Source organism: Poecilia mexicana, unplaced genomic scaffold, assembly GCF_051168715.1.
Source record: "Poecilia mexicana isolate PSO_F unplaced genomic scaffold, ASM5116871v1 scaffold_6, whole genome shotgun sequence".
NCBI classification, from domain to species: domain Eukaryota; kingdom Metazoa; phylum Chordata; class Actinopteri; order Cyprinodontiformes; family Poeciliidae; genus Poecilia; species Poecilia mexicana.
The window spans coordinates 28,630,301-28,758,785 of record NW_028263375.1 but is presented as its reverse complement, the minus strand read 5'-3'; the positions used below and the strand labels follow the sequence as shown (position 1 = coordinate 28,758,785).

Here is a 128,485-nt window from a genome sequence, read left to right as displayed (position 1 = left end):
AAATAGATCTGCAGCTGGAACCAAGATATTTACATAAACTGACTAAAAACAAACATACGTGCTTTTTTCCTCACTGCCTGAAGTTAAATCTGACCAAACCTTTCTTGATTTAGGTCTGTTAGAATTACCAAAATTATTTCTATTTCCCAGCTGCCAGAAAACTTTGCGAGAATATTTTTAAGAGATCTTTTTTTCCTCTTGAATTCAAAAGTTTACATACGTTTAGTCACCATCCAGGACAGCCATCTTCTAAACTGTACGACTTGCTGCTTCTCGATGTTTATTAGACGACGGGTCACTGGTTATACAACCTCGACTCTCTGGTGGGGAGCCGGTCATTCTTCTGGGCTCTCCATGTACTTTATTAATAGTCCCTTTCAGCATGGGAACTCTAACTTGGTCACAACCCAACTATCCTCTGGTAAATTTGTATTGAGGTGTGATGTAACATCTCTCAGCTCCTGCAAGATGAGAAGGTTGTTTTGAAACTGAAGCTGAATTAAACAGCTTCTCGGCACTATGTATTAGAGAACAGGTTGCCATGAGGAAAGTATGCAGCTCAAATATGGTTTACCGACAGCTTCACGGCTAAGACTGGTGAAAAAGAGAATCACTTTTTCAAGTCATTTACTTTTTTACAGGCAAAGCTGTTTAAGACTCACCAGAACTAACTGATAAAAACCATATAATGGGGGTTTTCTTTCTTTATTTTATTTTATTTTATTTTTTGTAATGTTGTGTGTTTGATAAAAAAGAAATATTTACATTTTCTGTATTCTTAGTAAAAAGGCGTAGTATTATGTATTTTCCAGGAACATAGTGCCTTTTCGTAGCACAATCAGTTAACTATGTTACCTTCAGTTGTCAAATATGACTTGAAAAAAATTTTACTTCATAATTTAAAGCCTTGAAATTGGGCCTTTGTCTCTTTAAGAAACTCCTGTTTCTGAAACTCCACCTTCAGGAAGTCATCACACCATAGCTCCTCTATTAACCCTTTAATAACATTTTACTAGAGTTTCACTGAAAAGTAGCTCCTATAGTGAGCTCTGATGTGTAGTTTCACCAGGTGTTGGCTAATTGCTGCTAACTAGTCTAAAGGAGCTGAGTGGGCGGGGCTAGGTCCACCCAGGTGTTTGGAACAGCTGAGGTTTCTCAAACATGCATGAAAGAATCAAAGCAACACTCCTAATGTTATAATGTTATTACCTAATCAATAACATTGATTAGGTAATAACATTAAAACATGATAAAAGCTAAAAAAAAAAAAAAAAAAGTTGATTTTACGTGATACTGCCCCTTTAAAAAAACAGTTTTGGCCACAAAAACTGTGTCAAAAAGTTTGGACAATTGCTTAGGGTTGGCTTCTGTCCTCACAACAAAACTAAACGGTGAGTTTAGTCTTTTTACTGATGCTCAAAATTAGACTGTGTTGCCTGTCAATTGTAAGTCTGAGGAGAGTTCTTGTGAGTATGAATATTTTCACCAAACGCTGTGCATAATGTTTTATTTTATTTTATTTTTTCATAGAATAAGATGGTAAATAGAAGGAAATAATGGGATCGGTGTCAGTGTAGTACTCGCTGGTGCTCAGCATGTCACAGCAAACTCCCACCTGCTTGTGTTTACCTCAGTTTTCCACCAGTTACATCAAACAGTGTAACCATGGCCACCAAAACTTTCTCTTGTCCTTGACCTGGCTCTTTTCTCTGACCTCTTTCTTCATGTCTCGTACGACTGAGCGCTGCGCCGAGCAAACTGCCTTCGCAGCTCACCGCAGAACAACACGTTTCTGTGTCCAAAAAGGGGAAATTTGAGAATTAGGCAATTAGGGGTTGTGGCTAAATGTGCAACAGTTCCTGTCCTGTTGTGAGATTACTGCTTAAAAAGTAGTGAAAAGGAAAAAAAAAACAAAAAAAACTGCTGAATTTGAAGTGTCCGGGTGTGTGGTCTGGAACATTCTGTACAAAATAAAAGGCACCATCTCACATTAAGTTAACTAGAGACGAACATTAGATTTAATTTCGGCACAGCGCCTTGATGTTCCAGACGAGATGACCTTGAGCACCGATTGTTCCAGCTAAGATTCACAGCGATGACGATAACAGCAAATCACTGAGAAAAACATTGCTTTGTCATTCGGTTTCATTAATCAGAGCATAAAAATGGTGGATGATATTGTGTTATTTTATTTATCTTTTTTATATATTATTGCAATTCTGAAATTTCTTCTGGTAGTTTTAACGAAGCGCCATGACAGACTTTTATTTCTAAACGTGTCTATTTTCAAAGGTTGATATTCCAGCTATAGCTACTACAACGACGAAGTGAATTCTCTTTAAATTTAGACTCTTGTTAGCCTACCTGCACAATTTTGCTTGATTCTCATCTCCCTTTGGTGCTTCATCTGGAATTTCTCCCATTGACTTGGATTCCTCCAGTAAAATTTCAAACGGGCCAATCAGAGAACAGAAGGAGAAGTTGTGAATGATGACGTCGATCTTTTGCTCTGTTTTAGAATTATAGGCTAATCTAAACACACCGACAAAAAGAGGTGGACTGTCTGTGAACCTTAGCATATAGATAACTAACATTGTACCTGTGGACACCTGAGGTTACTGCGGCTTCCTACTTTATCTCAGTCTGGGAATCAGTCTGTGTTTTCATGTTTACTGTTAAGCACAGCTTGAAATTGTCCTGATTTGCTGGGAAGCTGTTCTGTAATCACTCTATTCCCGCCACTCCTGTCCTTTACTCTTCACTTTCCAATAATGGTTGTTGACGGACAGAATCCCATATGGTCTACGCGGTTCCCTGCTCTGTCACGCTGCTTTAAATAGTTCTACAATCTTAGAAACCTTCCATGAAGCTCTTTATGAGCCTGCTAATGATCCATTTATTTAAATAAAACATCTTCAAGCGGGGAAATGTCCTAAACATTCACAACAGGAGCCGTCAACACAGGAATAGTCCACCCACCCGTGGCCTGGGTCGTTTCTTACGTGTCTTTACCTCCTGGCACCCTCCTTGTCTACTTCATCCTGTTTGGACTTTTGTATAATGTTGCAGCTGCCACTCAGGGATCCACCTCTGAGAGGGTTGGTATCTCCTGTTCTTTATTTAGCTGGAGTTCTCTGCTGGGTCGGATGTAAATTACAGCCTTGGTATTTAATTGGTTGACATATCTCCCATGAAATTCCCAAAATACATTTTAATAGGCATTTTGACTGGATATAATGGATTTAGGGGTGAAACGATTAATTGCGATGAATCAGTGATTGAAATAATCGCCAACTAATTGAGTAATCGATTAATCGTTAACTGGAGTGCGCAGACTAAAAAAAAAAAAAACAAGGCCAATTGCTGAAAGAACAACACAATCAGAGCGTTAATTAAGCCAAAATTGTACAAAAATCAATACATTTTGCTTTTAAGATTGAGGGGAAAAATTTTTTTTTTTACATATGTTTGCCCGTTTCAAATTCTGCCAAAAAGAAAGTTTCTTTGCATCTTTTAATGTATTTCTAATGTTTAAATGACAAATCTGTAAAATGTGCCAATTTTTTAAATCTGATTAATCAATTAATCACCAGACAAACCAATAGCTAATAATTAATTGCAGCCCTAAATGGGTTACACTAATTATTTCTCAAAAATGTCCCTATTTTTCATTCAGCAACTTGGGAATCTGAAATTTGTACCCTTCTTCATATTTTCATATTAGTGGCTCTGTCTCGTGGTGGAATCATGGAAAACATGAAGTCACTTTGTTTCTCTCTCTGTTGCCACTATCTGTCCGCCACTCTCTAAATACTCATCTTTCCTTTGTAAGCATTAGCAGCTGGCGCTAACCCCATGTTAACGTCATCAGTGGCTCCTTAAGTGTCTGTGAGGTCACGTTCGATTCTAGTCTAAATATTTTTTGACACTTTAATTGACCTTTCAGGGCTGCACATGGTGTGTGATTTGATTGCCTATAGACTGACTAACTGTATATTCTTATGCCAAAAAATGGAGATAAAAATCTGTTTTCCAGCCACTTCCAGTTTTTGGTGGGATGTTATTTGTAGCCTATGGAGCCTAGCATGCTAGCATGTACAATAGAACTGGTTAGCATCTAGACTTCTGTTCACTTTTAAGTCTCCCCCGATTGTAAGGGTAGATACAGTTTATGACATAGTGGTATGTTGGAGATTTGATCAAATCGACTAATATGAGGGAGAAGATATGGATCCGTTTCTAAGCTAGTTCCAACTTTTGAGCCCCAACAAGGTCTGCTACCTGTACAGACAAATTAGCTCGACTTGAACAAGTAGAAGCCATGGCTTTATTGGTGACAACAACTTGGGAAAACAATCGAGACCGTTCAATACACCAATGTGACGAGGTGATGACATTGCATAGGGCCAGTAGTGGGTAACGAAAAGTCCCAATAATTACAATTCAAAGTAGCACAAGTTAATAATCACTCCACATTCAGCTGATACTTGCTTCATATTCTCTGGCTTCTGACTCTCTGTTTGCTTTGTACTCGCAGAAACAAAATGTTGTTTGTTCCTTCCTAATTGCAAACAGAATAAAATGACAAACCAAATAATTTCTCAAATTTAGCTTTGAGACTTAAAACTCAAAAGCTTATGACTTCAATGTTGCTGCTTTTGTGAAAATGCAGCATAAACAGACACTGTGTTCCTGACGGGAAGTGCTTCCCACTGTCCCAAGTCTCATTCTATAAATAACTGTGTTCTCACCATGTTGCCTTTAAGTCAGTCAAAAAAAAAAACAACTACTTGTCTTATGACACTACATTCTGTTATTTACTGTGATATACATTATTTTGACAGAATTGACTGAAATCAAATTAATTTTTTATTTACTTTTTTTTAAATAAAAGTTTACAATTAAACAAGCTCTAATAATGAAACAAACATTGGTCAGGATTCACCTCAGAATGTTTGCATTGCCATGACAGAATGAATTGCAGAAGTTATAATAAAACGGGATAAACATTAAATATTAAGTCTTTGCATAAACTTTATGTTGGCCTTTCAAACTCATCGGTTTTCAAAGAATGTATCAGAAGTTAAAAGACCCTGTCATGATCCCAGGGTGTTTTGGTATTCATTTGTGTTTGTGTTTTGAACATTTATATGTTTATTTACATTTGTTAGTTCTTGCCATTTTCACTTCTCTGCATTCATGATTGTTTGAATGGTGTTGCCATATAAGTTCATATCTTGTTTGTATTTAGTTTCTTAGCTTAAATACTAATAATATGACCCTGAATGGTAGTCATAGTTACTCACATGGCAGTTTTGGACAAATTGCTCACCCTGGTTTAGGACCTTTTTTTGTCATACGGCGTACACAACATTTGGGCTTGGTTTCTTAGAGTACAGTAGACTCTTACTGTTCACAAGGACAGAGGACATGCTGTGATTTTGTACCTTTAATTCTCCTGCTCTCTGGAGCCTGCTGACATTTAGGTTGCTGTGCTAGCAGGAGTGTCCCGTAACAATGGCTGCAAGGAGATTTGCTAGTCTGGGAATGTGTTCCTCATCCTTTCACCCTGCAGCCCTGGATCATTTTCTCGCTTATATTTCTTCCTTTTTCACCACCCCGCTCTTGAACAGCAGTATTAACTAAAGAATACACATTTCAAAGCACTGTATAATAAGTTAGCACTGTATTTCTTTTAAATTGGAAACTTTTGTTGCATTTTTTATTTTTGCATGTTCAATCCAGAAGTAAAACTATGAAAAAGTTGCTTTGTATGCAAAACCTGCATTTTGATATACCTTTCTATTACTATTGTTATTGTTTTGTTTACAATTATACAACGATATAAAATGTTTGTTGGATCTTTGACCTTTTGCATGTTTTTCTATTCTACTTCTTGGTGTCTGTAAACAGGTTGGCTAATTGTTGTACAGCCAAAGGTCATCACTGTGGCCAGCACAAGCACTAGTGTGGGAAGGTTCATGCTGAGTGATGGTTCCATGTTTCCTGGTTCATTTCGCTGCACAGCAAACATCTTGTTTAAGTTCGCCTTTAACAGATACAAAGACCTGTTGAAGGGGTAGTTCAACAGAAGATTCTGTTAAAACATCCATCCATTCATCATTGTGAATAAAGGGTTGGTAAGTTGGATAAATGCAATTGGTGTTGGAGTCTGTTATTGTATCAGTATGTAAAACATCTGTGATCTCTAAACACTTTAAACAACAAAATAGACTTCAAGTTGCTACCAAGAAACCGTTTTTCAATCAAATAATCGAATTCTAGATGCAAGTGTCCCAATTCTGTGAAGTGTGCCGTTTCTTTCACCGTTGACGTTTAGTGTTGCAACACTAATTTTCATGAGATGATTCCCACGGTCTAACCTGTAACCTGACAGTAACAACACTTTGTTTGAGATGAGACCTTGTTTGAAAGCAGTTTTAAACAAACTTGGGAAAGATGCCTCAAGTTTAATCTACATTCCTATTTATGTACCTATATAGTTAGCTAACAAGCTATATAGCTAGCTATCTACCTAGGTATGAATCTAGCTGTCTATTTAGCTACTTATATAACTAGCTAGCTATCTAGCTATCTGTCATGGTGGCAGAATGTTCTGACTTGTTCTTCCTGTAGACCTTTAGTCATCATTGTTATAATGAGTTATTGCATGTTTAGGTAATTATTCCATCTGGTTTTGGATGCTGAGCAGCTGTGAAGCCAAAGTTTGTTAGCGTAAAGCTACAACAAAGACCCTAGCAGGGCATACAAAGCAGCTTTGATACCGTTTGACTCCTTAATGACTATTTTATCATTTCAGTTGATCTGGTAAAATTATAAATACGTTTTAACAAAATCTGTCCAAACAAACAAAATGCATTTTCCCTAAAGGTCTCGATTAATAGTGTTAGTTTTAAATTTTACCTTCTTTTTTTTTTCCAGCCGTGTGTTTATGTTTGGGTCGGTACCAGTCAGTAGGACTGGAGGGGATTATGTCTCGGCTGCCTCTTGCTCCCAGCTGGGTGTATTCCCCTGAAAATGTCATCAGTTGCTGGGTGCTTTATTTGTGGCAAGAGAAAAATAGTTATTTTTAACTGTATAATTTGATGTATTACTGTGAATCAGCTGTATTTCCATTTTACTCTGCATATTGTGACAGTATTTTCTTTGTTTCTCCATTTCTCCTTACTCCTTATTGTAACTTTCATGACCATGCTTAAAAAAAAACAGCAGAGAGGAAAGTAGTGGCTAGTTATGTTACAGAAACGTAAATAATATACAAAAATGTATTTATATTTTGCTTTAAATGTCCAAAAAAATTTGAGAAATTGAGATCTGCAATAGTAATTTTTAATGTTTCTACAGTTAAAAATTGTTTCTAAAGTTGTTTAGCAAATGATGGTCAGAGGAGACCAACTTTCCACAGCTCCAGACGTCACTCCCAAGACACTTTGTCTACTTGGCAGAAAAAGTTTCATGTAAAAATAATGGATGACTCAATTTTTGTTTGTTTGTTTTGGACACAACTCATTGACCTGGACTAGAATGTGCTTTTTATTTCTTAATTTTCTGATGGCTGATAAGTGTGTTACCAGCAGAAATGTCCAGTTTGTTTTTGCCAAACTGTGTCCTTGTTTACCGTACACGCAGCCTTGTTACTGTGAGGAAAACAACTGATCCCACTGGACACAAACACACAATACTTGGCCTGCTGTGCTGTCCGTTTCAGTACAGTTATGTTTCCTGTTGCAGCGTTTCAGAAACATTTACAATCAGGGCCGGAAATACAAGGTTGTGACCTCTGGGGTGGAAACTGTTTTGGTGCTTATCCACTGAAAGAAAAGTATTTTGTTAATGCAAATTATATCACATCAATCGGTGTGCTGTAATTTGCGTTAGGTATGAAATGATGGTAGGTTTAATGCGTTCCTTGGCCTGTAGCTCCATGTTGTTCCCAAAACAAATGACAATAACTTCATCATTTTTCAAATACTTGAGTATTGTTTACAGTCATAAAAATGTCCAAATATTATTACAACTCGCCTGAGATGAGTCTGTGACTCTTACTGGAAGTACAAAGTACAAAAAAACATATTCATTAAAATTTTTTAAAAAAAATCTGTACCCCATCCACCCCAAATATTAGCGCCCTGGGCTAGTTCCCCTATTAGCCCCAGTTTAGCATGTTCTCTCTATGGATATCCTGATTCTCCCCAGGTGCTCTAGGCTCCTCCCACAGTCTAAAAACATGGAAATAACTGGCCAGCCTAAAATGCCCTGAGGTGTGAGTTTGTAAATGACCTCTGCGTGACCTCTGGGTGAACCCTGCCATTCACTCACTGAGCCCCAGAGGCACCAGGCCCATCCCAACCCCTCCAGCAGTCATCATTTTTATGGGTGAGTTATTACATGTTCAGGTTTCTCTGGTTTTGAATGCTGTGAAACTGTAAAGTCAAAGTTTTATTAGCATAGAGCTACAGCAATCATCCTAACAAGGTATACAAAGTAGCTTTGATATTGATTGACTCCTTAATGAGTAACAGTTTTAATGTGTCATTTGATCTGATAAAATAATAACCTATAATTAACTTTTAACTACATATGAGTATCAAAGTAAAGAGAGAGAACCTACATTTATGCTGCATTTTTAAGGTCTTTCTTAAAGGGGCAGTATTTTAGAGCACAATCAAGTAACTATGTTACCTTCAGTTATAAAAATATGACTTAAAATAAATTAGACGTTGTAATTTAATGTCTTGAAATTGGGCCTCTGTCTCTTTAAGAAAGCCCTGAGGAGGAGCTTCGCCTTGAAGGCGGGGCTAAGTCCACCCAGGCGTTTGCACAGCTGAATGGTTGCCACGGGAGATTAAAGGATTTCTCAAACATGCATGAAGGAAACAAGGCAACACTCCAGGTATGTTTTTGATGAGGGAGTAACATTATATAACATTATGCAAAGCTAAAAAAAAGTTGATTTTACATAATGCTGCCCCTTTAAGAAAACTAAGCTTTTCATTTCACATACTTTTAAAGGGCCACACACACACACACACACACACACACACACACACACACACACACACACACACACACACAGACAGACAGCAAGGTCTAGACTGCCGTGTTGTTTCACCTAACCAGGAATAGCCGACCTTCCCCATGCTGACCGTAAATCCACTCAAAACAAACTGCGGGGTCATTTCAAAGTTCCTGTTAACAAGTTGTGCCCATGCTGAGTGCATGAGGGTGTGTTTGCTTTGGCAAGTCTCTGCGTGTGAGACAGGAGAGCGGATGACCTGTTCGCCTCCTGAGCTCCACTGACACGTCACCAGATGAATATGTGATGAAATCGTGGCAACTCATTTAAAGGTATAACAACTTATTTAAAGGTATGACATCACTCCTGAAACCCCAGAGGAGGAAATCCCATCAGGCCAGGCTTCGAAAAACTTTCTACCTTCAGAGGGACTGGCGTTTCACTGACTGTGGTCATGGGTTAAAATTAAAATAATTATATCACCTATGAAGACGCGTTTTTGATGAAATAGCACAGATATCACACTAGGGCTGGGCGATGAATCGATTTTAGCAATTAATAGAATTTTTTGGTTTTTGAAGATTTGATTTTGGAAAAAATCTGGATTTATTTATTTATTTATTTTGAGGAGCGTGTTGTACAGCTTCTGTTTATTTGGATTTTGAATATTAGGACCAGGCTATGGCTTTAATTATGAGAATAAATATGAAAGAAAATGAGAATAGTGTTAACATTACCAGAATAAGGTCATAACATTAGAAGAATAAAGCAGAAATTTTATGGCAACTTCTACACAAAAAAATAATGAAACGGTTAAAACAAAGAATTTTGAACGTTGTACATTGGTATAAGTTTTGCACATTAGAAATACTTAATCTTTTAACACATCAGCATCAAATTATCATTAATAGCAGGACTGTGAAACGACTGCAGAAGCCAACATGATACACTTCTCTCGTTTTATTGAGTTTCTCATTTCTTTCTCTTTTTTTTTCCCTACCGAAATTTTAATGAATATGAAAACAGTTGGATATTTTAGATCAAGACTGGAAAAATGCGTCGAAACGCAGATACTCTGAATAGACATGTGACCCGTGTCACAGATGGAAGAAAAACGTGTGATCTGATCCCAGCAGTCCACTCTGGCTCTGACATCCCCCTCCGTCAGCAGTGACACTGATAAATATAGTCACTACGGTAACAGCCAGGCTGACGTGACACGCTGGGAGTGCTGCTGGGACCGCTGATGAATCCGAGGCTTTTCTCATCTCACTACCAGCTCTGTGCGGTCGGGCTCCTCTTCTCTACAAACGCTTCTGGGGCGAAGCTTTGCAATGTGGCGCTGAAACGGAAGCCACTGTGTCCATAACAATTGAACTTCTGTTTTTTTCTAAACTGACTTTTATTTTTAATTCACCAACTAGTGTGTATAATAAACATTACAATAAACATTACAAACTGACAAAAAACAAGAAGGGGTATTGATCTACAAAATAATTGACCAGATAATAGAGCAGCAATAAAAATAAAATAACCAAACGAACAAAAAAAAACAAGCAAACATACATTAAGATTTTGGTTCTTACAACCACAAAATTGTAAAACCTGCAATTGCACTCATGTCTCTTTACTAGATACTGAGTAGCACCAAAAAAAAGAAAAAAGTTTATTTTAAACTTGAATCTGAAAAGTAGTTTTGAACTTTTTTTTAATGTGGATTTTCAGTTTCATTTTTTTTTCTTTTGAACAAACTTTATGGTCCCAATTTGACCTCTGAAAATCTGTTTGTTTTTTTCATAAAAAAAAAAGAAAATAAAAGAAAAACTGCTTCTTACTATTCCCCACTTTAAGACTTATAACTGCTGTGATTTGTTTCACTTTCTAGAGCTTTCTCATTTGGCCTCTTTCTCTACACATAACCCGCATCTGTCATGTTTTGGTCTCTGGTCTTTGAGTGCAAGTTTTGCGAGTTTAACTGGTGACAGATGAGACTGATGTATCAACACAGGGTCTGTTGTTACATCCACTACTTTGCTCTGCTGCAGTCATGCTTACATGTTTACAGTATTAACACAGAGAGGCCAGCGTGAAGCCATACCTCTCTCTTTTTTTTTTACCTCCGGTGAGATAAATTATTACACCTCTGCCAAATTTGCTTTAGTTTGTTATTTGCTTGGATGTTTCAGTCTCACAGCCTACTTTGTAAATCTTTGCTTTTTCATGTAGCGCCTACTGAACTGAAGGCATTCTTGCACAGTGAACTTTCCCCGTTTTGCCATGTTTGTCGCAATAAGAAACGCACAAAAAATGACATTAAACATACGTATGTATATAATTAGATGTGGACACTTCACTGCTTTGGTCCAGGCTATTTACTGCAAAAACAAAATATCTTACAAAGTATTTTTGGTCTAGTTTCTAGTGCAAATATATTTAGTGTGCTTGAAATAAGCCAAAGCTAACCCTATAAGTAACTTTTCCTCAATATATAGGAGTCAATAATTCCTTAAAATTGATTTAAAGAAAGTACTAGTTCTGCTGGCAGATCATTTCACTTATAACAATGAACAAATGTTTCACAGAGCAGCCCTCCACGCTACTTCTCATTGAATCGCTGGTAAATTCATTGTTAAAGGGTTAATAGGAGCAATGTTGCGATGAATTCCTGAAGGCAGAGATTCAGAAAGAGCAGGAGCTTCTTAAAGAGACAGAAGCCCAATTTCACGGTATTAAATTACAAAGTCAATTTTCTTTTAAGTCATATTTGATTTGCCCTGCATTTTTGCAGTCCTGAAGGCAAGAAAGATACTTGATTGTACTATAAGATGGTACAGCGTGACTGGAAAATGCAAACAATACTACTGGACAGAGCTGTGGGATGCCTCTCTTCTGTAGGGATAGGAAATCTTTTCAGAGTTGATGGGAAGAGATGGACTAAGCTAAATATAAACCGATTCTGGACCAAGTCCTGTTAGAAGCTGCGTAACTGCAAATTGCTCAATTATATGGTCAATGGAAACGCAGCTGGAGTCTCAAAAGCTACTTTTTTAAACATGGTCTTAAAACATTATGTCTGCACACTGTTCTTGGACTGTGGATGTCCTTCTTTGCATATCCATTAAACGCTACACAGCGTAGGGACACACAGATGCTGTCTTGTCATGTGTTTATGTCAAGGGGCTTACAGTATCAGAGGCTGGGTCTTTGACTGACTGAGAGGAGGGAAGTGGGGGAAGGGCCCTGGTAAACACATGGTGTGGAGAGAGAGAGAGAGACAGAGAGGCAGGGTGGGGAGAGCCACTATAAAAGAAACAGTCAGAGCTGCTGGTGGCATTCGCTCCAGCAAGCTGACACTGGCACATACAAACGACAGAGCTGAGACCCACTGACGGGGTTAGAGTCGACACCGGCAGCAATCGCTTTTTCTTCAAGACTGATTTTCTCCATTCTGCCAAGACTTGGAGGTCTGCACCCTGGTCCACTCTGGCTTTTTTTTTTTCCCCTTCTGAGACAGAGATTTTTCTCCTCTTCTTCTACCACAAGTCTCCCAAACGAGCAAGAGAGGACGAGCTTGTGTCCGCAGAGACTGTCTTAACATTTTCGTTGCACTCGGGCTCCCGTTCCACCATGGCTGCTGTGCGTCAGATGCCGGCGGAGACCTCGGGCTTCCACGTCCTCTCGGCCCACCTGATGGCCACCGCCACAGAGGAGTTCCCCCAGCAACTGCCCGTCCCCAAGAGCCCGGCGAAGGGCAAGAGTCGCTCCCGCCGACCCCGGGAGGCCCGCTTCAAAACCCAGCCAGTCACTTTCGCCGAGATCGCTGAGGTAGAAGAGGAAGGCTCTTCCCCTTTGGAAGAAGAGAGGGCACGTCGCTCCTTCCTGCAGTCGTTGGAGAACCTGCGGCGGAGCACGCAGGCCCTCTACTGCCCGGGGGTGACCAATCGCACCCCCACGCCCACGCAGGCCAGCCTGGACTCCAGCGACTCCGACTCCACCCAGTGAGGACTTCACAGATGGAGGTCGACTGAACAGAACCAAACTTGCAGTCCTGCCTTTATGCGTAAAGCTACTGCTGCCACGCAAAACTCTGCATTTAGCTCACCAACTCATCTGCACACTGCTAGAAGATGCACATTGGACCTTTCCATATCGACCTCCACCGCTGGCTGGTTTTACAGCTGTACAGAAATAATGTGTAGAGGTAGCAAACAATGCAACATTCAGCACAACGTCTTGTTTCCTGCTGTAGTTATTTAGGAGTAATATGGAAGAGGAAGGGTATTTTCCCAGTTTGGAGCTATAGAGCACGTCTGTTTCTATATAGGTTTTTCTACTTGATGAGCGAATGTGGCGAGGATGACTAAAAATGTTAACGTTGTGATTGATTTTTCTGTAAATACATTGACAAAGCAAAACGTCCTGCAGCAAAAGTTAGCCGGCTGGGCCTGGAACCGTAGACGACCATCACAGATCGCAAAGGGGGTTTTTTCCTCCCCAGCTTCTCAGTTAATGAAATCAATGCTGTTGCTTTGATCACTGAGCAGAAATTCCCTTTCTATTTTTCAAAATGAATTTATTTATTATTATTATTTGCATAACCAAGTACATTTCTAGATGTAAAGTTGTCTATGACTTCTGGTCACTTTGACTTTCATACAAATGATAACCTTTATATTTTGTGATTCTATTACTTTGTATGTGTATATGTATATATATATATATTTGCTTATGTACTTCAATAAATATTTTCAAGGACACTGAGTCAATTTCAGATTCACTTTGAGAAGTTTGAAAGAAACTAAAAACATAAATCAACAAGACTTTGATGGCACCTGGAGCAAATGGCAATAACCCACAGTAACAGGGCAGGTGATGTACAACCTGACCGTTAAACATTGTTTAGGATTTTTCAATAAACTGAGGTTGGGTCCATTCAGAAAACATCAACATAGGCCAATGTTAATGTACGCTAATGTTAACGTAACTTAACGTTGATGCAGGCTAACATTAACATAAGGCAACCTTAACGTACACTAATGTCAACATCAACATTGTCTTGCTGCACTATTTTGCTCGATTCAAATCTTGCTTGACTCTCAGTGTGAGCTTTCTCCCGTTGACCTCGATAATTTTTCCTGGGCCAATCGGATAACAGAAAGAGAAGTTGTGAACCTCTCTTGTTCACAACCTCAATTCTAAGATTGTGTGCAATCTTAGAATTGAAGTCTGCCTGTAGTTTTAGCAATGTGTTGACCACACTTCCAAATATTGAATTAGCATTAACAGCCGTCATGTTCGACTTGGTACTTTTCTTTTTGCAGTGGAGTGTGGTTGTTTACAGTGGAGGCCATTTCCAGTAAGCTTCATAGCGTTGAACTGGCACATTACATACGTCATGGCCAAACATTAGGGATCAGGTAACGTTTAAAATGTCATCAGAGTCCTCGCCTCCAGGAAACAATCGTTTTTCTTCAACCAAGAGCCTAGAACCTCTACGAAGAAGAAAAAGTACAAAGGCCAAATTAATCGTTATAAGGACCAAATATCATAACAGCTCCACCAATGAAGAGTGCATGAAAGCTTTATCTTCCCATTTGTCTTCAGTGTTTTTGTCGTAAAAGGCCGATTACTTTCTGCTGACCCCATGTGCGAACACTCAGTACTTGACCTGTGTCTGCTGCTTGGCCGGTGACGCACTTTCAGTAATGTCAGGTTTTTGTTTTTTCCCAGTGAACTCGGCCACAACACTGTTACGTCTGCTGGAAAAACGGGCCAATCACAGAGCTGCTCCAGCTCCTCTACTGTTCATTAAAAACTTTGAGTTTCTTTTACATTATTCCTCTTGTCTGCACAGCCCTAATCTCTCTGACATCGCTCCGGAGACAAAAACAAGTGGAAAAATCCCCCAAAACAAGCCAAGTTGTGTGTCATGTTTTCAATACAAACAGAAGGCAGAGCAGAGGACGGGTTTGATGGAAGATGGAGGGTTTATTTTAGCTGTATCAGATCAGGAAAGGTTCAAACATGGCAGTGAATGAAAACTGTCCCAGTTCTGTGACGCTCATCAGACCTAATTTAGTCGGAGTAATGAGTGATGTCCTCATACAGAAAGATCAGCATGACTAATATATCTGGTACAGTGTTTTGTTTTTGTGTGTGTGTTTTTTCTATTTTCTCTGGAATAAGAGTCGTCTCTAGCATCTGCTGTGTGATTCCACCCACAGCCTGGGGAACATTATGCTAAGCAACCTGCTTGTGATGTGTTTTTTTTTATTATTGTTGTTTTTCTCTTGCCCTAATTGCATTTTTATTAATCTGTTGACATTTCTGGCTCCTGGATAATTCTCTGGAGGATACTCGAGCAAAGAATTATAATTAAAATATTCAACAGTGCTTTGAGATTTTAAAAAAGTATCAAATAAGTATTAAAAAAAATAAAAAAATTAAAAAGCAGAGCTACGATTTTACGTAAAATGGAGAATGAAATCACATCTACAAAAATTAAATATGTTTTTTGTAGATGGAATTTAATAAGCACATGAAAAGTAGAGCAAAAAATTCACTGTAGCATAATCTCACACTAAAAGAAGGTGAAGCTTTTGTGAAATACCAGCACATTTAAAAATAATAGTAATAATTTGGTGGCCCCTTATTCGGTGTTTTAGCAGGAGAATTTTCTGGAACATATTGCCAAATAAATACAGAAATTGTTCCCTAGATGCAAACTCAGCGTTTGTGCATGACAACCAGAGGCCCCAACCTTAAATAATTCATTAGCCTGCCAGAGGCCCCACAACTCTGAACGATCTGGAGCAGAGATGTCCAAACTGCGGCTCGTTGGCCACTTTCAGCCCCTGGACTGATTTTCTGTTGCCCCCCCAAGTGCAATTTTGTTGGGAGGCAGTGGGGGAAATCCGATGTTCATAAAAAATTATACAATTCTAAATCAAAAGTGCTCACGAGCTAAAAAATGAGGGGGAAAAAAGTAAACAAAAACATTAAAATCACCTTTTTTCCTACTTGACAATAAATTAAGCATGCAATAGTTAAATATTTTACTTGGACAAATTAAGTATTAGTTGTTTTTTTTCTATTTATTTTTTTTAGGAAAGGGATGCCTTTCTTACTTTGATAATGACTGCTGTATTCAGACAAGTTTAAGAAATAAATCAAGGGCAAATCTGGACACAGCAGAGTCTGCTTTGGTATACAAGTCACTGGATAAATGTGTTTTATTTAATATGGAATGAAAGTGGATGCAAAATGTGATAATTAAAAAACATTTTACCTCATGCTGCACGGTAAAAATATTTAACATTTTCAGAAATGATTTTGCCTTATTTAAATTTTTTTTTTAAAAATCTAAATTTGGAAGGCCAAATTTATATCACTCTTGAGTTTTCTCTGATGTGACGGTGAGATTTTGCAACTTTAACAAATACATTGTTGCGATCTGTTGAGGATTTTCAGTCTCACAAATACTTGCTGATTTATTCCTTAATATTGTTTTTCAGAGTTCATTGATGTTTCAGTTTGTTTGTTTGTTTGTTTGTTTTCCAAACAACCAAGTTCAGATATTTATTTTTAAGTGAGTATTTCAGAGTCCAGGTGTGTCTTAAATGTCCTTTCTGATACCAAGTCTCATGCCTTCACTGTTTGTCTCCCCCTGGTGGTGTACAGTTACAAGTGATCATAAATCCACAGCAAAGGTTGTGGTTTACCTTTCAAACTTATTGTTCATTTTCCTGACAAATCTCTGTGAAGTATGTGCTTGTTTTGAATTTATATATAATTTAGATAATTTATATAATTAAACTATAATGCCCATCTTCCTGAAAGGTCTCTAAAAGCCCATGGAAATCCCCAGACCTCAACATCACTGCCCTGAATGAGTCGGGACATTTTTCCCCTTTTTAGGCAATGCAGTGCAAACAGAGAGAATGCCAAGTTCTCTTGTAAATAACTGATGAAACAAAAAGGAAGGCTATTTCAACCCTAAGCATGTTTAATATGACTTTTACTTTTCAGACAAGGATAGAAAGTAATAATATATAAAAAAAAAATTAAAATCTCAATTCCATGCTTCATATTTCCTGGAACCAAAATGGTTGAATATGTTAAATATTCAACATTATTTGAATATTTGTGGTAACCTATTGAAACCATCTTTATGATAGGTTAAAATGTTTACATGTGTCTGTTTTTTGGAAGCCATGTTGGATTTGGAGGTCGGGTTTAGGGAGAGCACTGGCTTTGCTTGGCCTTTCTGTTAAATTTTCCAAGGTTAATATTTAACTTTTATCTAAATGAATAATTAAATCAAACCTTTCAGCCAATCAAGCAGTGCCAAAAGATTAAAAGTTTTTAGTAACATAAAGACAACAAATCCAACTCCTCTCCTGTTCAGATTGTCTGTCAGAATGGTGATAATTCAAGAACTTTTTACATTAATTTTTTTTAAAGGTGTGTATTTAAAAAAAAAGTCCAAAATAATTATGACCCAAATTATCAAATACTTATATCAAAAACTTCTGGCAAGTAGTGCACATTAACTTTGTAAAATTCTTACCTGGTTTCAATACATATCGCAGTGACTAAAAAGTAAGACATTGAAATATTTTAACTGGAAATATTTCTTCTAAAAGGTTTGAATTATTGCCAAGATGACCTCCCCTTTGTTCAGAAATAATAGTGATTTTAAAAGAAAAAGAAAAACATTGTGCTGCTTTTCGAAATTATTTTTAAGGTTTTTACAACAATTTTGTTTAGAAAGAAAGAAAGAAAGGAAGGAAGGAAGGAAGGAAGGAAGGAAGAAGCTAAATGCAACCTCTTCCTATCAATCTCTTACGTATTCTTACGTCAGACATCCTTGTTTAGTTGACAAGAAACCCAACCAATGAATTGTGTGCATACCGGACTCGTGACGCACGCATGAGTTTACTTTTGACCAATCAAACTGGTGTCATGAGTAACCAACCAATTAGATTTTGGAGGCGGAACAAATATTGAAGGCGCGCGAACGGTTAAGGACACCTATGAGGAAAATGGCGATTATGTATTTTAGGTATGCGAGTAACGTCGTGTTGACTCTCTAAGCTGTCTGGAAAGTATATTTTTTACGTGCCGGGGTGTCTGTTTTATAGCGCAGGCGTTGGGTTGTTTCAAAGAGAGCCGTCAGAACATTGGTAAAGCGTCACATCTGACTGAAGTTTGTACAGCTGTATTGTATCGTTGTTGTTTGCTAGCAGATAGCTGTTACTGTGGAAACATGAAGTTAACCAAACCGACCCACTTAAAACTAAGGTAAAGTTATTACATGAAATGAAAGAGCGGTGTATTTGAACTGCTAACCCTGTCACGGTCAACATTTGACCAAAACGTACCAAGTTTTTCATGCCGTTTTCCCATTTATTGACATTACATTTAACAGCATGGCTCTGCACAACCTAGTGTTTGTTATCGATGTTGATTATGAAGATCACGCGTCAGACCATCCACTGGAGGTTCGAAACAATTTCGTGAAACGGGGAGTATTGAATATCCTGTTGCATTTCGGCTACAAATATGGATTTGAGAAAGTGCGCTGGGGTTATACGTTTTTCCAGGCAAAAGCTGGTCGCAGTGCCAGCGTCATATCGAGAGGATCCGACTTCAAGGAGCTGCGACACAAAACATTCGAGGACTTTGAGCAAGAGCTTGATGCGAGATTCGATGTGAAGGATAAAGTGTGTCCTTCCCAACAGAAGCAACAGTCCAGCAAATCGGTTTCAGTTCAAAACGCTCTTAGGGAAACTCTGCTGGACTTCCAGTGGGACAGACCGGACATCACTTCTCCGACTAAACTTTCACTCAGACCCAGGAAGTCAAGTCGTGTTACAGGAAAGGCCGGTGTGTCTCAAGAAAGCGACTCTTCAATCAGCGGGAAGAATATGGTGTTTGTGGTCTCACGGTGTCCCCGTTCGAGGGCTCATCTCTTGGACTACCTGTCTGTCAAAGACGGCGACCTGCCAGCAGATGTGACCGAATATATCCTGCCGAAGAGTCTTAACGACATGGTTGCCCAGCAACAAGTTGTTCTGCACTGGATTGACACTCGTCCACATGTTGAGGTAAGTTCAGAGACTGAGGCGGCACAACTGAAAAGTCGACCTTTTTTTTAATACTGTTAATTCAAAGTTGTTGTTTTGTTTTTAATTAAGTCGATTAAAGATTTTTTTTAAGTCAACCAAAAATTCACATATTGTCATCAGGCACATTAACTTGAGAAAAATCTTAAATCAAGATTTAGATGCTGAAGTTTAAATTTGTGGTAGGTTTTCTCTGAATTCACACACCATCAACAGTTATAATTGTTCTCATAATAAAACTACAATTATTTCCATATTAATATCGCATTTGAAAGTAGCAGAGGAACTAGAATTATTTTTTTGTTGCAATCAACTAGCTTCCATCAAATTCTGTTTGCACTTAGGCTTCAAGGGGAAAAATACAAACAAACCAAACATACAGACCTAGGTCTGTCAAGATGAGAAGAAATTTTGCCCAACAATAAATTGTCCCAGAACTTGCTGCAATAAATCATAATATTGTTGTTTTGAGACAATTTACAAGTGATATAATAGTAATTATGGAACAATAATGCAAGGACACTTTCTCAAAGATCGATAAACTTTACATTTTATGATCATTTAAACCAGGGGTGTCCAAAGTCAGTCCTCGAGGGCCGGCTTCCTGCATGTTTTAGTTCTTTAGTTGTTACTACCTAGTGGTAGTAACAACCTCATCTGCAGGCTAATGTTCTGCTTAGGCCTTCTAATGAGCCATCATTTGATGCAGGTGTGTTAAACCAAGGAGAGAACTAAAACATGCAGGATGCCGGCCCTCGAGGACCGACTTTGGACACCCCTGATTTAAACATTGGAACTGAAAGACATTTTAAAAATCCAAAATGTATAAACAAAACAACAGAAAAAAAAACACAAAATGAATTCTGAAGTCTCTGTAGACAAAATTATGGTTCAAAAAAGGAATAGTTGAGACCAAAGCACCAGACTGAAGACTAGTTCTGTTAGAAAGAGAAACGAGAAAAACGGTAAATCAACAAAATGAAAAATAACAAGTTTGTCTTAGTGTATCATGCTATTAATTGATTTATTGTTTACTGCGACAGGCCCGTACAGACCCACTGAATAATTTAGAATATTATTGAAAAGAAACATCACCAAAGTGAAACACATTCTATAGACGCACAGATGGATGTTTTTGAACTCGTGTTTTGAGCGATAATTTCGAACCGTCCCTCTCCACTCATCTCCTGTGGAACGTTCCGTCTCGTTTCAGATCAAGGACGGCTTCGGCTCCGACAAGCTGTCTGCGGTTCTGGCCCAAGCGGGCGGCAGAGTGATTCCCCTGGTGGCTCTGTTGAACCTCTGCTCCAATCACATCTCCGACCCGAGACACAGGAGGGAATCCTCCCTGTTCAGCTCCAGCGTGGGCTTCCTGCTGTCGTCAGAGAGGCTGTACCGCCTGGCTTTTCCTGCCGCAGACGCCGTCCTACGATGGGACTACGGTTCGTGGAAAAGCAGAATGTTTTCCAGAACGTTCCAAAACATTGATAATTATTGTAACTTGAGTCATTTATCCAGATAATGTTTTTAAAAAAAAAGTTCACTTTACCTGTAAGTAGGTCTGAGAGATAAATTGACTTTAATGATTAGTTAAAGTCTGGATTTTTTTTTTCCCACCAAAGCATTCCTTGTATTCCCGGAGTTCAGAGTGATGTCAACACACACGCACACACGCACGCGCACACACACACACGCACACACACGCGCACACACACACAAACACACAAACTACCATCTTGTTCCACGAGTGTTTTTACAGCTTCTATTCATTTGGACCTTGAATTCAGGTCAATTCACAAAAGTCATGACTGAAATAAAAGCCAGTCTTTAAAAGTAGTTTATTTAATTTGTAATTTCTTTTTAAGGGAAATAAGTAAGGGAGGGAAAATAGATGTATCCCCCCTTAAGAATTTAGAGATTTTATTTTTAAGCCATATAAGTTATTAATCGTCCCAAATATAAACTGAAACAATCTTTTGTGTTGCTTCTCCAAAACATTACAAGTATGCTCCCCACGGAACACAAACGTTACCATTAAGATGACCAAACGTGTTGTAAAACACCTAAACATAATGTTTGTATATATCCATAAATAAACTTGCCGGTTTATTTCCCTTGTTTTTTTTATTTTATTTTATTTTATTTATTTTTTTTATTCTTTACTAAACTAGGAGACGATTCTCACAGCTGCCGTGTGGCGGTGGAGCCGATGTGCCGAGGCCAGCGTCTTCTGCAGGAGTCCGTAGAGGTGCACCTGAAGGGGGCGCTGCAGGGCTGGGATGCTTCGTGCCTGACTCGAACTCCCACCGAGTCGTGGCTGCTTCAGCTCCTCAGCAGCAGCTACGAGGAAGTGGCTGCCTTCCTGCCTCTCTTCACACAGCTGTCTGCTCTTTCACTTCAAATGGTGAGAGACCAGAGAGAAGCTGACATTTATACCACATGGGAGTTTTTATGGAGATGTGACACGGATGAGATTCTGCAAATACCAAGCAAAGACACAAATTCTCATGTGAAGCTTTCTTTTCCCCTAAAACACAAAGATGATGCACAACACCTCATCAATAAGCAGTGTATGGCTGCAGTTATTGATTATTTTGGTAATCAATTAATCTGCTGACAAACCGGGGGATTGCACATTCTACAGATTTTTAATTTAACCTCTTAATCCTCTCCAACCAAATATTAAAAATACATTAAAAGATGCAAATAAGCTATTTTTAAATTATAAGAAAATAAATATTTAATTACATAAATTGCAATACAATGACATTCCTATAGTGAATCTGAATTGAGTGAAGCTAAAATTAGTTTTGGCTAAAATATATTTACTGGACAAAGGTGTTTTTATCTTTAATGCAAAAATATAAATATTTTTTGCACTTTTGGTTTAATTACTGTGCTGAAATTGTATTTCTTTTCACCAACTGGTCCTTTTTTTTTGAGTCTGTATGCTCCAGTTAATTATTAATTCATTACTACAATAACTGGTGATTGTTTTAATAATCAGTTAATCACGATTAATACAATTAATTGTTTCAGCCCTGTAAGGTGGAAATCGCTACAGTGACCTGAAACACAACTACAAAATGCAGCAATGAAAGTTAAACAAGCTTTTTAAAATCCAGTCTAAACATTGTATTTGTTTTATTGATTTTTTTTTTTTTTTTTTTGTGCTTTACGTTACAGTTCTTTTTTTTTTTCTCCTCCAAGTTAGTTCTAGCGCTAGCTCAAAGCAAGGACACACCTTCTCCTTTTAATGTAGCTCTTAATAAAAAATCTGATCTGTCTTAAAAGTCGAGCTGCGTGGAGTTAAACAAACGGAATGAGAGCGTTTAACGCAGCACGACGTCTGATGTTTAAGCAAAATAGCTTTTCGCTTGGTGACTCCGATCTTTTCATTCCCTGCTTTAATTGTCTCCACAGCTCGCTGAAGTCGGCCACAGTGGGCTGTCATGTCCCGCCGTCTTCTCCCCGCTGTCCCAGTCCACAGCTCTGCTCACCGTTTTCCAGCCGATCGTCCTTCAGCACGACCAGCTGCTGAAGACGAACGTCTCCGCCCCCTCCGCCGCGGAAACCTCCGCTGACCTGCCGGAAGTGGTGAACAGCGTTCTGGGCGTGGTCTATGACATAATGAACCAGGATGGCGACGGGACTGACGGTAGGAATTAAAGCAGACTGAACCTGAAACAATTAATCGGATTAATCGATTATTCAAATAATCATCAACTAATTTAGTAATTGATTAATCAGTAACTGAAGTATACAGACTCACAAAAGGCCATTTACTTAAAGAACAACACACTCAGAGCAGTGACTAAACTAAAACTGTAAAAAAAAAATCTACATTTTGCATCTAAGATTAAAATAAGAAAACAACCTTTGTCTATAAATATGTTCTACCAGAACTCCTCAAGTCGCAGTTTTAGATTCACCCAGTTCAAATTCTATAAATAAATCTCCTATTCAGCACCTTTTGCTATCCAATTATTATTTGGTTAATTTAAAAAATAATCAAAATATCAGAATAGTAGAGAAATATTCTTTATTGTCTCATGGTGGGCAAAGTTTACGTAATCGGGACTGTGCATAATAAAATTAAAAATATAAAAAATATAGGAAAATAAGAATAAGAGACTGTACATTGAGGACAAATTTACAACATAAAACAAATACTAAGACAACACTCAGTCCCAAGTCAGACTCCACTGACAGTTTCTGTAACAGTCGTAGCACATCTGCAGAGTTCATGTGTGCGTCAAGCCTCAGTTGCAAATCATTGTGTGTGTGCATGTTTTCCTTCCACTCAACTTTCTATGAATACTCTAACCTTTTAAAAATATTGAAACTTTGAGACACTGAATTATCTGTTTTCATAATCTGTAAGTCAAAATGAAATAAAATATTTCACTCTGTGTAATGAATCTATATGAGTAACAAATGGTTTTCTGGATGACACCAGTTAGCACTTTTTTTCTGAGCTTGGGAAATTGTCAAATATTCTTTTTAAAAAGTCCTCGTTTGATTTGTAGTTATGAAAGTGTTTATAGTTTTTGCTCAATTCAGCTAACTGCAGATGTTTGTACATGTTGTGTGTTGTCTGAGAATCCATCCCTGAATAGTGTAGCAACATGTTTTTAATGCTGAGCTCAGTTCAGCATTAAAAACATGCTGAACTGTTTTTAATGTTCAGCATTAAAACAGCTGTATGTAAATTTGCTTTCGTTTCTTGTAAAGATGAGGTCCGGGACCCTCCTGCACCTGAGTGGGCCACACAGGAGCTGAGCCACAGGTCACCAATGACACACACCTTAGAGGCCTGGTTCCCACAGTCGGATCAGTCAGGAGTCGGCGCCAATTTAATGGAGTCAATAAGGTACAAAAGGAATTCTTATTTATTTGTTTGTTTATTTTGTTTTGTTCTGTTTTTTGAAGGCTGCTGCTGTCGTCGTAGGCTTTATTTTTTTTCAGTTGCTTATCTGGCAGTGGCGATGGATCATCTGCCTAAAATGAAAACTCAATCATATCACAGAGTAAAGCTACTCACACTTTGCACCAGAAATTGTGCAAAGTTACAAGACTTTGCACAATTTCTGACTTTCCCTATGCATATTTATTTAATAAGGAGACATAAAAACAGACTTTAACAGCTTTAATTTTTATGTAATGATAAAAAAAGAAAAATGTTTCTGTCATTAACAAAATATTTTTATACAGCATTTTATAAATAACCCTGCTTTACATGTTTCCTTTAACAAGAAATCTTGACCGATTTGATAACACATGATTTGAATCTGCCTTGAAGGCATTACAATCACTAGCTGACTCTCCATTCACCATATTAATGTGCAATTTGACACTTCAAAAATAAATTGAGCTGATTTTTTTTTTTTTTTACTGTATCGAAATTAGTGTATTTTGCTAAACTGCAGTACACAGGTCACATGACCAGCAGCCAGATGTTGCCACTGGTCCAAACTATGAAGACGAAGACAACAGGAAGTAGTTGGAGGATGATGTTTTTTAATGACCTATCACACAAACAAACTTGGTTACGTGTGATTTTAATTGCGTTTCTTATTTAACGGAAACACTGCTATTGCAAAATTGTGTTTTGTTTTGTTTTTTTCGACATTAGTGAAATACCGACAAAGTTTTGTGCACATTTGTAATGGAAACGCAGCTGATGTTGCACTTCATCTAGATCTGCTACCAGGTTTGGAACATGATGACATTGACATGAAGAAAGAAGAAACAAACGTTTTCTTAAATGATTGTTTGCAGATTGCTCCACGTGGTACCTGAAGAGGGATCGGCTGAGGATCTTTTTGAGGCTCAGCAGAATCTGGTCAGCGATCTGTCTGAACTGTACCAGGAGTCAGTCAGCAAAAAGGGGAAGAAACGTATGCAAGCTCCTTTTTATATATGTCATAATTCTTTCCACCTGCTACTCAAAATTCAGCTACTTTAAAATCCAAAACCATTTTTAAAGGCGATTGTTGTCCTACGTTCACCTTTTACGGATCTTTTCTCTTATTTTTTTATTTTTTTTTTTACCTCCTTTTTCTTTGGCTCCTGGCCCTGCAGGAGGTGCCCACCGTACACCGGTGAAGCAGAAGATGAAGACAATGAGTCGCTCGCTGCAGATGCTGAACGTGGCGCGGCTAAACGTGAAGGCTCAGAAGAGTCAGAGCGAGGCCGAGCCGCCGGGCGCCGACAGAGCTGGGAAGAGACGGCTAAGTGACAGGAACAAACCGGCAGCGGCGAGCGCGCTCAGTAAGTTAAACTTCTAAATAAAAGTCTGACGATGTGCTTGAATAACACATTTCATATTGATTTTTGCTGCTTTGTTTTCCATCTCTCAGGTTTTTCTAGTGAGAACGAGCTGCTGAGGCACTTGAAGGCCGGATACAACAAGACGGTAGCAGAGAGAGACTCGTCTCTCCTGACCAGCGCTCAGCAGCTTCTCAACGCCGTAAAAACATTTCTGACTGCAGAGTCAGACTGGCAGGTAACACAATGTTTTGTTTTTTTTTACCTTATAAAGATTTGTTTTTGTTGCAGTCCAGGGCTAGGCAATAAATCAATATTATTGCTCTTTTGAAGATGTCATTTTTGGAAAATCTGAGTTTATTAAGCTCATTGGATTTTTATATTTCATAGCAATGTCAGGGCGGCCATCTTGTTTTTATTTAGGTTTGGAATTCTGGTCAACTTTATGACTGAGGGTCAGGCTAAGATGTTTTTGTTTTTATTTACAAAAATAAAATCATAATTTTGCCAGAATAAAGTCATTATTTTATGAAAACTGCAACATGAAAAATAGGAATGGAATAAAAGGAGGAATATTGAGCAACTTGTGAAGTCATAGTTTAGTATAATTTAATACTTAATAGAAAAATATGGCCTTTTTGCACATCATCCTCAAATTATCATCAACATTGAAATGATTGTATCTACTTCTAAATGGACTGGCCTACTCATGTCAGATCCAGATAACTCCTCCGTCAAGGCTGTTTTTCCTCATTAAAACAACTTTTTACTCATCATTTTAAGTCATTTTTCTGGTAAAGTTGCATCAGTTCTTCTAATCTCATAACTATATTCTCGTAATTAAAGAGAAATTCTCGTAGCCTGGCTCTGATTCTCGTCGTTGATTGAAATAAAAGTCACTTTGGAGAACTTTTCCTGTCATGTTATGTTCTGTCAATGAATGTTAAGTTCATTCTATAACCACATCGTCTCCTCTGTAGGAAAAGGCGTCTCTGCTTGTGGAACAGCATCTCATGAAGACCGGCAAATCGATCCGCCAGCTGTACCCCAGCGCTGACCAAGCCGAGAGCAAAGTCAGAGAGTGAGTGATGGATTCACCTGATGAACCGATTCCTCCTCGTCTCTCTGTTCTCGTGCTGTATCTGGATCGTTTAACTCTAACTAATCAAACCGATCTAGGTGCCAACTGCAAGTGATGCTGCGGCTGGAGCTGTGCAGACGTTTTGCTTCCAAACAATCCCACTCAGACGCAGACCGGATGGTGGAGGAGGTAAAAGGGTCAACATTCCTGTCGACAGAACGCAGCTGTCTTGTGTTTTTCTCTAGTTTTAATATTTTTTGTCTTTTGTCAGGCGGCGGAAATGCTCAGAATAATCTCGTTAACCAAAGACCCGGCGTGCCTAGCAAGGTTTCTTCAGGACGAAGTCCTCCCAGGGTATGTGTGCACCTCTACAGAGATGGGAGTTCTTTATGGTGCCCCAAAAGGGTCAAGAAAATGCAAGAAAAAAAAAACGGCAACAGAAGTTATGGTAGACTTGTTAGCTTAACTTCTGTTTTAACATAGTTTCCATTGTGGCTTTTGACTGTTTCCTTGTAGCTTCTACATTTTGTTGTCCTTTCTGGGCCACCGTAGTTCTTTGGGTAGTTCATGACTTTTCTCCATTTCATTTTATTTTTTTTTATTTCATTCACTATATAATAAATATGAATAGTTTAAGTAACAACTAAAACAAATCATGTGAAAATGAACAAAAAAGAAGTGCAAACTTACTTCTGCCAGCTATTCACATAAAAATAAAGTGAGCTGTTTCGCTCAAAAGACATCAACTTACTCGGCACCATATCACGTCATCATAATTTTCAAAACTTTTTCAAATGCAGAAAGAGATTTAGATTGTTTTATCTGACTGTCAAGTTTACTCCAAACACTGACACTTTCGCTCACACTTTTTCTATAATCATGAACAGAAATAAATGCTTGAAACACATCACTTGGTTTGTCATAAAACTTTTTTTTTCATGTATAAATTTGTATATTTGGGTTTGAATTAAAATTTTTGAGTACACAGTTTGAGGTAACCTTCACCAAACCCTATTATTTGAATTTGAACCTCTTTTTGTATTTTTTTTTCCTTTAGTTTCCAACAGTCCTAAAGGAGAAGAAGCGCCATATTTAAATGCTTCCCAAGAACTAAAAACAAAAGTGTTGTTTCTCCATCCTGACAGCTTCCTGACTGCTGTTCCGAAAGTGCTTGCAGACGTCTACAACAGCCTGGGCACTCAGCTCCCTGACGCCCTGGTGGCCGTTCTGCCTGCTGACTTCTTCAGCGACGACTCTGTTGCCAAGGACAGCATCTCCCCCTCTGCCTCCTCGCCTGCCGTCTCGGCACAGAGCCTCGTCTCTAACGACGGCTTGCACGACCTGCGGAACCGTTCGGCCAACAAGAGGAGGCGGGTTTTGCAAAAAAATGCTCCAAGAAATTGGAGAAATAATGAAAGGAGTGTTGTAAAATTAACAGCGTTGCTGTTGTTTTTATTTTTTTTTATTTAAAGAAAAAACATGGTAAACCTTCAGGGTTCAATATATGTTTTATAAGTCTTTAATTTGTTTTCTGTGCAGGAGTGGAATGTTGACTCGACATCGCAGCATGACTGAATCCACACAGAGTCTTCGTCAAATACAGCTGCCCAAGAAGACCACAAGAACAGTAAGTTCCTTTTTTTTATTATTAATTAATTAATTTTTTTTATATTTCACTTTTCACACAGAGCCATCTGGATTTGGATTTTTTCCCCTTAGTAATAAACACAGGGTGTTTCCCACAGTGTATGATCAGCCTGGCGGGCCACCAGGCTTTACCTGCTCCCCCACCAGGCTGAGCATTGTTTGTTTATTGTTATAGGTTTTTAAAAAAAATATGTATATATATATATATTCCAGTAACAGTGATAGCAAAAACAGGTTAAAAATGTGTTTGGTGAAACAGTAACAACTTCAGCAACTAAAGTGACGAGTCACGGATCAAAAAAATGTGGACACTTTAATTGGGATGAAACAATTGATATTTATTTTAATTGCATTTTTCTGTGTTTGTCTTTTCTTGACTTTTTAGTTGTTGTTTAGGTGTTGTAAATATGATGTCTTCCAACAACACAGGTCATATTTTCAATTTTCCTGTCAACTTTTGAACTCAAAGACACGGTGGGCAGCTGGACCACCGGGCTTAGCAAGTTTTCTGAAACGGCTTCATTCAATAACTGCATTCTCTGTTTACTTGTGTTGTCTCTAATACCATGCCATACCAACTTTATTTATAAAGCACTTTAAAACAACCACAGCTGATACAAAGTGCTGTATATCAAAACACAACATAACAATAAAAAAAAATAAAAACTTACAGTTCAAAAACAAAAGCATACAATTTAAAACTGGATCCCGCTGGAGATGAAAGCCAAGTAAAATAGATGGGTTTTAAGACGAGCTTTAAAAGTGGACAGTGAAGGGGCCTCTCTGACCTGCAAAGGCAAGTCGTTCCATAACTTAGGACCCATGACGGAGAAAGCCCTGTCCCCTCTGAGCTTCCTTCTGGATCTCAGTACCTCCAAGAGCAGCTGATCTGCTGACCTGAGAAACCGATAAGGTATATATATGGGTGAAGAAGCTCGGAGAGGTAAGCCAGGGCAAGATTATGTAGTGATTTAAAAACGAACATAAGAATTTTAAAATGAATCCTAAAATATACAGGCAGCCAATGAAGTGAGGCCAGGACAGGGGTCACATGCTCCCTCTTTCGAGTTCCTGTCAAAAATCCTGCAGCAGCATCTGAACCAGCTGCAGACCTGAGAGCAGCGACTGACTCCCAGATAAAGTGCGTTACAGTAATCCAATAGTCAAAATATTTAATATTTAAATTGGTTTGATTTTCTGAAAAACAAAAGTGTGAGAAACATTCAAGTAATAGGAAGTGAGGAACACTTTTTTCACACCCATGCAAGTTAAAAACTGGTTGAAAACAAATGAAAGAATGAAGAGGTAATTGACATATTAATTCTCAATGACTAATCCAAGCACTTAATTCAAACATATTTTTTTTTCACCTTAGTCCAAAATGAAGATCTCCCCTGCAAAGGAGAAGCCTGCAGAAGTACAGCAACCTCAGAAACAACAAACACAAGGTATGTGTAGAAAAATTAAAGTACTGCTGTCGGGATCAGACTAGAGGTCGCAAAAAGGTTGTTTCTCACTTTATAATATGAAGAACATCCCGCGACTCATCGTTTTGTCACAAAAAAACCTGACCACCAACTACTTCCTGTCGTCGTCTTCTTTGTGGTTTGCATCAGTGGCAGTATTGGGTTGTTGATCATGTGACTTGTGATGCGAAAAAAGTGTTTGCATTGCAGTTTTGCGAAATAAACCAATTTCGATACGGCCGAAGGAAAAAAAAAGAGAAAACACAGTTTCTTTGAAATTGATGTTTCCATTATTTTCAAAATGTCGAATTGCCAAGTATGTGGTCAAAGGAAGTGCAGCTACAGGCATGGAGAGCTTAGTCGCTTGGTGCTTAAGCAGACTATTGCGTGCAGTGATACTGCGACAGTGCCAAGTTTGCAATTTGTTGTGAAGCCCTGCCTAAGTAAAGTATCAAAGCTTCTCAACATACATTTATCGGTCCACAGAGGTGACCAAAGTAAGAAGAAACCTCTTCAACCAAGAGATTGTTTCGCCTTCCACGAAAAGGAGACTACCAAGGAGCCAGTCTGTCTCTGCTGTGGAAGGACTGAAACGGAAGCGTCCTCTTGAATCTGAAGGTAAACTTGAATTTGGTCAATTGCATGAAATATGCAGTGTTTTCCATTATGTGGCTGTGCTACTTAGTATTCAGATTTCTGAGATTGAACAAAAAAAATCATATATTTTTTATTACTTAATTACTGTATTTTTTTATGCATTTTTTTTTTCAGAAAAGCACAAACTTCTCACAAAGAAGGTGTGTGAGACGCCTCTCCACAAGCAGGTGTCCAGTCGCCTCTTACAGCGGCTGAAAGCAGGGAGGTATGTTTCACTCATCCTTTTATTAGCTGAGCCTATCTGCAGCCATTTGTAAATGAGCATTATTTAGTTCAGTTAATTATTTTTCACAGGAAATCTGACCATAAAGGGGAGTGCATAGTAGAAGAGTCACCAGTAAAACCAGCCGAAGGTAATTTCAATTTATATTTATGTACATCACATAATTTATTTATGTGAATTAAGCTCTTCTCTTCAGAAAAAAAAACTTTTTTAATTCAATAATCTGGGACACAATTTGTTATATGAATGAATAAATGCAACTAAATTCAGTGTTACCTTTCTTTTTAAAGTTCATAATTTTAAGTATTTTATTTGGAAGATACGAGTTTAATACAATGTAAACATGATTTTAAACCACAAAATGTAATTTTCTTTGTGATTTTCTATCAGACCTGAGAAGGAGCCCCAGGTTAAAGAAATTCGGTAGAAGACACTCAAGCACTTTCTACTCAAGTTCTCAGCCTCGCTCCAGGAACCTGGAGAAAGCTCTTTCTTCATCTCAGCTTCCACTCAGCGACAGCAAAATCTGTAGCGTTAATGTGAGAACAGTCCAGTCTCCCTTGCGCCTTCTGTTCGGCGCAGCTGAGTCTCCCAGTGACCAGTTTGATGAAACCCGAGTCACCCAGTCTCTGTTGCCCACAGACTCCAGTGTTTTTGAGGTAATTTATCTTAATTCATACCCAAATATCTCACACTTTGAATACTTTGGCTTTTCATTATTGAAGGACTTTTTCAGAATTGAACTGAAGTAACACCCTTAAAGTCTTAAATTCACATATGTAAAGTTAAGGCCTGCACATCTCTCTCTTTTTTATGCAAGTTGACCTTCAGTACATTATTCATTTTGACTATGATAGGACTATTTAATATCGTATTTTTGATGTTTGTTTCTTTTTTTTGTTTTTGTTTTTTTCCCTGCTGGACTTTTCTGTCAAGAAAAGTTTGAGTCACACACACATTTTTCTTATGTTCTGTGACTCTTGATAGCTAAAGCTACTGCTAGCTAGCTGCTAATATTCACTTGCTAGCTAGCTAAGTGCAAATTTCTTGTCGGTTGTCTAATTTCTGTAGAGATATAGGTCTTAAATGGTCTTAAAGTCTAAAATTTAAGTTGGTGAAACCCATAAAAACAATGACTAAGATCTGAAGCCTTTAATTAAATATCTTTTTGTTTTAAGAAGCACAAATTCTGTTATGTATTAATTTTACTGTACTGTCTTTTGCAAGATCCCTGACTCGTTTCCTGTCAGAAACAAAATTCTTAGTTGAATGAAAGTAATTTTTAGTGCAAATCTGGCAGGGATATGAATCATTTGAAATCATAAGTTTTGCTGAACAACTGTCACTTTTCATCACTTATATGATGTTTTTGCTGTATGTTTAGAGTCCAAACAAAACGCAGTCAAAATCACCCAAGAGACGTGGAAGGAATTTGTCTCCTAAGATGCCCAGAACACCACAGGCCCCACTATCATCTAAAATACAAGTTTGTTCGGTTGCAGAAAGTCCTTTAGCTGATGCTTCTGGACACGGTAGTAATATGAAGACCATTCCTCTGAAATCTCCAGGCAAAGAGTCTCTCTTTGTAAATACGCCAAGTAAACAAAGTCCTGTTCAGAGTCCTTTAAAGGGCATTCTTAGGACTCCAGTCAAAGCTTCTGGATTATGTAAACTTAGCAGCCCGTTATCCAAGACTCCCAAGAAGAGTGTCACATGGTCTCCCTCTCCTCAGAAATGTACAGTGGAGGCAGAGCGTGCAACTTTTAAAGTCCCTGAGTCACCAAGTACAGCTCCTCTCAACTCTCTGAGACACATGAAGACTCCCAGCAAACTCCACAGTCCAGAACAAAGCACTAAAGCTAAAAGAGACATTTTTAAGACCCCGGATAAGATCTGCCAAGTAAGCCTGGTACGGCTGTCCGAACAAGACCTTTTGACTCCAGAAAAGATTCTGAGATCTTCGATATGTAACACAACTGAAAATGCGGCGGTTCGTCTGGAAACGACCCCTACGCCGCCCCCGGCATCCTCAACCCAACATAATTCACCTCAGCGCAAAAGCAGAACTAAAGTCAAGATTCCCAGTCCCATTCATCAAATGATCACTCGCTCCGGACGAACCCCGAGGAAAGAGCCAAACACCGAATCCCCCATTGAGGTGGCATACCCTCCGCCTGAGGGGAATAGACTTCCAAACAGTTCGTCAGAGGACCAGACTGAAACGTCTCAGTCCTCCTCTGAACCCGACTCCAGTCTCCAGACTGAATCGCAGACTTCTCACAGTAACTCCACAACCACAGATGACGACAGTTTGGACATCGTCGACGCTACGGTGGTCAAGGCTCAGTTTAATCAGGGTATAAAAATGAGCATTAGCTTCTCAAGGAAGCCTAGTGTGTCTAGTCCCGACTGTCCCGTGAGGACGGCTTCCCCTGTACCACCTCAGAACACCCCGGGGCGCAGCTATGGCTTCCGCCAAACCCCCGACCGTCTGCAGAGGGAGGCCGCCGCTCGTTTGGGGTACGGAAACGACTCCCCTCGATTCTCAACCCCCAGGGGCTTGACAAGATCCAAGAAATCCCCAGTCTCTCCAAACCCTCTGAGTTACCAAGTGGAACTGGAAATGCAGACGTCAGGACTTCCGAAACTCAAAATTAAACGGACGGATTCCATGAACGCGGATGACATCTCTTCTGAGGGTGCTTCTCAACCGGGCACAGAGAGCCCTTTGGTCGGCACTAAGCCTCTCATGGAAAGCCCCCTGACCTTAATGACCAAACACAAAGACGCTTCTTGTTGCTCGCCGTCTCTCTGCGCTCACGTCACTCCAGCCAAGTGTACTCCTGGAAAAGGCAGCAGCGTCCAGACGTACATCTGCCAGTCCTACACGCCTACGTGCCACTCTCCGGTGGCAGTAGCAGTGGCAGACATCATCCCTCTCACCCCTTCGCCGCAGAGCGTGGGCAAAGTAACCCCGGACAACCTGAACAGCTGGCCGCGCAGGAAGAGGCCTCAACTCGAGACATTTGGAGGCAAAGATCGGGTCCCAAAAGGGGAGCCGCGGCTGGAGGAGCTGCTGGAGGAGGCCGAGCTCGGAGTCGGTCGTCTGCAGGACTTTGAAGACACCGAAGAACCCTTGAGCAGCACAGCAGAAAACGAGTCGCACTCAGTGGCAGCAAAGGTGCCGCCTCTTTCTCCCAGGGAGGATTTGTACTGGATGACCAAGCTGGCTGAAGGGACAAACAGTGCTGACTCAGATGAAATCATCTGGGCGTGTGAAACTGGAAACATTAAGTCAAGTAAGCAATATCTTTAAACAGTTTGTAGAATGAATGTATGTGTTAGATATTTAAAATTGAAATATTTTTGTTTATACATTAAAACTAGACCTTTAGATTTTAGGTCTGGCAATACTTCAGACATGTATGGAGTAAGGTTGGGTGAAATGGACTTAGAATTTCATTGTGATATTGTGATAATGAAAAGAAACAAAATTATTTTATATATCAAGTCATGAGAACTTTTTTTCTTCTATATTCAAATTTTTTGATATGCACCAACATCTACCAGTTTATCTGTTTGCCCATCATCTCTCATTTATCATACCTGCGATCTGTTCGTCCATCCGTTCATCGGTTTCTTCACCATCCATCCTTCTTTCCTGTGAATGGCTTTTATAGGTTCTATGTACTAATACTGGTCAGTGCTGAAATAAATAAACTTGTACTGAAGTTGTTATATTTATACTTAAAAAAAACTCTAAAAGAAAAATTAAAATTAAATCCTGGTAGAGTTTGGAGTTTTCAAATAAAACATGAGTTTTTCTTTGCCTCAGACTGAGGTCATCCTGAGGCAAAGAAAGCCAGCTGGATCTTCCAAGATCCAGCTGTCTGCACTGGCCCCTGTCTGCAGGGGCCTGGTTGTGTGACAAAGCGTGATTGTGTGCAAAATCAGCTCCAGTGTGGTTGTTATGGTTCACCATCGCAGTAAGGCTATTTCAAGGTCGTTTGTTGAGCGAGTAGTAGCACACCGTTAGCATTGCCATCAGTATGACACGGGGCCTTCCCTCTGCGTTGGTCATTGAGAGTATAAAGCAGGTGCAGATGGTCGTAGAGCTGTGGATGTGAAAGTGGTCCGAGAGGCTCGTACTAGAGAAAGGTGTTGCTTTCAGGATCATCATGGAAAGACGTTCCTGACTTGTAGGAGTTTTTGGGGGGGAATCCAAGAAAGATATATTGAAAATATATTGATATTTTCAATATATTTTTGAAAACATCAAAGATATATGTTTTTGGTGAGTAGGAAGTGGCATAGCAGCATCACGAGTCCATTAAATCTGAGGTATGGAACTTTTATAAGAAGAAAAATTTAAGTTTCTCACAAATTTGTTAAAACTGTCACGATGTCATGACAGATTGTCTGTGGGGAAAAAAAGCTAGCTTTTCCACCTCCTCCCTGAGCTACTATTGTCATCTGATGAAGACAACAATAGTAGCTCAAAAACAACCAATCAGAGCCAGAAGGAGGGCCTTAGAATGGAGGGAGGAGGTCAAATTTATTTATTTTTCACAGATTAGCTGTCTCACAATATACTGTGCAGGACTTTTTCCAAATTCTCTGCAGCCCAGTCAGGTTCTGATATGTTCTTGTTTGTGAGGAGAGATTAATGGCCTTCATCACTTTAGGTTGGGTTTAGCAACTGCCAAAGGGACCACTGAATGAAACGAGCTAACTCGGACACCTTTACATTATACGATGTTCATTAATATGCTCTGTCATTTTGAAATCCAGTGTAAACAGAATTGAATCGATGTGGTGTTTGCACATTTCCAGTGAGTTACCTCTCTAACAAAACTGAACATTCTCTTTTAATGTACACCCTTAATTAAGAGTAAATTAAAATAATATCTTGTCAGAGCAGTGGTAAATATTAGCATTTTGATGTAACAAGGTCAGATATTACCTTGGATTTTAAGCTTTTAATATGAACATGATGACAGACATTGTGACTGTACACAGAGAAAAGCTTTGTCGTTGTTTTTGACCCGATGTTACAGTGAGGTCGAATTTCATTCATTCGCCCGCTTGTGTTTGCTCCTCTCCTGGCAGCGGGGACTCCTCCTGGTCGGAAGGGCAGAAAACCAGTGACGCCCAGCGGCATCTTGGCCCTCACTCAGTCTCCACTGCTGTTTAAGGGCAAAACGGGCTCCACCCATAAGAAAACACCAGATTTTAAAGGTAATGCTGAAACGTGCGGCGTGTCTATGCGAGCATCTTATTGCAGGTCAACTAATTTTTTTCGCCCTGATTTTCCAGACGAAGCCTCGTCAGGGAAAACGGATCGTGAGCCGGAGCGCTCTCCTTTCAGCCTCTCCCAGCCAACGAGGCGCTCTAACACGGGGAAGACCTACAGCAGGAAGAGACTGCTCCACTGAGATAAATAACATAAAAAGTTTTAGCAATCAGACCGTCTGTTCTCTGTTTTGTGCTGTGAAGCCGTGAGCCTTTTCGTGGCATGTGTGAAAAGGTCGGCTGAACTCCACCGGAAAGCTGCTTTTGTTCAATCAGAACCACTCCAGAGTTCAAAGGATGTTTAAAATTTCTCGCCGATATCGATGGGATCATATTTTCTTTCTCTCTGTTTTATAATCAAGTCAGATCCTGTTCTTATCCGATTAGTATTATTTATTAGTTTTTCTTTTTTTTAGCTATTCTTTTCAGAAAAAATGTATTCTCTGAAATTTTGTAAATATGTTAAATATTGACAAATTCTTTTATGAATAAACAGTTTTTCTTAACCTTTTGAAAGAGATTGAAAAGCAGGAAGTCCGAACCCCCGAGCAGCGACTTGCTGAAAACTGAATTGGGTTTTGTTGCGCCGTAAATGTGTTACTTTAAGAAGTTTATCAGCGCCGCGTACATCAGTGCCCATCTGGCTTCAAAGGTCAGCGCAGTGAAATCAAATACACCTTTTTTTTTGTTGTCTTTTTATATGCCACAGTGCAGCCCAGCTACATGTGAAACTCTTTTCCTTTCACTGCCTGTGATTTGACTAAACCATTCGGTTAAATTGTAGGACTCGGTACATAACAGAAATGTCTGTCATAAAGTCATAAATTCAACTAAATTGATACATTTTAAAGTTTTAAAATTTGTTAGAAATGTTGTAGTTTTTAAATTTTGAATGCTAAGATCTTTATAATTTTCTGATTTTTTTTTTTTAGTGGGAACAACTTTATTTTTTTAAATGTTGGTAATTTGTAAATCAAGTCAGCCTCTATTTTTCAGGATGTTCCTTCATCATAATGTTATGGAAAGCAGTTTTGTTTTACTCATTTTAGCACATTTGATTAATTTCATTTTGTTTTTGGTTCAGTTCAGAGAATCACCAAGATGGTCGCTCTGTTTTAATGAGTTTGTAAGCTTGCTGTGAATATTTTTTTTTTTTAGTCGTGAACTTTATGTGAACTTTGAGCAGATTTATCCTTCCATAAGGAGCTCACATACAGGATTATAGCATACTTCCTGTTATAATTCCTAATAGTGAATGCAAAACTAACTCCTACTTTCTGTGCAGGTTTAAAATACATATTAGAAAATTGGCAAAAATAGTTAATTCTTCTAGCCTTTGGGAAATGTTGATATAAATTCAGATTAAACTTCTGATCAGTTAAGAAAAAAGAGTTGTATAAAAATAAATTGTGGTCCGAAAGATCACCGCACTGTGAAATGTTGTTGGCTAATGTTGCTGCGTTTACTAGAAAGCCATTTTCAAATCGGACGATGAAGGTGAGTGCCACTAATTTCCCCTTTAAGTCCAATCAGGCGTGACGCAATGAGGAAGTTGCGGCAGTTTTATTGTATGAATGACTGGAATAACCTTGTGAAGAAAATCTTTTCAAACGATTATTTGAGCTGAATTGAGTGAGAGGGAAAATGAGCGGACTGTATTCGGACTTCAGACTGTGGTTTAGCTGAGTGCGAAGTGAACTCTCCTGTTCTGCAGCTCCGTTCATTATGGTTTAATATTCTTACCATGCACCACTTTACCTTCATCAAGTTAGCCGACAAAAAGCACAACAAACTTCCTGTTGAGACAACACTTGGAGTACGACGTTTTCATACTTTGTCCCATAAATGTTTGATACTTTGTCTATATTTGAAAATATATAGCTATAGCCTATATATATATTTATTTATATATATATATATATATATATATTTATATATATATTTATTTATTTATATATATGTATATATATATTTATTTATATATATATATTTATATATATATATATATATACACACACACACACAGAAGGAGAGCACTTCTGTTTTGTTCTATCCTCAAGTAGAAAATTAAAGGGCAATTTCACTTTTTTCCTTAAAAAATATGGCCGAATATAATCAATCGGCATAAAAATAGTTTTTGCAATGAAATGGTATTGAATTTTTTTTAATTACGTTGTAATATATATTTTTATAAATTGCATACAGGCAAGTCTGTTTTGCAGAAAGGTGTTTCATCAAGAGTGCATTAAAGAAAATCAAAGGCATGCTGCATTTCTATACAGTATATCGAAATTTTAATCTACAATTTTTTGTAACAATATGGCACAGAAAGTCCACAAAAAAGAAAAAAAACTTTATAACTATATAAAATTGTTGCCTAGTAAAATAACCAGAAACAATTTTTTTCTACTGTTAGGTTATAAAGCAAAGAAAATAGAAACTAAAGGAATAATTTTTCTTTTGCATAAATGTCATTTGAGTCATTTCCAAACTTTTGAGAAGTAAAAAAAAATCTTAAAATGTAGACGCCTGATTAATATCTAATATGCATGTTAATTCATCAAAAGAAATACAACAAAAAATATACAGTGAATGAAATGAGAAAAATGCAAATGTTTGACTAAAACATAAATGTAAGTATTGTCCTTCAGTTGTTTCCAGTCATCTGGCTACTTTTATTTTGAAGCTGGACCTATACTTCCGGTCCAGTCCTCGATCTCTCCGTCCACCTTGACGACCCACCCCCTGTTAACCGTTCTTATAATTCCATCAGAGGCGCTTCATCACCTTCACTCCATCAACTCGTCTTTTCTTCCCCTCCGTCCAGCCCTGTCAATAACACCATTTTCTAAACATTTAAATTTCAAGAGGAGAAAAATGGCCAGCAGCTTCACGAGAATCCTCTCCTCCAAGAGAAACGTCGGAATCCTCTCGTTGGTCGGAGGCTCCGTAGCGGCTGGGTTTCTGCTCCATCGGGAACATGTCACCGCCGGAGAGCCTCTGCGCAGGAGATACCCCGCCAGGTAACTGCAATTCAGGCCTCTTTGGTCGTTATTTGATTTTAAAAAAAAAAAACCATTTTATGGACAATTATTTTCTCCTATAAAATTATTTTTTAACAAATTGGACGTCGTTTTATTGACGCTAAATTGTACGTTTTTCCCCCCCTCTAAATGTAACGGTTCGTTTTAAACGTTAGAGTTTTAAGCTAATGAGGATGGAGGAGTGTAACATGGGGGAAAATAAAAACCTTTTCTGCTGGTCAGGAGTCCTCAAATATAGTGCTACCTGAATTATAAGGTCATAATTATAGGGAGTATTATGGCAAAATACTCCCTTCTAATATCATTCAGGCACAATGGGATTAACAAAATTAGCTATTCGACAGGGATTAGATTGGTGCTAAACGTTGAAGGCCAAAAGGGAGCAGAAATTAGACCTTTGCTTATGCCGGAAAATTAATAAACGTTTAATTTAGGACATGCAACAGCCATATGGAGACTATTGTGCCATATCTAGGTCAGAGAAAACCCGAATCATAAAACACTGCCGAGCCACTTTACATCATAAATCCAGCTACATATACTCAGTCGTATGAGATCTGAACGGGCAACAATAAATAATCTGGTTCTTCTGCATGCTCTCGATATTCAGGTGTGCAACACCTGAATATGGAATAAAACATGTATGCGTTTGTTGGATGAATAAATTGCACCTTGTGTGAAAAAAAAGGTCATGTTGGATACATTCTTGCTCATTATAATCACAGATTGCACAGCAAAGATCTGTTTGTCGCTGGAGGTTTAAAAAGCACTTCTTCCAAATGATGAATAGACTAGATGTTTACTTACCAAAACTTGTGTATTAGAAACATGTAATGACCTGCATTATTAAATGGATGCTATTTGGTGTCAGTCCACCAAAAGTTGTGTACGTGACTCATGGCACACCTGCCTGAACTATAAAACACGTCTGGAGATCAGTAAAACATTATCTGCTTCTCGGATAAAAGTCCTTTCATTGATCACAGGCGAGGCAACAGATAAAGGTTTTGCACACAATTGTTCCTTATTCTACTCATATGAATGAGTGAATGAATGAATGACTGCCATCTATCCACAGTGAAACAGTAGAATGAAATTAAATAGTGCCTCTCCTGTAAGTTGTAATCAGTATAAATTAAAAGCTAAGTTACACACACCACTCTGTACAAACATAAGTGTAAAAATGCAGCTATTTTTCTGTTTTGCTTCATCAACCTGCAAAACTATTCATTATTTATCGTTCAGCAAGTATTTTCTTTAGAATCAGGAGTACTGGGGCGAAAGGTGCGTTTTGACAAAATATCTTATTGAAAATAGTTTTTTTTATTTCAGTAATTGAATTAGAAAAAATGAAAGTGACGGAGTTCAAGTGCTTATTCCTTTTTATGTGGATGACATTGACTTACTGCTAAAGGAAAACCCAAGCAGAAAAAAATTAGAATATTACATGAGACCAGTGAAGTAAAGCAGGTTTTTTTTAAAATACTAATATGTTGAGTCATTGCCTAGACTAGACAATCATGTCATATTCCTGCTTTTAAGCAAATGCAAGTTTATTTGTACAGGAAATCTTAGCAACAAGGGAAGTTAAAGCACCTTACGTATATAAACACTCATCAAAAGTCGCAGTCCAGACTAAAACAAATTATCTTCTGCTTGTTAAAGACGACTCTTTTGTAGACGAGGATTTTTCTTTTGCTTTGATTTAAAGGAACTCAGTGTTTCAGCATTGTACAGCTTTCTGGAAGCTTATGCAGCATAAAACCTGAATGCTGTTTCTCCATGTTTGGTTCTGGTTCTGGTGAACATTGGTATGTCTCTAATGTGTTTTTGGTGCTAAGCCGTTCAGTGATTTATAAACTAACAGAAGCATTTTAAAGTCTGTTCTCTGAGCTACAGGGAGCCAGTGGAAGGACTTTAGAACTGGGGTGATGTGCTCTGTCTTCCTGGTCTTAATGAGATCAGCTGTCTGATTGACTTTTCGGCAGAGCTGTGAAGACACTGTTGTAGTAATCAGTGTGACTAAACGCCTGGATGAGTTTCTCAAGATCTTGTTGCGACGGTAGTCCTTTCATCCCCGAAATGTTCTTTAAGTGATAGAAGGCCAACTTTGTTACTGACTTTACGTGTTTCTGAAAGTTCAGTTCTGAATCCATCGCCACACCCAGATTTCCAAACTAACCCATAGTTTCTGGTAGAGAACTGGGATCAGGTTTTTTCCTCCCGATACCAATCACCCATGAGGGCCGATCACCGATACCGATCACATAATTTTTTTTTTTTTTTAATCATAAACACTACCGGTTACATTATGTGGAAAAAGGAACCATGAATTCACCTTAATTTAGACAAAAACTTGTTTTTAATAACTTTTTTCAAGAAGAAAACTAAACAAAAACAGGCTTTGTGCAAATTGTACTGCTATTGATAATACTATCTTTAACAGACTGATAACATATGAAGGCTCTGAAGAGGCTAAATAATGCAAAGAGCCAAAATAAAACCTCTCAACATTGCCAAGAAGTTCAAGTATAAAACTTAACATTCAAAGGCAAAAACAGGATCCATTACAATAAACAATCCAGAGTTACTGAATGAAAACTTCCTGATAGCATGGCGGCTAGCTGATTACTGCTAGTTCTGATTGGCTGTTTCTGACTGAGCGGAGTAATTATGCAGATCAGGGAGGAGATCGATTATTTTTTTAGAGATTATCTGTCTCATGTTAGGACAGCGACAGTTTTAATATGTAAAATTTATTTTTTTAAGTTAGATGCTGCAGCTTTAAGCAGAGGTTCGGTGTGAGCCTGTAGCGTAGCAGCGGTTCAACAGCGAGAGCAAAACCAGCGTCTTACATCGCAGCTCGAAGACTTAAATAATTTCGCGGGTTATTTGTTTAGCTTTCTGACCGTCATGCTAATCCGGGTGAGTGTTTGTAGCTGTGCGCTGCTTTATCTGCTGTCTGATCCTCCATATGTCTTTTTTACTGCAGAGAGCCTCGATGTAGCCAAACTCAGTCAAGTATGGCTTTGTTTTTATGTCGTATTAGCTTCGTTGTGTTGATGCATTTTGACCTGCTTCAATTTTCCGCCGCAACACGCAAACTTCCCCATTCACTCAGTGCGTTATAGTTACACATCGCTTAGGATTTGTTGCTGCGTGTTTGTGCAGTGTGAAGGAAAGAGGAGACCAGCTGCACAAGCAGGCTGCGAAATGAGATGATCGGTATCGCCAACAAGAGCCAATGATCGCCGATCACCGATCATGCACTTTTTCACGAAAATCGGCCCGATTATGATCGGTGACCGATCGATCGGCACACCTCTAGTTTCTGGCTATAATTACTGAAGCTGACGCATCACTTTCTCTTTAGCTTCCAAAGATAATAACTTCAGTTTTGTTTTTGTTCAGTTGGAAAAAGTTGTGGCATGTCCACCCATTGATTTTTTTCCCCCCCTCAGCATCTGTTCAGTTCATAGTCACCTGCTGACATTATAATCTAGAGCTGTGTATCATCCACATAATGATGGTAATTTTATAATCTGAGCTAGCGGGACTGTGTGGATATTAAATAAGAAGAGTCCCAGGTTTGAACCTTGTGGAAGCTTGGAAACAACTTGTGTTGCCTGTCAAAACCAAAATCTGAAAAACACAACTTTTCAGGTCTACTGGTCTAAAAATTCTTACTTTTCATCTGTATTAATTTCATTCTAAAGCCTACCGTCTTCAGACTTTTTTAAATCCCAACATCTTAATTATTTAATTCATTAAAGTTAATGGCATTAAATAATTAATTTGAATTTGCTGTTGGGATTTGTGCCTCCACCCCCCGCCCCCCCTTCTTTCTCTCTCTCTCTCTCATTAGTAAATAGGATTGTTGGATTGTTTACAACAGGGTATACTGTTAGTCAAAGGCCACAGGTTTAGATTTCTGTTGCCTGTGGGTAAAAAACAAAACAAGTAAAAGGTATTTTTAGTGAGTTAAAAGTTTCTGCACTGTTGTCCAGAGCTCAGCAGCACTGTCAAAGATCAATGGAGTCTTGCCTTATCTCATTTTCCTATTTGCACAGCGCGGAGTATCCTGACCTGCGCAAACACAACAACTGCATGGCCAGCAACCTGACACCGGCCATCTACGCCAAGCTATGCGATAAGGCCACGCCCAACGGGTACACGATTGACCAGGCCATCCAGACGGGCGTGGACAACCCGGGCCACCCCTTCATCAAAACCGTTGGCCTGGTAGCAGGAGACGAGGAGTCCTACGAGGTCAGACACAACACCGGGGCCGGGGCGCGGCTTTAAGCAAACTAAACCCACCTCCTTTAACTGCAGCTGGTGCATTTGTTGAAATCTGTTTTCGACACATGCTGACACTTTTAATGGACTTTTAATGCAAGCCTTTAATGCAACTTTGCCTTAAAAATATCACCATTTACTCTAGACAACAGTTGTAGACATTCATGAAGACTAATTCATGTTCATGACAGTGTGTTATGTAAGTCTTATACACACCTCTTCAAATGAAGTGTGACCTGATTTTCTTCTGTTTTCATTGTTGGCAAAAATGAACAGAATTCATGATGGCAAAGCCCTTCTGCACCGACCAAATAAAACTTGTTCCACTGGCAGATTATTTCACTTATAACATGGGAAAAAGTCTTGTAATAAATGACTTTACCTGCCAATGGAACAAGTACTTTTTCATTAATATTAAGGAATTATTTACTTAAATAAGTTCCAATATCTTGCTGAAAAGTTACTTGCACGTTAGTTTTTCTTATTTCAAGTGTACTAAGATATTTGCACTATAAACTTGACCAAAATTACTTGGTAAGGCTTTTATGTTTTTGCAGTGTGAGCCTGGTGGTAGAGGCGCTAGGACAGCTCACCAGCGGCTCACTTTTTTGTGCTTAAAAAAATGTTAAACGTTACAAAGATTCAGAGTTGTGTGAGCAGATGACATAAGTTCAATTTGTCAGATATAAAACCTAGCTTAAGCTGTCTTTCCTGTCATTGTTATTGGTGTATAAAAACACTATTTAAAATAAACAACACTTAGCCTGGTGGGGGAGGCAAGGAAAGCCTGGTGGCCCGCCAGGCTGATAATACACTGGGAGAAACCTTGCAGGCAACATCAATACAAAATTGACATTGCTTTTACCTCCTTTCCGAAACAAACTTTTAGGCTACATGAAAATAATTGCAGATCTAAATCTGAAGGAGTCTTGGGTTTAACTGAATGTGTTTCTGTTTAGGTGTTTGCAGACCTCTTGGATCCTGTCATCAAAGAGAGGCACAATGGCTACGATCCCCGCGTAATGAAACACCCCACTGACCTGAATGCCACCAAGGTACTTCAGCTCTATTGTACTGACTCAGCAGTCAGCTCCGGTTTTTGGTTTGACCTCATTTTAGGGGAAATTCCTTTAATTCTCTTTTTCTTTTCCTTTTCCTGAAACCAACTGGCGCCATCTTGGATGTTATTAGTTTATTGCTTTAAAAAGGAATTGAAATGTTTTTTATTGGCATTTTTTTAATATATTTCTAATATTGTGTAAAAGTAAAATGAGGCTTAAATGGTTAAATGAAACATCTGCAGAATGTGCCAATTTTTTTTATCCACTTAATCATCAGAATAATTGATAGAATAAGACATGAGGGGTGAGCAGTTATCATATCGTTTATCATGATAATTTTCTTGACGCAATAAGCATTTTATTTTATTGTTCTCACGATAAATTCTAATGAAATGATGTCTTTTTTGGTCAGGATTGTTATTTTTACTATTTTCTCCACCCTTAGCTCGACAAGAGCATCAATAAATTTGAAAATATGATTAACAGCAGTTCCTGTGTGCAGTTTAGTGATATAAATCTCTTCTGTATGTGTCTGGTGTCCTAAAGAATCATGTTGGATTTAATTTCTCTTTAGAATCAATAAAATATTTTTGAATTTTGAATTTGAATCACAGACGGTTTTTCAAGTGCAGCATTTTGTTTTTGTCGGGTTACGATTGCTGTTCACCCACAGCCCTCCAGTTACCTAAGAAGAAATAATAAATATTTGTCTTTTTGTTCACGTTTATCGTTGTCACAATATTGTGATAAAACTGTAAGTCCATTCCTCCCACCCCTGTAATTGCTTTACTAAAACAATTGTCCGTTGCAGCCCTAATCGACAAACTTCTCCAAACATTTCAGATCCAGTCCGGTGTTTTCGATGAGCGCTACGTGCTGTCGTCCAGGGTGAGGACCGGCCGCAGCATCCGGGGCCTGAGCCTGCCCCCCGCCTGCACCCGGGCGGAGCGCCGAGAGGTGGAGCGGGTGGTGGTGGACGCCCTGTCTGGGCTGAAGGGAGACCTGGCTGGAAAATACTACAGTCTTACTCTGATGACCGAGCAGGAGCAGCAGCAGCTCATTGATGTAAGTGAAGCGTGTTTAATATCAGGAACGACAACTGTCTGGGCTAAACATTGATTTGAACTCTTCTGCATGTCGGTAAGGTGGCATAGGTCGCCATTTTTGCAACTTCTTTGGAATGCTGAGTAATTTTGGTTCTTGAAAAAAAATCCAGATCAGATGTCTGTGACCGTGTGCAGATACACAATACACATGGCACTTTAAATGGTATTTAAAGTGCCATTTAAAAATGAAGAAGTTCTTGTTCTGCTCATTTTAGAGCTAATGTTTAGAGCTTTAAAATATTCATTGTAAAAAAATTTCCAATGTGATAAAACTTTGAAAATAAACCACAAAAGAATAGAAATTAAAAAAAAAAAAAAACTAGGCTTAAAATATTTAATTTTGTTCCTTTTGGCCTTCCATATAGCCACCTTCCTAAAATAATAACTTTTGGAAATAAAGAGGCAGTGATTTTTATTTTATTTATTTATTTTTTTTGTCAAAATTACTAATGGGGAAAAAATAACTTAGGTCATTATATTCAGAAGGTGATGATATGTGTTATGATGTTAATATGTTTTATAGTTTATTATCAGGTTACTTAGTTATCCTAACAGTAAAACAACAAATCTTGTCCAGTCTAAGTTGTGTATAAAAAATATATTTTTTTGTGTATTTATCAGGATCACTTCCTGTTCGACAAACCTGTGTCGCCTCTCCTGACCTGCGCAGGCATGGCCCGTGATTGGCCAGACGCCCGCGGTATTTGGTAAGCAGAAAATTTAAATCTTCAGCCTGTTAGGCAAATTGCATTTGTCGTATTGGTTGTGCTCTGACCAGACTTTTCAACTTAGCAATGACTAGTTTTACAAAACCTTTGGGTGAATTTTACCTCGACGTTTCTGCTGCTCCTTTGTGTTTTGAGGTGAAAAGGAGATGAGCAGCATTTCAGATTAGCCGCAGGAATAAACCCCAGTTCCAACGTGCCTGACAGCCGAAATCAATCACCTTCCTCCATGTTTGTTTCCTCTGTAAAGCTTACCAGTCACTCCTCCTCTTAATAATGCAAACATCACCTCATCATCTCCTCTTTCAGTTAAACTACAGCTTCTAGGTTTCATCTGAACTAGAAGCTGTTTTTTTCTCTCTCTGGCACTCCTCTTGTTTCTGTTACTTCCTTTATTCTATGATCTGCTGATCCTCTCCTCTTTCTGTTGTTCTGTCTTGTCTGGCTTTTCCTCCCTTGACGCAGACGCCGCCCTCTGTTAAAAAAGAAGAGAGTGGTTTGAAGGGAAAAAATTGATTTTGTTGCTTTAAAATGTGAAACTGATGCTAAGATATCGTCATCATGACGGGGTTCAGACAGGTGCTTGAAATCCTTGAAAATGCTTGAATTTAGTTGAGGTGTTTTCAAGGTTTGGAAAGTACTTGCTTTCTGTATAAAGTCATTGAAAGTGTTTGATGTTCACATTGCATGATTTTGTAATAAAGTTCTAACGTTTGATTAAAAACCGAAATTTGGAAAACGCTATTTACAGCTGAAACCAGATATTTTCATACATCTAATAAAAAGACAGTTGAATCAGACTAAACTTTTCTTGTTTTAGGTCAGTTTAAAATTACCAAAATTATTTCTATTTGCCAAATGGCAGAAAACTTAGCGAGAACATTTTTTTTTTTAGATTTTGTTGGGAGTTTTGTAACTTTCTCTATATATTGTGTTTAAGCGTTTCATTTGAGTAGGAAGGCCTTTAAGATTTGTTTGGATTGTTTCAATGGAACGAATATTTATTATCCCTAATGACTCAACAATTTATCGATCTGTTTAATTGAAATAATACATTCTAATTTTAAACAGTATTAAAACTGGGAACTTTTTATTAAATTTGAGTTTTGTTCTTGAACCAATCAGGCTTGTGTGTGTGTGTGTGTGTGTGTGTGTGTGTGTGTGTGTGTGTGTGTGTGTGTGTGTGTGTGTGTGTGTGTTTGAGAAACATTTCAAAACATAAAATTATGTTACATTTCAGATTACATAGAATGCTATCAAAAGACTTTTAATGTTGGACTAATACACCACATGAGAGAATAAAATTGGTGAAAAACTGATTATTTTACTTTAAGACTTGTATGTTTGTTTTGGTCTAAAAAGATGAAAAGATTTATTACCCAACAGATTTACTATCTGACCGGTATGTGTCAGAAATGTACATTCTGCCGTTATCATCAGTCATGTCATTTTAATGTTTTTGGCTTTATGATTAGAGAACAAATAGCATCGTTAAATTTAAGAATAAAAAAAAACGTTCACCATGTTGAATTTATCACAAAAAATTTTTTTAAAGCTGCAAAATATTTCAAAGTGCTGTCATCATCAGTGTTGTTAAAATACAGCCGGGGAGCAAAATCCAGTAGAATATTTAAAGCTCCGTCCATTCAGATCCCGCATGCTGTCCCTGTCCTCAATGACCATTTTTTTTAATGGTGCTAAAAAAAAAAAAAAAAATCTTCATCACTAAAAGCCCAAATTGAAATGAAATTCATGCTGACATTCGCTGTGTTTCCTTTACAAATGTCCAAAAAAAACCTTGTCAGTATTCCAAAAGGTTTGAAAAAACCCAATTTCACACTTACGGTGTTTCCATTAAAGAACAAGGTTACTCAAAACGGACGTGTTTCCATGAAGCAAACTTATTTTCAAAGTGTCAAACTGAGCAATGACATGGCTCTTGAGTGCGTGTGAACAGTTAATCGACACTCTGAAAAGACGGGGCAGCTTAACGTGAAAAGAACAGATGGTACTATAATAGCATGCGTCCGAGCTGTTTATGAAGTAGAACACCTCCCTGTTTGCAGGCACAACAATGAGAAGACCTTTTTGATTTGGATCAATGAGGAGGATCACACCAGAGTGATCTCCATGGAGAAGGGAGGCAACATGAAGAGGGTCTTTGAGAGGTTCTGCAGAGGCCTCAAGGAGGTAAGACATGCTCGCAGTTGAGAATGGATCCTTCCCGATTACTTAAAGGGGCAGTGTTATGTGTTTTCCAGGCACATAGTGCCATTTTACAGCATGATCAAGTAACTGTGTTGCCGTGAGTTGTTTTAAAAATGCTACATAAATATATCAGATATGACTTGAAAGAAAATTTACTTCCTTATTTAACGCCTCTGTCTCTTTAAAAATTCCCATTCTTTGTGAAGCTCCACCTTCAGGAAGTCATCACAACATGGCTCCTCTATCAACATTTTAACAATGTTTTCACCAGTGAAGCACTGAGACGTAGCTCCTATAATGAGCTCAGCAGATGCTCAGTTCCACCAGGTGTTTGCTAGTTGCTGCTGGCTAGTCTGAAGGAGCTAAGGAGTCTGGAAGCTTGGTTGCTTGCAAACTGCAGCTCAGAGGAGGAGCTTAGTCCTCGAAGGCGGAGCTAGGTTCCCCCAGAGTGTTTTACACAGCTCAGTGAGAAATACTTTAATGGAGATTAAAGTATTTCTCAAACATGAATGAAAGACTCAAAGCAAACGTCCAGGTATGTTTTTGATGAGGGAATAACATAATAACATGATGTGAGCCTCAAAAACGTCAGTTTCACATAATACTGCCCATTAAAGATGTTGAGGGAAGACAGAAAGTAAGCAGCTATTCTGGTCGATATTTGTCAGTGTGATGCTAAGTGTCTCTGTGGCAACTTGATTGCAGCCCAGAACTGAGTCTGCTCTGCATTATCTAATATAGATGTGCTTATATTGTTATTGTGGGCTGTTTCTGCTGCTAGACGGCTTTCTAAACTCAATGCGGGGCCATTAGTGTTGTCTAAAAACAGGAAGACGTCCTCCTGCTTCCAAAATAAAGCCTGTTGGCAGACGTACAGGACGCAGCGTCCACACATGGTCATGTGAATACAAGTTATTTCCTAATCAACGAGTAAAGGAGAAGCAAAAATACCACAGCTCTCTCCTACAAGTTTGATGTCTTACTCCCACTTTCACAGTCATACCGGGTTTTTTGTGTGTATGTGTGTGGGTGGGTGGGTGTGCGTGCGTGCGTGCGTGCGTGTCATGCATGGTTTGTAGAAAAAATAAAATGCTGTTGAGCGATTGCGTTGAGTTAAACTCCTCCTTCCCCCCCCTCAGGTGGAGCGGCTGATCCAGGAGAGAGGCTGGGAGTTCATGTGGAACGAGAGGCTCGGCTACATCCTGACGTGCCCCTCCAACCTGGGGACTGGACTTAGGGCCGGCGTCCACGTTAAGCTGCCCCGTCTGAGCAAGGTAACGCACAAGCTGAAGCAGAGCCTGACGAGAAACACACAACTTTACTTTACAGTCACGAGGAGCAGCCGGAGCTGCGTTTACATTGCAGAAGGTGTCTGAAAAAACACGATTTTGCAGTTGCTGTGTTTCTTTGACCGGAACTTTCTGGTTTTACGTCTGGAGCCTCATGCATAAAGCGTGCGTTCGCACAAAACATGTGCGGTCCCATATTTTACGCAAAAGTCGGCATGTATAAAAATAAACTTTGCGTCAAGGTTTGCGTAAATATGCACTCACTTTTTCACTGCCGTGAAAATGTGCGGCCACGTTTGCCAGCCACGCAAACTTTTTCTGTGGACAATATTAAACCACAAAGCGTCAAAACTCACCAAAATACACTGAAATCTGACTGCATTCGTTGTTATTTAGACCAAGAAGCATCAAACCCGATGTTTTTCATGATTTTAATATTTTATTGTTTAAACGTAAACGATGAAACTGAACCGCATTTATCCTCAGACAATAAGCTAACATGCACACAAAATAAGGAAACTTAAAATAAAAGTATGTGAAAACCTTGCTCGAATGTAAATAGTAATTTTCCTCAGTTTTTGTCTCATAAAGATGTAACACGTTGGTCCGTGAGCCGAAGCGCATGGAATGCATCTGTAATTTCATTCTCACTGAAAGAAGAAAACAGGGTTGGATCAGCAGATTAACTCAAACCTGCTGATTAAAATAATCAACAGGTCTTATCACACACTGGTACCAAATGGTATTAAAAATGAGTAAACTCATCCAGCAGATGCCTGGTGATTTGTGTCTCATCAGCGTCCAGGCTGACTCCTCTCGTTTTTGCCGAACAGGATCCGCGCTTCAGTAAGATCCTGGACAACCTGCGCCTGCAGAAGCGCGGGACGGGCGGCGTGGACACGGCGGCCGTAGGCGGCGTGTTCGACATCTCCAACCTGGACCGCCTGGGACAGTCTGAGGTGGGGACAAAACATGACGTGTGGCACGTCCAACTGTTTCACTAGAGTTTCCTATCCGTTAATAACAAACACATTCAGTTTATGCAAATTAGAGTTTGTCATCTTGAACTATTTTTGTTTATAAGAGTTGAAAAGCCGGTCACAAAATAAGTTCCAGGTAATTTGTTGCTTTTTCTTTTTTTAAATATGTGAAAGCTCGCTGTTCAGATTCAAATTCCACAATACTTCCTTAATCCCAAATAGTAATTAAATCTTGTTGTAACTCATATTCATTCAAATTCTTCAAAGATTTATGGCCTGAGACGTAACAGGATTACTTAATGCATACATACTATGATTTGCAATAACCCTAAGATGAATAAATCTCTATCCTTTGCAGGCATGCAGGAAAAAGTCTAGTAGTTTCTGACGATCGCTTCAGATCCACTGCAGGCTTGACTTTGCCTATGCAGAAACCTGACATCTGAACAGAGTCGGCACAGAAATTTCCCGACTGCTTCCTGATGTCCGTTTTGTCGTTGCCAGATGTTTTTCTGAGCTATGGCACTTATAGGCCCTTACTATTGAATGTACTCATCATCAATGATTCAATTCAATAGTTTTTGATGATTTGTGCCTTTATTTAAATTCTGCAAGTGAAAATTATGTTAAGTGTTTATTTCTGTATATGAAAAGAATATTTTCATTACAGATAATTGTAATGTTCACCTTATGAACATTACAAGGACTGAAAGTGTGTTTTGGTCATTTGCTTACATTTCTGATTTATCTTGAATAACAGATTTATAAAAAGAAACTGTAATTAATGTCTATAAATAAAGTAGGAATGTGACAAAAATAATATATATATCAGGGTGTCTATGCATCCTTAATTAAAAAGTCTTAATTTCATGAAAGGCCTTGAAATAATTTAAATTAACTTTTAAAAAGTAAATTGTTCTTAAATACGTTATTCGCAGGTCTTAAATTTTGTTTTGGCAGGATTATTTAAACTAATATACTCTAAGTAGTTTTTTTGTGTGACTGAGTTGCATTCAGACATCTTCATTGTGTTCTTTCACTCAATGTGGTTCAGGCTACTGCTAGCTAGCTGCTAATATGCCCTAATATGCTAGCCTTTTCCTGCCTCGCATGGCGAAGCTCAAATTCATTGTCAGTTGGCTGAACGATGTTCTCCATTGGCTCACTTCTGTTGCCAACGCAACTTTCATTGTACATTTGTTGCGATACAGGTCTTAAATATCATCCGTAAAGGTCTTAAAAAAGTCTTAAATTTGAGTCTTGAATTAAAATGTTTAATGACTTTCTTGCTCACTAAATCAAATAGCTGTCTAATTACTTGCAGAGGTAGTAGTTCAGAAACGTTTTGCTTTTTTTTTTTTTGACGTCAAGGAATAACAGGATCTAAATATGGTGTTTGTCTCCTACTCAGGTCCAGCTGGTGCAGACTGTGATCGATGGCGTCAACTACCTAATTGAGTGCGAGAAGCGGCTGGAGAAAGGCCAGGACATCAAGGTGCCAGCACCCCTTAAGCAGTTCAAGTAGACACTGGTCCCTTCATCGCTGCACACAAACCTCTGGGCACACACACAAACACACACACACACCCAGCCGTGTGCCCATAGATATTTGAAAAAGATATCTATGCTGTCGCCTCATTAATTATTATTATTACTCTTCCATCACTATGCTACCTATCTAATCAACCACCCCGTCCCTGCTCCTCAGTATACTCTATAATTTCATCTATATATGTAATATGTAACCGTCTGGCTGGTAACGTCCCAGAACTTCATCAGACTTAAAACTCTCCGAGCTCAGATCGTAATTTTGCTTTAAAAGGATAAAAGTGATTTATAGAGTTATGGAAGCTGTGGGGCTGTTTTATTAAAGCAAAGCAAAAATAATCAGCTTCTCTGCATGGCCACAAATTTAAAAAAAAAATCAGCAACACTCCCCTTCCCGTTGCTCCCACCTTTACTCAGTCGCACGTCCTGCACTCTGCCCCCCGTCATCTCCTCCTCCCTCCTGCGTGGTGATTTCCCTTCCTACCTGGCACTTGTGTAGTCCCATATGTCCGGGCTCCGTCCTCCATCGTGGAATGTGTGTACATAGTTCCTTTTCAGATGTTTGATGATTTAATTTGAATGTAGACTTTAGGTTTTATTTTCCAAGCGGAAGGCTGGAGAGACGTTTGTTTTCTCCAGCAGATGTGTTCATCGGGTTCTAATGTTCCGAACACACACTTGGCCGGGTCGGGCTCCGTACTGTAAGCTCCTGAAGCAATATCGTTTGAGCCATAACAGATTGTCACACTGTCATGCCTTTTATTAAACAAATCATCTATTTAACAGTAGCACCTCTGTTTGTGTCTCATTTCACAATAGACTGCTGCCTTTTTTCTTTTTCTTTCTTTTAGCTTCTGTATCAGCTTTTTGAAATCCGGTGAGGATTTATTTCCAGTAAACAAGAAGTCCGAGCTTTAGGTAACCATGGCGACTAAGCTTTCAGGTCATAATTGTGATTAGCATTGTTCCTTGATGCCATGTGACCCATCTTCAGTAAAAAAAAATAAAAACTTGTTCACACTGTTCCTATTTTCATATAGACATGAGTTGTTTTTTTTTGTTAAATTTATAAATTCAAACACTGTTTCATAAAACCTTTTCCATTTTGTTATATTACAACCACAATTGTGTTATATATTTTAATAGCATTTCACATGATATACAATAACTCAAAGAGATGCGTAATTGTAAAATGAAGGGGAAATGGTGCATGCTTTTAAAAATTTCTTACGAAGCAAAAATCTGAAAAGTGTGGCATGCATTTGTAGTCTGCTCTCGTGGAAATATTTATTCACTCTCCTTTGCAAAAATAGCTGAAAAACGGTCAAGTCTGGACTGTCTTCTGAACATCAATTTTTGAAGGTATTGCCACAGATTCTCAGTTAGATTTGCATCTGGGCTTTGACTAAGCCATTTCTGCGATGGAGGAAGCAAAACATTAAAAACATAACTCATCTCTAAAGATGAATCATGAATATACTGGTATCAAGTCTGATGGATGGTGGTAGGACCACCATCCATCAGATGGTGGTTGTTGTTAATATCTGGTTCGATATTAACAACGAACCAGAAAATGGTCAGTTGTCATTTAATAAATCAAAAGGAAACTTAAATGGAGCTCTGGAGGTATAACGGAGGATCCAGCAGTGAAAGAAGAAAGAGGAGCGTAAATGCTGCAGAAGAAGTGGAAATGACAAAACGACCAGAAGAGCCAATCACAGGTGAGTGGGCGCAGCTGGGGAAGGGAGCAGGCAGAGGCGAATGAGGAAGTGATAAACAGCTGGGAAGGGGAGCAGAACGGCAGGGTGAGGGTGAAGCAAAGCAGAGAGAACTTAAGGAGAGAAAAACTGAAAATGAACAGGAAACGGAAAGAAACACTGAAACGGGGGAAACAAGTTTAAAGCAGAAATAAATGAACTAACAAAAGGAATAACTGAAATAGCAAGATCCAAGACAACGAACAAAACCTGAACATAAATGAGAACCAATCATCCAACAATCAATAGAAATGCACAATAACAAGTGGTTTATGTGAATAAGGGTTAAGAAGGACATAAATGCTTTTTGGCAGGCCACTTTGTAAACATAATGTAAATAATGCGTATAAATTAAAATCCATAGTCTTTTGAGAGATACACATCGCATTTCTGATCAAAAAGAAATTTATTTGTTAGATATAATAGTTTTAAATCTTAATCCACCCAGAAATATGAAAAACTCTAGCCTTCATTTCATGCCTCTCTGACTAAAGCTCCCCTCCTCACCCAGCCAATCGGTTTTCATCCTTACACACAGATTTAATCTTCCAGTGCGGCTCCATGGAAATGCTCCGGCCCGCTCACAAAGCCCGTTGGTTTGAACGGCTCTCTGTGTTTTTCTTTGTGGCGTAGGAAGTCTGTAATAAGAGCTTTGTCCCGTTGTGAACGAACACATTTTCTTGTCGCGATGAAACGACCAACAGATTTTCCAGTGTTTCTGTCTGGCGGCTGACGGGACAACAAGGCTTCCACTGTTGTGAGGAGACACGGCTGAGACGTCAACAGTAGGTGGTGCGAGGCACGAGAGAGCAGTTTCTCTCTCTATTTTTTTTTTTATGTTTTTTTTTTTTGAAGGGTTTTGGAGAAAAAAAAAAGGTTCTGATGTCCCAAATACGCCCAGATTTCCTCCCTCACTCAGCAGTCAGACCATGTCACCACGGTGGATGGCTCATCTTCTCCTTGCTCCAAATATAGAAGAGGAGCAGCACGGTTGTCATGACGACCCCTCTGAGAAGCAGGGGGGCTTCTGTGAGGGGGGTAGCTGTCGATGGGGCTTTGTGGGAACAGGAAGAACATCTCTGCAGTACAAAAGTGTGACTTAGAGTCGCCGTGTCTGTCAGCTTCTGTCTCAGCTCTGCAGGTTTACAGTAAACAGCAGCAGGTGTGGCGGAAAGGCATCATGGGACTGAAGGATTACCACAGTCCACTGATCTCCTGCAGGCCTAAAACAATAAGATATGATGACGGAAACACTGTAGAAACACACTTTTTGCAGCAATACTCGTCCTGCCCATGCCTACGTGTGAAAACTTTAAACACTTTCTTACTGTTTATTTCAGGGGCTGTATTGTGTAAAATCGACTATTTTTGAGTTTTACATCATGTTGTAATGTTATTCTCCCAACAGAAACATACTTGGATTCTTGCTGTGATTTTTTTCATGAATGTTTGAGAAATCCTTTAATCTCCATGGCAACCATTAACCTGTGCAAAACGCCTGGTTGGACCTAGCTCCGCCCTTTGAGGGGCTATCTACTTCCTGTCTAGAATAATAACTATGCCGAAGTGAAAAGAAATACGGAGAGGAACAAGAAAAGCCTTAAATCTGAAGCTGGAGTTTTGTCAGAGAGTGCCATCTGGTGGCTGGTCCATATAATTGCAAAAAGGTACAAATCGAAAGCAGTTTTGTGAGGTTTTAATAATCTTCACTTCTTTACCAGCAGGTGAGAAAAAAAAGCTGTGTGAGGCGTGTCAACACAGAATCCAGCGATGGTCTTTCAGTCATCTCCAGTCGGTTTTATGTTTCAAACAATCTGGAGTCTCTGGTCTTAAACTTAAAGAGATTATTGGAAAACGTTCAGGACAACTGACAGCTGGATTTCCTGCCCGATACCCAGAAATTGACAATACTTAGAGAAGAAAATTCACTTCAGTTTATTGGTGTGAATGCTGTAAATCTCTACTTAAATCGAATACATTTTTAATCATAATTTGTTTTATTTACAATCTGATTTGCTTTTCAATTATATAATAAATGAGTTGAAATCATTTACTGAAATGTTATCTGCCTTGCTCATCAAGCTGTTTTGCTTCTTAAGCTAACGTAGCAGAGCGATATGGAAAAGTTTTCAACCAAGCATTTCCATTTTAGCTCTGATTATTATTATTATTATTATTATTATTATTATTATTATTATTATTATTATTATTGTTGTTGTTGTTGTTGTTGAACTACTGGAAAACGTCTGCTCACACTGTTTATTAATGTTCTCAAGCACGTTATTTTAGTAATTATATAGAGATAAATTACACATTTAGATGCTTTTTGCTTCAATTAGGCTGGTTCTGTAGGAATCCTGGATTTCATTTAGATGTATCATATTAAAGGGGGTGAAATAGAAATGAATGCAACTAATCTCATCTCAGATTTGTATTTATTATGAGAACAAAAGCTATGAGCCATCTATAGTTTTCCTTTCACTTCTCAGCTACTTTACAAAAAAGCAGCTTCTATGCACCACAAATCTGGAACAAACTTACAGAAAACTGCAAAACAGCTGAAACAATGAGTTCATTCAAATCAAGGCTAAAAAAAATCCCCGTTTCATAATTCCTGTATTATGCTTTTGTAGTTGCTGAAATGTGCTAAACAAATAAACTTGAAAAAGCCTCTTTAAATACGTTTAAATGGTGACAAAATGCGAAGCAGGTCAAGGGGTGAGAATACCGCTGCAAAGCACTGCAGTGCATTCCCATGAACTGGGTCGTTATACTGGAAGTCTCCATGATTCTCCATGAACACAAATTACGGCTCACAATATGGCTTCATTAACCCGGGAATTGAGCCACGTAATTTGTCTTTGTTAGTCGTAAAGAAAACATTTGTGCAGTTTGTGAATATCCCAAAGTTTCAAGTGAAGCATTAACATCTTAATTTCCGACTTTTGTCCGACCCCGATTGGCTCACGCGCGTTGACGATTGATTTCCCGAAATTTCATTGGTCAGTCAGAGCTGAGCGACGCAGTGAATCGACCAATAGGAGGCTGCCACACTGTGATTACGGGACGAGGCCGTGCTGCTTGTGAGCATCTTCACCTCCTCCTCCTCCGTCCCCTTTCTCTTTCAGTCTCGGCCCTGCTCTGAGTGTCCTGCGGCTTTTTGAAGAGTTGAAGACGGGCCGGCCACGACTCACGTCTGCAACTTGAAGTTTTTGTGACATTGAGGCCAAGAGACTGTTAGCCTTCTCGGTGTGCCATGTTGAGACTGATATTTTTGGCCGCTCTCGCTGGGTTCAGCCGGGCCAGTGATGTGCTGGAGTTCACGGATGACGATTTCGAAAGCAGGATTGGAGACCACGAGATCATTCTCGTGGAGTTCTTTGCACCTTGGTGAGTTTCTGCAGGTTTCATTCAGGGTGTCGAAACGGCGTCTTTGGTTAGCAAACGTAAGGGGGGAAATTTCTAATGAAAATTACGCCGTCGCCTCGCGGTAAAATGGACTCCACTCTGCAGAAATGTCGACTTAAAAATATGTTCAGTCTGTGAGCGTTTTAATTACTTTTATTTATTGGGATATATTTATTTTGTTTTCATAACAGTCGGGACTGTAAAATCCTGCTTGTTGGCTGCAGACCAAATATTAGCATGTTAGCTAGCGGTAGACGCTTAAGGCTATACGAATTGCAGTATTTAAATTAAATGACTAATTTAGTTAATTTTATAGCTTAATGGGACTTGCGGCTGTTAAAATGTAACATGTTTGCTGATTACCATGTAGTTTAGGTGTTGTAAATCTCGGTAATACAAGAGAATGAGGCTATAAGGAAGTTGGGGGCGTGTCATGTGATAGTTGTAACGCTCTGATTGGTTGGGGAAGTTTTGGTGTCCACCTCTGATTGGTCAACGACATATTTGACGTGTTTCTACGGTGCCAAACTTGAACAAATATATTAAAAATAGGTCAGACTTCAGATAAAAAGATTTTCTTTAAAAGTAAGGAAAATTTTACATTAAGAAATTGTTTAATAAAAATGTTAATGATGCATTTTTCCGTGGACTCCACTCAATAAGTGTTGTTGTTTTTTTTCTTGAGAAAATCTCTTTGGGAAAAATTACTTAAGCCATTACTATAGGAAGGTGATGTGTTAAAGACCAAACTAATGTGCGCTATATACGTGTTTTTGTTTTATTTGCTCACGGCCTTTTTTTCTTATTGTGTCTTATAATTTTTACAGTATATTTTAATTAATACATTTAAATCAGACACCAAGACATCAGTTGCAGCCAATTTTTCAGTCCTATCTTACTGTTACTTGTTTTCTTATTCTTTGCAGTTCACATCTTGAAACAAACCAGACTTTTTATCTTCCCACTTATAGATGAAGTGAGAATTAAACTAAATGTTTTATTTTTTTTTCCTATTATGCATCTCTAGATTTATTGTTTTGTCCCAATGTTCTTGGTTCAATAAAGTTAAACATTTTCCACTCAAGCTTTAGGTTGCTAGATGTGAAGCTTTACAGCTACACTTAACTGTTTTTGTAGAAGAAAAAAAAAGAAAATACAAAAATGTTCTACTCTGAAAATGTTTTAGAATTATTTCTTAAAAAATAAAATGGGGAAAAAATAAACTTTCTAGCTATTGTTCTACTCAACAATTTTAGTTAAATCTCCTTATTGTGCAGAAGTATCAGGTTTCTTGGACTCTTCAGCTCCTTTCCCTCCTCCGATCCGATATGTAAATCGTCCTCCTGTTTGATCGGTCCATGTCCTCTTTGTCCTTTAGGTGTGGTCACTGTAAACGTCTCGCCCCTGAGTACGAGGCAGCAGCCACGCGTCTAAAAGGCACCGTGTCGCTTGCCAAGGTATTGCGCAACACAGTTTGACTTTCCAAGCCATAGTGTAATTTTTCTGCTTTACCAACTGTTTGCTAGCCGTCTGTTTGCTAACAGTTTGCTTGCTATCGTGCAGGTTGACTGCACAGCTAACAGCAACACATGCAGCAAATATGGCGTCAGTGGCTACCCAACGCTGAAGATCTTCAGGGACGGAGAGGAATCTGGTCCCTATGATGGTCCCAGAACTGCAGGTATTCTATCTTGTTTTTTTTTTTTTTTCTTATGTGTATTAGAATATTGCTTTCAATATCGGTATTGGTCCCAATATTGAAAACATGTTTGACCAACGTAGTTGATCTATTGTTTTTGTCAGTTTTTTTGTTTAATTTTCATTGGCTGCTTTACTCCTAATTGCACTGACTGAACAAATTAAAGTTGTTTTTACATATTTGACCAATTTTGTGAAGCTATTGATGTATTTAAGTGAGCTGTACTGGTGCAGAGTTTTCAAATACAGTTGTAATTCAGTGCATTTGTCTGTTTTTTTTTTTGTTTTTTTTTTTTAAAAGAAACCTTTTAAGTTAATTCAGCTGTAACCCAGAGAACATGCAGCGGAAGTCAGAGTGGTGCCTGTTTCTGCAGTGTGTTCACTCGGGGACCTTCATACAAACACGCATCACATTTTTTGGTTTCCCTTTGGAAATCCAGAATTGGCTTTATTGACGAAGATTGTGTGCACAAATTTCCTGTCAAATTCTGAAGACGAAGGAAGTTTGTCTTCACTTGCAGCTCACAGACATTCAGTATAAATGTTGGAGGAAGTAAAATGGAGAATAAAAGGATCAGCATGTGCATCCAGGTTGGCCAAAGAGCAGCCAGGGGTCCGTTTGCGGCTCTTATGTGATTCTTATGTGGCCCCGAATATTAACTTAAACACCTGAAGTTGGGCCCCACCGGTCCATCTGGTACGGAAACATAGTTTTTCTTTATAAGGCTGAAATTTTTATCAACAAATTTATGTCTCGATATCAAAGTTATTTGATAAAGCTTTTATTAGCTATTCTGCTTCCTATTTATAAAAAGTAAGACAACAAACATCCAGAATGACACACATCCTGTTCTCATCGATAAGAATAAACTGCTTTTTTTTTTTTTTCCCTTTTCTAGAGCCACAAAATAGAAAAACATTTGTCATGAACAAAGACGTAGGAAACTGTAGACTTTTCTTTTGAAGAGGCAAATGTAAAAGCCTTCTGTTTTGGATCTGTGATCATTTACTAATCCATGATTGACCGTCATCAACACAGTTATTGCAGTTAAAAAAATCTTTCATTAACAATTAATTATTTTTATCTTAATTGAAAGAAAAAAATATTTGTGCTCCAAATGGACTTGGTCTGTCACATAGAATTACAATAAACACAACCGAGCAACAACAATGTGAAAGTTCATGAGGCATAAAAAACATTCATATATTTGATGACAAATGTGTTTTTTCTCAGTCTTTTTGGTAATCATCTTGTTGTTTTTTTGTCCCGTAAAGACGGGATTGTTAGTTTCCTGAAGAAGCAGGCGGGCCCAGCTTCAGTGGAGCTCAAGACCGAGGGAGACTTTGAGAAGTTCATAGCAGATCAGGACGCCAGCGTGATCGGTAAGTCCTGGTCGTGCATCCGATCCAGCCCGCCCAGCTTGATGTTAAAAATGTTTGTTCTGAATTTCTCTCGTCAGGATTCTTTGCTGACGACAAGAGCTCAGAGCAGACCGAGTTCCTGAAGGCCGCCAGCGCTTTGAGGGACGACTACCGCTTCGCCCACACCAACGCCGAGGCCCTGCTCAGCAGCCACGGCGGAGAGTGAGTTTCTGTGTCGCACGTCGGAGAACTAGGGAGGCAGGGGGGGATAAAAATGGTTCTGAAGTTTAAAATGAAGCGATGTACTTTAGTGAGGATGTTTCCTGTGTCTGATTGCAGGGGAGTCGTCCTGTTCCGTCCTCCACGTCTCGCCAGCAAGTTTGAAGATGGCTCCGTGAAATTCACCGAGGACAAATTCACCAGCAACAAAATCAAGAGGTTCATCCAGGACAACGTGTGAGTACAACCAACAATCGCTTTAGGAATCGATTAATTGGCACATTTAAGACTTTTATCCAATATTAGAAATGCATTAAAAGATGCAATTAAAGAAATATTCCTTTTCTGAGTGAGAAAATATAAATGTGTATTGCCTAAAATGCAGTACCATCGTTCTTAGTGTAAACTTGATCATTTTTAGCAAAAGATGCATTTGCAGCTGAAAACAGACGTCTAACATCAACGTGTGTGGAGCTCAGCCATCCTGCTTAATGTGGCAGCAACACAGTTTATTTATTTATTTTTCTTATCAACCAGTTAATTATTGGACACAATTTTGAGTTTGCTGTGTTCCCATTAAACATGAAATGTAATTAAAATCACACCTGAATACATGAGAAGTCATTAAAACGTTGCCGTGCCAACATTATTCCTGTCTTCTTTGTCTTTTCCACCAATAGTAGCATCCGTTTGTTGATCATGTGACTCGTAATGCAAAAAATGTGTTTTCATTGGAGTTTTGTGAAACGCAAACCAAAACCACTTCATCTTGGCGACAAAACTTAACAAAAAATTAGTTTTTATGAAATCTGCGCACTTCCACCGAGCAAATTTATTTTCAAAATGTCACCTTTTGAGGCCAGCATAAACGCAGCTGTTGATATTTTCCCGTTTTCTCCGTCCTAGCTTTGGAATCTGTCCCCACCTGACAGACGACAACAAAGACCAGCTGAAGGGCAAAGACCTGCTGGTGGCGTACTACGACGTCGACTACGACAAAAACCCCAAAGGCTCCAACTACTGGAGGAACAGGTGAGCGTCTCGGGCGATTCCTCCGCGCCGCTCGCCGACTCAGCTTTCTTCACACGCTTCTCCTTCTCTCGCCCTTCTCGTCCCAGAGTGATGAAGGTGGCCAAGGGCTTCCTGGACCAGGGGAAGAAGCTGAACTTTGCCGTCGCCAACAAGAACCAGTTCAGCCACGACCTGTCCGACTTCGGCCTGGACGGCGGCTCCGGGGAGCTGCCCGTCGTCGCCATCCGCACCGCCAAGGGAGACAAATACGTCATGAGCGAGGAGTTCTCGTGAGTCCACCAAGCTTCGCTTTAATATCTTTTTTGTTTGCTTGTTTGTTTTCTCCTCTGATTTCTTTTGTTTTCGTTGCCTGCAGCCGAGACGGAAAGGCTCTGGAGCGCTTCCTGCAGGACTTCTTTGACGGGAAGTTGAAGCGCTACCTCAAGTCGGAGAAAGTCCCTGAAAACAACGAGGGGCCCGTTAAGGTGAGGGATTCCTGGAGTGGCTGCTTGACGATGTCGATGTTGTTTCCTCCGACTATAAGGGATGGAAAATATGGATTTGAAAAAAAAATCTCCCCTTTCTTAAAAAAATTACATATGACAAATTTTTAGAAATATATTCTAACTCATTTGTAATGATGAAAATTATTGTGGATAACCCTGAGCATCTTCAACATGACTGTAGTGGATAAATGGCGTCTTCAGTCAGAGGCTTCTTCAAATTCGCTGTGGTATAGACTGCTACAGGAGATCCTTCCTGTCTGCAGTGATCAGCATCTACAGCAACTCTGAAGAATCTTTAATTAATGAATTCTATTTAATTTCCCTTTGGGATCAATAAAGTATTTCGGAGTTTTATTTTCTATTTGTAAGCTTTTCATTCTGCAAATTGATCTCAATTCAAAGTCCAACTAAATATAAGATGATGAGCTGATCCCGCTCTAAACAATGGAAGGCCAAAGTGTGCAATGATGGGGGTGGGGGGAATACAGATGTTCCAAAAAAGTAAATCTTCCTAAATGGCAAATTTTGATTAATGATTTAACTTAATTGATTCATTACCAGCTCCAGTGAGCTTGTCTGTCTGCTTGGTTTTCTTTAAATTAATCAAATGAGTACAAAACTCTGACAATTACCAATTTTGTGGAACTATTTTTTTTTTCTTTGACCAAGTAAATAAATGACAGGAAATATGTTTGGAAACTTTTCTGCCCAGGCTGGTTATCAGTGTGTGGGAACATTTGGAGGGAAGAATCTGTAGTTGGGTCAGTTGTGGCTGTAAAAGTTTCCTGTTTTAGTTTGTGGCTCCGATGGTTAAACAGATTGTATTTTATTTACAGTCTTGAACCCTTCCTGCATCACACAGGATGTTCTTCCCAAGTTTAAATATCAAGCAAAACTTCCTGGTTGAGACTGGAGTAATTTTAAGTTTAAGATGTCTGCAGTAACAGCTTCTGCACTGAAGGGTGGCGATGCTGGGATCTTGGTTGTGGTTCATCCACTGATCAGAAAACGGAGATTGGAGCCGGTCCAGGTGGAACTGTGCTGGTTCCGTTCAGCAGCAGACTAAGTGTGCAGGTTTGGACTGAGCCTTTGCCTCTCTGTCTCCAGGTTGTGGTGGCTGAGAACTTTGACTCCATCGTCAACGACGACAGCAAAGACGTCCTCATCGAGTTCTACGCGCCGTGGTGCGGCCACTGCAAGAATCTGGAGCCCAAATACAAGGAGCTGGGAGAGAAGGTAAGATCCTTTCTTTTTTTTTTTCTTGGTCATGCTCATACATGTTTTAGTTTTCTTGCTTTGTTTTTTATCTTTATCCAGTAAAACTACTAATTTCCTCAACTTTATTGGCTCTTATAGAATGCCAGCGCTCTGTAATTTGTCCTCATTTAGCTGTACTCTGACTGAACTCATAACCAAACATGACATTAATAATGATGTGAGTTTCTGGTGTTGGAGTAAAAATGGAGGTGAGCAGCAGCTGTGAAGAGAATCACTCCATTGCTGACTCGGTCAATCTTGAACTTATCAACAGAAAAGCCTCATTTCACTTGTTACAAACAGAAAATGGAGCTGCTTCAACGTGTTTTATTTATCATTTGTAGTGAAATCATCTCTGCGCATGTAGACCTGTCATGAGGACAAACTATCTTCGATAAATTCTCAGAGAATTTATTGCGATAAACGATATTATTGTTTTGTCTTTTAAAAATCTGCAGACTGGACCCACAATGCACCAGGGTCCAGACTCTTGTGTTTTTTGAGTGGGGAAAATAGAAACACTTAAAGCAATTTTATTTTCTTATTTTTTTTCTTATGCCAAGACTCTTATTGTGAAGCTTTAGGGGAAGTTCTAGCTAGCTTAATGGTGCTTTTAATTGAAGTAGAAACATTTTTCAGTCAAAACAGGCTGTTTCCCAACAGAGTGCCAAGTTAAACTCTTAAAGCAGATCATTGTGAAGATCACAACCGTCTAAAGGTTGCCTTGGTTACCGTCAGCCTGTCAGGTCTGCTCATCACATTTCCCTGAAACATCTTTAAAAGTTGTCGTATCCAAAACTCAGCAGCGTTTATAAAACTCGGTGCTGTTTTGTTGAAATATTCCTGCTTTTCTGTTTGAGACAAAACGTGTTCAAAACTTTGTGTAGTTTGAATTTCACGGTTAATATCCACCGTTTAGTCTTCCTCTTGAACTGATCTTAACGGGTCGCTTCTTGTTCTACAGCTGGCCGACGATCCCAATGTTGTTGTTGCCAAAATGGACGCCACAGCTAACGACGTGCCATCTCCATATGAAGTCAGTGGGTAAGTCCTGCATCGTCGTCTTTTTTTTTTGTTTTTTTTGTTTTTTCTCCCTTTGACTTCCTTGTTTTAAGAATTAACAATTGTATTTTAATGTCATGATTTATTTATTTTTTCTCTCCCCAGATTCCCCACAATCTACTTCTCCCCTGCTGGACGCAAAATGAGCCCAAAGAGATACGAGGTGAGTCACGGACTACCTGTTGGTTGTAAGGCCTCTGTGGGACGAGCGTTAGCCGCGGCTATAAATGCTAATGTCTGAACATGTCGGCAGTTGATACTTTGTCCCTATCAAATAAAGAGAACATCCTGCCGTTGTCTGTGCAGGGAGGTCGAGAGGTGAGCGACTTCATTTCCTACCTGAAGAAAGAGGCCACCAACCCCTTAGTGGTGCCAGAGGAGGGCAAGAAAAAGAAGAAGAAGAAGGACGATGACAAGTCAGAGCTATAGAGGCTCCCAACAGAAACTCAACGCCCCCCCACCCCACATCACAACAACAGGAGGAGGAGAATCGGGGAACAGAAAGAACTAAATTATATCCCACTCGCTTAGTGAACTACCAAAAGCTCTGAAGCCGACGTCAAAGACCCGGCCACTCCTTGGCTCCTCTGCTGCTCTGGAATCCTGTGGAAGGTGGAGAGGTGGTGGCCAGGGTCTGCCCGACCGTTTTACCACAATAAGAAATTTTTAGGGAAGAGGGACAGCTTTTTTTGAAATGAGATTTCTATTTCCTCTGGTCTGTCTACTACACCTCAGACTGATGCACTTTGGTTCGATACCAGTTTCCAGTCATCTGTCGCTTGTTTTTGTTCTCTTCATCACAGGGGGACAACTTTATTTTTCTTAGGGTTTTTTTTTTTTTTTTTTCCTTGTTCGTAACTGGTCTTTGTTTTTGTACATTTGGAAGGATTGTGAAATAAAAGGCCCACAAAACCTAAATGTCTTGTACAATCTTGTTTCTGATGTTTTTATTCTGCTGTGACAATTCAAAGCTTTCACCAAATTATTATTTAAAGAGCCGGAAAAGATTCTACAACGCCACATTACAGCCATAGTAGATGGAAAGAAAGGAGCACATTTCTGCCCCAAAAATCAGAACCTTTCTAAAAAACAAGGAAATTTGAGTTTGAAATGTCAAATTTGATAGAAATTTTGAGCTTTCTAGTAAATTTCTAACTCTCGAATAAAAATACTTCAAAGGGTGAATATTTAAAACTAATCTTTGGCAAAAGGTGAACAGAGGTTTTTGGTTTTTTTGGGTTTTTTTCCCCATTAATTTATTTTCAGAGTTGAAATATTTTGTGTACACCAAAAATATGGCAGAAATTAGTTGGAACTGAACTAACATCTCTACTGCAATATATAAAACCAAACCTATAAAATGAGTTATGTGTCAAATGTTTAGGTAGCCTCAAATCAAACATCCTAAAAAATTATTTAAATTTAGTTTCCACTAGCTGCTGTTCAAAATGTCTCGGCATATTCGACTAATTTAATTGGGGAAGATTTCCAGTAAATTAAGTAACATGAGACTGTTTTGATGGATGACCGAACACAAACCTGTAAAATAATCTTTTGTAGCAGTAACTGACGTAATGCTACATCCTACCACTAGGCGGTGCTGAGATGGAGCACTTCTGATAAACCATGAACGAGGAAGAGAACGGAGTCGGCAGGGAACTTGTTCGGGCATGATCCTGTTGTCCACGTGCAGCTTCAGAAGGTACGTAACGATTCAGGATTTCTTTTTAAAAGGTTAACTGATTTTAATTGTTACAAACGATAACAAATGACATATATTGAAAACACGATGATTTGACGTTTATTTGCCATTATATCTGTTAAGTGTTTTTTTCCTCTGTAGCTCATTTTGTTATACCGTGTACCAATTTGCATTCACATATCTACAGTTTAAAGTTAATCGAAGGTGCTAACAAAACTATAAACGATATAAATTACTAAACTACGTCTTCATAAACTGTATACGTCACTGTTCAATTCGGCTTATGTCCTGTTTGTCAAAATGAATATTTTGAATGGAAATTACGTGGTCATGTGGAGAATATGTCACAATTCGCTTTGTGGTCAATAAATATAACTAAACTGAAAAAAATGTATTCAATTCTGCTCGGCTTTTAATTGGCTTTGAGCGATACTTGGAGTGATACTTGGAGTTTGTGTAAAAGTGTAAACTTGGCTTAATTTTTATGAATGTTGTCCTCACATTGTAGCCTCTGTAACACAAAGTAACATTTTGTGACTATAGTTAATACTAATTCTTCCTTTCTGACTTTTTCCGCCCCAGATGTGACCATGAGACACTTATTACATGATGTCCGATCCGTCAAAAAGAAATAAAGTATCACACGGCTTTCTTGGCAACTACAGGTATCTGTGCAAGAAGTCCATGACGGTTCGTGCAATGGAGAGCACCGTAGCCAGGAAGAAACACCAAGATGTGAACGCTACCTCCAACAGGAGGAGGAGGAGGAAGAAGAGACCCCGCTCCCTGAGCGAACCCCTGGAAGCAAACGCGCTGATGAAGAAGGCGAAATTAGTCGAGCCGAACACGGACAGCACTTTAAACTCCGCGCCAGAGCCGGACCACCACAGTGTGACGGCAGTGCTCAGAGACAGCTGGGAGGTTGACAGCGGTTTCTCCGAGAGCAGCCCCCCCGCTAGCGGCCGCAGCTCCCCCTTCCTCGGTCCGAGCCCCCTGGCTTCCTCCGTGGTGGCGCTGGACTGCGAGATGGTGGGCACCGGGCCCGGCGGCCGCTGCAGCGCGCTGGGCCGCTGCAGCATCGTCGACTACCATGGCAACGTCTTGTACGATAAATATGTCCGACCGTGTCAGCCCGTCACGGACTTCCGAACGCCCTGGAGCGGGATCCGCCGGCACCACCTCCACAACGCCGTACCTTTCGCCCAGGCCCAAGAGGAGGTAGGGCTCTTCCGGTTCACCTCAAGATCTATTACAGATGCTTGTTTTTAATGCATATCTACCAGCTACCCAAATCTATAACGGTGTATAAGGGCTGGAGTACATATCTTCCTTAAAAAGTAAAACTGAATTTTTCTTGAAAATTTCAGAAATGTTGTAGAACAAACATCTCAGCTTCAAAAGTCAAAAATTTGTGAGGAAAAGAAAAATCATAAATTGTGATTAATCTTTGAAATTTTATATAAAAAACTTGGAAATTTGAGTTTCAGAAACTGAAAATTTGCAAGACAAAACTGACAATTTTATATTAATCTCAGAAATATTCAAGGGGGAAGAAAATTCTGAACTCCAGAAGTCGAACGTTTGTGAGAAAAAAAAAAAACTTAAAAAATTTTAATTAAAAATTAAATTAAATTAAAAATGCCACTTAGCAATTTACTAATTTTATTTACGCATAACTTTTAAGTTACACGCACAATTTTTTTGTATTTTGCGTACACATTATTTTTGATAGCTTTCTTACTCCATATTTTGAGAAACTCCGAAAATTAATAAAAGTGGAACTCTTTCAACTTTTGAAACTAAGAAAATTTCTGGGGTGTATTTTTTCTATAGAACTTCTAAAATTTAGAGATTTTTGGTGGAAATGTACTCCCTTTTTTTCTGTCTGAATCTGTTTTACCAAGCAAACTGAAATTAGAGCCTCTACTTTCAACCAAATATTCTTTGGTCCAAATGTTTTCCCTATAGCTCTGTCTGTTTATACATCTTTTGTTTAGCTGGTGTTTAGTTAAGACCACAGGGAAAATCTTATTTTCATAAACATAAGTAATTGTTCTCCATAGCCTAAAAGACGGCCATTTTTAATCTAACAAACCATCTGTACTGGGTAAAATGGTATAATTCTCCCGCTGCAGATCCTCGCTATACTTGAAGGCAAGGTGGTGGTGGGTCATTCCATCTACAACGACTTTGAGGTGCTGAACATGGACCATCCCAGTCACATGGTCAGAGACACCAGTACGACGCGCCACCTCCAGCACCTGGCTGGGTTCCCTCATGGACGCCGCTCTTCTCTTAAGCTGCTGGCCAACAAGCTGCTGAACCGGAGGATCCAGGTAAGAGCTGTGGACTTAACCAGTTCTCACTTTCTGTGGCTACTTCTGTGAAAATAATTGGTCAGCAAAATTGGTTTTCATCATGCTTGAGAGCTTCTCTGGGTCAGTTTATCCATTAGCATGTTCATAAACTCGCTAAGTGTGCTAACATGCTAACCATTTTGCACCACCTACTAGTGGTGCGTCGATAAATCAACCACTGTTTAATTCGTAGGTTTTACGTAGGTTATTTTTCTCCTGGGAATTTTCGGTTAGGGAAAAGTTTGAGTTACACTATTGGAGAATTGAAAGGTGGCTGTACTCTTAAATATATAAGTAAAAGAAATAAATCACGGAGACGTAGTTCTTGTTGCTAGGCCATAGACGAGCCGGAGATTTATTACACTACCACGGATTCCTCATTACAGTTTCATCAGTTCAATATTCAAAAATCTTCCAAAGTCTCAACAAAAAATCTCCCTGTATTCTTAACATCACCCTTTTTTATACATTCTCATCTTCACTGATGTGAGTTTGGAAAGTTTCAACCAATGGCGTTGCTACTCTTGATTTGTGTAAGGCTTCTGGCATGTGTATTGGATGACCTTTAAAATATTTGAGACCTCATGAACTCAACATCTGCTCCATTTCAGAATTGCTGAATAGACCAATTTATTTCAGATTGTTGATCTTATTTGCGCTTTGCACGCAAATAAGATCAACACGCATTTGGTAGATGATGTTTATTGGGAGTAACACAACCTTCCTGCTGTCACACTAACTGCGCTGCCCCCTGTTGGCTGCTCCATCCAGGCTGGGAGAAGGGGCCACTGCTCAGTGGAGGACGCCCTGGCTGCACTGGACCTCTACAAGCTGGTGCAGGGCGCCTGGGAGCAGGAGATGGAGAGGAGGCTGGGCGACGAGCCGACCGTCCACCCCATGGATCACTACATGCAGGACGAGTTCTGGCCGGACGAGGTCCTAACAGATGGCCTGTGACGACCATTCACCACTTCATGTCGAACTGCTGGGATCTCAGATTCAACTTCCTGAGGTGCAATAGAAACTTCAATGGTGGAATTTTTCATCTTTTTTTCCCAAGATGAAAAGGTTACAGCAAGTAAAGCGTTTTTATTTCCTTGTTGTGACGCTGAAAGTTAAATCATGGTGATTTCTGTCATATTTATTATTAAAAACTTGATTGTATTTTGAATTAATGGTGCAGTTAAAGTTGAGGTTACAGTTCTCTGTTTTCTGCTTTTGCCTCAAAGGTGAGAAGCAACAGAATGTTTCTGAGTGGAATTAAAGATGGATGAAACATTCATTCATTCATTCAGTCATAACAAACTAGTTGAACTACTAGTTTGGTGGAGGTTAACCAATGCTGTTGGATGTGATGTAAACAGGTTAAACCTCCTAAACCAGACTCAGCCTAGAGAGAGCGGCGGGTTCTGCTGCTCTCAGGTGGATTTGCAGCTGAGTTTGAAACGTGATGGTTACCTTTTCATTACCTCTGGTTTTATGCTGTCCTTCAGGATGTGCAAAATAAAGCAGTTTGGTTCAAATCAGTGTGACGTGGCTTTTTATATAAAGTACATTTAGACTTACACCAGCGTATTATGGCCTTTGTAGATAGAAGGGAAAAAGAGTCAATTTCCATCAAAAAACTGAACATTTTTTTAGATTAATCTCAGAAACTTTCTACAAAAGTTTCAGGCTTTGTTTTCTCTACAATCCATAATCTACTGTTGTAGTGCTGTGCATCAATATCACATCTTTCATACAAGCTGCTGAGCAAAGTGCTTTGACTGATTGAAAACAGCCTGTTGCACTCCCTAAAAAAATAAAAGCAGGAAAAATTGAAAAATAAAATGACGATAAGTGGATTATTTAAAAATTAAGAATGAAATTGTTTAACTACAATTATAGATTAATAGGCATAAGTTTGCTAGTTAGTGTAGTCACTGATTAACTGTTTTCTTAAGCAACATACACTGGGATGATTGACAGCTCTAAGACCCTCCCCCTCACTCTGATTGGTTGTTTCTGACGGCTGTGTATTTCTGTAGAGGGCAGAGGACCTCGGACATGGACGGCTTCAACAATTGTGTTTTTAAAAAAAACCATGAAAGTTAAATACTGCTGCTTTCTCAGGACGAATATAAATATATGAAATATTGAATCTTTCTTCATTTTGAGTCTCGAATATAGGCTGGAACAAAAAGGACAGAATCTAAGAGGAAATGGGAACAGAAAAAGAAATGAGATGGATTCAGAGTAGATTAAACGTCAAATAAAATCATTTTTGAACAAAATAACTCGGGTAAAAGTTGGATTAAAAATGTTTTATTTATGGAAATGTCCTCCTCAGGACTTAGGGGAGTTTATTGCAAAGGTGAGGCTCTTTAGGCAGCATCGCCAGATGTTTCACTTTGCACTTTAGGAATAGGCTTTAACACATTTCATTTAACCAAAGGAAGACGGTAAAACAAAACACATTTCCAAAACTACTAATGTACACATTAAGAACACATAATTTTAAGAACTCCACCTGCTGTCCATCTGACAGATTTCCCTTTCTCAGCTCCATAAAACACCTCAGTGTCTTCTGCTGTTGAGAAATATTTGAAGTGTTGTCCAAAATCAGCTGGTGGGAGTCTCACAAAGAGCTGGACCAGGAAATGACATCATTTTATGTCCAAATAGGTCACAAAATTCACCTTTGTAAGGTTGGACAGAGCCAGGATTATTCCCTAATGCTGTTTAAACACTTAGTATCAGAAAGAGGTATTAATCCACTGAAAACAATATAGATTCACCTTAAAATAAACACTCAACTCTGCCCACGCCGTGAATTAGTGTGTTACGGATTGTTTTGTAAGTGTGAGCAGATAAAGCCGCTTTGTGACAAGTTGGGAGAGCAGTGGCCCTCTTTTATTCCGTAAATAGCTTTACACTGTTCTCCCTCGAACACACACACACACACTCACACACACTTTCCAACAATAAAAATACAGATTTCAGAGCGAAGCCCCCAGGGGAACAGAGTGCCATTGTTTGTCAGATCCTTCTAATTTCGCCCCCCGAGCCTCTTTATGGAGCCGATTTAGCAGATTACTGGACGGGGGCCCGCTGGGGTCAGCGAGGGTGAAACCGACAATCTACCGGTGAGAAATTCAGAAATGACACCCCAAAAGCAGAATAATCTCAGATATTTTTATATATGTAATTATATTTCCTTGTACTGGATCCTTACAATCGAGATGTAAAGGTGATTATTGTATGACTGTCTATCGGGAGACAGCTGTCATACATATAAGAACTATAATGTTACCTCTGGGATTGTTTTGATTCCGTGTTTGCAGAAGTCTAAACTGAAATAGAAAATAAAATACCGCTATATAATTGCACATCGCTGTGTATGTAACCAGTTTTAAATTAAATCAATATTTAAACATTTTTCTTGAAATATTTTATATAAAATTTAATGAATGAATTAATTTATTTTTTAAATTACATCAACAAAACTGCGCGGAAGAAAACAAACATTGTGAACACACCATCCCCAGTGTGAAACATGGTGGCGGCGGCATCATAATGTGGGGATGGTTTGCTTCAGCAGGGTCAAGGGAACCGGTCAGAGAAGCGAAGAGGCTGGATGGAACTAAATGCACAGAAAATCCTTGAGGAAAACCTGCAAAACACTTGAGACAGTAAGGAGGTTTACATGGCAGCAGGAGATCAGGAGGCTGAATATAAATGGATACTACGTATAATCGCACGTTGTTCAATTACATGCTACAATTAAATGATTTTGGAATGTGATCCTCCAGAACCACAACCAAACACGGAGAAGCAGCATTCGGACTTCATGCTCCACAAATCTGAAACAAACTTCCAGAAAAACGCCAAACTGCCGAAACAGGCTGTTCAGTGCTGCCTTTGATTAATAACAACTGGAACTATGACCAATGTACTTGACTTATATTTGCTCAGTTGACAAAGTGGAACACTTATAATTGCTTGTTTAAAAATGAGCTGCTGTGTAATGTTGCTGAAATGTTTTTTACAGATAAACTTCACCACTTCTCGTCGTGGGTCATTCAAAATACAAACGTTTCAAGTTGTAACATGAAGTTTGAAAGAACCTTAAACGGTATTAATAAATGTGAAGCAGACCAACAGAGACTCCACTTGTCCGTCACTTGTCACATTTAAATCCTCCTGGAATCTGATCGAATCCCGATGTTTGTTCGAAACATTACATCACCAGAAAACGTGCGCCGGCTTCCCTTTTCTCAACAGGAGCTCCTCCGCCCGCCTTCCCCTCACACCTAGTGCCACTTTCACGCTGATTGAATGGAGACACGAAGAAAAAAAAAAAAAAACTAAAATCTGCTGGCCGTAATCTGGTGTGACGCCACTAATCCCAGCACTACAAAATCCCAGGTCCCTTCCACCTCTGGTCCACACCGACCGCTGCCACTCTCCACCTTCTCCTCCACATCACCATCAGGTAAGCTTCCTCTCCTCAGCATCTTCATCCCCCTGCTGTAGACGTCAGGCAGAAATTAAAACCATTCCCTTCAATCTTTCAGTTCCACAGAAAAGTGTTTTTCATCTTGTTAGAAAGATTTTATTGTTGGTTTTCAGTCATTCCTACATAAAGTCTTCATGCAATATTAAATCATTTATAAAAAATACTTTTAAACTTTCAATAAGTGTAGTACTGAGATGTTAACAAACCAAAAACAACTATATTTATGTCCACTGAGTTCACAATTAACCTAAAAGGGCCTGAAACCTCCTGACAAATCCTCCAGAAATAGGCGAGCATCAAATATAGCTCAGTCAGGTTACCCTGAGAGCCGGGAGGACGGAATAAAGGGGATTAATACGGAAGCACAGAGTGTTGATTGTTCTCTCATTTACAGGAATTCACAAAATCCCTGTTTTTCTGCAGAACTCGTAAAGCCGATCGGAAGAGCAGGAAGCATGGCTGTAGTCGTAAGTATTTTCCCACATTTACTCTGTTAAAGCTGCTTCTAAAACTATTTGTGTGTGTGTGTGTGTGTGTGTGTGTGTGTGTGTGTGTATGCGTGTGTGTGTGTGTGTAAAATAACTCTTAAGTGTGTGTAAAATAACTCTTAACTTGATTTAGGCATAGTTTGTTAGCCATTGATCAACACATCAGGGTCAGTTTTCTATTTATAAATACAAATAAAAATTTTAATTTTAAATTTAAAAGATACCCTCATCAAAAACAAGCTTGCAACAGGATATAACATCACGTAAGGCAACTGATTGGAGGCGTTAGTAGTTTTCTCCCTTTTGATTTAATGGAGGTGCTTGCTTTCATTCTGCGCGGCTAAAGCCAAATATTACAGCCATTCGTGCCAAAAAAGTCCCACATTTTTCGGGTTTCACTGGAAGGAACTTTAACTCTCTAATGCGATTGCATTTATTCATTGTATAAAAGGTAAAAACGTGTTGAATTTGGTCAGATGGAAAATATTAAACTGGAATATTAAATTGTTTTTACTAGCTTAACTTCTGAAGACGACCAATGTCGCGATTTGCTTCAGCTTCGCCAGCCGCGACGGCATTCCTCATCACCTTAGAATCAAAAACAAAACAAAACACTGTATGGCATCTTTAAAATCTTGGTCAAAATTAAAGGAGGGAAGGAGCCGTGACTGAACGACAGCCACCAGCAGCTACGGTAGCCTGAGCTTCTAATCTGGTTTCCTGGTTCACACGTCGTCCTCGGTGTGCATTTACAGGCTTTCCTGGACTCATGTGAGCAAGATTAATAAAAATCACACACACACGCACACACACACACACACACACACACACACACACTGAGGCCTATTGATTATGGTCCAATAACACTGAAGAACAGGCTTTCCTACCCATGTGGATTAGATGACTGAAGCTCAAAGAGCACAACCAGCTCATGTGACAGAATTATATGGACATAGAAAAGCGTTTAGCTTCATCCAGAGCTCTGCACTGAGTAAAGGTTTCATTTTAGATCTTGAAGAAGTGTGTTCAAGTGTGAATCATTATACAAAAAAGAGGAGTAAATTTCCACCAAAAATCTCCAAATTTTGAGATTAATCTCAGAAATTTTCAAGAAAAAAAAACATGGAAATTTCAGACTTCAAAAGTCAAACAAGTTTCCAAATTTTTTTATTTTTTATTTTATTTTTTTTAAAGGTTTTATTGGCTCTAGTGGCCTTTATTTGACAGGAAAATGGAAAATGAGAGAAGGGGAAGACATGCAGCAAAGGTTGCCAGGTTGGGATTCGAGCCTGCGACAGCCACGTCGAGGACTAGGGCCTCCACATGTGGGTTGTGCTTAACCCCTGCACACCCCAATTTTCTGAGATTTTTGACCGAAACTTACTATCTATGTACAATGGCACTAATACGCCAATCGAGAACTGGTTCCCAGGAGTTAAATTCCTTGGAATCGTTCAGCCGACTGTCTAGCGACTCGTCTTGTGGGCTCCAATAACTTCCAGACGTATCTGTGTGATGGCGTGTCGTACACACTCCGTATTTTTGATTTAGAGAATATCCAAGATGGCGTCGTGCCAAAAGCGCTCCTGGATGCAACGTGTGCAGAGCTTTAATAATAAGAATAAAATGACTCCATTTCCACACCTCATGTATCTTTAGAAACATGAACACAGTTGGGTGTTCCAACAGAAAAATGATCTCTAACCTAAATCCGTTAAAAATGCATGGACTACATTTACAGGCTGAGTCCGTATGGAAAACCAGAATCGCTAAATGAGCTCTACCGTTTCTGATAGTAGAAGCGGTGAAACCACTAGCTACTTGCTAAAGAGGATTTAAACCAAACATTCATAGAGGTGTATGGGTGTTTTGCAAACATTTTACCAGCATTGTAAGCATAGGCATAAATCCCAGGGGGGAGCCGGGGGACGGGTCCGGATCCTCCCCCCCCCCCCCCAATTTTGGAAAAGTCAATTTTGTTCCCCCTAAACAAATCATGAAAGAATCCCTTGTATTTAAACAATATCAATATAAAAAGGCAATAGAAACAAAGAACAAAGCAAATCTCCCTTCCATCTAAGAAAAAAAATAAGAATTATTTTTTAGGTCCCCCCACTATTGTTAGAACAATGGTTCAGTCCAAAGTGTAGGAGGAGCAACAGCTGCGCTGCTGAACGGCACAGCCTCCGTTAGAGACGGTGAAGTGAGGAGCTAGCTGTTAGCTGCGGCTCTGCAGCACGAACAAAAAACCCTCCAGTAAATAAATACTTAAAGCAAAACGTTTTATTTACTTTTGTTCAATAGAAAAAAACCACATTGACAATACACAGTTTGTTATTTCATTACTTTGGCTGAACCATGATAAACTGCCACCTTATGCCTTGGAAATCAGAACTAGCTAAACTGCTACATTGCTTTCATAGACTTAGCTCCCTTTTCTGTCGAAGGTAGTCAATATTTCAATTATATTTAGCTCTCTAACTCTTACTTTAATAAGAAGAGTTTGAAACGGAGCGGCTGAGCGTTAGCACTGGCCGACATCTCTGTATGGGAGCCGAGAGCAGAGGAACTATTGAAGCTAATAGTAAAAAAATAAATAAATAAAGTATGCCTTTATTTCTTACCATCTTCAACGGAGAGCCTTTAAAACCACAAAATAAAATCTGAATATTTTTCTAGAAAACTGTGGTGCTGACCTTTAAGTTTAAGTTATGATGCTTCCCAAATATTCAATTATTACATATGTTTAGGTTCTCAGCCATCCCGGACATGAACCTCCTCTACCCCCAAAATAATAATTAAAAAAAGTTTAAAGCAACTTAAATTATAATTTAAATAACACATGACTTGTATTGAGAATCACTGCAATAAATCAATATTTATGAAGAATTTTATTAAGTGGAGTTACTTATTAATTAAAACTTGTTTTTACTCAGAGGCTTAAGTTTTTATAAAGGTGTAGCAGAGATTAGATCTGTAACTCTGAACCAAACTCATATCTAAGCAACATTTGAATCTTAGTTTGACTTCTATGGGTCTCAGCAGGTTGTTTACTGAGAACAACACTTTTGTTATTCGTTGCTACTGACTAGTCATTTTTGGTGCTGCAGCTTGAACACACACAAAAAAATTAAAGCACATTTTACGTTACATTCTACTGTAACTTTGCCGACCCCCCAAAATTGCTCTTAAAAAATATGGTCCACCCCCCCAATAATGAGATGGTATTTATGCCCTTGATTGTGAGCAAGATCTTTCCTGTAAGTATGAAATTCTGGGAAAGAATCAGGGACCAAATATGAAGCATAAAAAAAATGTTTTACCCTGACATTTACTTTATCACTGTAAAAAATCTGTCTTTTGTGCAATAGAGAAATGCATATTTGACTGGATGCTCTACAGCAGCAATAATTGTTCATTTAAAACTGCTCTGTTTAAAGGGGACAAACTGATTGAGCGACTTTTTCTTTCTCCTCAGAGTGGAACTTACCGCATGGTGTCGGAGGAGGAGCAGGCGCTCAGGGCCAAGCTGGAGCATCTCACCATCAAGGACCACGGCCCCGTGTTTGGACCCTGCGCCAACCTGCCAGACCACACCAGGCAGAAGGTATCCACATCTGCACTGTTGCCTCAATCCCCGTTCAACTCAGTAGCTGGACCATGTTTTTACTTAATATCTAAACGCAAAATGTTCCCAAGCAGGGTTTCCGCAGGTTTCACCAACTCAAATTTAAGACTTTTTAAGGCCTCTACGAATTAAATTTAAGACCTGCAACACCACAGAAAACAAAATAAATAATACATGGCAGAGGTTGGCAACAGAAGTGAGCCAATGGTTAAGACGAACATTGTCCAGTCAGCTGATGGTAAATTTGCACTTACCAATAATTGGCTTAAAAACACTAGCCAGCTTTAGCAGCTAGCTACCAGCACCTGCAGCCATCTTGAGTCACAGAACAAAGTGAAAATGTCAAAGTTTTACATCGCAGTAAGGTCCTACAAAAAGATAACTATGTAGAATATACAAGTCCTGCCAAATCAAAATTTAAGACCAATTTATTTTAAACCCAATGAATTGAAGACATTTTAAGGCCTTAATTTTAATTACGTAAATGTAAGACTTTTTAAGGAAGCACAGACATCCTAAGTGTAATTTCCAGAATATTTGTCCGAGTTCAAGTCCAATCAAACCCATTTATTATAATTTCATCTTATACCTAAAAAACAAACAACAAAACAACATAGCGCCTCTTCCAGATCAAGATGCTCCAATAACTTTTACAGCTCTGAACTTTTTCAGGGCCCTTTGGTCTGCTGGATTACAGCTGCAGTATAACAGTGGTTATTAAAAAACACAACAAACAAACCAAGTCACTTCTGACGTGTTTAAACTCATCTCTGTGAACTGTTAGCTAAATGTCAGGTTTGGCTCCCCCTTCAGGCCAAAGATGAGCTGAACGAGACGGATGAGAAGCGCGTGTCGGCAGCGAAGGAGCTTCGAGCCATCATTAAGGAGAAGGCGGAGGCCGGAGATGACCTGGCCAAGGGGGTGCAGGACACCTTTGGGGAGAAACCAGACAGTCTGCTGGTCCGCTTTATCCGCGCCAGGAAGTACGACGTACCCAGAGCCTTTGACCTCATGAAGGGTGAGTCAAAGCAACAAGCAGAACGGAGCTTAATTTACTGATACTAGCGCAGCATACTACCGTAAAAATATTTCATGCATAAAAACTCAGATTCTAAACTCTCAGGTCATATGTTTTTGTTTTGTTTACTTTTTTTTCTTTTCTTCACATTTCCTGTTAGCCACTTCAATTTGAAGATTCTGGCCTTTTTTCAACATGGCCGCCATTTTTGAGCGCTTTAAATCAGTTATTGCCGTAAAATGTTCCCCCTTTTCATGACTTGGATGAACTTTATGTCACATTGTATGTTTTATAGTCATCCTATTTGTACAACTTTTAATAAAATGCAGCAAAATCAGATGTCAAAACTGTCCCCAGTGAGGTTGTTGTTGGTGAAATATCTAATTTTCTGCTGCACTGTACTAATTACTTTCGCCTAAATATAAGTGCATTTTTAATCACATGAAATAAATCCATTTCATACTCCAAACATAAATTGACACAGGCACTTTCTAGTTCATTTTCAAAGATAAAACCCAGCAGGGCCTGACTGACCCTTCCCCTTGGCTCTCCGTCCAGGATATGTCCGCTTCAGGAAGGATTACCCCGAGCTGTTTGAGAACCTGACCCCGGAGGCCGTGCGCAGCACCATCGAGGCCGGCTACCCCGGCATCCTCCACAGCAGAGACAAATACGGACGCGTGGTTCTGCTCTTCAACATTGAGAACTGGGACTACGAGGAGATCACCTTTGACGAGGTGGAACTCTGAAAGGACAAGTCAGGAGAAGCGTAACTCAGGGATTTTGAAGATTTTGCCAGCTCAAATTTAAGGCTTTTTAAGACTATCATGAGTTAAATTTAAGACCTGTACCGCAACATCAATGTACACTGTAAAACCGCACATTTTATATGGTAGTGCCAAGATGAATGACAACGAATGTCTGCTCTTACCCTTGATAGATGCAGGAAAGCTAGCTAGCTAGCAAGGGCATATTAGCAGCTAGTTAGCGGTAGCTTCAAACGTACTCAAAAGTTTGCCTGTCAGAACAGTCCAGCGAGAAAAACAATTGGAATAATCCTGCCACAACAAAATTTAAGACATTTTAAAGCCTTAACTTCAGATGCATTAATTTAAGAATTTTTAAAGATGCATGGATACCATGGCGACTGGGAGCAGATTTGATGAGGCTTTCATGGCAATCTCTTGTGTGTTCAGATTCTGCGGGCCTACTGCGTGATCCTCGAGAAGCTGCTGGAGAACGAGGAGACTCAGATCAACGGCTTCTGCATCATTGAAAACTTCAAGGGCTTCACCATGCAGCAAGCGTCAGGCATCAAACCCACCGAGCTCAAGAAGATGGTGGACATGTTGCAGGTAGGGTTGTAGTCCAGCTTTCCTTTCGCCAGACGCTCAAAGGATCGGGTTGCCTCACCGTGTTCCTCTTGGTGTCCCACCAGGACTCCTTCCCAGCCCGTTTCAAGGCCGTGCACTTCATCCACCAGCCCTGGTACTTCACCACCACCTACAATGTGGTGAAACCCCTCATGAAGAGCAAGCTGCTAGAGAGAGTAAGTCACAAACATAACCTTCCAAAAACTCTCTGTGCCAATCTTTAATGGTTTCATATCACAACCACAAAGATCAGTGTGTTTACTCTGGTACCCTTTGATAACAAATGTGTCTTACTGTTGATCCTACGGGTGCAACACTGCAAAAACACAAAATCTTACCAAGTGTTTTGGTCTATTTTCTAGTGCAAATATCTTAATAGACTGAAATAAGGCAAAACTAACTTAGAAGGAACTTTTCAACAAGATAGGAACTTGTTTTAAGTCAACGATTCCTTAATACTGAGGAAAATATATATATTTTTATTATACCATAGCAAGAAATTTTTCCCATGTTAAAAGGAAACAGTCTCCCAGTGGAACTAGTACATTTTTCCTTATCAATATTATGAAATTATTTACTTAAAGCTAGCTCTTGTGTCCTGCTGAAAAGTTACTGATGAGTTAGAATTGTCTTATATCAAGTGTGCTACAATATTTACTTGGTAAGATTTTGTGTTTTTGTATTGACAGATTACAGTTTTCTGAACAGATGTTTAAAAAGTCTTTGTCTGGTGAAAAAATGATAATAGCCAAATATGTTGAGAAAGTCACTAAATTGGCAACATTTGGGGTGAATATTGCTAACTGCTCACCTGGTGGGCGGATTTGATTTTCACACCTTTGCAGAGCTAGATAAAATCGGTTTGTCATGTAAATATTGGTTGATCTCCCAAAATTAAAGAAATGGAGGCCTATTTATCATCTGATCAATTTATCATCTGATCGATTTATCGTCTGATTGATTTATCGGTGCACCTCTAGTAGATACAGTTGAGAATATGGGGTTGAGTCTTGGAGAGTGATTTTCATAGATCCTCTCCATCCAGTCTGGCTGAGCTCAAGCAAAAAGAATGCACATAAGAGTCAGTCTTGAGTCAAGTACAGACTCATTTTTAATTGGATTAAAAAAAATACACTGAAGTTTGTTAATGAAACCTTAAAAAGAAAAAAAGCCCTCAGGGGGGTATAAATACGCTTCTAAATTATGTGCAAGCAGAAGTTTCCAAGAACGGTTTCAGATTGACTAGAGATGCTTAAATGCTATAAACAGCTGCCTCCAAACATCTTTTTTATCTACTATGTGACACTAATTTAACTATGTCAGTGGTTTCCTGCACAAATGTCCCTGACAGCCGCTCTGTTTGCTGTAGGTGTTCGTCCACGGAGACGAGCTGGAAAACTACTACAAGGAGTTTGACCCCGAAATTCTTCCGTCCGAGTTTGACGGAAAAGGTTCCAAGTACGACGGCAAGGCCACGGCGAACAAACTGTTCGACTAGTCATCGTAGAAACCTGTCGCCCAACAGTCTGACAGCTGTAATGCAGTGAAAAAAAAAATGTAACAGAATAATCCAGCTGTGTGGATGTAGGAAGAGTAGCTATGAATGAAACATAGGAGAGCGTGTGAAAGGCTGAAGAAGAGTCTGTTTTCCAGATGTTCTGACAAAACCCAGTTCTACAGGAAGGGGGCAGTAACGAGCTGAAACCTTAGCTTTCTACAGTCTCTAACTCATGAGTTTCGAACAGAAATTACAAATGGCTTTGTAATTTAACAAGCCTTTTACCCAAAACAGATAGAAGTTTAAATTCACACAGAAACCTGATTGGAAAATGAATATTTCTTTTTACATTAAAAGAGAAAATGTTGTCCACTTCCCACTGATTTCCCACCACATCTTAGTAGCTGAAAAAGAAAATCCCATCAGGAATGATGTTTCAAACACCATCGTTACGACTGAATCGCCGTGGCAACGGGGTATATTTTAAACAGATTTCAGGAATTTTAAAGTTGTTTTATGACATGTCTGGCATTTCTTTCTTTACATTCACTTTCAGAATAAAAGCAAGTTTTCACCCGACGCACCACCCTGTACACCAGCAACAATGTCCATAAATGTACAATAAACTGTATATAAATATAACTTTTGGTCATTTTATTAAGAATTGTTGAGAACAAATCATGAATGACGAGATCTATAAAGCAGACGGTTGATTAAGCCTTTTTGTTACAGACTTGTAGAGATTCATGTTTAACAAAGCAAAGAGACAAAAACGATTATTGATCAACAATAGAGGCATAAAAAAACAGAATCATCTACTGACTTTCAGTAACACCCACCTCTTCATTTGAACAGCATATAAAATATACAATTGCACAAAATAATAAACATTTCTTACAGAAACAACAGATTTCTTTTTGAAAGAGGGGTTCTGTGAGATCATAAGCAGTTAATATCTCATCTGTTGCTTAAAACTTTCCAAGCGTCTTTGGCATAAATACAGACTAGAAGGTTCTGGAGGCTGAAACGTCTTCAGACAAAAATGTCAAGGTGGTTATTTTGAAAAGCACTTTATGAACCTTAACTCTGTCTTCAGCTACATTTGGCAGAAGCTAATGATTGTTTAAATGGAAAACGGAAAGAGGGGATGGTGCCTCACTGACTACCCTCCTCAGGTCATGTGAGCTATTTCTAGACAGAAACTGTGAGAACGTTTTATTTGTTGGGATTTATATCTGACTGGAAGCTCTACATGTTTCGCTAGGTGTCGCAGTAGACTAATCTACCACAGGTAAGATATTAACTACTCATACCTCTCAGCAGAAGTTTACTTCAAAAATGTAGGACTCTTATTTAATAGCATAGCGAACAATTGATTTAAAAAAAATTAATGAAAACTATTTCCAAATTCAAATTTCGCCTGTTTCCGACACAATAATGTTACTGTGAGAAATTATGCAACTTTATGCTTTAGTTTCAAGTATTTTTAGCTAATGAGGGGAACGCTAAGCTAACCAGATTAAAAATAAACCTCCCAAACTATTTCAATCTTGCAATTATCTCTAATCCAAAGCGCTCGCTAAGCCACAAACTACTTGTAGCTTTTAATGGAGCTGAAAGAGACCATAAAACAAAAACAAAGTAGTGGGTTGATTGTATCGTTTTGTAGGATTAAAGTGAAAACCACAGTTAAATAAATTAAGGTGTTCTTGGAATGGTGCAAGCTGTGCAATGTCTGTGTTACTATGCAAAAAACATGTTGGATTAAAGTGCTCATATAGTACAGTACAGTCAGGATGTTCTAATGATTGTACACAACAATTTAGGTTTAAAAGTTTTTTCTTTTTTTTTAAAGTGTTCTGAGCAGCTGATATGTTTAGTCATTTTAGGGAAATAAGGACATCTGAAAACAGTGTAAACAATAAAACCAGTCCTAACCCACAAGTTTTGCAACAGGAACGAACGTCGGTCTCGATCTCTACAGGACTTTTCTACTTAAAACTAAACTGAATTTTATGCAGGCTTAAATACAAATATATTAGCATTCGTTAGTCGGTCTGATCAAGTGCTTTCATCGGCGTTAGTAACGAATAATTAGCTGGCGCTCTGCAGAGTACGTAAACTGACCCAGCAGATCTCAAGGCCTCGGGTCGACCGTGCTGCTGGTCAAGTCTTTGAGTCACCCGCTGAGGTTTAGTTTTAGTCCTGATGGGAGGTTGAGTTTGAGTTTCTTCTCTTCTGGCAGGCCTGCTGCTTCTTCTCCCAGTGGCAGATGGCGTCAGTGTACTCCACTATGACCTTGTCCATCCAGGTGAGGGGATGTGGGAAAAGAACGGCCCCCTCAAAGAAGCCCATGTGGCCCCCGTGCTCAGTCAGGGCGAACATCACGTTGGGCATTTTCTCTAACGTACAAAAGAGAGAGAGGAAGGTCAAATCTCACATGCAGTTCTGGTAAGATGCTCACTTCCACTTATTATGGTCATGAATATCGGATTCATTTTGTGTTTTACAAATAATTATAGAACTTGGAATTTTAGATTTTTTTAAAATTATGTATTTTCTAGGCACAAGGTGTCATTTTAGAGCATAATTGAGTAACTATGCTAACTTCAGTTGTTTAAAAAATATTATGTATGCATATATGTATATCCAACATTACTTAGAGAAATTTGACTTCATAGTTTTAACGCCTTGAAATTGGGCCTCTGTCTCTTTAAATAAAAAGCTCTGCTCTTTGTGAAGCTCCGCCTTCAGGAAGTCATGACAGCATGGCTCCTCTATTAACCCTTTAACGACATGTTGTCTCTTGTCAAAGATGAACTTGTACCAAACTCGTAGTCGAATTTTGACAAATTCATGTTTCCAACATCTGAAAGCTGAGTACTACTCCTTTGACTGATTTATTTTTAATTACGAGCATAAAGTTGTAATATTAAAAGAATACAGTCATAATATTACCAGAACAAAGTTGTATTCTGCTAATATTCTGATTATATTATTGTAATTAAATAAATTTAATACTGCATTTTACAACTCACAGAAGGGTTGATTGAAATAAAAAAAAAACATTTTCTAAAAAATATTTTCTGTGATTTGTAATTTCTTTTTTTAGAAAATAAATGTTCAAATTGTTAGAAAACTTTGAACGCGTCAGGCTCATTTTGGACCACTGTTATACACTGCTGATCAAAATCTTAAGACCAGTCAAAAAATTGCAAGAATTTGCATTTTTTGGATCTTAAGAAGGTTCTAAGTAGAGCTTCACAATGTTAAAGGAAAAAAATCAGTGCAAGAGACAAGAACTTTTGAGCAGGGAATTTTCTGAAAACTGCATTTACACTCAAACATGATTTTTTCAGCTGATCAAAAGTCTTTAAAAGCCAAAAGCTGTGCAAAAATCTGGATTCAATGTCATTTTTTTGTGTCAAGACTTTACACTGTCAAGACCTCCTGATGGCAAAAGCAAAAAAGCTCACTGACTTTGAACGTGGTAGGATTGTTGAGCTGCATAAGCAAGGCCTCTCACAACGTGCCATCGCTGCTGAGGTTGGACACAGTAAGACAGTCATTTTGCATTTTTTAAATGATCCTGAGGGTTATGGAACAAAAAAGTCAAGTGGTAGACCCCAAAAAATGTCACTAGCTGTGAGCCGCAGGATCCGATTGGCTGTCCGTCAAGACACGGGACAATCCTCTACCCAAATTAAGGCCATTACTGGTGCTGACTGCAGCCCAATAACCATCAGATGGCATCTGCGAGAGAAGGGCTTCAGAAACAAAAAACGTCTTCAAAGGCCACGTCTTTTCAACGCCACAAAATTGCCCGTTTGGACTTTGCAAGACCAAACATGGGACACTGAAAGGTGGAAGACAGTTGTCTTCTCTGATGAGAAAAAATTTAACCTTGATGGTCCTGATGGCTTCCAACGTTACTAGCATGACAAGGAGATCCCACCTGAGATGTTTTCTCACAGTGGAGGGGGCGCCATCATGATTTGGGGTGCGTTTTCCTTCAATGGAACAATGGAGCTTCAGGTTGTGCAGGGGCGTCAAACAGCAGCTGGCTGTGTGGAGATGTTGCAGCGGGCATCCCTCATGACTGAGGGCCCTCGTCTGTGTGGTAATGATTGGGTTTTTCCAAGAGGACAATGCTGCAGTTCACAATGCCCGCCTGACAAAGGAGTTCTTCCAAGAGAATAACATCACTCTTTTGGACCATCCTGCATGTTCCCCTGATCTAAACCCAATTGAGAACATTTGGGGATGGATGGCAAGGGAAGTTTACAAAAATGGACATGGATGCCCTTCATGAAGCCATCTTCAACACTTGGAGGAACGGTCCCACTAGCCTCCTCAAAACACTGGCATCAAGCATGCCTAAACGATTGTTTGAAGTCAACAAGAATGATGGAGCTACTCATTACTGAGTCCTTTTTTTGACACTTTGATTTCTGTTTTGGGGGATTTTCAGGGTTTTTTGACCTATGGTCTTAAACTTTTGATCAGCTGAAAAAATCATGTTTGAGTGTAAATGCAGTTTTCAATTAATTCCCCGCTCAAAAGTTTTTGTCTCTTACGCTGATTTCTTCTTTTAACATTGTGAAGCTCTACTTAGAACCTTCTTAAGATTCAATAGTGCAAAATGCAAATTCTTGCAATTTTTTGACTGGTCTTAAGATTTTGATCAGGAGTGTACCTGCCACTTCCATCTGCTGTTCACAGTTCAACTAAGGTCTAACATAACATAATAAACAATAATAAAACACAGTAATTTGATCTGCTGCTAATGGAAACTAGGTATTAAGGTATCTCCAGTCTTACTTTAAGAAATGCATAAAACCAATCCTAGAGTAACCCAACCCTGCCAAACTGTTCTATTAAATTAGCAAGAGGCTTTTGGACACGCCTAGTAAACAGAAAGTGTCCGGTTGGAGTCTTATTTCATGTCAGCTGCTTCAGTTTTGCTTCTTATCATGTAACCTCTGTGATAAATAAATAGGATGTAACATAACTGGCTGCTAATTCTAAAAGAAAAAGTCTAAATATTGTTAAAGTTGCATGATTAAAAACTATAGTTTTTAAATCTATTTTTAAATCAGGTTTTCTGAAGCATACAGTAGAGCAATATACATATTTTCCTTTAAGTTTGTTTCTAACAGGAAGTGGCAACGTCCTCTCAAAGATAATAAAACAACGATTAGCAGAATATTAATCTTGAAATGCAAAAGACAAGAAAAAGAAGAAAAGGAGAATTTTGTTAGCCAGAAAAATATATAATTTTCCCCTCATGTTTCCACTGGTATTTTGATTACTGAGTTCCCCGTTGCTGAGGTTAGAAAACCTTGCCATCAAACTAATCTTTAGCTCCAACCACAGACTCATGTCAGGCTGGACTGCTTCACAAGCTAAGGGTACTTCCAGTTAGAACCACCATGTTGGTAAATGAATTTGACTTCATAGCACCATAGAGAAGAGTTTCCCAGCCTTGGTCCCTCAAGGCACACTGCCCTGTAAGTGTGTTCCTGCTTCTGCACACCCATTGCATCACACATTGATAGGTGATTAACAAGTTTTTTGCTGAACTGCATTCCTCTGAATTAGGTGCTTTAGAAACATGTAAAACATGCAATGTGCCTAGAGGAACAAGGTTGGCAAACACTGCCATAGAAAATGCCACCCTTCAAGTAAATAACTACCAGTAAAGTTCAAAACTGCACAAACAGGATGAGTGATTACATAAATATGACTTATTGAGTGATAGTGCACTGTATTTTTCATGACTGCCATGCTTACAGTTCTCAGTAAATGCTCTTTCTGGCCTTTGTTGTCTCACTTTGGTTTTCTGGATAAGCGTTTCCAAGCATGTCATTAAAGCTGCCTCCGTCTTGTCTGTCCAACAATAAATAATTAAGGTTCCTAACCTTTCAGAGTGGAGGGTATGGTTAAAAGTGCTCAGTGAAGTAAGCAGCGGCTGAATCCAGTTTCCGTACAGAAGTAAACCACAGGCTCTTTGCCCTTCTGTTACTCTAAACACCTCGGGTTGATTTCCTGTCCGACACAGTTTACCTTCACATTTGATGTCCAATTTTCTGCAGAACATTCTGCAAAAACCAAACGAGTTACGAATACATAATGCCATAATGCAAAATTACTTGCATCACTTCCTCATTTTGCCATCCAATTTCATGGATCTTGAGTTATTTTGCAAAGAAAAGTGACAACAAGTTCAAGATCTTCAATCACTCTTGAAGAATCTAAATTAATGAGTTACAGCAACATTTAAATTCCCTTTGGGATTAAAAGAGTATTTTTGAATTTGAATTGAATTAGATGTTCAAACATGGTACAAACATACCCAAAAGACTTTGGGTGTAAGACATTATTGACTCAGGGTATTAATACTTTTGGATCACATTGCACAGTGCTGCAGTTTTGTCCGTAAATCTGCAGTAAAGTCATTGTTTCATGAAAAATGTGACTTATACATGTTGCTGGAGCATCGTAGATCCAGAACTCTAAGAAAACTCCAGATAGAAAAGAACCTATACTGAAGCGCTCACATCTCCATGTAAAACATATCAAGTTTAGAATTTCACTCCTCAATGTCAAACTTATGATGCGCTTATGATTTAGCCGCACGCAGCAGCCACTGCATGTCAATCCCTGATACAAGACAAGGCAGTACGGCCAGGGAGACGCGCACAGACCCACACAGTGCTCTATGTATAATCCAGCAGCCAAGGCGGATCACATGTCTCTGAAAAATTCAACAAGACTCCCTCAGCGGAGCTGCGTTAAGGAGAATGATGCGGCAAAGCTTTATCAACACTTAAGACAATATGACGTGTGTCCAACACCAAAGCAAGGACATTTGTTATTGTAAGTTATTGTCTTAGTAAGCGGATGGAGAGCTGAGCGGAAAAAAGACCAAGTCCTGGCAAAATATCTGAAATTTTATCAATTGGAGGAATTTCAATCTGTATCTGTTACTTGGCAGTTAAAAAAAAAAACATTAAATGCTAAGTAACCGGAGGCATGACCTTTCCTGTTGTATCCATAGTCTTCACTCCAAGCCAGTGTTTGTTTTTTTAAGAGCAGTTATGAGGCACGGTGGCGAAACCTGAAGCTGCTGCTGCACAAGTTACTCAACGGGTTGTTGCTAGGTAACCAAAGAGTGAGCAAGTGAATTGATGCCACCAACCTTCATTAGCTCATTGTGAGAGGCTGAGGGCCAAAGCCTTTCCTCTGCCTACACCTCCCAGAATGCCATGCGGTTTCTGGATCAGTGTTCAGTGAAATTATTGAACTTTGATGACGTTTCTATGGTGATATATTGTTATTCATTTATTGCCCAGCCCTAGACTGTGGAGTACCAAATAAGAGGAAGATCAAAGTCTATAATTTTTTTTTGTCATACTGCATAGGAGCCACAGGAGGGTTTGTTTTTAGTTGACCACTAACCTGCAAGCATGCATGGTATAGCCAGAAGTGACCGATGAACTAGTGGATCATCAGAGGAGTTGACCAGGAGGAGCGGCACAGATACCTGGAGGCAAGTTTCATACTCAGTTTACTCCTGCTAGCTTAGTTTCAGCAGCATTCCTTCAAACATTTATCCTGCAGAAACCAAATCAGACATGTGTGTCTAACAACTCTACATTAGTTAATCGACAGGAACAATCGTTCAATAAAGGCACTGATGGCTTAGAGTAGAGATTTTACCACAGATGCTTCAGACTCACGTTGTGGACGTAGTGCACACAGCTCTCCTTCTCGTAGTACTCCCTCAAGGAGTTGTAGCCGTGGAATTTCCTGAAGTGTGATAACATCAGACACAAAGCGTTTGGAACAGATTTGCATCTGTGTCAACTTTTTAACCCCAGCAACATCTCACCTCATGATGTTGTCATCTATCTGCATCAGAGACGTGGCTGCGCACAGTTTGTTGAGGTCTGTGTCTCCAATGTTGCTGGAGGTCAACAAGCTGCCCCTGGGAACCGAGATCGGCGTGGAGATAACTTAGAGCATTAAGCCGACTAAATAACATCAGCGACCACATTAACACGTCTAGATCTTCTCTAGCTGAAAGGCATAATAGTTTCCGATTAGGTGCGCATCTGAAACTAGTAATTTGTCCATGAAAATGTGTCTAACCTGTGTGACAGGATGAGCTTCTTCATGTTGCCTGCCAGCACAAAGTTATAAAGCCTCCGACACTGGTCCCACTGAAGGAATGTTTCCTGTGCCCTGAAGACACACAATACCACACCGCATGAGGGAAATTCATTCTCACAGCGTCTTGCCCTTAAACTTTCTCACGTTTTATCACGTTACAACCACAGGCTACCGAGTTCATCACAGTTAACTAAAACTAATGAAATAACGAAAACTGAAATTGAGAAAACATTTCAACTGAAGTAAACACAAATGGTAAACTGGAACTATAGTCTACGTTTATAAAACGAATTAAAATATACTGAAATTGTAGATATAACATGATTCATTTTTGTTTTTATGAATCTAATCCAGACTATTAGCCTTTTGAGCACAAGCAGTTTACGGCAGCTGTTGGCAAATTACACCACTCTGTACTACTCTTGGTGGTACTTGCGCTAGTCCGTAAAATGGCTCCTGCAAAAGTTAAGATAAAACACCAGAGGCACTTGGTTGTTCAACAATAATTGAAAACATTTTTTGAAAATGGCATCTTCAGTAAAACTAACTGAATTAGGCAAAAAGTCCTGGCAAAAATAAAAACAAACTATAACATAAAGCCCAAAACTATAATAAACCTGCAAACACATTATTGGGATGTAGTGCGATGCGAGTCGTTGACAGACCTGAGGGCGCTGTATCCCTGGCAGACGCTGATGCAGCACAGCACCTGCTCCTGGTTGGATCGATTTTCTCCCAGGAATTTGCACGCTATGTTCCCCCCCAGACTGAAGCCCACCACCACCAGCTGCGTTTGGGGGAAAGCGCGCTTGATGTAGGCCACCATGGCCCCGAACTCCCAAGTGCACCCTGAAAATATACATTACACAAACAAACAAAACGAAACATGCTTTTCTGAATGTATGGCAGGTTAAGAAATGACAACGTGTAAAACCATTGGGAATGAATCTGTTTCTCTAGTACCATCGCCTCGCAGTGCAGCGTGTCGTTAGCCCTACTTACCGTAGGTAAACATGCGCGGTGAGGTGAGCTCCATGTCAGGAAGAGCTCCCAGATGGTTCAGGACGGCGCAGCGGTAACCCTGCCGCTGGGAGTAATCCACAAAGGTTCGAATGTAGTTCTTCTCGCTATGGTTACCAATCCCAGGGCAGATTACCATGGTAACATCGTCTGACATGCAAACAAAGAAACCAAGTGAAAACATCTAACTGGAGTCATGAGTGTCAAAGTGAGCAGCGTGCATGTGAGCTGATGAATCCTCCCCTCATGGGAGTTCAGCAGAGTTGATCCCGCTCATGCGTTCTGTCAGCCAGACGTACAAACCAGGCAGGCACAAGTCAGGACTCAAAAGAGAAAACAATGATTGCTGCAAAAGTCTTTCAGAAACTTCCATCCAGTTTTTTTCTGTTTGTCTTAATGAGGTGTGTTCAGTGAGAAACATCCCCCTTTAGAAACGCCTATTCATCTGCAGACTCGCCTAATCACTGAAGTCATTTTGCTACCGACCTCCTGTGCTGTGCTTTCCTAGAGCTTCAAAGAGGTCAAAGGTGGCTGTGGCTCCATCCTGCATTGGGAGGAATTTGCGAAGCCCGCAGGGTGTTGGAGTGCTGACGCGCCCCATCTTGCCGTACAGAGCCGTCTGGAGGTGACCGCTCTTTCCCCAAATCAAAGGAGGGATGTACCTGAAGGGAATCACAAGCTCTAGATTATAAAAATCATCCAGGTTCAGGAGTTTTAGCGAACAAATCTGAAAGGTCTCTCTAAAGCTCACTCTTTGGACAGCATAGGGCAGGACTTGAGCAGGTAGCGGGAGAGCGGCGTGTCCTGGCTGATGATCTGCGGGACCGCGGTCGGGCTGGTCAGGTTGAGACAGCGCACGACGACGTACAGGACGGCGGCCACTGCGGCCAGCTTCATGCCGTCAAACATGGCCGGCAGCTCAGACCCAAAGGTCTGCATGTTGCTGTCCTCCAGGATCATCATTGTGGGAATTTTAGTTCTGCAGGTGATGACCGCAAAATAAAAAAAAAAAACACACGCAGAAGTATGTAGATTTCTTGAACTTTGACGTATTTTATCGCAATAGACCAACAAAATGTAAAGTTTATTTATTTCTTACACCTGAGACCTTCACAGAAAACCTGCATTTATGCAAAGATTACACTCCACTTACTAAAACTGGGCTCAATACAAGATTTTCATCCGTGAAAATTTTTTGAAAACTTATATTCTTTTCCTTCCACTTCACCATTAACCCTGTTTTGAGATGGTACGTCACATAAAACAGTAATAAAATACACTGGAGACTCTAGCTACACTCAAAGAATAAGGACGGTATTACAAGAGCAAGTTAGAATATTTCTAGAAGGACATTTATACATATCTATGTAAGAAGTCTAAAGAAAAATGCTAAGATTTTTATTTCCTCATCTCTTTCTTTTAAAGCACTTCATGGGCTTCTGACAAAATTTTAGGTTCTAAGCACAAATGTCGAGTTTGTTTGTTGGACACTTTTTATGCTAATTGCCTGTGTTCAAAACATTTTCTGTATATAAAGATAGAAAAAGTATCAATAACATGTTTTATTTTATTGTCTGAAAATGACAAACACAAGGGAACGGTGCTTCGGGGAAAACAAACAAATCACAGTTTTTAAAAAATAAGAAAATGTAGCCGGTCAGGGAGCCTGCCAAGAGGCGAACAGCAACACTGAAACACTTTCAGTAATTTCTGATTGATACTGGCTGGTTTCTACAGGTTGCATTTGTTCTATTTTCTGCAAGACAAAAGCTTTTTCTACACAAGATAACATCCAGACATGTCTAAAACCACACGGTGGTGGCAGCATAACAGTTAGATCTTAGGAGTACCTCTAATTAATTTCCAGGCAGTTTTGACCTTAAATTTCCAGAAGTCTTCTAGAGATTTGAAGACAAATGAAATCATTTTTTAAAATTACTACTGTGAGTTGATGTATGAAGTCAAAAATAAAGAAAAGAATGGCTTCACCAGAGAAAACACAAAGTTTTGGAAAAGCCTGGGATGCTGACAGACTTTTCCAAAGAAAGCTTAATGCTGAATTTGAATGAAATAGCAAAGCATAACCATATATATTTATTATTATTATTATTATTATTATTTTTTTTTTTTTTAGATTTTGCGTTGGGAAAAAGATGCCTATTTTCAGCTGAAAAAAGATAGTGAAATTATTTATTTTGGTCTCATTTCTTTGACATCACAAAAACATGACACTGTTTAGGTACCTGTGCATAAGGAATTCAAAAAGGTTGTTTATTTTATGAAAAAAAACTTATGAATCTTTTTTTTTAAATTAAAGAAACTGTTCACAAACTAAGTTTTTACACTAATTTATATTTTCCCGTACTTATTTGCACCTTGCCATACTTATAATAAAAATTTTAATCACTTTTCTATACTTTCCAGTATCTTAACTGAACATCTCAATGTCCAAATAATGGCTTCCTTCCAAAAAAAATAACCATGGAAGAAACTCATGTCTGCAGACTATTACATATATTTTATATACAAAGTGAATTAAACGGAATGTAATGACAGCACAAACTGCCTCTAACCCCGTCAATACATTGCTTCTACCTTTTAAAGCATTACTATTATTTTTAATATATCTCCTAATATATGCTTTACTATTATAATTTCTGTTTGTTTGTTTTTTTAATATGTAATTTATAAAGAGAAATGACTGGTGACTCCTAGAGGAGTCCCGACCCTTACTTTGGAAACTACTGGCATAGTATTACAACTTCAGCTACATATAAATAAACTTCGCCTAATTAGCTTCACAATGGTTATCCCTCTGGTAATTATGGACGTTTTAACCAAGGAACAGCTTATGCGTTTGTCCTTTTATAAGTTCTGTACAGCTCCAAAGAAATTTCTCACAATATAATTAGAAATTTTATGGATTTGGTATTTCTTTAGTCCGTAAATAATCAACGACGAAGTTCACGCGAGGGATTTAAATGACTGTTAAGCAAGACTTTTGACTCACCTTTCTGTCTGAGCTGGGATAATACAAAACAGTTCAGTCAGTGAATTTTACTTGAGAGCTGGTAGGGAAAAACACAAAATAAATGAAAGTTTAAATAGTGATACACTACAAAAGGTGTACTAACAGAGAAAACACAATTTTTCCCTAAACTTACATCCAGAAGGCGTGACAGGAGACCGGGCAGCCAGCCTCAACAGGTTGCTCGCTCTCCGCCTGTCTTTTGCTCCAGGTAAAACTCTTCCTGTGAGGGACGGGAGAGAAACTGTGTTTCTAAGAATCCGAGAAGCATATGCTGACGTCAAAATTTGAAACCTAACAGTTTTCTAAAGTTCAGAAAACGGACACTTCCGGACTTACCATAGTGTTTAAGAGTCTGTCAGAGTTGTAACTTGAGTCACAGACTCGCTAGCAGCTCCGTCTCCACTTCACACAGCGGAGAAACTGACCAACCAAGTCGCCAGCTCAAGATGCCTTCAGGCTCTCTAATAAAGCTCCGACATTAAGCTTTTGGTCCTCCCACAACACTAGAGACGTGATTTCTACAACACATTTAGTAGGATTTAAACATGTTGCTCTATTCGCTCTCATATTACGTAGGTGTTATATGTTTATTCGTCCCTTCCGTATGGGGTAAATGTCCGACTTCTGTGGAGTTAGCTACCCCCTGATAAACCAGCACGTCCAACAACCCCATAAGGTACCACAGCAGACAGTGATACTTCCTACTGAACAGTACCTCAGTTTACAGTAACTTCTCTTCCCCAATTCATTGGTCAGACACAGGCCCCATGACTGCTCAACACTAATGTCACAAATATGTGCACTGATGACAGGAAATACTTACATAATCCTTCTGAATAACACTCGACTTCCAGCGTGGGCGCAGAGCAGACAGAAGTTCACAAACTAAACAAAACTTATAGTAGATTCTATTAAAAGCAAAAACAAAAGCTGTAGGTTAATTAATTCTGAGTGGCGGATCTTTTTAAAAGACTTTGAATATACAATCCGCAGTAAAAATAAATAAATAAATAAATCTTGAATAAAGTCAAAGAATAGCAGCAAAACAGTCACCACAGACAGTTATGTAGTATAAATCTCTGCAGACTAACTTTGGGCAAATGGGTAAAGCTCAGTTCTAAGTGCCTTATTTCACATTGTTTAAACCATTCTACATTTTTACCGTAAAAATAATGACAATAATATAACATAAGTAGTGTATTTTGTTAAGTTTAAAGAAAGAAACGTTGCACACAATTAGCTGGGAATGAAGAATGTGACGTTTAATTTGTTCATTTTTTAAAACTAAATTACCACACTGCCAGGGGGCCCCCAAGAGCATAATAATATATATTATATTTAAAATGACATTCAATAGAACAAACTAAATGCAATTTTCATATTCAATTTTCATATTGTTTTATTGTTATTACACAGATAATAGTTAATCTCGTCCTGTTGATGGTTGCTGTCGCTGTCAAGGAAATATAAAATATCAAACTTGTTACCATGTTTACTGTAAATTTAGTGATATTACTTTCAAATTGTTTAAATAATATGTGAAATATTTTCTATTTATTTATTTATTTATTTATTTATTTATTTATTTTCACTCTTGCAAGGTTAAACTCGATAGCCATAATAACACTGGTAGGATGGAAGCTAGATACAAATAATGCTAATGATGGTGGGTGAGAGCAGTCATTAACAGGAAAGGATTAACCATTATTTGTGTAACTACTATAAGAACAAGAGAAATTGTTTTCCATGTGTAATAGCATTTAGCTTTTACCATTCAATGTTATTTTGGATATATAAATATACACATCTATTATGCCAGCTTGGTGCTCTTGTTTGCCCCCTGGTGGCATGGAGGCCTTAAAACCACCACTTAACTGACCGACCCAGACATGCTGACTTCACATTCTGACTCTTCGTTTTTCTTTGTAACCATAGAGGTTTTGCTACTTCAAAGTTGTTGTCTTTTTTTTAAACAAACATTTAATACACTCACAAAACTACTGAGATCAAATTACACACATCTGAGCTCTGTTTGTTAATTTGGCAGAGTAATTTGGCAACTGAAGATGAAAAGTTGCACTGGATTTAATTTACAAGGACTAAATTAAAGCGGCCTGAATGCTATTGTACCCCACAGTTTTCACATTATTTATTACTTTTGAATAATTTTTAAATCAGGAATTCTCTTTCTGATATTTTACAATACGTACTAAAATATATTTGCCTAAGTGATACAATCCCAATAAAATATACCCGTTGTTGTGGTTTTATTGTGAGAAAATGGAAAAATGATAAAGGGGTGTGGATAATATTGCAAGGCACTGTTTATTTAATTTTTTCAGTTTAAATAATTCCCTTTTGACCACAAGAGGGCGTTGTTGATTTATGGGTTTGCATGTGCATTCCACTTGGCTTAAGAAAACACTTGTCACTGCCCAATTGAATTTACAGAAGCTGTAAAAATGTAAATGTCAAAATGAAGGATTAACTTAGCTCCTTTATTTTATTATGTTCGCTTGATCTTTTATGCTTTTGGGTGGAAAAAAAACTGATGATGGAAGGGAAAAATAGCTTATAGTGGACCAATTATGTTTGTTTTTTTTCTTCTGAGGTCAGGAGAAGTGAAACATTGCAGGTGCACAGTTGCAAGTCCCTTCGCGAGCATTTCCTTTTTCTTAATAGTAAAACATGGCTTCAGTTACTGAATTCAGATAAATCTAACCACACTGCACCTCTGGCATTCATTTCCACCATCATTACATGATGGGAAGCCCATTCTATGGCCTAAACTTTGCAAAGGTTAGCAGTGGGAGGGGGCTTTTTTTTCTGAGAGCAACATCAGACGACTCAGCTGCTGTGGACTCTCACTTCAGTTGACCAGTAATAAATGTCAGCAAGCCAGATCTGTCCTTTTATTTTGTCTTCCTTTATGTATTTTAGCCAGTGTTGATTATGAAATATTTCCAAGGATGCTCCAAAGTGTGAGGCATTGTTAAATCTTACAAATACAAACACAGAGAAATGCTGTAAAAGTTGCAATTTGTTGTGAAGGGACATTGTGTTTCACACAACATTATCCCAAATGAAGTCAGTCATTAATCATTTAAAGTAAGTGTTCATTGTAAACACGATGGGAGCAGAAATAAAGCCAGGCTGGAAATCTGATGACAGTTGACCGTCACCGCCTTCATCTACTGTGTTTGAGCAAGTCGTTACTTGTGAGATAAGCTACATTTAAATTGCCTTGGCTTGTTACTAGGCTACAGAAAAAGGTTAGATTTACACTGCCGCTGGAAATGTGTTGACTTTTTCTGAGGCAGCTGCTGTTTAAAAGTCCAGTAATCTACAGGGAAAGGTCAGTTCCAGGACGAGAGGAAGACGCCTCCCAAAACAGTTTTTAGTCATCTCGTTCTCTGAAGTTGCAAAACAATTGGGTTCGAGTTTTATGTGTTATTGCCTTCAAAATTTTGTGCGAAAAAGACTTGAAGCACATTGAAAAGATTCTTCAGATCATAATAAATCTCTCTGACCCACTTTGTTGCCTCAGTGCAAGAAACACCTGCATATAAACCAAATTGTACAGTAAGTACAATGAAACATTGGATTTGATTTGAACTTCAAAGGGATTTCATCTTTCTTCCTCTTTTTTTTTAACATTTAACATCTCTACATATACACTGCTGTGTATTATCAGCCCTTGAATTTGTCCACTGAATTTCTTGGCATTTGACTTGATAAACCAATACATAATAGAACATCATTCAAAAGTGGTAGAAAAAAAATAGTTGTAAATGTTTTTTTTTTAGAAATGAAAATTTGAAATTTGTGGTGTTCAGTCATTCTGTACTTAAACACTTGAATTGAACCACTTGATAATTACAGTAGCTGCATTTCCATTACAAATGCTCACAAAAATCACAACTTTGCAATTGCTGTGTTTCCGTTAAACAAGAAACGCAATTAAAATTAACTTTGTTAAATTAAGTTTGTTCACACAATAAGTCATTAAAAAAACCGCAAGTTTTTTTAATGACTTATTAGCCTTCATCAGGCCATCATCCTTCTACCACTTCCTGTCGTCTTCTTCTTTGTGGTTTGCGCCAATGGTAACATCTGACTGTTGATCACGTGACTAGTGATATGAAAAAAGTGTTTTCACTGCAGTTTTGCAAAATAACAAAAAATCACCTCATAGCTGCAAAATGTTTTTTTTTTTTGAAAAACAAGTTGTTTTTTTAATTGGTGTGCTTCCATGAAGCAAATTTATTGTCAACATGCCAAATATCGCAATGATATAGTCACTGGAAATGCAGCAAGTGTTTTGTTTATGTTTCTTTTGGCCTTCTACATCTAAATTAGATTTTCTTTGTTCATTCTTTGATGGAAGATGGTTCAAGTTTTTAGTGCGAAGCATCATCCAATTTCAAGCCTCTCCACAGAATAATAATGGGATTCAAGTCAGGACTTTGACACAGCAGCTAAGAACAAAACTCAAGAGCTGCACTTCAGACAAGGTCACCTAAATTACAGAAGAGATTTAAAAAATATTCACTGTTCTCCAATAACCAATAACCTCCGTCACCAGATATCAATCCAATTGAGCACTTTTGACATGTGTTTCAAAGGGAGTTTCACATCCTGGATGTGCAGCGCAACCAACTGTGAGTGAATATTAACATGACCACCCGGACTGAAATACAGTTGATAGGTAAAGAGATAGAGTCCAGTCCAGCCAAAGTGTACCTAATAAAGTGACCGTTGAGTCTATACTGAGATGAAATTACACACAAATGGATTCTATTTAAATTTGTAAAAAAAAAATAAAACTGTTATAAAGCAAATGTCCTTCTCACTCCTCCTCCGTTATGTTGTACTTCGTGTTGGCCAGTCACATAAAAGGCCAGTAAATACTCTGATATGACAGTAGTTGCACTAATACAGCTCCTTCTCCCTAAATGCACTAGTTTCAAGGTTAATTCAGTTTTTATTGATTTCTGTTTTTCCAGACCCTAAGAAGTGGGTGGAGCTAAAATTAAATAACAGGCCGCTATTGGCTAGGAGCTGATGCGCACGTGCTCCTTCTCCCCGCCTGTTGACTGGGAGTTCATCGTGCTCGAGCCTCCGCAGCAACAGCGTCCAAACCAAACCGCCGCGGAGCTCCAACTGAGTCGTTGTCCCGCAGACTGACAAACTGCAGCTTCTTATTTATTTTTTTTCCGACCGAGGGAAACAGCGGCCATGGAGGAGCTGGCGCGTTACTTCTTCTGGGCGCAACTTCTCGTAGCTTGCCTGGTGTTTGGGGTGAAAGGTAAGCGGCTCTCGTTATAACAGTTTTCGTGTTTGTTTACAGTTCAAACTAGCTCATTCGCGCCCAGGACAGCTGTGGTTCTGCTCGAGTGATGGACGCAGTTCTCTAAAGTTGTTCCAGGTGTCTGTCTTCTCGAATTAAGTTAATGAACTCACTATAAAACCCCCTGGAGACCGTGTTTTACTTATTTCTTTGATAGTAGAAACTCAGTTTCAGGTCGCCAAATCATTAATTTAGTGGGGGGGAAAATGAACTTTATGAGCTCTAAATGTACAATACATGTGAGATATTCAACACATACACGCAATTTGTCCACCACATTTTATGAAGGCTATAACTTACCATCGCGTATTTTGAGAATAGTTTTAATAACAAAATAATACAGTAATTAACACTTTAGCAACATGGATTACACGATAATAAAACCTTTTGGTATTTTTTGTGCATTGACCCCTTTTTTAAGTAGCAGTAGACACACAGGCTGTCTATTATTCGTCTCCAGTTTTAACCTCCTGCCTTTGGCATCTTGGCTTTGTTTGTATTTCCATGCATTGAAGACATTTAGGCCAATGAACAAAAGGTAAAACGTCTTGACTTCCCCCTAGACCCCTCGCCTCCATTTGTGCTTACCAACATACCAAAGAACAGGAAGTGCTTTCTTAGGATGATGGATTTTCCAAATGTCATGCTGTCAAAGCGAGGAATACACAACTTGGTTGTGTATTTCTCACCAGATGTCAGCCTGTGGCTTTTCCTCCTGCAGCGACCCAAGCTCCTAAAGTCTCCTTGTTTGACATGAAGCGTGCTGTGAAAACCCACCATCACCAAATCCCACATTTGATCAAGTTTTGTTGTGGAGTGAGCATTTTATAGCCTGTTTTCTTAATCTCAACACTTTTTTTTTACTGAACTGTTGATTAGCTCTCAGAAGAGACCCCATTTAATCTCCTCAACTGATGACCCAGTGCTTTAGGTATTTGAGTTACCTGTTTGTTTTTTTTCCTTTGAAACGATGGCATGAAAACCAGAGGACTCCAGAGGCACGGGATGTCTCTGAACATGTTTTTTTTCTCTGCGGTTCATGGGTGACAGTTATTGAAAAAAAGGTGTGGTGATAAAAGATTAGTCATATTTCCTGGATTCTGTTGTTGGATCTTCTACTCCTAACAAAGTTGACAGTTTAGCCTGGAGGATGACAGATGGGAGCGATGCGTTGCTATCTTGTCCTGTAAAATGCATACAGAGCAATTATATAGAAGGAAGAGCTGATTGCATGGTTTAACCTGATTGGTTGTGTTCAGCAGGTTGTAGGTTGCTTGTCTGTTGCTTTAGCTGCTGAGTGGAGAGAAGTGGAAAGCTGTGTTCTGTGTCAGGGCTGAGACAGTTCTTTTTTTTTTTTCTTCTCACAACTGAAGCACTTTTGTTGGCTAAGTGAACCAGGGCTAAAAATAGCCTAACATTGGACCAATGGGAAAGCTTCAGCATGCAGTTTGTGTATAATCTTCGCTTGTATGGAAGGAATATATGAACCATTCTGTATTAAATTTGGTACAAATTTACGTGAAGATTAATAAAGACACGTTTTAATTATTAGCAATATATCACCCAAGTAATGCTGACCTCAGTGTCTCAAGCAGTGGAAAGCACACAGGAGTTTAATTTCCTGCTAATATAATAATGTCTGTGCTTCACCATCACTCAGAACATCGTGCATTGACTAGTATGTGGGTTTATATTTAGGGTTTATAAAGCATAACTCCTGAAATGAGGGTGTTGGTTTTTGCGGCACAAGTTGTTCCTTAAGCTGCCGCTGGCTACGCTGCTCATGTTGCTGTGAATGCTGGTTTATCTGTATCTGGAGATGAATGAGATGTGGGTGTAAAAGTGAAGACCTCAATCCATGACTTATTCAAGGGTTGGAGCAACAAGCCCCTTAGACTTAGGAGCTGCTACGTATGCGGCATTTTGGGGAAATCCTGCAGTTGGCGATTTTTTTATTTTTATTTTTTAAATAGAAGAGTTATGGATTCAACTTGTTGGACTAACACAACTTCTCATGAACTGTGTGATGCTGTGCTGGTGGAGGTAGCTGCACATTGTCCAAACAAAAAAAAAACTAAAAAAAAATCATTCAGCATCCTATTTCCTGTTGTCGTCTTCTTCGTTTTCGGCAATAGTAACATCCGGTTGTTGATCATGTGACTCGTGACGTGAAAAAAAAGTGTTTTGATAGGGCTGAAAAAACCACCTCATCCCAGCGCAAAAACTTTATCAAAATTTTGTTGTTTTTTTTCCCACAAGAACTCACTGTTTCCATTAAGAATATTTATTTTTATAGTTTCATTTATATGCAGCTTTTGAGACTGAATCTAAAAAAATAAAATAAAATCGTATTTTATGATTGTTAAATAATTGAGTTTTATTGTATGGAATAACTATTTGATACAATGGAATAAAGTCTATTTACTTTATTATAGTGGCTTGATCTTATCTGACCTCCTGACCTTCTCCTGCCCCTTTTCTTCTGGATCCTCCAGGGGCTCATTGGAAAACCTAAAACGGACCTGGATCTGCACTGGATTGAGTTGAGAGACTTTGATCTCACTACAGGATTTTAATCCATGAGTGTATAACGTGTTACTAATGGTAACCAGATACTTTGGGGGAAAACTATGGAAAACAATGTTCACAATTGACTTAACCCAATTTTCAGCAGTAACATCACAATTAAATGTCTTCCAGATCTTGTGCAGCCCTTAGTACGTCTTGTGGTTGTGTGAATCAAATATGAATATTCCAACAACAGTTCTGACTCATCCCATCTGCCTCTGATGGGATTTCCCTCCAGGCCTCTGCCTTTTTCAGCACTGATCACTTTTCTTTTTCTTGTCTCTCGATACAAGATTTTCTTGTGTTTTCTTTCGCCCTTCATCTCATTTCAATGTTGAACAGCTTCCTCGATCAATATTTTATCACAGTGTGGAATATCTTCTAATTTTGGATACTTTATTAGTATCTGTCACCCTACTTTCCAATCTGCTGTGTTCAATATTTTACACGCAACCATGTGATTTTTTTAAGCAGAGCCAGGCAGCACTTGAATCAGAGATCACAAATTGTTAATTCAAACCAGTTCAGTTGAGATATAACAAGAAAGAGGAAATCAGCATTTGACTTTTATGGTTTGAAAAAAACAAAACAAGGTAGTTTTTGAAATATTTTCATTCCCGGATCTTATTCAGTTCCAGCTCTTCAGAGGAAAGTGTGTTGTGGCGTTGCTGGTGCGTGACTCCGCTGTGTGTATTTATAGACTTTTAGAGCAGGAGCAGATGGCTGTGCTCTGGAGTTGCAATCACAGATTACAGAAAGCTCACCTGCAGCTGGAGTCCTGCTGATCTCAGAATATGTACAAAATAATAAAAAAAAGCTTTACTCTTCATTTTAGTTAAACCTCAGTAAATTCATTTCCTGTTACACTTCAGGTTTGGCTCCCTTCCCCTGAAGCTCCCTGCTGTTTTCTAGCTGGTTGTTAGACTAAACGAGCGCCACAGGCTGTCTGAACACACGTCAATGCGTCTTTAACAGCTTCCACAAGGGCTGAGAGTCAGGGTTATGAATGCAGGCGACACGACGCTCGCTCCCTGGCTTTCTGGAACACCGAGTCCTGCGCTGTCCTGTTGGTTTGTGTGGCCCAGCATGACGGCACAGAGAGCAGAGCGCGTTGCTGCGTAATGCGAACACTGACTTACTACTGCGTGTTATTCCCGCTGTAGTAATAAAGCAGCTTCCGTTCGTCACATATTTTCCTTTCTTTTACTTTTGTTCTGTCTCCAGCTGACATCTCAGATCTCACCAGAGAAGCATCACATGTTTCAGATTCTCAAATTCAATTTAAAAATACTTTATTAATCCCAGAGTATTTTACTGAATTTCCCTATCACATGATGGGGATCTGAAGGCAGGTACTAGCGTTGACAGGCTCTTCAATAAAGGAACCTAACAAAAGAAGTTTACAGATGCATCTTGGTATAACTTATTTGTTTTTGTAGTTGAACCATTGATTATTTTTATTCTTAAGGGGCATTATTATGTAAGATAGTTGTTCAGCTTTATGTCATGTTATGTTATTCTGTCATCTAAAATGGAATATTGGAATATAGCCTTGATTCTTTTATGCATGTTCAAGAAATCCTTGAATCTCCCATGGCCATGCAAAACGCCTGGTTGGACCTAGCTCCGCCTTCGAGGCACAGCTTCTCCTCAGAGCTGCAGTTTCTAAGCTTCTTTTACGGCATTTTAAACCAACTTGTTAAACAGACCTCAGGGTTTCCCCCAGTGTATTACAAGCCTGACGGGCCACCAGACTTTACTTGTACTCCTACCAGGCTAAGCATTGCTTTTTTTTTTTTGCATTTTTTTAAGACTTTTTAGTTGGTGTTCAGATGTTAATCTTCCAGTCTTTCAATAACACACAATTATCAAATGATATTTTCAAATTTCCTGTCAACTTTAAACATTTTTTTAACTCAAAAACATGAAGGGCCGCTGATTGAATGACTGCCCTAGCACCCAACCACCAGGCTTAGCAAGTTTTCTGAGGGAAACCATGAAGCACAAATAACGGTCCTTTGGTCTCAGTAAAATTAAATAACCGTAAACACTTTTTTTTTTTTTTAAATCAGTGGACACACCAAAAAACAAAATGAGTCAAAGCTGGTCTTTTCAGTGTAAACATACGGAGTGGGTTGTGGTCATCGGGCCGCTGTGTTGAGTCACTTGTAATAACATCCTCTGCAATCTCTCACAGAAAACATGCTCCGTGCCGGGCATCATTCACAAAACATTTATCTTGATTACTGCAGCCAAGAACAACTCCCCACGTAAAATAAACTGCCAGCGTAATAGCCTGGCTGTTTTCCTCAAGCTTAGATCTGAATGTTTTAAAACGATCATCCCCAAACGCTGCTTTTGCGACTTGGCATCTGGTTTTGTGGAGTCGCAAAACATCCCTGTCCCGTGTTTGGTTTGTGTCTCTGGGGACTGTGTTGTCACTTGCAGCTAGCTCTTTTTGTTCTGGTATTTTCTTGGGTTGAGGCTAACTGGAAACAGCTCAGACCATGACTCATACATAAAATGGACAGAGAATAACACAATGCCCTCTGGAAATGACTTTTCCTGCCAACTATAATTCTGCATACCTTCCTAATGGTGGTCAGGACCGAGCTGGCCCAACACTGGGTACCTTCTTAACTATTTGGACAAATGTGTGTTTTTTTCTTTAGTATTAGATCATGCCCATATTTAGCAGAAAATGAACTACATGATGGCTTGTTTTTTTATTGTGGTTTACAAAAAAAAAGACATGGCATTTAGGCTGCGTGCACACAACAGGTAATTGCAGCTAGGCCTGTCGCAATAAGCAATACATCAATTAATCACATGATAAATTAAGAAAAGCTCAACTTCTACTTGCAGGATTTTTCTATTTTTCTCTTTTCTCTCTTTTTCTACTAAAAACTAGATGACAAAAGTCTTCAGTCTGGTAAATTTGTCTCACCTATAACTTTCTTTTTAACATCAATTTTGTTTAGATATTTCATATTTCAATTTATTTGTTGTTTCTGTTTTTTTTATATATATTTAAAATATCTTCTTGTTCCAGTCTTAAATGTTCATTAAAATTTGAACATTGTTGATCTTTGAGAATGTCTCTTGCATTATTATGCCATCACTATTATATTACTTGAAAATTGTCTCAAAACGACATTATTGCTTATTGCAGTAACTTCTGGGACAATTTATTGTCCAGCAAAATTTATTGCGACAGGCCTAATTGTCACCCATGTCCGACTCTTTCACAGCAGTCCAAACGGCCCAATTCCAAGATAAATAAATCCGATGTGTGCATCTTCCCCATGTGGAACTAAATTGGATATGTATCAGATTGCTTTCAAAGCTTCTGGATTCTGAAAGGTCATGTCGCATGTTGTATGACTTTTGTGTCTTTGACACGAGACCTGCATCATAATTCTGCACCAGAAGAAACGAGACGCAATAAATGAATCCAGATGTAAACAATTACTGAATCAACTACAATTATTACGAAAACAAATTATGAAGGGTTGGTTTTGACTACGCATCCAAACGGGCTTCTCTATAGAAATTGCAGTCAACTCTCCACAAAAAGCCCCTTGCTATTTGTCGTGCTTATATTTTCTTGTGACAATGCTGTTGTCTCTCATCGGTAAACGACTTTCAAATCGATCCATAGACGGCAGCGTCCATTATTACTTCCACAAACATTACGATGTACGACGCCTACCTTCTTCTTCTGTGCATACGAGTTGTTTTGGGGTGACAAACCGTTCACACACAAGTCTGATTGCGGTCACATTTAATGAGCAATATGAACATCAGATTTCAGTGAAAAATTGGAACTTAGCATCAAGAGCTGCTGTGTGAATGTAGCCTAATTAGGCTAATTGATCCACAAATACAAAATTTTTCAATTTTTTGCATTTAATATATATTTTTAGCAAACAAAACTTGAACCTTTTGTGCATTTCGTTTGTGGTAAATGAAGAAATCCCCTGAGATGTAAACTAGCCTCTGCCTTAAACTGAATCACCTTTATTTTGAGCTTCTCATTTCCCGTGAAAAGAGAACAAGCCATAAACAACCCAGGCCACTGTGTAACACGACGGCTTATATTTTAAATTGAGAATCATACTTCATCATTTGTGTGGCTTTACGCAGGTTTTCCTCTATTCCTCATTTTATTCGTGTGTGGCTTTTACAGACGGTCTCATCATTTTGGGAAATTTCAAAGATGCTTTTGGTGGTTTTGTTCTTGGCAGACAACTTTTTACTGTTTCATCACTAATTTAATTTCCTGGCTGGGAACTGACTTTACCCCCTCAGTTTATGCAGACCACAAACATTTACAGAGACTGTAAAGTAAGCCAAGCAATTTGACTAGTTCTTTTTTTTTGTTTTTAATACAACAACCTGGATCGGATTGCTCCAGAAATCCGTTTTAGTTTCCTGAAGGGAGCTGGCATAGGAAGGGAGGTTTCATTCCTCCCTGAAGATAAACAAGCAGCAACTTTTCAGATAAAGATGAGTTGTTGGGCCATTGGTGGGAGAATCCCATGAGATGTGAACGTAGTCGACAGGCCTTGACATTGGATACGTCTCTCATATCTCACCATATCCACAGGAAGTGGATAAACCAAACGAGATGCTTCCATAGAGGATTTCTTCTCTCTCTCGCTCTGTCAGCAGCGTAGAGCTGTACAGCAGGCATCTCCACAATTCTTGCTAAAATATTACTTAGGTTGTGCGTATTGCTCGACATGGGTAAAAACAGAAGGGTGTAACAAAACACATATATTTATTTGTAAGATTTTTTTTTTTAATTGACCTTTCTTTTAAAATGTATTCATTCATCTGTACTAATAAATTTAGACTTATCACCGCTCTTGCCATTTAAAAGGAAGTGTAATTTAAATGAATTGGTGTATATATATTTATTTATTTATTCTTTTTTTTTTGTTTTGTTTTTGTTCTAATATCAATATCTCTACTGGTCCTGAAATCAAAAAAACTTCTACATCAGGTATCGGTGACAATGCGCCCAAACCATAAGGACAGATCTGTTCAGCCTATTTCTATGCTTTTGTGCTCTGAGGGACATCAATTGGACTTTCTGAACCTTTTGAAGGTTTGTTGCAGGTTTTTACATGTTTGACCAACATAGGTAACCTATTTTAGTCAGTTTACATTGGCTGTTTTACTCCTAACTCTGCTGACTGAACAAATTAAAATTGTTTTTACATGTTTGACCAAACTTGTGAAACTATTGGTGTACTTAAATGTGCTGTAGGTACAGAGTTACCAAATAAACTTGTAATTCAGTCTGTTTGGAAAAAAAATTAGTCACTTCAGTGCTGTTTTTCAGTATCAGAAGTGAAAATATTGGATTGTTGGATCCCTATTGATAACTAGAATCAATTTCAATGTGTGTATGATTGAACTGAAATGACTTGCCTTGAGATGAAAGGTGTTATGAATTGGTGCTGTACTGTATAATGAAACTTAATTGGCTTCTTTTGAAAGCGAAAGCAGAGCGCTTCCTTCTAAAACAAACAGCTATGTGAAAACGTTTTGCAAAGTTGCATTTCAATAAACCACACAGTTCCTGTCCTGTTTATTATACATGAATAATATTGATGTTTTGACATAACCTGTAGCACCATGTTTGGAGAAACTCAGGCCCTGACTTAGATATTTCACAAAACTGACTTTTACTTTCTGGAATAGTAACAATTTTCATCATAAATATTTTTGCAAAACTCTGCAGTGTTGTATGTGAACCAGAGATTCTTAAAGATGATCACTTTAAAGTTCAACCTTCTTTGCTTAAAAAACAGAAAAAGCAATAATGGTGAAGCCATTTCTATATTTTCTTCCCAAATCTCCATTTCTCTGTCTGGACTGTTTTCCATTGAGCTTTAAATGTAAGCTGAAGAGCTGCTGTATGACGGGGAGGAGAAGGTAAACACAAGCCACGCTCAGAATCATCTTCTGAATGTTGATGGTGATGACCACACAGCGTGAGAAAAACTGATTCATAACAGATGTCAAACTTTTTTTGTCTTATTTCCATCCTGACCAATTGGCAAACGCCCAGTGGCTTGAAACCTTTTTGAATTTCAGTCGTACTAAATACAAGGCCATCTATCTGTTAAACTGCTCAAGCTTGACAAAATTATGCAACAGAAGTGAGATCCCAACTAGGTCATCAAATCTACAACAGAAAAACTAAAAGACAAATAAAATCTGTGGTTCACACGAATCCAGTCAAAGCCCAGACGATGAGCTGAAATTCTGTCATTTAGACACTGAGAGCTACTTAAAGGTAACAGTTACTTGATTGTACTATAAAATAGCACAATGGGCACGGAAAACACATAATGCTGCCCCTTTTAAAAGAGAGAGCCACAATGCTTGTAGTTCTGTAAATTCTTAGTTATTTTTCCTCATTGTTTGATAAGTTTGTAGACCAGAAATCTGAAATTGATTCAGTTCTTAATGTTTTCAAATTTGGAGCCTCTTCCTTTCTATCTTCTCTCCACTCAGCTTTATGTGAGCTGACTTTCCTCGTCAGAGAGGACTGCCAGGTTGTCAGCTTCCTGTCCTGCAGCAGCTGCCTGCTGGTGGAAGTATCCAGTGTTTGTTGTTTACAGGGTGGCGATGGCTTACTCAGCTGTTCACACTGTCACACTCAACCTGTACCAGGCCGGTCCTCATTTAGCCCAACAATGGAGCAGCATGAAATGCAACAGAACAGAAACAGGGTGGAGTTTTATGTCATTGTTTGCTCCTTAATGTGATCTCAAAACTTAAAATTAAATGTATATATATATTGTAGTTTATGCCTAAACTATAAAAATGCACTCTACCTACAAGTTTGAAAGCTCCAATAAATATCATTTTGTGGTCCAGAACTCAAGGCCTGGAAATATCGCATTAGGAGTGGGCATTTATCGTATTGCTTATCATTTATTGTAAAAATAAATAAATATATATATATATATATATATATATATATATATATATATATATATATATATATATATATATTGTGATAAGCATTTGCTTTATTTATGTTAAATAACAAATCAAAACTGACAGTATTATTGGAAAAGTTATTCTTACTATTTTCTCTACTTGTTACACGAGATCACCAATAAATATCAGCAAATGTGAAAATATGATTAAATGCTGCTACCATTTTGAGGTTTTGGTGACATAAATGACTTTTTTTTTAGTAAGTGGCATCCTGAAGAAGTTTGTTTCAAATGAGATTTTTTTTCTCATTATGTGATGTTTATTAATCATAAACATGACATAACATCTGTCATGAACGAGTCCTTATGAATGTCTATGACTGTTGTCATGAAGTGTCATTCAGTAAATAATGACACTTTTAATGCAAAGTTGCATTAAAAGTTGCATTAAAAGTGCCAACTTCACATGATTTTGTAAATAATGACAATTTAATGCAACGTTGGCACTTTTAATGGGCTTTCAATGCAACTTTTAGAGCAACTTTGCATTAAAAGTGTCATTATTTACCGAATGACACTTCATGACAACAGTGACAGACGTTCATAAAGACTCATTCATGTTTATGCCAGTGTCATGTCAGTCTTATTCATACCCTGTCAAATAAAGTGTTACCGCAGTATTTGTGGCACTATGAATGCTGTGCCATGCAGTCATGGCCATACATTTACCTTTAAAAAGAAGAATATATGGATATGTAAAGTGTTGTTATAGTTGTAAGACAAGTTTTTCTTAGTGTCGCTCTCGCTCTGCTCGCAGGTGACCTCTGTAAAGTGAACGTTTGTAAGAACGGGGGAACCTGTGTGACCGGCACAGGGTCTCCGTTCATTTGCATCTGCCCCGACGGCTTTTCAGGTGAAACCTGCAATGAGACTGAGACAGGTACGTTGATGCCCCTCATTCACCCTCCAGATGTTTGAGAGAACGCATAAAATAATGACATTTATAGGTTGACTTGTCTTTCTCCTAACACCATGAGCTCCTAACACTTTTAAAGAGCGGTCACATGATGACTTCCTTTGCTTTCACGTTCTTTTTGCTTTGCTCTTGTCCTGAAGGGCCTTGTAGCCCCAACCCCTGTCAGAACGACGGCGTCTGCGAGGCGACTGGCCAGAGGCGCCGCGGTGACGTCTTCACCGAGTACGTCTGCAAATGTCAGCCCGGCTATGAAGGAGTCCACTGCCAGACCAGTAAGCCTGTGCTCTATTTGAAATAGCTTTAGCATTAACGTAATGTTTATTCTGAAGTTTTTGGGTAATAAAAACTAGACATTTTGTGTTCCTGTGGTCTGATTTAAAAAAAATAATAATAAAAACTGTCTTTCAGCAGTGTGCTGCTGTAGGTTTGTTAAATTGGTTGTGAAAGTTTTGGATGGAATTACAGTGGACCCCTGCTTATTCACAGTGCAGAATTTGCAGATTTTTAAACTCTATATTAAAATCGTCCAATTCACAGATTTTTTGTTTTGTAGATCGTCTAAAGTATTCGACAGAAAAAGCTGTTTGGGAAGCTGAAATACAAAAGCATAATGCTACTTGATAAGTTACTGGCTGCTGTTCGAAAGCAGGCAGTCATTTTTCTTGCCGTTGTTAAAGGGGTGTTGCAGCCTTTAGTGTATGGGAGATGAACAGGAAGGGTGTGTAGTCAGTATTATTCCTCTGTTATTAGTCATATTTACACTAACAAACAGCTGTTACAGAAAATGCTGACTAGAAATCATTTTTCCGCTGCTGCTATGGCGCCCCGTTTAGAGCAGCGCCCACTTTTTGGGACATTGGGAAGACTGTGGATGTTAGTTTCAGCTATTTAGGGACGTATTCACTAATCCCCATGAATATCAGGGGTCCACTGTACTGTATTTTTTAATGATTGTTTATTAATCCTTTTTTAATGCAAACTGCACCATTTTGACGAGTTTCAACTTCGCTATAATCCAGTCTTATTTTGACTAAAAAGCAAGTTCTAAAATGTGAATATGATCTCTTCACAATTATGACAGAGCCTGGTTTATTTGTGACTTTACACAGTAATTGTGCATTTCAATTAGTAGATTAAAGTTGGAGGTTTTCAATTCTTAATAAACAAAAACATAATGTAGAGATTCCTGCTCTGAACATCAGCTTCTGCACCAGCTAAGCTTCAAAAATCCAACTTAGCTGTCCATGTCTATTTAAGCTTGCAGTAAATGTTGAATTACTTGTACTTATCATTTTGCACAGCAGTAAACCAGTGACACACACAGTTCTATACAGCTTGTATTTGTGAAGATACTATTTAGAAGCAAACAATACATTATTGACTTGTGTTGCTAATAGCAAAATAACTAGCAAGTTTAACTGGTTTCCTGACCTGCAAGTGGAACAATGGAAAGATGGCGGCTGTCCTCTTGTTTGAGTACTAACACCACTTTGGTTCACTCAGGGTCATCCCAACAGCACAAGGGAACGGTGGAAACATTTGCTGTACACGCAGACAGATGGCTGCCGTTGACTTGAAAAACAGCAACCAAATGTGCACTAAGAATAAAATGAGTCGGTCACTATATCAGACAGGCTCAAGTTTGTTCTGTTTGATCATGAATGTCTTTTCCTCCCAGGTGTCCAGGGAGCAAATTTAAACTCTACAAAAGGTAAAGGTGGAAACGCAGCTTGAGAAGCGATCGCCATGTTTGTGTGCGTGTACGTGTGTGTGTGTGTGTGTGTGCGTGTGTGTGTGTCTGCCTTGCTGTCTCTCTTTCCCTCTTCAAATCTAGATGTTCTTTTGTTTTCTTGGCTGCATGGAGAAGTGGTGGAATACCAAGAACACACACATAAACACAGATGGGATAATCACCGGGTACAGCTTTATCTCTCACAGCAAGGAATTGTTCGCGAGCCGAGACGAGACGAGGAGTTAAAATATGACAGTTATTTCTGCATTAGATGCCCCACACGGGTCTCTTATCTTACCATTCTCGCCTCATACTGGCGCCTGAGCCAGTTAAGTCCCTTCCTGTTATGTATTTTAAACCAGAATCCCTAGAGCACAACTTGGATTACTCTCATTTAACTTTTTAAATACAACCCAACTGTCTGTTCGCCCTTTTGCTCAACCGCAAAAGCCACAAATCACAGCTCATTAAAATCTGTTCATCCACAAGTCAAATTTACTGCTGGATTAACAGGCCTCTGCAGAGAAGTCGTTTCCACTAATTGGTTGAAACCTTCCCCTCTAATAATATGAAGACTTAATGCGGCAGTGCTGAGTCAGGGGAAACTCTGGTGTGGACTGCGAGGTCGGGAGGGCTCGGTGTCTGTTGACACGAGGGACAGCGGAAGTGCTCTTTGTTGGGGGTCACGTGTTGGCATGGGACTCTCAGCATATAATAGGTAGAAAAATCACTGAGGCAAACATTTTTAAACAAATATAACTGGGGGTGTAAGATGTCATTCAAGATCTTACAATATCAACACATCACAATATTTCATGTTGAGGTAAAACCTGTCACCTGTTGTGCCTGAAGAATCTGTAATGTGAACTACACTCACATCATTTGTTTGGCTCAATTTTGGGTTTCTAGTTGGAACTATAAATGCAACAGAGAGACGAGACACGAAAAATGTCAGAGTACTCCAAGTTGTTTAAATGTAAGAGGAGGCAGAAAGCATTGCTATGACAACCACTGGATGGATGTCTAATGGTACGTTAAGCTATGTAACAATCTCAACCCACTATCAGTAGCAACTGGGAAATAAAGTATGGCAGGCCGTGGATATGAAACAACTGTCCTCAAGTCTGAAGAGACGAAAACAAATCAGAAAATGAAGCATAAGTTTGTTGAATTTGTCACAAAAATCTATAAATATGCAGCATAAAAGCCTTTTTGAAACATAAATTTGATCTTTGAAGTTTTCTCCAAAGTAATATTAAAATCTCGTCTGGACTTGTTCTTGTGAAATAAGGTTGTGTCTCGTGAGTTTTAGGCTACCCCCCATTTATAACTGAAAATAGTTTTATTATTTGTACGTCTGCTAATATAACTATTACTATAGTTGTAATAATATTTTTACTGTATGAAAAACACAAAGTGCTGTCTGCAATTTAGTGGTTTTCAACTTCTTATTGTACCGAGTGTTATCCCTTTTCGACAATGCAAGAGACGAGTCGCTCTTTAATCGACCAATTAGAGAAAGAACAGTTTGTTTTTGTAGGCTCTGCTCCTTCAGTGTGAACAATTTGTTCAGTTCTTTTGTTATATTTTAGATGACACAGTTAAGAAGACGAAATCTGAGAAAACGTACAAAAATTCAAAATGGACTGGAATAGAGAGCGAGAAGTGACCGTGTTTGGTCTGTTAGGATTTGGTATCAACTGTGGAAAAATATGTTCAAAAGCATTTTAGATCAAATGTTTTTTTGTTTTTTTTTCATCCCTTTTTAGAAACAGATCAAGGGAAAGCAAATCTGAGAGAAAAAGCTTAATCACGCGCGCTGCACATCCCACAAGAATAAACCACACACCGCTCATGATCTCATGTACAGACTGTTTTATCACACACACACACACACACGCGCACACACACACACACACACACACACACACGGTTCATCCCTCACGCAAACGCAGCCAACAGAAAGTGGCGGTCCACAATGAATGTCGGGAACGTCAGCTCTGCTGCTGTTGCCGGGCGAAAAACGCGGAGGCGGAAAGGTGAATTAAGTCTGCCCTCTTTACAGTGTCACACTCGCTACTCGGGTCTGACTGCGGCATTTCTGACCGCCCTGTCAAACCGGGCTGAGTGCCTCCATGGGTGGCAGAGGGAAGGAAGTGCATTCAAGAGCATGTTGGAAAAGAGAGAGAAAGAGAAAGAGAGAGTGATGCCACTAGCGGTTCACTTGAAGCCAAAGCAGATGGATGGAAACAGTGAGGGAAGGATCCTTCTTCCTGTTTATGGTCTTCTGAAGCCAAAAGTTTCAGAGTGGCTTCGGGGGCTTATTTTTACTTTTTGGAAGTAGCCAGATAGCGTGTATGAGTGTACTAATCTCTCAGTAAATTTGGGGAGAGTTTTCACTCCTCCCAGGATGTGGTTGTGTGCGTGTGTGTTTGGGCAAACTGGGCTCCGTGGTCCCTGATGAATACATGCAGGGTGTTGGCATGCATTCTTGCCCCATCATGGTCCGGATGGAGATGCGATGAGCGTTTCCTGGTTTATTTTGTCTGAGTTAAATACCCTCTTAACGTGGAGAACGCAAAACTACATCAGGTGAACCTTAATAAGTTGTTGCCCTTTAAGTAGTCAGCAACTGGAACAGCAATATTTCTTATTTTTACCCCAAAAAGGTTTCACTTTTACACCATTTGGTCTGTTAGGATTTGGTATCAACTGTGTTTTTTATTTTTCAAACAAAAAAAAAATACATCCACATTTTTACAAATCACAAAATTATAATAAATTTTGCTGGACAATAAATTGTCCCAGAAGTTATTGCGATAAACGATAATGTTGTTTTGTGACAAGTAATATAATGGTAATAGCATAATAATGCAAGAACTGATTCTCAAAGATCAGTGGAGTTTTTAAATTCTAATTACTCTAACACTGCAACTGGAAGACATTTCAAGTATTCGAAATAAACACAACAGAAACGACAAATAACTGCAGCGTCCAATCGTCAGCCTCACAGAGCAGCCCTCCCCCACTCAGCTCCTTCAGACTAGCCAGCAGCAATTAGCAAACACCTGGTGGAACTGCTCATCTGCTGAGCCATAGCAGCCACTTCTTGTGGTGAAAACGTTGTTAAAGGCTTAATAGAGGAGTCATGTTGTGATGACTTCCTGAAGGCGGAGTTTCAGCGAGAGCAGGAGTCTTTAAAGAAACAAAGGAACAATTTCAAGACATGAAATTACAAAGTCAAATTTCTTTCGTCATATTTGGTGTGTACAGTGTTTTTACAGGAACTAAAAGTAATATAGTTTCATAATTGTGCTTTAAAATGGCACTATGTGCCTGGAAAATGCATCATCCGGCCCTTTTTAAGTTTGCTACACTGTTCTTTTTTGTTAGTTTTACTCTTCACAATCACTATGCAGGATCAGGTTTCAAGCAAGGCTCCTGAGATTACCATTGGGTTTTCACATCATACAGAGAAAAAAAAATAGGTTAGTGGATTAAACTTAGGAGCTTATGAAATGCAATCATAGCTCAATCCTATAGGAGCTGAGAGGGACGCTCCTTGACCTGAGGCTCCTGGGATATCTTTTTTTTTATTAAATCACATGACATTCACAGTGGACAACAAACATTTTGACAGCTTTTTCACAATGTTTGCCTTTCAATCAGAATTATGGTGCAGTGTTGGGTTTTAAAATTCTTCCGTCGCCACTTGGCATCTTTACAGGCAGTTAATCAACCTCTACAAGTGGAGTTTGACATTCTGATATTTGACTTCAACTATCCAGTTCTTTTATTGTGTGCATTGTTGGAAATGAATTTTATCAATGAAGCGTTGCTACATAAACTTGAAGATTCCCTCTGTGTTTTAGTCAAAGGAAGCTGCACTCTTCATATCTGAATAACCAGTGTGCCTAATTATCCAGAGCGTGCGGCTGCACAGTTCAAAATTACTATATCCCTCCTATGATGGGTGAAAATAACTGTTTGGACACAGAGCTATTTATAGAGGCAGTGTGTGGGCGGTAAGATGAAACTGTGTGTGTTTTTGCTGGTTAGAAACATTACATCTGTCTCCCTGGTTGGCTTGTGTGTTTTACGCGGCGACGACGGTAACCAATAGGGATTGAAGCTGGAAGATGTGTTGAAATGTCCTCTGAAGTCCTTCAGTTTTAGTTATACACTAAAACTGAGCTTTTTTAAAAAAGTGTTAAAAGTATTCAGAGCAGTTTGTGGAAGGTTGCATGGGTGAGAAATTATTTATTTTTTTACTTGTCCTAATCTGAATATTATTTTTTGAGGGGAAGAACTATTGGTGCTTACGGGCGCCACCACAGGCCAATAGAAGGAATTGCAGGGAAAAAATTAGCACATTGTACACTGCACTAAAATTTTCCCTTAATACATTCTGTTTTTAGTTTTCCTTACATAATTAACCACATGATCTCTTGGTGCAGCTGGACCTTTCAGACCACATCAGTTTTACAAGATTACATGAAGTCACTAAAGAAGAAATAATCTTGCTTCACTAACCCTCTTTTCTCTGCAGCTGTGGTCTTCCTGGTTTGGCTTCGGCTGCAGTGCCTTCCCAAACTATTCGTGCACAGTGAACGTTTTAACATTTAGCCATTTAACAGCTACAAACTTCAATAGATTCATTCTACTTTTTGTTTGTTCGTACATCCTTATAATGACACTTTTTTTAAAAATTCTCCTCCCTTATTCTTGTATCCCTAAATAAAACCCAGTATATGTTCCTTCGACAAGACAATGACTTGTGCATTCTACAAATGGTTGTATTTTGAGGTTTTAACTAAAAGAGGGCTGAGTAAAAATGTGCTCAAAACTTTTCAGATTTATTGGCTAAAAATCATTTGTGGGACTTCTGAAACGGGTTAATTGTGGGGTCTGTAATTTTATCGCAATTAATTGCATTTCATCAAACTATAGATTGACAAAATGAGCAACGCTTTCAACTCGAAAGTCCCTCTTTAGAAATGTGGACTGTGGATACCGCCTTTAGCATTGGGGACGTCTGTGCTGCTGCTACATGTTTAGCATTAAGATGCTAGTTTAGCCTTGGATAGCTTCACTGATGTGCTCAGGTTGTGCTAAAAGGAGTTAGCCTAACAGTCTTTTCCAGCGTCCCATCAGATCGTATTTGGAAGTAAAAATTGACCCCCGTGGACCAAGAGAAGTGGCCTTGTCTTTTTTGTTGTTGTTGTTGTTGTTGCCTATGTTACTTGTGTTTCAGGTTTATGGTCGTACCAGAAACCCAAATGCAAAGGTTCCAGGCGGAACTTTTGTATGTTTAAAAAAAAAGTTTGAATTTTTTTCCTAAACTGGATTTTATGCAGCCACATCACATTCAAGATGGATTTTCACATTTCACAAATGTTTGTTTTCCTTTCACTTCCCAGTTGTGCTTTAGTACCACATAAAATCCCGATGTAATTCATTGAAATGTATCAGTCAAACCTTGATTGTTCAAGAAGCACGAGTACTTTTAGCGGGCACTGTAAGCTTTGCTGAAAGCATGACGTTAACTTCCTCTAACATTTCTAACTCTTAAGTTTTCTACGAAACGCACCGAGGCTGGCCGTCCTCCCCGACCGCAGTAAATGACGAAGTGATTCATCTCTCCGCAGACGTAAACGACTGCGCCGGCCACCCGTGCGAGAACGGTGGCACCTGCCGGGACTTGGACGGAGACTTCAAATGCCACTGCCCCTCTCCATATGTGGGCAAACATTGCCAACTGCGTGAGTGTAACCGACTCGCACCGCCATCGACTTACAAAATGACAGCAGAAGTGCTCGGGCGAGTGATCGATGACTTAATGGAAGGAGTGTAATAGAGAAGTGAAAGACTAAACCGAAGATGATTGAGTTGGGAAGATGGCCGAGAGCGGAGCTTCAGGATGATCGATATGTAGAATAGAAATGGCTCGCTCTAAATGAGAGATCAATACTTTTTATTCAGCTCCGCTGATTCAGTGCTGTGTGTCCTGAATGAGTTTATGGGCCTTTAAAGAGCTGCAAGTTTATAGCCATACATTAAACCATCCATGCATTAGTTTTCTTTTACTGCAGCATCCAGAGAAAATGCTTTTTAAATATGTGGCATAAATTCAGATTTAATAATTTGATTATTTTGTGGTTTAGGAGAAATTTGACTTAATCAGTGTTGAATGTTTGAGGCAAGGCATCATGGCTTTAAAAGTTTTTTTTATTTCATAATGTTTTCAATTTTGGTTTAATTGTTTTTTGTTTTTTTCCTCAATTTTTCTAAAAACAAAATGACAAATATTTTCAAATGTGGCTTTTATTTAAATCATACCTACTGTGAGTTGTATGAAAAAGCACTTTTGTTTAATTATGAGGATATGGTCGTTATATTAGCAGGATAAAATCACTGTTTTAACAGAAAAACTCTTAAAATTAAGAGAAAGTGGTTTTAACAGGTGAAAAGATTTGATTAATTATTTCCTCGAAATAGATTTGATTGTTTTAAAGACTTGGTTGTTTTAAAGTCCCACTAGTGGTAATAATTTGATGCTGATGCGTTAAAAGATGAAGTATTTCTGTAAAACTTTTATCAAAATATAAATTCAAAAAATTTTCATCTTGACTCAGTTTAATTTTTTGTATTTTGGTTTTGGAGTTCTCATAAAATTACTGCTTCACTCTCCTAATATTGCAACTTTATTCTTGTAATACTGTGACTTTATTCTGCTAACAACACCAACAAAAACCATTTGTATCCTGGTCCTAACAATCAAAGTCTAGATAAACAGACGCTCTGGTCAAACAAGATGCTGGCCATGCTGACATCACTAAATCTAAATTCTCCAAAAATGAAATCAAAAACCAAGAATTCGCTTCACCGCCCCGCCCTATTTCGAGGCTCGGCATTCACACGTCCCTCTTCCTCAGGCTGTATTTCTCTCCTTGGCATGGAGGGCGGGGGCATCGCCGAGTCCCAGATCACGGCCTCATCGATCCGCTACACCATGCTGGGCCTGCAGCGCTGGGGCACAGAGCTGGCCCGCCTCCACAACAAGGGTCTGGTCAACGCGTGGAGCGCCGCTCCTCATGACAAGAACCCCTGGATACAGGTCAGCACAGTCATGCATTTCAGTGCAACATGAGCAGCTTGGATCCATACCGATGAAAGATGAACTACAATCGCGGAATCAATTCAAGGTTTCCTATTCATGACTTGTTAAACACTGGAAAGACGGTTTGTTTAATTCCATTTTGTCTTGACCTTTTAAGCGCTAACTGTCAACCTGACTCGACCTGCTATGAAAATAAAAATCCTGTCATCTGTTTGTAGATCAACATGCACAGGACGATGCGTTTCACGGGCGTCGTGACTCAGGGTGCCAGTCGCATCGGCACGCAAGAATTCATCAAGGCCTTCAAAGTGGCGTCCAGTCAGGACGGCAGGACGTTCACCATGTACAGGACCGAAGGACAGAGAAAGGACCAGGTGAGGACGAGAGGGAGGAGACCTAGCGCCGCTGACTTTAAGGAGGTTTCAAACTGATCAGGATGAATCAGATCAGTTACAGGAAAAGGAAAGATTTTAGGAAAGAGGCAGTCTGATTTATTTACAACTTTTTTTGCAATTCTTTATGAATTAGAATTATTTTGGAATAAGAAAAGTTGAAAACGTATAAATGGTATCGCTACAGCCACAAACATTATTCTATTTTATTGCGTTTTAATACCTACAAGGTAGAGCATAATAGTGGAGTGGAAAAAATGTTAAATGTTCTAATTTTATTCGCATATTTAAAATAATTTAATTTCTGCAAACAAATTTTGAATTTGAATTCAAAAGTTTTTACTAATAAAGATCTAAAAAGTGTGGCATGAATTTGTAATCAGACCCTTTTTCGTCTGATACCCCAAAATAAAGTTCACCTGAGCACTTTATTCTGACTGGGAGATGCTACGGCCGCCCTCTCATTTAAAAAAGTCTTAAATTCATGTATCTAAAACTACAGCCTTCATAAATGTCTTAAATTCATTTTAAAAATGTAAGTTGGTCTTGTAAATGTTAATCACGTCTTAAATTTAATCTCATCTATTCTATGTAGATTTTCTTGGGCGACATTTCTGTCAAGCAAACGTTTGACATCATAATTGCCCTCTGAATTGAGGCTACCGCTAACTAGCTGCCAATAAACCCTTTGTAGTTAGCTAGCTTTTTTGCATCCATCATAGGTAAGTGCAAATCTATTACCAGTTAGCTGGACAACGTTCATCTTCACCACTGTACGATGCATTCTGTGCACAAAAGCTTACTACTCCATAAAATGTACAGGTTTCTTTGGTACATGTCTGTCGCGATGCAGGCCTTACATTGTCATAATGGTTTGAAAACAGTCTAGAAAGCCCCAAAAGTTAATAGTTAACTCTCAGGCCTACTGTAAATTTAAAGTTGAAAATGATTGTTTGCAGATGCGCTCCGTCCAGTCTGACCGAGCTTCAGCAGTTATAAGAATAAAGCGTGGCGGGTCAACTAAAGGTTTTTCAACGCCTTCCTCGTTCCCAGATTTTTGCGGGGAACGTGGACAACGACGGCACCAAGACCAACCTGTTCGACCCCCCGATTATCGCACAGTACATCCGCATCATCCCTGTTGTGTGTCGCAAGGCCTGCACCCTGCGCATGGAGCTGGTGGGCTGTGAACTCAACGGTAAACACACACACACACACCCACACACACACACACACACACACACACACACACACGCACACACACCCAGTGTCCACATTCTCACTAACCATTGAAACTAACTTTATATTCACTGAATCCAGTTGGCGAGAAGAAATCTTTACATCTGCTAGCAATTAGCTCCCATTTCCTCAGAAACTGAATGTATTTCAAAGGTTTTCTACCCTGCGGGGAACAAACTCGGCTCCACGTGTCTAAAGATGAGCAGCAAATGTGCAAAAAGTCTGAATATGTTCAACACAGATTATTTTGGTCTATTTATTTTGGTTCTTTCAAGTCTTCTCTGAGCTGCAGCAAATGTCTTCTCACCACATGCTTCCTCTGAACTCGCTGGGCTTCTGCACTGCTCCATGTTTTTGTTTTCACAGTCGTCTCACTCGTCACATCGTCGTCTCTTCCCTCTTACGTTTCCCCCGGCATTAACTCCCATAGTTTCATAACAGAAGCTTTGTTTTTATTTTAAACAGTCTGTCTTGCATTGTTAAAAATCATTTTGTTTCAAAGCAGTTTCTCGTTCCCTTGATGTCTTTTGGATTTACCTCATAAGGTTACGCTTCAGTTTCTTTAATACGATAATGGAAAAGTTTAATAGCTAATTAATTGTGAAACAGCCTAATTTCAGGCTTCGTACAGGTGCTTGAAAATGTTTGAATTTCATTTAACTGTTTTCAAGGTTTGGAAAGTGCTTGATTTCAGTATAAAATCCTTGAAAGTGCTTGATACCGAAACTGCGCAATTTTATAATGAGGTTCAATATAAACGTTTGATTAAAAGCCTGAATTTGGAAAGTGTTTATTTTACAGCTGAAACCAGATATTCTCGTAAACCTGATAAAAATAGACAAATTTCTTTCATCACTGTCTGAAGTTAAATCAGCCTAAACTTTTCTTGTTTTAGGTCAGTAATAATTACCAAAATTATTTATATTTGCTGAATGCAAGAAAACCTAGCAAGAACATTTTTTGAGGATTAGACGCATCTTTAAAAATACATTTTGTTATATTTGAGTTAAGTTTACCTCGTTCCTGCTGTAGAATGTAAAATAGCATCAATTGAAATAGAAACAAAGCCTGTAATTAGCTGTTTGACAAACCCATTAGCATTAAAAATGTGCTCTAGAAAGCTTTGAGTTTCCTTCTACTTAGAGATGCATCAAGAAGTTGGTCACTGGAAACTCAAAAATCTGATTTTTTATTTTTTTTCAGTGAACGCATCTTAAAACAAGTGAATTGAGCTGTTATACTGGTTCAGTCAGAGCGTCTTGGTTGAGATTCAAATTTCTTTTCTTTATGAAACTACATATTTAACCACTAGATGGCAGCAGAGATAAATAACCAGACTTTTTCCATTGGGAACGGTTTGATCTTTAAGGTCCTGAGTGTTAAGATGGGGGAGTTGAGAGGAGTTAAATCACTAAAACTCAGTTTTACAGCAGCTTCTCTCACAGAAGGATGGATAGAAATAAATATTTTGAAACCTTTTGATACAGGCAGATCAAACCTTTACAAATGTTACTAACTGTGCACTAAACTCTGATTGGTTCATGTCTCGTGTGTTTGTTCACTTTGTTAATTCAAAGCCCCTCCTGCTCTCATCCTCCCTTATCGTCACTTTGATGTCTGCCGCTCCACCTCCCCGACCGGCCTGAGCTGCTTCTCCCTCCTCCTGCTGCTCCCCTCTCTTCCTCTTCCTTCTCTTCTCTTCCTGGTCTCACCTCCGCAGTGTATTCAAACACTCCAGGTTGTTCGGAGCCCATGGGCATGAAGTCTCGCCTGGTGCTGGACCGCCAGATCACGGCCTCCAGCACCTTCCGCACCTGGGGCATGGACGCCTTCACCTGGCTGCCGCACTACGCCCGGCTGGACAAGCAGGGCAAGACCAACGCCTGGATCCCCGCCACCAACAGCCGGTCTGAGTGGCTGCAGGTGGGAGGCGACGCGCCGGAGACAGATTTTGGTTTGTTAATCTGATATTCTGGTTTGTAAAGTAGTCTTTTTGTTTGTGTGAGTTTAGGTGGACCTGTTGTCTCCCAAGAGGATAACAGGAATCGTCACTCAGGGAGCAAAAGACTTCGGCTCTATCCAGTTTGTTTCGTCGTTCAAAATAGCCCACAGTAATGACGGACGGTCCTGGACGGTACTGCAGGACGAATCCACGCGCAAAGACAAGGTTGGTCCAGCAGGATGGGTTGAGCCCCACTTAAAAAAATAATAAGAAGAACGTAAATGTGCTGGTTGAAAATTAAGTGAAGACCTGAAATGCTTCAAGCAGGAGTTTTTTCATCACACGTTAAAAATGTTAAAATACAAGGAGGAATATGACTGGGAGGGATGTTAAAAAGACAAAAGAAATCAGGTCAAGTCAATATCACAGGAAAAATTTGTACATCGTCTCATTTTTACTTTTACTTCAAACCCTTCAAACGCCGCCCTGTATATGATAGAGTTTATTTTTCACTCTGCTGGTTGCTGGATTGTTTATAATTAGATGAGGTTATCTAAGAAATGTAAAAATAAATCCTGCTACATTGCTTTTTACTATTATTTACATGCATGTAAATATTTAAATACGATATCTGTGGTTTAGAATCGGCCGATGCAGGAAAACTGCGCTGAATTGACTTAAAATGTTTCTTTTTCATCTGAACAAAGACATAAATGTAGTGAATTAAACACGTGTTTGATAACTCTGCACCAGTACAGCTCACTTAAATACACTGATGGCTTCACAAGTTTGGTCAAACGTATAAAAACAACTTTAATTTATTCAGTCGGTGCAATTAGGAGAAGAACAGCCAATGTAAATTAAAAAACAAAGAAACTGACAAAAACAATAGGTTGACTACTTTGGCTCTATTTTTTTTTACATATATTTGGTCAAACATGTAAAAATTAAACTGCAACAACCTTCTATCAAATGGTACAGAAAGTGCAATTAGAAATTCTAAATATAAAGTAAAATAAATAATAAAACAATTGAGCACAAAACATAGAATTTGACTGAATAGATCTGTCCGTATGGATTGGGCACATTGTCACTAAGACCCAATGCAGAATTTTTTTTCAACATCAGACCGATGCAGATATTAATATCAGATTGTCAGTAATTTTAGAGAGGAATAAACAACATTTCAGTCTCTAGAGGTGCAAAACTTTGAAACGTCCTCTAAAAGACCAGGAGGCTGAATACAATCTATACGGATGAAGTTAAACACTTTGCACCAGTCTGTTACGTAAAATCCCTCTAGATTCAGTTGTTTGGTCGTGACGCGTCGTTCTGCACATACCAGCTCTGAAGGTAGCTCTCCCAGTGAAATCCCAGTTCTGCATTACAACTAAAACCACTTTAAAACTTTGCTGAAGAGACGCTGTGCTGCGCTGCTTTTGTCTGCCCAGATCTTTACCGGCAACAGCGACAACAACGTTCACAAGAAGAACATCTTCGAGCCGCCTTTCTACAGCCGCTACGTCCGCGTCCTGCCCTGGGAGTGGCACGAGCGCATCACCCTTCGGATGGAGCTGCTGGGCTGTGACGAGTAGCACGGCCTCTGCTCTACGTCCACATCACACGCCCCACCCTGCCCCAATCCTCTGTTCTTTCCTCCTGAGCCATACCTGCACTGCCTTGCTCTCAGCTCTAGGGGGCAGCAAACAATAGCGTAGCACCCCACCAAAAGCCTGGCTGGTCAGAGGTGGGAGTCGTTACCCCTAACCACTGTGAGCAGAATCTCGATTCAGCTAAACTTGCCTATTTTTTTATTTTATTTTATTTTGTTTTTCCTGTTTTGAATCAAATCGCTTCAAGAAGCAGAGCAAGGTCTGCTCTTATCCCCCCGTGTTTTATGAAATAAAAGTGTTAATTTCCTCCTCCTTGTGTCAGAAGTCAGGGCGACTCAGTCGGTGCTGCTTGAACTCTGATCCTGGATCAGCTCTACCTGGAACAGCAAACCTCAGAGACCCACAGCTGGTGATGTACATAACCCGACCTTCAGTCCAACACTCACTGTCCCTTCTAGTCCGTATGTAGATTATCTCTAGATGACGCTTTGAGGTGTACATATATCGTAGTTTCATCCTAAAAAAAAAAAAAGAAAAGTATTTTAGCTAGAAACCTAACAGGCTTATGAACATGTTTGCTGTGATTCTGTTAAGTAAATTAAATAGTGTTTATAAGAGTTTTATATTGGTGAAAATCTAAAGTAAGACCAGTTTATGTTCCTCTTTCTCCCTTGTTTTAAGGTTTGACATCCAGAGAGTTAACTCTGTATTTATTAATTCCTCAGGAAGCATAAAAAAACAACAAAATTCTGCATATGTCTGAAAGTATTTGTAAAATCTGGCTGCTTGACTTACTGTAGTTTATTCTAAAGATGTCATATTTGTGGGTTTGAGGAAAGTTGGTGAAACCTAAAGTGATGTCGACGCTCTTAACAAAAGAGGAACGCTGAGTTCCCGTCGTAGTTGGCTGTGATTGGTTACAAAAGCATCACGGTCAGTTCCAGAGACGAAACAAACACCCGGACAGATCAGCTACTGGAACCTAAGGCAGGATAATGACTGCAGGTCCATAAACTTACTAAAATGCACAACAACTTTCAATCAGAGCAATTTTCAAACTAATGCATCAGCCATGTTATTTCTGACCAATACTTTCTGTTTTTCCCAAGTCTGCTCCATCAGTTCCTTTTTCTTTTCCCATGCTGCCTAAATAAATAAAATATTTGGTGTATGACAACATATCAGGGCCACGCTAAGGGAAACAAAAAGATATTAAAGTGGAAACGACGCGGTAAGTCGTAGCACAAGAAATCCAAATATCACAAAGTAGTAATCATGAATCAAAATATTCCGAGAAGTCGTAACATCTCGAGAATAAATTTGTAATACTACGACTTTGTTACTTTAACTTTTTCCTTGCATGACTTCTTGTGATTTTACGACTTTGTTCTCTTTTTTTTTTTCTTTTTTTCCATTTTCTTGGCGTGTCCCTGATGCTCCGTCCTACTGATGCGGTTTTTAAAGTGTTATCATTTCCTTCACTCCATGTCAGTCTGGTTGAACACCATCAGATTCCCTTTTTTTTCTTCTTGAATTCAAAAGCTATTTAATCAGTTATCAAATTCAGAGCCTAAGGACTGTGGGTGAAGGGATAAAGACTGATGGATGTAATTTCAGGTTAAAGGCACTTTCCTCCACATGTACCTTAAATGCTTCTCCTCACTCTCTTCACTGTTTCCTGGTCGTTTCACTTTTTTATGGCACTTTGTTCGTGTTTCTTTTTGTACTATTGGAAACTAACAAAAATAATCTTGTGTATTGAGTGTTAAGATGCGGACCGTCAATTGGCCCTCATCTAGGAAGACTGAGGGAGGCCTTTACGTTTCGTTGTTATCATTCGGCTTCCCAGCGATGGATGTTGACGTTTGCTGCCTTGATTTACTGTTTATTTTGGCTCCATCATTATTCCTTCTAGTTCAACTATAAAAGAAACCAAATTAGAGCCGATTGTTACGCTTTCGCCGGACCCGACGCGACCTGCCAAATCATCAGCATCCGCGGCCCCTCCCGCCGCCACATCCAGACCCTTTCTCATCCCATGAATTATGAATTTTGGGCTCGTGCAATATTATACAGTGTTGGTTTTGATAACAATGAATATAAATTCACGGCGTTTAAAAATGCATGAGGGGACGGCCGCGCCGCTGAGATGCTGATGTCAGACACTGTACAATATTTATTACAGCCACCCTGTTCGCGTCTGCATGCGTTTCTATCGACAACGGCGACATGATTTCATTTCCTCTGCGTTTAGGTCACCGTTTTTAGTTTTCTATGACCAATCAGTTAAAAAAAAAAAAAAGAAAAGGCATTGCTGTGTTTAAGTATTCAAAATTTATTTCTTGACTTTTGAGTGGATTTGATGTTCGTTTTTAATCCAATGTTCACAAAAAAAAGACCTTTGTATATCCAAAGTTTAAATAAAGAATTTAAAAACACAATATCAATCGTGTAAATTTCTTGAATGTTGCTGCTTCGATGTGCCTGCATTGAATATTTGGATCATATGTCTAATAATAATGCACAATTGGCGAGGGCTGTTTTCCATTTAAAAGGTGAAAGATTAAAAGACCTGAAGCACTGAGGGTCGTTTTGCATTTCGGTGGTCCCCGGGGGCCTAATCCCTCTGTGAGCGCTCTGAAATCTTTTAAAGGCATCTTCATCCGCACAGAATGCTTGAACTCTTCTCTTCTCATTACATTGTGTGTGAAGGACACCCTTTGGAAGTGTAACCCGGTCTGAACCGCGCAGTCGATATGGAAATGGATTCAGACGAGACTGTGGAGGTTAATTTCAGTCTGTTGAGACGAGAACAGAAGAGAAACACCATTCATTGTCCCACAGCGGAGAAATTCAGGTGAACCAGCAGCAAGTTAAACAGAAATGGAGCCAAGGATGCAGCCGTCTGAACACAAAATCAGAGCATTTCTGGAGGAATTATCCCCAGTTCTAGCAGATCTCTGCTTGTAAAATTGATCCAGATTTGTTAGAAATGTTCTCATAATTGGAAACTGACGGTAAAGCAGCAGTTTTTTCCTCTTGTCTGAAACTCGACCTGATGGTTTTTATCTTTTCCTTCACTTTTAAGCTGAACTTTGAACCTTCATCTTCTTTGTACAACAGATGGTTTTCATTCTCTTTTTTTTGTGCTACATGGTCACTTTTTTCAATCCCTGATTAGTTTTACAACCTTCGCATTTTTCTAAGGTGAACGAAGCAAAATCTAAGAAAACAGTTCACAACTTTAAAATGGATCTTGGTGAAAGAAAATGTAGCAGACATCTGTGAAATCAAGGCAACCCAAAGATGCAGGCAACACAATCCATGATACGATTTAAGATGCTGGTAGAATCACCAGATGTAGGGTAAACAAGATTAAAACATCTTTAAGGTATAAGTTATTGGTAAATGGTCTTGAGTGACACCACAAAAACGAGGGTCAAAGCTAACCTCAGCACTTTTAGTTCTTGCTGGAATTCCTGAGTGAAAAGGCAACAGACAGGATGTAGCAAATCAATAGCAATAAGTAAATATGGACAGAATAGTAACTTACAAACCTTTATTTCCCAATCTAGAGTAAATTTGGAACCAAAAGTACTCCTAGAAAATAAGAGATGTCCAAACCTCTTTCTCAGTGGAGTAACCGTCATTAAGGTCTCTCCTACACAGAGGAGCAGAAGAGTCCACCCTCCTTCTAAAAGGAGTAGACAAACACAAAACACACTCCTCTCTGGTCACTAACTATCCTCCCCACCATGCAGTAACCTACCAGAATAGACGGGTTTTTGTTTGCTCAGACGTAACAGAATATTATTACCTGACGACCTCTGCAGTTCTAGTGAATATCAAACAGCTGAAGAGGACATCACTGCACCTACCTGCACAGCCTGGACACATTAGCAGGAGAGGGGGGAGTATGGATGCAGCGACCTCCATGTTGGTTGACTGCATATTGGTAGTGCTGCTCCAGAGCTCATTGTATTGCTGTTGCTGCTTCTTCCGATCATTGTTGTGTTGAGAGATGAGGATCAGCCTTAGTCCAGCTTCCAGACGCATTTGGAACAGTTTTAATTTAAGCTACATTTAGCTACTGTCATGTTAGCTGTTATGTGAACTGGTTGACAACTTCCTGTTAAAAAGTTCTTTACAGCATGATGGGTACACCACCGTAATTCGCAAGGATAGTTTCAAGCACATGATGAGCCAGTGCCATTTTGATGTCATTAGATCACATGATTTAGTTTTTCTCAGTGTATTTCTGTAAAGTTCAAATGGGCAGCCATCTCCGCTTGGCCTCTCTACCATAAAGTCCTGCTTGGTGTAATGCATTATCAATGGTTGACTTTCTTTATGTCCCATGGCGTAGTGGGTAAAGCTGCGGAGAAGATAGTTCTCGTCGAATCATCCAAGGTTCTCTCCCTACCTGGTACCTTTGTCTTTATCTTTACACCATTTCCTGTATACCTGCTGTCGGAAAATGGATAAAGGCCACGCCCCCCAAAAAAACAATGTTTGACCTTCTGGATGGACCTCAAATCTATCCAGGGGAACAGTGGAGAGACTGGATCCGATTGAGTTCAATGCCAAGTGGATGTGAATGTATACTCACTTGTGATGTGTTTATAGTTCTCGAGATGGTTTCCTACACTTTGGTTCAGACCACACTGGCCCTGTTTCGTCTGCATTATTCAAACTCTGCCTAGAAAGTCAGGTTGGTTTGGGGAGGTGTGAACAAGTAATCAGACTCTGATGCAGACCAAAGAAAGCAAACTCTGGTCTGCCTACAAACGCAGACCAGAGTTTAGTTGAAGTGAACTCTGGTGCGATGCAGACCAGAATGCCCAGCAAAAAGTTAATTATAGCCCTGGGCATTCTGGGTAAATACAACCAAAACAAACATGTCTAGCAGTAGTGGGAGAAATGGCTCATGGTCTTATGCAAAAGAGAAATCCTACAGCCGCTAAAATCTGATGCTACTACATTTTTGTTCACATTTTCTGAAAGAGGAATTTGCGCTCAGCGTCGTCTTCGGAGGTTTTGGTGTTTTCTTCATTAGCTCTTGGTGCAGCACCGCCACAGGCGAACAGGGAAACAGGTTTTTCAATTAGTTTGGATTGTTTGACATAGTGCAGTGTGAAAGCAAACCGCACCAATTAGGAAAATGGGCGAAACTGCAACAGAAAACCTAACATGTTGCAACTTTGATCCCCAATCAAACCGGGTCTACTGGATTATCGGGTGTGAAAACACCCTAAAACGTGCAAAACATTTCCATGTGTACAAATCTGAGGGAACAATAAACTGAATCCACTTTGGAATACGGCAGAACATAGAAATAAGAAAAGTCAATATTTTTAGACTGCGGTAATTGTTAACGGGATGAACTGCTTCTGCTTCAGCTGTGCTACTCTTCCTTTTCATTTCCTGGATGGAGGCATCAGCTGGAAGCGGACAGGAAGCTGC

The 128,485-nt window shown here is 39.1% G+C and overlaps 8 protein-coding genes across 12 annotated transcripts; 7 read left to right on the top strand and 1 right to left on the bottom strand.

Moving 5' to 3' along the window:
* Positions 1-12,358: 12,358 nt before the first annotated feature.
* On the top strand, positions 12,359-13,792 carry cunh11orf96 (chromosome unknown C11orf96 homolog). Its single transcript, XM_014968787.2, has one exon. It carries the CDS (start codon positions 12,665-12,667, stop codon positions 13,037-13,039), a length of 375 nt encoding a protein of 124 aa, XP_014824273.2. The 5' UTR covers positions 12,359-12,664; the 3' UTR covers positions 13,040-13,792.
* Positions 13,793-18,011: 4,219 nt separating this feature from the next.
* Positions 18,012-36,306, top strand: ticrr (TopBP1-interacting, checkpoint, and replication regulator). Its single transcript, XM_088006540.1, has 21 exons — positions 18,012-19,146; positions 20,378-20,606; positions 21,336-21,568; positions 22,588-22,822; positions 23,899-24,037; positions 24,946-25,064; positions 25,249-25,437; positions 25,527-25,672; positions 26,415-26,515; positions 26,614-26,704; positions 26,787-26,869; positions 27,661-27,885; positions 28,055-28,142; positions 29,538-29,610; positions 30,115-30,246; positions 30,400-30,490; positions 30,580-30,638; positions 30,899-31,167; positions 31,893-33,807; positions 35,618-35,746; positions 35,825-36,306. Exons 1-21 carry the CDS (start codon positions 18,469-18,471, stop codon positions 35,941-35,943), a joined length of 5,343 nt encoding a protein of 1,780 aa, XP_087862666.1. The 5' UTR covers positions 18,012-18,468; the 3' UTR covers positions 35,944-36,306.
* A 2,219-nt stretch (positions 36,307-38,525) lies between these two features.
* LOC106927940 (creatine kinase U-type, mitochondrial-like) lies at positions 38,526-52,848 on the top strand. The gene is made up of 9 exons (XM_015003859.2): positions 38,526-38,823; positions 42,915-43,113; positions 44,103-44,198; positions 45,048-45,269; positions 45,932-46,017; positions 48,102-48,225; positions 49,383-49,517; positions 50,366-50,491; positions 51,924-52,848. The coding sequence occupies exons 1-9, from the start codon at positions 38,678-38,680 to the stop codon at positions 52,035-52,037; spliced, it is 1,248 nt and encodes a 415-aa protein (XP_014859345.1). The 5' UTR covers positions 38,526-38,677; the 3' UTR covers positions 52,038-52,848.
* Positions 52,849-56,917: 4,069 nt separating this feature from the next.
* On the top strand, positions 56,918-65,270 carry pdia3 (protein disulfide isomerase family A, member 3). The gene is made up of 13 exons (XM_015003860.2): positions 56,918-57,207; positions 58,604-58,682; positions 58,789-58,906; positions 60,199-60,306; positions 60,384-60,507; positions 60,625-60,741; positions 61,411-61,536; positions 61,623-61,805; positions 61,892-62,000; positions 63,129-63,257; positions 64,243-64,322; positions 64,446-64,503; positions 64,647-65,270. Exons 1-13 carry the CDS (start codon positions 57,074-57,076, stop codon positions 64,767-64,769), a joined length of 1,488 nt encoding a protein of 495 aa, XP_014859346.2. The 5' UTR covers positions 56,918-57,073; the 3' UTR covers positions 64,770-65,270.
* Positions 65,271-65,940: 670 nt separating this feature from the next.
* On the top strand, positions 65,941-69,922 carry isg20 (interferon stimulated exonuclease gene). Of its 2 annotated transcripts, none has more exons than XM_015003879.2 (4): positions 65,941-66,042; positions 66,625-67,260; positions 68,178-68,378; positions 69,171-69,922. In XM_015003879.2, the coding sequence occupies exons 2-4, from the start codon at positions 66,649-66,651 to the stop codon at positions 69,354-69,356; spliced, it is 999 nt and encodes a 332-aa protein (XP_014859365.2). In that variant the 5' UTR covers positions 65,941-66,042; positions 66,625-66,648; the 3' UTR covers positions 69,357-69,922. The 2 variants fall into 2 exon arrangements, with proteins under 2 accessions (XP_014859365.2, XP_087862665.1); XM_088006539.1 differs by having other exon boundaries at positions 65,955-66,042; positions 66,708-67,260.
* A 6,949-nt stretch (positions 69,923-76,871) lies between these two features.
* On the top strand, positions 76,872-81,544 carry rlbp1b (retinaldehyde binding protein 1b). The gene is made up of 6 exons (XM_015003877.2): positions 76,872-76,992; positions 77,827-78,031; positions 78,590-78,768; positions 79,228-79,386; positions 79,470-79,580; positions 80,774-81,544. Exons 1-6 carry the CDS (start codon positions 76,879-76,881, stop codon positions 80,900-80,902), a joined length of 897 nt encoding a protein of 298 aa, XP_014859363.2. The 5' UTR covers positions 76,872-76,878; the 3' UTR covers positions 80,903-81,544.
* Positions 81,395-93,810, bottom strand: abhd2b (abhydrolase domain containing 2, acylglycerol lipase b). The gene is made up of 12 exons (XM_015003874.2): positions 93,465-93,810; positions 93,262-93,348; positions 93,108-93,165; positions 90,849-91,076; positions 90,584-90,759; positions 90,080-90,247; positions 89,743-89,926; positions 89,057-89,149; positions 88,797-88,892; positions 88,645-88,714; positions 88,364-88,448; positions 81,395-83,304 (listed from the first exon to the last, which is right to left on the bottom strand). Exons 4-12 carry the CDS (start codon positions 91,058-91,060, stop codon positions 83,102-83,104), a joined length of 1,287 nt encoding a protein of 428 aa, XP_014859360.2. The 5' UTR covers positions 91,061-91,076; positions 93,108-93,165; positions 93,262-93,348; positions 93,465-93,810; the 3' UTR covers positions 81,395-83,101.
* Positions 93,811-98,228: 4,418 nt separating this feature from the next.
* mfge8b (milk fat globule EGF and factor V/VIII domain containing b) lies at positions 98,229-125,463 on the top strand. 4 transcript variants are annotated; one of them, XM_015003855.2, is made up of 11 exons: positions 98,229-98,436; positions 108,826-108,948; positions 109,125-109,256; positions 110,663-110,695; positions 116,365-116,478; positions 117,652-117,833; positions 118,055-118,210; positions 119,282-119,426; positions 121,188-121,390; positions 121,479-121,634; positions 122,861-125,463. In XM_015003855.2, the coding sequence occupies exons 1-11, from the start codon at positions 98,367-98,369 to the stop codon at positions 123,002-123,004; spliced, it is 1,458 nt and encodes a 485-aa protein (XP_014859341.2). In that variant the 5' UTR covers positions 98,229-98,366; the 3' UTR covers positions 123,005-125,463. The 4 variants fall into 4 exon arrangements, with proteins under 4 accessions (XP_014859341.2, XP_014859343.2, XP_014859342.2 ...); XM_015003856.2 differs by having other exon boundaries at positions 98,231-98,436; positions 121,206-121,390; XM_015003857.2 differs by lacking the exon at positions 110,663-110,695.
* Positions 125,464-128,485: the final 3,022 nt, after the last annotated feature.

Bases quoted from the DNA above. Each gene is read 5' to 3' on its own strand.
- cunh11orf96 (XM_014968787.2), top strand. From the start codon at position 12,665: ATGGCTGCTGTGCGTCAGATGCCGGCGGAGACCTCGGGCTTCCACGTC.
- ticrr (XM_088006540.1), top strand. From the start codon at position 18,469: ATGGCTCTGCACAACCTAGTGTTTGTTATCGATGTTGATTATGAAGAT. The intron at 27,886-28,054 runs GCGGGTTTTGCA...TTTTCTGTGCAG, and splicing joins CGTTCGGCCAACAAGAGGAG to GAGTGGAATGTTGACTCGAC. The intron at 30,247-30,399 runs GTAAACTTGAAT...TTTTTTTTTCAG, and splicing joins GCGTCCTCTTGAATCTGAAG to AAAAGCACAAACTTCTCACA.
- LOC106927940 (XM_015003859.2), top strand. From the start codon at position 38,678: ATGGCCAGCAGCTTCACGAGAATCCTCTCCTCCAAGAGAAACGTCGGA. The intron at 45,270-45,931 runs GTAAGTGAAGCG...TGTATTTATCAG, and splicing joins AGCAGCAGCAGCTCATTGAT to GATCACTTCCTGTTCGACAA. The intron at 49,518-50,365 runs GTAACGCACAAG...TTTGCCGAACAG, and splicing joins AGCTGCCCCGTCTGAGCAAG to GATCCGCGCTTCAGTAAGAT.
- pdia3 (XM_015003860.2), top strand. From the start codon at position 57,074: ATGTTGAGACTGATATTTTTGGCCGCTCTCGCTGGGTTCAGCCGGGCC. The intron at 57,208-58,603 runs GTGAGTTTCTGC...TTTGTCCTTTAG, and splicing joins GTGGAGTTCTTTGCACCTTG to GTGTGGTCACTGTAAACGTC. The intron at 58,907-60,198 runs GTATTCTATCTT...TGTCCCGTAAAG, and splicing joins TGATGGTCCCAGAACTGCAG to ACGGGATTGTTAGTTTCCTG.
- isg20 (XM_015003879.2), top strand. From the start codon at position 66,649: ATGATGTCCGATCCGTCAAAAAGAAATAAAGTATCACACGGCTTTCTT. The intron at 67,261-68,177 runs GTAGGGCTCTTC...CTCCCGCTGCAG, and splicing joins TCGCCCAGGCCCAAGAGGAG to ATCCTCGCTATACTTGAAGG. The intron at 68,379-69,170 runs GTAAGAGCTGTG...TGCTCCATCCAG, and splicing joins TGCTGAACCGGAGGATCCAG to GCTGGGAGAAGGGGCCACTG.
- rlbp1b (XM_015003877.2), top strand. From the start codon at position 76,879: ATGGTGTCGGAGGAGGAGCAGGCGCTCAGGGCCAAGCTGGAGCATCTC. The intron at 76,993-77,826 runs GTATCCACATCT...CTCCCCCTTCAG, and splicing joins CAGACCACACCAGGCAGAAG to GCCAAAGATGAGCTGAACGA. The intron at 78,032-78,589 runs GTGAGTCAAAGC...CTCTCCGTCCAG, and splicing joins AGCCTTTGACCTCATGAAGG to GATATGTCCGCTTCAGGAAG.
- abhd2b (XM_015003874.2), bottom strand. From the start codon at position 91,060: ATGATGATCCTGGAGGACAGCAACATGCAGACCTTTGGGTCTGAGCTG. The intron at 89,150-89,742 runs GTCTGTCAACGA...GTGTGTCTTCAG, and splicing joins CAGGGATACAGCGCCCTCAG to GGCACAGGAAACATTCCTTC. The intron at 83,305-88,363 runs GTTAGTGGTCAA...TTTGTACGTTAG, and splicing joins TATACCATGCATGCTTGCAG to AGAAAATGCCCAACGTGATG.
- mfge8b (XM_015003855.2), top strand. From the start codon at position 98,367: ATGGAGGAGCTGGCGCGTTACTTCTTCTGGGCGCAACTTCTCGTAGCT. The intron at 108,949-109,124 runs GTACGTTGATGC...CTTGTCCTGAAG, and splicing joins CTGCAATGAGACTGAGACAG to GGCCTTGTAGCCCCAACCCC. The intron at 121,635-122,860 runs GTTGGTCCAGCA...TTGTCTGCCCAG, and splicing joins AATCCACGCGCAAAGACAAG to ATCTTTACCGGCAACAGCGA.